Source organism: Desarmillaria tabescens (genome assembly GCF_030435595.1).
Source record: "Desarmillaria tabescens strain CCBAS 213 chromosome Unknown EV420scaffold_52, whole genome shotgun sequence".
Taxonomy (NCBI): Eukaryota; Fungi; Basidiomycota; class Agaricomycetes; order Agaricales; family Physalacriaceae; genus Desarmillaria; species Desarmillaria tabescens.
In genome coordinates, this window is record NW_026848351.1 from 1 (window position 1) to 132,399 (window position 132,399).

General features: G+C 48.3%; 36 protein-coding genes across 36 annotated transcripts in view; 19 read left to right on the forward strand and 17 right to left on the reverse strand.

The window, feature by feature from the left end:
- Positions 1-15: 15 nt before the first annotated feature.
- On the forward strand, positions 16-535 carry EV420DRAFT_1648583 (uncharacterized protein; the record flags this gene model as incomplete). The annotated part of the gene is made up of 3 exons (XM_060478192.1): positions 16-22; positions 61-223; positions 283-535. The coding sequence occupies 3 exons, from the start codon at positions 16-18 to the stop codon at positions 533-535; spliced, it is 423 nt and encodes a 140-aa protein (XP_060325234.1).
- Positions 536-3,648: 3,113 nt separating this feature from the next.
- Positions 3,649-8,026, reverse strand: EV420DRAFT_1573248 (uncharacterized protein). The gene is made up of 14 exons (XM_060474379.1): positions 7,898-8,026; positions 7,712-7,847; positions 7,597-7,656; positions 7,435-7,533; positions 7,212-7,384; positions 6,998-7,159; positions 5,852-6,946; positions 5,199-5,798; positions 5,120-5,168; positions 4,900-5,061; positions 4,709-4,850; positions 4,569-4,658; positions 3,938-4,520; positions 3,649-3,879 (listed from the first exon to the last, which is right to left on the reverse strand). Exons 2-14 carry the CDS (start codon positions 7,845-7,847, stop codon positions 3,676-3,678), a joined length of 3,555 nt encoding a protein of 1,184 aa, XP_060325235.1. The 5' UTR covers positions 7,898-8,026; the 3' UTR covers positions 3,649-3,675.
- Positions 8,027-9,976: 1,950 nt separating this feature from the next.
- EV420DRAFT_1648587 (uncharacterized protein) lies at positions 9,977-10,385 on the forward strand (the record flags this gene model as incomplete). Its single annotated transcript, XM_060478193.1, has 3 exons — positions 9,977-10,089; positions 10,140-10,253; positions 10,307-10,385. The coding sequence occupies 3 exons, from the start codon at positions 9,977-9,979 to the stop codon at positions 10,383-10,385; spliced, it is 306 nt and encodes a 101-aa protein (XP_060325236.1).
- Positions 10,386-10,987: 602 nt separating this feature from the next.
- On the forward strand, positions 10,988-19,187 carry EV420DRAFT_1721393 (uncharacterized protein; the record flags this gene model as incomplete). Its single annotated transcript, XM_060479761.1, has 37 exons — positions 10,988-11,168; positions 11,207-11,649; positions 11,702-11,799; positions 11,902-12,033; positions 12,091-12,199; positions 12,252-12,281; positions 12,338-12,353; positions 12,402-12,504; positions 12,562-12,694; positions 12,748-12,764; positions 12,813-12,840; positions 12,897-12,909; positions 12,964-13,033; positions 13,063-13,128; positions 13,182-13,512; positions 13,563-13,713; positions 13,769-13,798; positions 13,850-14,033; positions 14,082-14,144; positions 14,192-14,235; positions 14,294-14,415; positions 14,469-14,748; positions 14,807-14,876; positions 14,931-14,967; positions 15,026-15,172; positions 15,230-15,313; positions 15,365-15,927; positions 15,980-16,316; positions 16,369-16,423; positions 16,474-17,035; positions 17,086-17,460; positions 17,516-17,778; positions 17,829-17,907; positions 17,959-17,978; positions 18,033-18,123; positions 18,175-18,882; positions 18,938-19,187. The coding sequence occupies 37 exons, from the start codon at positions 10,988-10,990 to the stop codon at positions 19,185-19,187; spliced, it is 6,285 nt and encodes a 2,094-aa protein (XP_060325237.1).
- Positions 19,188-23,718: 4,531 nt separating this feature from the next.
- EV420DRAFT_1484488 (uncharacterized protein) lies at positions 23,719-26,670 on the reverse strand (the record flags this gene model as incomplete). The annotated part of the gene is made up of 3 exons (XM_060470084.1): positions 23,719-23,737; positions 23,793-24,387; positions 24,444-26,670. 3 exons carry the CDS (start codon positions 26,668-26,670, stop codon positions 23,719-23,721), a joined length of 2,841 nt encoding a protein of 946 aa, XP_060325238.1.
- A 5,368-nt stretch (positions 26,671-32,038) lies between these two features.
- Positions 32,039-33,313, forward strand: EV420DRAFT_1277296 (major facilitator superfamily domain-containing protein; the record flags this gene model as incomplete). The annotated part of the gene is made up of 7 exons (XM_060468021.1): positions 32,039-32,255; positions 32,309-32,346; positions 32,403-32,418; positions 32,479-32,654; positions 32,711-32,794; positions 32,846-32,972; positions 33,027-33,313. 7 exons carry the CDS (start codon positions 32,039-32,041, stop codon positions 33,311-33,313), a joined length of 945 nt encoding a protein of 314 aa, XP_060325239.1.
- A 142-nt stretch (positions 33,314-33,455) lies between these two features.
- EV420DRAFT_1484490 (glutaredoxin) lies at positions 33,456-33,916 on the reverse strand (the record flags this gene model as incomplete). Its single annotated transcript, XM_060470085.1, has 4 exons — positions 33,456-33,535; positions 33,586-33,671; positions 33,723-33,838; positions 33,893-33,916. The coding sequence occupies 4 exons, from the start codon at positions 33,914-33,916 to the stop codon at positions 33,456-33,458; spliced, it is 306 nt and encodes a 101-aa protein (XP_060325240.1).
- Positions 33,917-37,390: 3,474 nt separating this feature from the next.
- On the reverse strand, positions 37,391-38,059 carry EV420DRAFT_986483 (uncharacterized protein). The gene is made up of 3 exons (XM_060484257.1): positions 37,716-38,059; positions 37,559-37,666; positions 37,391-37,509 (listed from the first exon to the last, which is right to left on the reverse strand). Exons 1-3 carry the CDS (start codon positions 37,968-37,970, stop codon positions 37,501-37,503), a joined length of 372 nt encoding a protein of 123 aa, XP_060325241.1. The 5' UTR covers positions 37,971-38,059; the 3' UTR covers positions 37,391-37,500.
- Positions 38,060-39,330: 1,271 nt separating this feature from the next.
- Positions 39,331-41,251, forward strand: EV420DRAFT_986508 (uncharacterized protein). Its single transcript, XM_060484258.1, has 2 exons — positions 39,331-39,419; positions 39,475-41,251. The coding sequence occupies exon 2, from the start codon at positions 39,488-39,490 to the stop codon at positions 41,129-41,131; it is 1,644 nt and encodes a 547-aa protein (XP_060325242.1). The 5' UTR covers positions 39,331-39,419; positions 39,475-39,487; the 3' UTR covers positions 41,132-41,251.
- Positions 41,225-42,381, reverse strand: EV420DRAFT_986473 (uncharacterized protein). The gene is made up of 3 exons (XM_060484256.1): positions 41,641-42,381; positions 41,446-41,591; positions 41,225-41,386 (listed from the first exon to the last, which is right to left on the reverse strand). Exons 1-3 carry the CDS (start codon positions 41,903-41,905, stop codon positions 41,318-41,320), a joined length of 480 nt encoding a protein of 159 aa, XP_060325243.1. The 5' UTR covers positions 41,906-42,381; the 3' UTR covers positions 41,225-41,317.
- Positions 42,382-42,857: 476 nt separating this feature from the next.
- EV420DRAFT_1648595 (uncharacterized protein) lies at positions 42,858-45,128 on the reverse strand (the record flags this gene model as incomplete). Its single annotated transcript, XM_060478194.1, has 3 exons — positions 42,858-44,041; positions 44,090-44,440; positions 44,489-45,128. The coding sequence occupies 3 exons, from the start codon at positions 45,126-45,128 to the stop codon at positions 42,858-42,860; spliced, it is 2,175 nt and encodes a 724-aa protein (XP_060325244.1).
- A 1,280-nt stretch (positions 45,129-46,408) lies between these two features.
- On the forward strand, positions 46,409-47,005 carry EV420DRAFT_986581 (uncharacterized protein). Its single transcript, XM_060484259.1, has 3 exons — positions 46,409-46,561; positions 46,621-46,791; positions 46,838-47,005. The coding sequence occupies exons 1-3, from the start codon at positions 46,535-46,537 to the stop codon at positions 46,895-46,897; spliced, it is 258 nt and encodes an 85-aa protein (XP_060325245.1). The 5' UTR covers positions 46,409-46,534; the 3' UTR covers positions 46,898-47,005.
- A 583-nt stretch (positions 47,006-47,588) lies between these two features.
- Positions 47,589-48,801, reverse strand: EV420DRAFT_1277282 (GroES-like protein; the record flags this gene model as incomplete). Its single annotated transcript, XM_060468020.1, has 3 exons — positions 47,589-47,731; positions 47,780-47,933; positions 47,986-48,801. The coding sequence occupies 3 exons, from the start codon at positions 48,799-48,801 to the stop codon at positions 47,589-47,591; spliced, it is 1,113 nt and encodes a 370-aa protein (XP_060325246.1).
- Positions 48,802-51,857: 3,056 nt separating this feature from the next.
- Positions 51,858-53,907, reverse strand: EV420DRAFT_1751697 (uncharacterized protein; the record flags this gene model as incomplete). Its single annotated transcript, XM_060480377.1, has 8 exons — positions 53,473-53,907; positions 53,329-53,417; positions 53,142-53,261; positions 52,930-53,088; positions 52,625-52,875; positions 52,395-52,497; positions 52,128-52,189; positions 51,858-52,014 (listed from the first exon to the last, which is right to left on the reverse strand). Exons 1-8 carry the CDS (start codon positions 53,894-53,896, stop codon positions 51,858-51,860), a joined length of 1,365 nt encoding a protein of 454 aa, XP_060325247.1. The 5' UTR covers positions 53,897-53,907.
- A 204-nt stretch (positions 53,908-54,111) lies between these two features.
- Positions 54,112-55,164, forward strand: EV420DRAFT_1721402 (uncharacterized protein; the record flags this gene model as incomplete). Its single annotated transcript, XM_060479762.1, has 4 exons — positions 54,112-54,119; positions 54,243-54,649; positions 54,701-54,846; positions 54,899-55,164. The coding sequence occupies 4 exons, from the start codon at positions 54,112-54,114 to the stop codon at positions 55,064-55,066; spliced, it is 729 nt and encodes a 242-aa protein (XP_060325248.1). The 3' UTR covers positions 55,067-55,164.
- Positions 55,165-56,391: 1,227 nt separating this feature from the next.
- EV420DRAFT_1631279 (FAD dependent oxidoreductase) lies at positions 56,392-57,947 on the forward strand (the record flags this gene model as incomplete). Its single annotated transcript, XM_060476141.1, has 1 exon — positions 56,392-57,947. One exon carries the CDS (start codon positions 56,392-56,394, stop codon positions 57,883-57,885), a length of 1,494 nt encoding a protein of 497 aa, XP_060325249.1. The 3' UTR covers positions 57,886-57,947.
- A 3,274-nt stretch (positions 57,948-61,221) lies between these two features.
- EV420DRAFT_986751 (uncharacterized protein) lies at positions 61,222-62,152 on the reverse strand. The gene is made up of 2 exons (XM_060484260.1): positions 61,628-62,152; positions 61,222-61,561 (listed from the first exon to the last, which is right to left on the reverse strand). The coding sequence occupies exons 1-2, from the start codon at positions 61,887-61,889 to the stop codon at positions 61,350-61,352; spliced, it is 474 nt and encodes a 157-aa protein (XP_060325250.1). The 5' UTR covers positions 61,890-62,152; the 3' UTR covers positions 61,222-61,349.
- A 524-nt stretch (positions 62,153-62,676) lies between these two features.
- Positions 62,677-63,484, forward strand: EV420DRAFT_986753 (uncharacterized protein). Its single transcript, XM_060484261.1, has 2 exons — positions 62,677-62,772; positions 62,823-63,484. The coding sequence occupies exon 2, from the start codon at positions 62,823-62,825 to the stop codon at positions 63,324-63,326; it is 504 nt and encodes a 167-aa protein (XP_060325251.1). The 5' UTR covers positions 62,677-62,772; the 3' UTR covers positions 63,327-63,484.
- A 386-nt stretch (positions 63,485-63,870) lies between these two features.
- EV420DRAFT_1648600 (uncharacterized protein) lies at positions 63,871-64,296 on the forward strand (the record flags this gene model as incomplete). The annotated part of the gene is made up of 1 exon (XM_060478195.1): positions 63,871-64,296. The coding sequence occupies one exon, from the start codon at positions 63,871-63,873 to the stop codon at positions 64,294-64,296; it is 426 nt and encodes a 141-aa protein (XP_060325252.1).
- A 345-nt stretch (positions 64,297-64,641) lies between these two features.
- EV420DRAFT_1751701 (uncharacterized protein) lies at positions 64,642-66,649 on the forward strand. The gene is made up of 5 exons (XM_060480378.1): positions 64,642-64,711; positions 64,784-64,845; positions 64,898-65,356; positions 65,409-66,309; positions 66,410-66,649. Exons 3-5 carry the CDS (start codon positions 64,898-64,900, stop codon positions 66,487-66,489), a joined length of 1,440 nt encoding a protein of 479 aa, XP_060325253.1. The 5' UTR covers positions 64,642-64,711; positions 64,784-64,845; the 3' UTR covers positions 66,490-66,649.
- Positions 66,650-66,885: 236 nt separating this feature from the next.
- On the forward strand, positions 66,886-68,085 carry EV420DRAFT_1721406 (uncharacterized protein; the record flags this gene model as incomplete). Its single annotated transcript, XM_060479763.1, has 2 exons — positions 66,886-68,002; positions 68,053-68,085. The coding sequence occupies exons 1-2, from the start codon at positions 67,085-67,087 to the stop codon at positions 68,083-68,085; spliced, it is 951 nt and encodes a 316-aa protein (XP_060325254.1). The 5' UTR covers positions 66,886-67,084.
- Positions 68,086-87,362: 19,277 nt separating this feature from the next.
- On the reverse strand, positions 87,363-88,990 carry EV420DRAFT_1631280 (FAD dependent oxidoreductase; the record flags this gene model as incomplete). The annotated part of the gene is made up of 3 exons (XM_060476142.1): positions 88,909-88,990; positions 87,552-88,856; positions 87,363-87,521 (listed from the first exon to the last, which is right to left on the reverse strand). Exons 2-3 carry the CDS (start codon positions 88,803-88,805, stop codon positions 87,363-87,365), a joined length of 1,413 nt encoding a protein of 470 aa, XP_060325255.1. The 5' UTR covers positions 88,806-88,856; positions 88,909-88,990.
- Positions 88,991-91,656: 2,666 nt separating this feature from the next.
- On the reverse strand, positions 91,657-99,886 carry EV420DRAFT_1721414 (uncharacterized protein; the record flags this gene model as incomplete). Its single annotated transcript, XM_060479764.1, has 35 exons — positions 91,657-91,909; positions 91,969-92,673; positions 92,726-92,825; positions 92,878-92,897; positions 92,955-93,033; positions 93,085-93,350; positions 93,400-93,777; positions 93,827-94,503; positions 94,558-94,909; positions 94,961-95,535; positions 95,587-95,670; positions 95,727-95,873; positions 95,933-95,969; positions 96,023-96,092; positions 96,149-96,434; positions 96,486-96,607; positions 96,665-96,708; positions 96,758-96,820; positions 96,872-97,139; positions 97,194-97,344; positions 97,395-97,725; positions 97,779-97,844; positions 97,900-97,942; positions 97,995-98,007; positions 98,060-98,087; positions 98,136-98,152; positions 98,205-98,337; positions 98,392-98,494; positions 98,543-98,555; positions 98,615-98,644; positions 98,697-98,805; positions 98,864-98,995; positions 99,048-99,196; positions 99,249-99,649; positions 99,706-99,886. The coding sequence occupies 35 exons, from the start codon at positions 99,884-99,886 to the stop codon at positions 91,657-91,659; spliced, it is 6,426 nt and encodes a 2,141-aa protein (XP_060325256.1).
- A 158-nt stretch (positions 99,887-100,044) lies between these two features.
- EV420DRAFT_986912 (MFS general substrate transporter) lies at positions 100,045-102,654 on the reverse strand. The gene is made up of 10 exons (XM_060484263.1): positions 102,300-102,654; positions 102,216-102,252; positions 102,050-102,164; positions 101,912-101,992; positions 101,641-101,860; positions 101,561-101,587; positions 101,295-101,511; positions 100,776-101,235; positions 100,610-100,723; positions 100,045-100,552 (listed from the first exon to the last, which is right to left on the reverse strand). Exons 1-10 carry the CDS (start codon positions 102,420-102,422, stop codon positions 100,471-100,473), a joined length of 1,476 nt encoding a protein of 491 aa, XP_060325257.1. The 5' UTR covers positions 102,423-102,654; the 3' UTR covers positions 100,045-100,470.
- Positions 102,655-104,194: 1,540 nt separating this feature from the next.
- Positions 104,195-106,961, reverse strand: EV420DRAFT_986839 (high-affinity methionine permease). The gene is made up of 14 exons (XM_060484262.1): positions 106,524-106,961; positions 106,413-106,466; positions 106,327-106,356; positions 106,174-106,273; positions 106,065-106,112; positions 105,998-106,011; positions 105,841-105,939; positions 105,623-105,788; positions 105,497-105,564; positions 105,343-105,444; positions 105,092-105,289; positions 104,921-105,028; positions 104,601-104,854; positions 104,195-104,548 (listed from the first exon to the last, which is right to left on the reverse strand). The coding sequence occupies exons 1-14, from the start codon at positions 106,711-106,713 to the stop codon at positions 104,294-104,296; spliced, it is 1,686 nt and encodes a 561-aa protein (XP_060325258.1). The 5' UTR covers positions 106,714-106,961; the 3' UTR covers positions 104,195-104,293.
- A 2,385-nt stretch (positions 106,962-109,346) lies between these two features.
- EV420DRAFT_1573416 (TB2/DP1, HVA22 family-domain-containing protein) lies at positions 109,347-110,541 on the reverse strand. The gene is made up of 4 exons (XM_060474380.1): positions 110,415-110,541; positions 110,228-110,317; positions 109,827-110,171; positions 109,347-109,692 (listed from the first exon to the last, which is right to left on the reverse strand). The coding sequence occupies exons 2-4, from the start codon at positions 110,315-110,317 to the stop codon at positions 109,576-109,578; spliced, it is 552 nt and encodes a 183-aa protein (XP_060325259.1). The 5' UTR covers positions 110,415-110,541; the 3' UTR covers positions 109,347-109,575.
- Positions 110,542-110,890: 349 nt separating this feature from the next.
- Positions 110,891-111,453, reverse strand: EV420DRAFT_1277312 (DNA-directed RNA polymerase I kDa polypeptide; the record flags this gene model as incomplete). The annotated part of the gene is made up of 5 exons (XM_060468023.1): positions 110,891-110,920; positions 110,977-111,015; positions 111,069-111,125; positions 111,176-111,291; positions 111,342-111,453. 5 exons carry the CDS (start codon positions 111,451-111,453, stop codon positions 110,891-110,893), a joined length of 354 nt encoding a protein of 117 aa, XP_060325260.1.
- Positions 111,454-111,896: 443 nt separating this feature from the next.
- On the forward strand, positions 111,897-112,603 carry EV420DRAFT_1484508 (uncharacterized protein; the record flags this gene model as incomplete). The annotated part of the gene is made up of 3 exons (XM_060470086.1): positions 111,897-112,358; positions 112,416-112,514; positions 112,568-112,603. The coding sequence occupies 3 exons, from the start codon at positions 111,897-111,899 to the stop codon at positions 112,601-112,603; spliced, it is 597 nt and encodes a 198-aa protein (XP_060325261.1).
- Positions 112,604-113,426: 823 nt separating this feature from the next.
- Positions 113,427-114,637, reverse strand: EV420DRAFT_987409 (uncharacterized protein). The gene is made up of 3 exons (XM_060484264.1): positions 114,531-114,637; positions 113,609-114,478; positions 113,427-113,560 (listed from the first exon to the last, which is right to left on the reverse strand). The coding sequence occupies exons 1-2, from the start codon at positions 114,534-114,536 to the stop codon at positions 113,681-113,683; spliced, it is 804 nt and encodes a 267-aa protein (XP_060325262.1). The 5' UTR covers positions 114,537-114,637; the 3' UTR covers positions 113,427-113,560; positions 113,609-113,680.
- Positions 114,638-114,803: 166 nt separating this feature from the next.
- On the forward strand, positions 114,804-115,252 carry EV420DRAFT_1484510 (uncharacterized protein; the record flags this gene model as incomplete). Its single annotated transcript, XM_060470087.1, has 3 exons — positions 114,804-114,923; positions 114,982-115,109; positions 115,168-115,252. The coding sequence occupies 3 exons, from the start codon at positions 114,804-114,806 to the stop codon at positions 115,250-115,252; spliced, it is 333 nt and encodes a 110-aa protein (XP_060325263.1).
- Positions 115,253-117,336: 2,084 nt separating this feature from the next.
- EV420DRAFT_1648617 (uncharacterized protein) lies at positions 117,337-118,320 on the forward strand (the record flags this gene model as incomplete). The annotated part of the gene is made up of 1 exon (XM_060478196.1): positions 117,337-118,320. One exon carries the CDS (start codon positions 117,337-117,339, stop codon positions 118,318-118,320), a length of 984 nt encoding a protein of 327 aa, XP_060325264.1.
- Positions 118,321-122,202: 3,882 nt separating this feature from the next.
- EV420DRAFT_1277262 (uncharacterized protein) lies at positions 122,203-122,397 on the forward strand (the record flags this gene model as incomplete). Its single annotated transcript, XM_060468018.1, has 1 exon — positions 122,203-122,397. A coding segment is annotated over one exon (195 nt), but the record flags the coding sequence as incomplete, so codon positions are not given.
- A 276-nt stretch (positions 122,398-122,673) lies between these two features.
- EV420DRAFT_1277304 (uncharacterized protein) lies at positions 122,674-127,024 on the forward strand (the record flags this gene model as incomplete). Its single annotated transcript, XM_060468022.1, has 16 exons — positions 122,674-122,919; positions 122,973-123,914; positions 123,963-124,154; positions 124,211-124,330; positions 124,386-124,421; positions 124,478-124,692; positions 124,744-125,007; positions 125,056-125,201; positions 125,254-125,660; positions 125,690-126,031; positions 126,089-126,167; positions 126,216-126,511; positions 126,566-126,680; positions 126,733-126,770; positions 126,829-126,844; positions 126,894-127,024. The coding sequence occupies 16 exons, from the start codon at positions 122,674-122,676 to the stop codon at positions 127,022-127,024; spliced, it is 3,585 nt and encodes a 1,194-aa protein (XP_060325266.1).
- A 287-nt stretch (positions 127,025-127,311) lies between these two features.
- Positions 127,312-129,503, forward strand: EV420DRAFT_1573444 (WD40 repeat-like protein). Its single transcript, XM_060474381.1, has 7 exons — positions 127,312-127,528; positions 127,582-127,887; positions 127,910-128,305; positions 128,356-128,482; positions 128,533-128,909; positions 128,964-129,085; positions 129,145-129,503. The coding sequence occupies exons 1-7, from the start codon at positions 127,322-127,324 to the stop codon at positions 129,155-129,157; spliced, it is 1,548 nt and encodes a 515-aa protein (XP_060325267.1). The 5' UTR covers positions 127,312-127,321; the 3' UTR covers positions 129,158-129,503.
- Positions 129,481-130,707, forward strand: EV420DRAFT_1340135 (uncharacterized protein). The gene is made up of 6 exons (XM_060468919.1): positions 129,481-129,658; positions 129,714-129,754; positions 129,811-129,843; positions 129,897-130,075; positions 130,131-130,305; positions 130,360-130,707. Exons 1-6 carry the CDS (start codon positions 129,556-129,558, stop codon positions 130,591-130,593), a joined length of 765 nt encoding a protein of 254 aa, XP_060325268.1. The 5' UTR covers positions 129,481-129,555; the 3' UTR covers positions 130,594-130,707.
- Positions 130,703-132,399, reverse strand: part of EV420DRAFT_1314432 (AGC/NDR protein kinase) — a 2,199-nt gene continuing 502 nt past the window's right edge. The window contains exons 2-7 of the mRNA XM_060468632.1: positions 132,089-132,399; positions 131,784-132,041; positions 131,636-131,734; positions 131,459-131,584; positions 131,179-131,408; positions 130,703-131,127 (exon numbers count right to left, since the gene is read on the reverse strand). The exon at positions 132,089-132,399 is cut by the window's right edge and continues 3 nt beyond it. Of these exons, the coding sequence (XP_060325269.1) occupies positions 130,767-131,127; positions 131,179-131,408; positions 131,459-131,584; positions 131,636-131,734; positions 131,784-132,041; positions 132,089-132,399 (1,385 nt within the window). The 3' untranslated portion in view covers positions 130,703-130,766. The remainder of the gene's footprint in view (positions 131,128-131,178; positions 131,409-131,458; positions 131,585-131,635; positions 131,735-131,783; positions 132,042-132,088) is intronic.

A 132,399-nucleotide genomic window follows, 5' to 3' on the forward strand; every position in this document is an offset into this window, starting at 1 on the left:
TTCACGCTCAAATATATGCGTCGTGCATCAAAGAAGTATCTCAGCTCGGGAATAACCCAGGGCTTTATCTTCGCTTGTTTCTGGGACCGCTACCGCACATTTTAGTCTGTCTCGAGACAGTTCGTATCGATACTCTCAGCCAGAAGAAGAAGACGAAAGATAGGCTTAAAGAGTGTAGTCATAGCGAGTACAATGCACTCGATGACTTGTTAACACAGACTAAGTACGTATTCCTTTCCACTCTTACCGGCGGTAACTGATACGATTCTCGACTTTTAACAGCAAGGCGAACAAGACTGCAGTCAAACTACAAATGCATCTCAACCCGGATTCTGTGTTCCACAAACGTTGCGACGGCAAGGAACTCCGGAAACTAGTAGAAGAGGCCAACCGTCTGGTTTCTTCTCTCCCTTTCGAAACTTCCGAGGACTTATTGGATGACCTATCCCTCGCTGTCAAGGGGATCGTAACCAAACATTCATATGCAGGCAGACACACAAAGCCGAAGCTCAATGTCGACGACTTGTTTTACTAATTTTTCTCATATTGATTTGTAGTCGACAATAAGATAGTTTCTTCTCTTTGATAAAACGGCGTTCAGGAATTATCACTGATACAACACATAGACATGCCGTGTAGGTATTTCGTCCGCCGCAACTGAACCCGCACCGAGTTCATTGTCCGAATCGGACAATCAGTGTGCCTCTAAAATCTTCTTGAGAGTATGTATCCCATGTCGATCCACTACAGGTGCTACTGTCGTGGTGATAACAAGGATTCCGGGCACGGTGCCCGGCCATACGAGAACTTGGAACCAAGCGTAGCAGATGGAAATGGCTACATGGCGTCAATTCGACAATAATCATTAGAAATAAGCGGCTCGCTTACCTTCACTATCCATGAATATCCTTTAATTTGCTCGGGATCGTGATACTCAGGCAAATATCAGGATAGTACCAAGCGCGATGGAGTATGGCTGTAGAAACCTTCCCGTGAGGCGAGGCGTCGGAAAAGCAATCTACAACACTCACAAAGTCCTTGGTTTCTGATGCAATGAATAGCGACGTTATGTCTTGAGATGAACGAGCAATGATTTGCAGAAGGGTCAGCCAACGTCTGTTTTTGAGACAATAATGCCCAAATCCATGCTAAACGGTTGGCGATGAGCGACAGAACTAAAGGGAAGCCAACATAATGAACGTACCTGAATGGCCTGGCTATCAGTTGATATGGGCCTCACGCAGGGTTTGGAAATGACAGGGCTCATGTTGTGATGTCCTGGACCAAAGGAGGTCAACAGGCGTACCCAGAACCTCGACCAAGCACCTCCTCATCTATCAAGTCCGCCCAAGTCAACTCAGACGGTCCCTCCTCCCCTGCTCTGAAGGTGTACGACAAGTTGAGCCTACAGCCTGGCGGGCGTCCATTATGTGTAGATAGAATCTTAGGGATTGGTCGGTGGTTGGTTCTTTAGCCTCGTATTTCCTCCTGTGAAGAAAAGACCCTAGGAATGCGGATTGCAGGAAATACGCAGAGCTGGTGAGGTTCCAATGGCACTATGTAAGAGGGAAGGGATTGTTCGGATATGTACTTCCGACGCATAATTTTCTGCATTGCAAAGGGGGACGCGGAATTAAAATTTGGCTACAGACGTTCCGAAAAACGTTGTCCACACTGCCAAACAAGGCAAGTAAAATTTAAAAAATTAAAAAATGCAAGAAAATCGTAAAAACAGCATGGTGTCTTCATTCGTGAGCGTAATGTATCATAAATAGATTCGTCGAGGATGTACGAGGTGTATAGAGTTAATGTAACAAGTATGAGGCCAATAAGTCAGTGGTAGGACGTCATAAGCGGGGTCTGCTAGCAGTAATGGGAGGGAACGGCGGAGCATAATTAGGGTGGTGTGGGAGGCTGTGGAGATGTTTTCTCCCTTGTAAACAGCAATAAGTCATTCCGAATGAGAGCGGATAACTTCCCTTGAAGATGTATGCTTAGCATACCAGCCACTGCGCCCTCTCCAAAGTTTCCCAGTCTACAACACCCGAACCCCCATTAGCCCATTCCTAACCGTGAAAATCGACGAAATAAAGCCAGGATATCCAGTTGCAGGTGTCTTGGTCGCAGTGAAATGGCGCGAGCGGGCTATGGTATTATGTAGCAGGAGGCCGGGAGCTGTCCAAGTCCAAACTGGCTAAATCACGGCGACGGCCTGCTTGACTGGATGCAGAATCGTTCTTCAAAGCTTTCTTGTCTTTTCTTGTCTCTTGAATGACAATGATGGCAAGAACGAAGGTGTGACCGGCTGTTCGGTGCGAGATAGCCTGAACATGTAAATCTGGTCGCGCTCAACAGTCCTTCATCAGCCAGATGCTCTTATTTCAAGTATTATCTTTACGACACACTGCAGCACCAATGGATCATTAAATTCGTATATTTCTACTGAATGACACGCACAAATGAAGTCTGCTTGCTATTTCTACGATTTTCTTGTATTTATCTAATTTTTTGATTTTACCTGCCTTGTTTGGCAATGTGGACAACGTTTTTCGGAACGTCTGTATCGGGTCACGGGTTTCACTCCAATACGCTATCGTAGACTGATTCTCGCCCTCCGATATCTGCTGAGGCTCCTTGCCGAACGACAGACCTCCGCGAAGCTTGCTCCCCTGGGAATTGATGCTTGCAGAGCGCTATGGTATCAGAATAAGTCTAATTGGCTGGGGGATATTGCTACGGTGCTACAAAGATTGTACCGGCCTCAGGCTATCACAGTGGATATCGATGATTTGTGCTCCCCGGAGCGAGTCAATGAGATCGTGACATCAATAGATGTCATGTGGAAAGAGGAGATCGTGGACTCAACAACAGGTTCCCCTACAGACGTTCCGAAAAACTTTGTCCGCGGTTGCCAAACAAGGCAAGTAAAATAAAAAAATAAAAAAATGCAAGAAAATCGTGAAAACAGCATGGTGCCTTCATTCGTGAGCGTAATGCATCATAAATAGATTCGTCGAGGATGTACGAGGTGTATAGAAGTAACGTAACAGGTATGAGGCCAATAAGTCAGTGGTAGGACGTCATGAGCGGGGTCTGTGCTAGCGGTAATGAGAGGCAGCGGCGGAGCATAATTAGGGTAGTGTGGGAGACTGTAGAGATGTTTTCTCCCTTGTAAACAGCAATAAGTCATTCTGAGATGAGAGCGGATAACTTCCCTCGAAGATGCATGCTTAGCATACCAGCCACTGCGCCCTCTCCAAAGTTTCCCAGTCTACAACGCCCGAACCCCCACTAGCCCGTTCCTAACCGTGAATACCGACGAAATAAAGCCAGGATATCCGGTTGCAGGTGTCTTGGTCGCAGTGAAATGGTGCGAGCGGGCTATGGTGTTATGTAGCAGGAGGCCGAGAGCTGTCGACGTCGAAACTGGCAAAATCACAGCGGTCGCCTGCTTGACTGAATGCAGAATCGTTCTTCAAAGCTGTCTTGTCTTTTCTTGTCTCTTGAACGACAATGATGGCAAGAACGAAGGTGTGACCGGCTGTTCGGTGCGAGACAGCCTGAACATGTAAATCTGGCGGCACTCAACAGTCCTTCATCAGCCAGGTGCTCTTATTTCAAGTATTATCTTTACGACACACTGCAGCACCCATGGATCATTAAATTCGTATATTTCTACTGAATGACACGCACAAATGAAGTCTTCTCTTCACGGATACGAGCCTTGGAACTATCCTGCCACTTCTGCCATTGCTGACATTTCCTCTGCCACTCTGGGCTCCTTGATTTCCAAACCAACTCTGACTCCAAGAGTTCTTTCAGAAGTAATTCGGCAACATCTTCGCAAAGCGCTCGGTCAAAGTTGAATAAAATGGCAGGCTAGAAACAAGGTGCATCAATGGCATAAACTGACGGAAATGTGTAACCTAATGCGTACCAGTTCGCCGCGAGCATGAAGATCAGCCACGAGCGGTAAAAGTCCTCTCTCGAAGCTCTGGTGGCTAGGTTCCTTATCTTTTGTGCCCTGCGGGATGTCTTTGTCAGCAAGATCATGGATAACTTCGTTCCGAGATGACGGTGGCAGATCCATAAGCGCATTCTTGAGATCAGTTTCATATCGCAGGATGTCCTTCTGCTTCAACAATCCTTTGACAGGGGAAAAGAATCGAGTAGGGTCGAGCCTGACTAAGTTAATGGATAGGTCCTTGCGTTGGCTCATTGCGCCGTAGAGTGACAGCGTATCGGAGGGCTCCAGCGATAAATCCTCTGGAAGGGCCCGCGGACCAAAGGCCAATGTTGACAGTGGATGGAGGAATCTCATCCTAGACGTCGGCTGATACGATTCATGTCCTTGAAATGGCCGTAGGCTCTTCAACCCATCCAGACGATAGAAGAATTTTCGAAGATGTGAATAGCGGTGTTTATGCTGAATGAATGTATGCTTGTATCCATGTGCTCGCGAAACTGATGCAAGCCAGTCGTTGAAAGTCTCCGGTTCTCCGACGGTTGCCGACAATCCACTAGCGTAGAATAAGCATAAGATACGTCTGAACGTAATAAAAGCTTACATGATTGGACATGGCGCGAGAAGGATGATTTGCTCCCAAACAGAGCCTCCTTCCTGCTGGCCGATGGAATGAATTTCATCGAGAATAATTCTGTTCAGAAACATGATGAGTGTTGGCAATGTTAGTGGACGCGAACATACCTTTTAATTCGAGGTGTCCATTTGGAGGCAAGTGGAGGTGATAACAGCATAATCGAAAGCATTTCTGGCACAGTGATAAGAATCTGGCAGTTGTGCGGTTCATTGATACGGTAGTCTCGTGTATGGACCGCCCATAAATTCCCTGTAAATTCCATGGACCTACGAATAAGGAACGTATGCAAAAAACGTACCATTGGGAACCTTCTTGCTGAAACGAGCATAAACCTCAGCAGCAATCTGAGTGACAAGGGCCTTTGTCGGCGCTATATAGACTAGAATGCCATCATTTGACTCGCGCAAAACCTTCTCCATCGCGTAGAATGAGATAAACGTCTTTCCAGCACTAGTCGGAGCTAGATGAGGGATCGGTCAATGAGACGGCAAGAGGGCATGTACAGAAATGGCACTTACCAACGACAAGCATAGAATGGTTGGGATCATCGATGCAATCGAGAACTTTCTTTTACCAGGCGTCGGGATCGAAATTGACACGCCTATCAAAACTGCCGTCCATAGAGCGGTCCATATATGGTCCAAAAAGCCGGAGCTGCCAGAGAATAGAATGCTCAGTTATCTTCATCCAGGGATAAAGAACGTCTCCCTTTGATCGAACCAACTTCACAAAGTCGAATGCCAACGGACAAGGCGTTGGCGGCTCTGCTACCATAACAAACCCGTTAATGTAAGTCGAGAAACCAAAACTCGTCAAGACTGCAGACAACGCTTTCCCTCGCGCTGCAGTAGTAGCTCCTTTGTCACGGATATCCTTCACAAGTCGCATGATTGTTACGGTATAACGATCCCGAACAGAGTCCTTTTCGTGATCGGAGTTTTCAATCCACATCTTGAGGAGAAGATGCACCTTGTACATGAGATGTTCGACGGCGAGCCAAGGGTCTACCATACGGGGACTACGAGCTAGTTGCTCTAGTAGATCGAGCTTCTGCCGGGTCGTCTTCTCGGACATAGCGCTCAGCTGATTAAGAAACCATTGTCGTGTCTTGCTCTCCTTCTCGGCATTCTTCTTTTCCTGGATATCCTTCTTCAGCTGTTCCTTCTTTGTGAGCTTGACTTGCTTCGTCGTCTTAATCTTCCGAAACGTAAGACTTCGGCTTATAACAGAGATAAGTAAAATTTACGAACCGACAGGTTAGGACCCCTTTCAGGCTTCTTCGATGCTGCAGAATCAACAGTAATAGTAATCTGTTGAAGCCCTCTGCCCGACGCTCCCGTCAATGTTTCCGCTTGATGTTGCAAATTGGCAATGTACCGCTGATTGGAACGGAGAACACGCCAATTTACGACCGGAGGCTTCTGGCCAGGGGAGATGATCTTCTTGCGATTCTGCCAGTGACGCGTATCCGAAAACAATACCGAAAAGTTGAGGAATTTGCTCGACTTAAGTGGTCGATCGTCACCGGCAGTGGGGATGTTAATTGAAGGGAGTGCCTTGTCAAAGACGGGGTGGGAGAACGGTAGGAGTTGAGTTTGTGCTTGGGATGTGGATATCAGAATGGGTTCCTGAGGGTTCGTTTCAGATTCGGAGTCAGATGCATCCCATGCTCCTAGATCTGAATCCTCCTCCCAGTCATCCTCTACCTCACTGTCACTTGTTATACTTGAGATAGAAGATGAAACACTGGGAGACTGCGGAGCACCCCCAGTGAAAGCCTTCAGGCACGGGAAGTGATGAGGAAAATGGTCACCGAGCCAAATATTCTTTGCCTGCATGATGATATCGGCGCGAACAGCTGAAGCCAAAGACATTCCGCGGCCGAGATACTGAAGGAGCACGAAAAAAATGTGGAGATCGATATCCAGACCAATAGTGGCCCTTTGGAGAATGGAAGAGGCCAAAAAGAAAAGCCGAGGGAGGAAGGACTGTCGCAAAATGTCCTGCAAATCTGATGGGACTTCGATGGGGGATTGGATTCGAGCCTTCAGAGGCAACTCCGGAAGGCTGAAGATGTGAAGAAGAAATGCAGCTAAAAGTTCTTCCATTAAAGGTTCCTGAGATGGATTTATGGACCCAAAGAATGAATCATCAACGAAGAATAGCTGACAAATCTTTTCGAGAACTTCATGTGTACAAGACAACGGTCCAGAACACTGAAATATCTCCGAGACGCCATATTTTTGGCTAACCAGATCCATTCGATTGTATATCGGTGCGATTGGGGACCAAGGAGGGACGGAGTCCCTAGTAGCAGACGTCCTTTCAATGACAAAAGACAAGATCTAGGCGTTGAAAAGTTAGTTAACGCCCTCCATAACAAAGGCATCCCACACCTTGGAGTCTCTGAACTCCAACCCGTTGAGTAAAGCTACAGGCAGTCCAAAGGATAGGATTTCAAAGATGAAGTTCCGTTGACACGCGATGTAGCCAGGGTGAAGACTATCAGCAGGAGCGTCGCGGCTGGGGACGCTGTCGCTGATGAGCACAAACATAGGCTGACAGGCGATATTAGGGCGGAGGGCAAGAAGTGATATACGCGCCACGTACTTTTCTCGAGGCTTCATACTTCTTCCAAAATCCATCTTGCAGATCATCGAACTGATGCATTGGGACGATACTCGAGAGTTGCTGTAAATGCTTGAGAAGAATTTGCCGCGCCAAGTGTCGCGAAGAGTGTACGAAAGGTGTTTGTCCTAGTCTAGTTGTAGCGTGAATGTTATCTATAGGTTGTTATAAAGAAGGGTGTCATTCAATTCAAGTCCCTACTCACTACGCCAAAAGACAACCTCAACATTAGCTTTTCGAGAGAGAAAACTTTTCAGGGTATTCTCGAGGCTGTAAATAGCGTGTAAAGCCTGGAAGCTGGTGTCTGTAAGCATGTCACTGCCAATCAGTGTCTGCCACTGGGGAAAAACCCTTTCAAGAAACGTGCCGTCGTTACGCCCAATAGCGAGGAGAGGATCATCTAGGACACCTTGTATGAGGGATTCTCCTATGCCACCGAAAAGAATTAGTTCTTGTTGTCACAAAAAAAAATCACAACTTACCATCGATGATGAAAGGTTCATCGCCAGCGTAGTCTCCTATCAAGTCCATCCATCGTGCCTTCGTTGTTGCCTGATAGTACCAATTTTCATTGATACGGCCGAGAAGTTTTCTTGCAGCCGATTTTGGAGAGACCATTGTGGTAGAGTGTCGGAAAGACGCCGTCCCTCGCTGAAACGCAACGAAATATATACTTTGCCTTTGCCTCATGCTTACCTCATGTAGCCATCAATGAGCGCCTGTTAAACAAAGGATACGTGGCAGCAAGTCCCAGTAACAGTGACAACGGAGATTAGAATGGAAGTATGAGCCAAAACACGGAGATCGCGGTCTCTTGAAATCGCTTGCCGTCCGAAATGCTCAACCCACTGTGGAATCAACACTGGAACATACATACCAGTGTCAACGTCCGGATGAATCCCCTTAGTTTCTCTTGCCTTCGAAAGAACCATGGTATTCCAGAAGCAAACCTGAACATCGTGCACCTATCTCAGCTATTTCAAGTTGAGGTTGAGTTGAGGGAACGGGTCAAATCCCAGTGTGACAAGAATTGACGTGACCGACGCGACTGTCACGGTCACGTGACTCCGTTCAAGCCACTGCAAGCGCAACTTAGCGCGGATTCAACTAGTTGCTACCACGAACTTTCCAAAGGTTGGATTGGAGCAAGCACGAATATTAATGAGCTTGGAAATGCAATGTTTGGGTTTCTCGGTGTCGAAAACTGACGCTGAGAAAGTTCCCGAAATCGAATATAATAAGTTACAAAGGCCGAGTCCGAGTGAACAGCACACGTCCAAGACTGGATTAAAGTTTTAGATAGGTACACGAGGAAAGAAAGAAAGAAAAGAAAACATACTCGTTGTATAAGTAGGTGCACATGGCTGACATAGGTGGAGAAAGTATAGTGCAGAGCAATATTTTCATGATCAGACCAGCCCGAGTACCGTATCTCGGTTGTCGTGAAGGATCATCCTCTCTTATCGGCGAACCCCAACATGTCCACCAGTGGGTGTTGTTAATTTCGGCAACGTACTTATCGAGCAGATCTTGAAGCTGTTCAAGATTCAGCATACGGATAGGAAGGAACCACAGAGCATGCGCACCACCTCGACCTCGACGGATCGCTTTTCATACTTGCCCTTCTTCACGCTCGTGTGATGGAGCTTGCGACACTGCACACGGCTTCCTCCACCGTTTTCCCTGTAGCAGCGATGGCCGACAACTTAACATCAAGTATCAGCCCATGGACATGAAGATACTCAGTGTCCGTGTATCCTGCCTCTGCGGCGTCACAGCTGGGGAACGGCTATTTTGCACGAGTCAAAATGACATCAAAATGCACTTCTGGGATTTTGCATCGGTCAAAATCCTTCAGTATTTCCTTATTAGGGAGGTGCCAAGGATTTTGATTCCATTTTGACCTGCGCAAAATTAGACTCGAACCAGTCTCCCCACCAGTTGATGACAATCGATCAACTCGAGCAGGCGGATGCTAGTTGATCGACTGTCATCAACCGAAGTGGGGACTGGCTCGAGTCTAGCGCAAAATAGTCGCCACCCAGTTGTGGCGTGATGGAAGATGGAGTAAAGGATGCGCTGGCTGTCCGGCCCGATAGCCGATGCTTTCTCACAACCACGATCAATCTACGACGACCTACGCATTGCACGCCACCCTTGGCATCACGAACCTCAACCCCAGGTCTCTCCAGACTACACTTGACCTTCTGAACCGCGTTTGGACACTTCTCTCGCTCACAGCCGCACCCCTGATTATCACCCTCGGCCGGTCCGACGTTCTCAGAAGGGAATCCTGACGACACGCCGTTTTGGCGTGCAGGAGAGCCAGTACGCTGAGCTTCCAACGGCTGTTGCAATGGGCTCGTATGACGCGCCAAAAGACCATCTCTGCGAGATGCGAAGCTGGCACATGGACGGCACGCATATTAGGTGTCGCAGCGCGCCATTATCAGCCAATCCTTAGTCGCACATGGGTCTATTCGTGACGCTAAAGACTGATCAAATGATTGTTACTTTCTTCCTTACGTTCTTTGCTTTCAATTGGTTCTACACGCGGTATCAGTACCTACCTCCCCCCTCTAGAATCATCTGTCCGGGGATACTTCTACCAAGCAGTACACGCACGAGAACGTTGCACCAGAGACCGAGAAAATGGATATCTACGATTACGGATATGCCGGTCGTGTGTGGTTTTACATCTTCTGTGGGATTCTGATACGATGTGGCAGACGACGGAATACTAGCATATGGATGCGACGTCAAACGATCCGTCAAAGTTGGCATTCTTTGCTAGATTCTACAAGTCGATCCAGTCGGCTGGGGCGGCTGGGATATGGCGTGCGGACGCTGTCAAGATTCCGTGTGTTTTCTCTGACGCTTTATTGTGATGCTTCCTGATGCTTCATATAGGTACACAAATATGTTCATTTCGGAATCGGCTTTCCTTCTCGGAGGTCTGGTGTTTGCGTTGCCTATGGTTGTCATACGTATCAAGGATCATACCGATCTAGACAACAAGACCGTGTCAGTTCATTTGTCTCATTAACTTTGATGATTTCTCATGGGCTTGCTTATAGCACTCGGATGGATGATAAAGGATATATACGTCCGAATGAGAATGTCGCTGCGGAGATGAAAGCTCTGGGGTCTTCATGATTTTTATGTTGGTGATAAAGGTCACTTTATGACTGATGACTTTTTTTCTAGTATATCTGTAAATACTCGTATTCTTGCTTGCCATCGTAACATGTGCTGATGATCGACTTATTGTGGGCTATTCAAGTTGCCACTTCTCGAGGTTACCAAGTTTCCGCTCTATTGTGAATGAATTAACCGATAACAGGTGACGGGAGTCCTGTGCTCTCGATTAGGCAATTTGTTGCTTGAATTCAATTGGTGCGCTTCTTCAGTACTTCAACATGTTCACGCTTCCGTCACTAGCCTGGGACTTGGGATACCTTTCGGCTCGTTCTTAAGCCTTCACCTGCTGGCTTGCCCAGGAAGCAGTCACTTTTCCAGAGACCCTATGCAGACACTTATAGTCAGACCCGGACGCGTCGTGCCGCAGCAAAGCACGGAACTGGGATTTTGTCCCTGAGTTCTACTCGTCTCGAGACTATCTAGGCGCTTAGGAAGTTTCCGTAAGTGATTGATTGGAATTCTGAAGCTCACGCTGGGGTCTGAGTTTGTCTTTATTTTGCCGGAAGTGTGTCTCCATGCCCATATAAACCAGAAAACGCTTTTGTCATGATGCAACCATGCCCCGCAAGCGCATATATCGCAGCGATCTCTTCAGCTCGGAGCAGTTCGCTTCGAGGGATGTGCTTGACTCTGCATTGGAGGAGCTGAAAAGCCTTCTCACAAAGGATAATTTCAAGCATGTTTTCCAAGAGCTAATCGACAACGAGGCCTCTCGTATCATTCTCTTGATCTTGTCGTGTAAGTTGACGCTATCGAGCTATCTGATAGTCTATCAGGCTCTTACATCTTCACAGCCCTGAGTGAGACTACACCATTGATTTCGTGGTTGCTGGAGTCCTTTCCCTCCGAAGCTGCGACCTATGATGGGACGGTCCACTACAGAGCTATATCTTGTCTCTCTACGGAGCTTCTTTCCTCCTCTTTTGTTGAAGACAGAGAATTATGTACCCGATACCACGAACTAGCTCAGATCACGCCCGAGGTTTTGAAATACCTCGTCTCTGTTCTACGTCCCATCGATACTGGATCGGAACGTCATAACAAGAGGGGCAAGGCCAAGCAGTCTCAGAGGAGGCCCCAGCAAGTCAAGCGAGAAGACGGCGCCACAACTTTGGCCGAAAGGTATTTCGATATTCTGAATGTCGATATGCGTAAAACGTCGAGCGATGCGTCTGTCCTCGTGGATCGTGTTTTGCAAAGCCAAAAGAATATTCTCCAGGTGAGTGCTGGTTTATCTGCATGGTACTCGTTGAAAGTTGAGATGTGCCCAGTTCTATTTGGAGCTGCTCGGTCGTCCTGAGATATCGGCATTTTTCAAGGAACGTATTGTCACCTCTGCGTCGTCCACAGAGGAGGAGAACACTCCGAAGTCTGTGGTTGAGTTACCTTCCGCATATCCGATGGTTCAGCCAATGAAATCGTATATCTTCATGTCGTTTCATGAAATGATACTGTATTGATATTTATGAAGGGCGTTATACTTCGATACTGCCGAGGGCTTTGGCGAGTGGATGATCATCATTTCCACAAATGCTGACAAATTTTTGCGGAACGCCCACAAGAAAGATCTCGTCGCATTTAACGCCACCGTGAAGAAGATAAAGTACGTGTTGGGTCGCATGATATCGTGTATCAAGCATACTTAGAGTACGCTACACAGGGAACTCTCATGCGGTCATTTTACGGACAATAATCAAAGGCGTTTGAGTGGAAGCGCGACTGAGGTCCCTGTCTTTGAGGCCAAAATCTCCCGTAACCTCAAACTCATCGTAAGAAACTTGTTTCCTATCAGCCCCAAATATCACTGACACCGCTTTGAAGTATCAAATTGACATAATCCCGGGCGATGATGTATGTTCGGAGGATAAATTCATAATCCAAGCTACTGAACTACCTTGAATCATTAGCAGAGAGAGCTACAAGGTAAGTTAACGTCCATCTCTCTTTTCCCGCTCCTCACAGCTCTTGAAGCTATCAAAATTTTTGATATCTTTAACCACGCTCAAATCGACAATCATCTCTGGAGTTCTATCAGCAGTCAACTTCGCAAAAAGGGAAAAGAATACAGGAAGAGGTATCATTTTATCGTTGTAACTTGCCAAATGTCTGTAGACTAAATGTGATGCTGTAGATGCGCCGTTAGGAAACACGCAGATCAATCCTCGAAGGATACTTTTACTCCAGCTATCTTTCCTCCGCTACCGGAAGTGTTGCTTTCGGAGATCAAAGGCCTGCCGGATTTACGTCCCGACGAAACAGCCCAGGTTAGCCCCACATCTTTTGTTCCTTCGTATCAAACACTGACTATTCCACTCAGATTCATTCAAGACTCGTGTAAGTCATATAGAGAAGAGGAGAGTTCGAGCCACTGACCCCCTACAGTGTCGAAAAATACATCACATTTTCGCAGGTATGTTCTCGTGATACTTGCCTGCGGACTGATGATTTAACCATGAAGACGCGCAGCCTTTTTTGAATAGTACGTATCGGTGCGATGCTGTCCTAAAAAGCCGTATCTGATTCATTTTGGTAGCCGTCCTAGCAGATGTGGATGCAACTTTTCCTCATATGGTTTCGTGCGCCACGGTCTTTATACTCTCTTTGTTCATTTTCTGATACCATGTATTCGCAGCACTCAAGAGAAACGTATCATAGAGCATCCACGGTCCTGCTACGTCATAGGCCGCAGCGGCACGGGGTATGCACGAGCAGTTTGCCGGCTTCATGCTTTGGCTCATCGGTTTGATGTAGAAAAACAACTACTATGTTATTCAAGATGTTGCTCATCGAGCGGACGTTTCAACTCATGGAGTCAGGTTTACCTCGTCCTCGTCAAGTCTTCGTCACGAAGTCCAGAATGCTCGCTAAGAAAGTGCAGGAATACTTTGCGAAGTTGTCCAGCTCCTTGGCAATGGCATCACAATCCTCTGCCGACCTCACGAAGCTACCGAGAGCTCCCCAGTACCAAGATGATTTAGGGCTGATTGACGCAGATGATGTTGTAGATTGGCGGACTGATTTACCAGCCAAGTACAGTGAACTCGAGGAGAGGCATTTCCCATTATTTATCACATTTGATGGCGTGAGTAGCAGCTCTTTTTCATCCATGCTTCCCATTTTTACCGATTATAGCTTTGCGACATGTTGGAAGCTGACATGAGTATGCAAACGTTGATCGACACGAGACGTACTGGTATCAAGCGCCAGATGGGTGTCATTACTTTTGAATCCTTTTGCGAGTCCTACTGGTCTCATTTCCCCGAACCGTTGATTAAAGGATTAGGTTTCTTCTTCTCTCTTTTGTCTGCGCATAGGTATTTAAACAGCGTTTAATTTAGATCCTGCCTTGGTATTCAGCGAAATTATAGGTAAATAATTCATATATCTTGTTAAAGAGATTGACCCGAGTCTTCGTTCAGGCGTCATTGAAGGCTCGGCAGAGACACTGAGCGAAAAGAGGCATCACCTTAGCAAAGACGCATACCTTGATCTCAGTAAACGCCGGCAGTCTACATTTGCTGACCAGAGGTGCGAGGTGTACAGACTCTTTGAGTTGTATATACGCAAGAAGAAGTCGCAGGGAGACTATGACACCGGTGATCGGTAAGGTCTTTGTTGAAATTCCGTGAGTAGAAGATAATCGAGGTCTAGGACCCATGGCATATTGAAGCATTTCGCGGAAAAAGGTATTCCGGGCAAAGGTCTCGACAATTTGTGAGTCCTCTGTTTGTACTCTTTATCTATTATAAATATTGCGACAGATATGTGGACGAGGTGCAAGATAACATGCTCATCGATACTATGAGTAAATTTTTTCTCTTATCTTCGTCTCACATGGATCAGCTAACCAACTCGTCATCTAGTCTTGAGGGCGCTATGTAGCAATGCAGACGGTCTCTTCTGGGCAGGTGATACTGCACAGACCATTTCCATTGGAAGTTCTTTCCGTTTCAATGCATTGAAGGCATTTCAATGGAATGTTGAGGTAGTATTCACTTAGAATAATTCTCATATATGCAAGTCTAATTATACGAGTAGGACCAGTACCGGAAGAAGCGCAGACTCGAAGCTCCGCATCCGCCTGAGATGTTTCAACTTGCGGTCAACTATAGGTCCCATGCAGGGATTGTTGATTGCGCACATTCTGTCATCGATCTAGTCATGATGTTTTGGGCGGATTCTATTGATCGCCTTTCTCCAGAGATGGGCATTGTAGATGGGGTCAAACCTGTCTTTTTTAATAATGAAGACCACGCCCAGCTGGAACAGTTCATCTTTGGTGATGTCGGCAATCATATCGAGTTTGGTGCTCAGCAGTGTTTGTCTCGTGTTATCGGCGTTGTTGAAGCGAGCTGACTCCGAATTTTTATGTATAGGTATCATTGTCAGGAATGAAACGGCAAGAGAGAGACTCCGACAGAAAGTTGGTGAAATCGGTCTTGTGCTGTTCGAGTCTTTTTTTTGTTATATTAAACAAGCCACTGATGGCCAATATTATAGCACCGTATATGAAAGCAAAGGACTCGAATTCAACGATGTAGGTTAATATATTATGTCGCGAGTGAGTTTCTCACTGTGGCGCTTCATCCTTTCAGGTCCTGCTTTACAACTTCTTTGCTGATTCACCCGTCAATCTCGCGCAATGGCGTGTTGTGCTGAACGCCGTCGAGGAGAGCCAGCAGGACCCTAGAAATCCTCCTCCTCAATTTGACCCTGTTCGTCATGCTAGCATTTGTAATGAGGTGAGTCTGAATTATCACACCATCACCCAGCACTATTAAAGCGATGATATTTTTCAGCTCAAATCGCTGTATGTTGCAATTACAAGAGCACGTGAAAATATCTGGATCGCAGATGGATCTGAGATGGGGGAACCAATGAGAGTAAGTTGGTGCTGTACTATCCAGACAGTATTCTTATCACGAATCATCAAGATATTTTGGACGAAAAAAGATTTGATTAACAATTATACTCAGGGATCCGATGCTCCTCGTCTCGCGTCTTCGTCAACGGCAGACGAATGGGCTGCAGAAGGCCGTGAACTTTTCAATGCGAAGCACTTCTCACAGGCCAAGCACTGTTATGATAGGGCCAAGCTTCCTGCCTTAGCATCCATCGCAAATGCCTATGATTTGCGAGCAAAGGCTCGTAAAGTCATTGGTACATCGAGACAAAAAGTGCTTGAGCGACGTTCTTGTTTCACAGAAGCAGCCGTTTCATTCGAGAAATGTGCTAGTGAGGCACGCTCGAAAGATTCCATGACCTACCTCAGGATCAGCGGCGAATGCTTTGAACAAGCTGACCAGAAGGATCGGGCTGCCGAAAAATTTATCCAGGTTCAGGAGTATACCCATGCTGCAGAGTTGTATAGAGACATCGGCAAATTTGACGAGGCGGTCGAAATTGTGAAAGCTCATGAAGACGAAATGTCGTTGAAGGTCGTCGAAAATGTTATCAAGCTTGCGAGACTAGCATACTTCTCTGACCGCCAGATGTCGTACGTCATTTCCCGAAGCATGTTGGCTAACCATTCTCACTTTCCTAAACAGAAAGGCCCATGAGCTATTTGAGTCAGTCGAGAAAGAATTGGAGTATTTGGAAGAGAGAGATCTTGATATCGCTCTTGCAGACTTATTGGAGAAAGAAGGACGACTCAGCGAAGCTGCTGAATTGCACTATTCCGAGGGTCGCAAAGAAGAGGCTATTAAGCTTTTCCTCGCTCAAACTGAAAACAAAGATGCTTTGCGTCGAGCTCAGGAATGCATTCTTGAAGAGCTTTGGCGCAAAATATCATTTGGTGTTGACCCCAATGTCATACGCTCGGATGCTGCCGTGTCGCGGTTGTTGGATTTTTCTTCACAGTGTATTGTGAAGCAAACTGCGGAAGTAAGTATTAGCCTCATGTCTTACTCGTTGTGGCTTATCAAGGTGTTTTCAGCTCTCTATGTTCACTGCTATCATACGAGGCCAGATATCTCAACTGCGTGAACTGGGTTTGATATTTACAAGATTGGCCATAGTTCGGCAGCCTTGCTATGTCTAGACCAATACTTTTCTCGGGTTCTTCGAATTCAAGACATGGCTCTTGTTGACGCAGTTGAAGAACTCAACCTGTTTTATACCTATGTGGGCCTCCTTTCTGCTGCAGCATTCCGAACGGACCCTTGTAGGGATGTAACGACCGCGGCGTTGTTCGGTTTTCGGCGAATAGCAGAGAACGAGTTCCTGGTGCCCCAGAACACATGGTTATACTCAGAGATTCTTAAACTTCAACCTAGGAACTTGCCTAGGGATTCCGACTCCAATCTCAGGCTGTCAGTACTCGAATTACGTGGCCAATTTCGATATATTCTGAGAAGTCATCTCCAACAAAGGGTTGCCGCCGAAAATGACGAATGTGCAAGAAGCAAAGCATTTGCGCCTTGCCTCGTTTTTGCCATATCTGGGTTTTGTTCGCGGCCTGAATGCCCGGAAGCTCACGCACCACCTTCGGTGATGAATATCGATTACTATAATATGCGTGTTCGTCTGCACCTGCAACAAATCTTGATCTTGCAGTCGCTTAGAGAGAATGCCCATGCAGACGTGGAATACAGAGGAACTAAGTACGTTATCATTCTCGTTCTCCAGCTTCGCAATATTTATTTCCATGTAGATTCTGGATCAACCGTCTTTATGAGGCTCTTTATCCTCCACACCATATGTTTGGTTCTATTTCCCATCTCGCACTTTCTACAATCCCCGAGGCCCCAAAGGCGCTAAATGTCGTGAAAGATTGGGTGCGAACGCTTGTTTATGGCCGGGAATATCACCCCTGGACGAACTTCCTCACGGACGTGATGCGAACAGCCGCCTTGGCTCTTGCGATTGACCGAAGTCAGGCGGATTATCTCAGAAATGCGGCTTATTTCAGAATATACCCTCCATTCATGTATATTCGCCAAGGCGACCGCCTCATTCTTCATGATCTTCTGGACTCGATGTCAGGACATCAAACATGGTCTCTTTCGGCTGGTTTTCGATTTTTCGAGTAAGTCTGGATCCCGCAGATCTTTACGAGTCTAGTGGGTTGATCTTCTTTCCAGGCACGTTGTAAAGCAAAGATTACCCGTCAACATAGGTGTTCTGTGTGACTTTCTGGATTTTCTTTGCAGTTCTGTCATTCTTTGTGGCGAGCGCCTGGGAATGACATTACCGCACAACGTAACTGTCCCTCGTAGCTGGCTCTTGCGCTTTGTGGAATATGATTTTCCGTATTTCAACAAGGGGATACAGACAAACTTCTATCACGTCCTTCTAGCACCTATATGGGATCTCCTGCAACAATTGCGCGTCGGTAGAGACTCTGGTAAGTCCCATAAATTTCTTATCCTTCAGCTTCTCATCCTCACAATGTAGCGGAACATTTATTGTATGGGATTTCTAGAAATGTTTCAAACGTGCCATACCAAGTTCGTCACGTTTTCATCGCAAGGATGTGAGTCAGTTACCGAGTGCGTTGCTATCTTTTCTGATATTCTTCCATTAGATTCAAGGCCATTGGTCTATGTCAGTTTTTGCTAGCTCTGTGACTTGTGTCCTTATTGCTTATTTACCTTATAGTGGGCTACAACATCCACAACGATTTTCTCCGTAACGATATTAGGGAGCTAGTGCTATCTTTACACCAAGAGGGCTCCTCCCTATATGAGCGGTATGTGAGTCTACTTTAGGAGACGCCTGCATAATATTAACGCCTTTGTAGATACACCAGTGCAGCCAGTGACTCGTGGGATCAATTGGCAAACACTATTCGTTGTTCATTGCAAGATGATACCATGGATGAGATGATACAGCTCTTTCACCGGAGCAGGGTTCCAGCGAAAGTTCGCCCCTCTCCCGGAGTCCGTCAGCTTGTCTACAATGATTTCACGGATATCCGAGCACAGCTCAGTCTTTCTGCGTCTACTTCCTCTCAGACTACCTCACCGCATATTGAGGTTTCTGAGCGGGAGGAGCCGGATGACAAAGCGGAGGAGGTGGAAGATACACGAGAGGTTGAGATACCTGAGCAGGCTACCGATGACGATGCTGTAGCTGCCGATGCCATCCCGGCGCAAGATGTGACAACTCCGGAGCCCACGGAAAGAGAGATCGCTGCTGCATCCTTGATTCAGCGGATATACAAGAAAGTTCTTCGTCATCGACGAGGCATTGCCAAGAGAGGGATGGCCGGCCTTCATGCACAAATATACGCCTCATGCACCAAAGAAGTATCTCGGCTTGGTGATAACCCAGGGCTATATCTTCGCTTGTTTCTCGGTCCGCTGCCGCACATTTTAGTCTGTCTCGAGACAGTTCGTGTCGATACACTCAGCCGCAAGACGAAGACGAAAAATAAGCTTAACAACGACTGTGACAAGTGCAATCCTGATGATATTGCCACCCTTGATGACTCGCTAAAACAGACTACGTACGTATTTTTTGCCGTTTGTACCAGGCGATAACTGATACAATCCGCTCAACAGCAAGGCGAACAAAGCTGCTATCAAACTACAAAGGCAACTCAACCCGAGTTCTGATTTCCATGAGCGTCGCGACATCAAGCAACTCCGGAAACTAGTGCAAGAGGCTAAAGACCTGGTTTCTTCTCTCCCTTTCGACACTTCAGACCTATCGGATGATCTGCACCTCGCTATCAAAGGGATCGTAACCGAACGTTCATCTGCAGGCACACGCAAGAAACCGACGCTCAATAATGACGACTTGTATTACTAAGATTTTCTTGTATTTATGTGGGGTCTACAATGTAGTTCTCCCTTGATAAAATGGCGCTCAGGAATCACTGCTGGTACAACATGTAGACAGCCACGTAAGTAGTCCGTCTGCCACAAGTGAGCCCACCCCGAGTTCATAGTCAAATCGTCCGAATCAGACGATCGCCGTGACTCTATAAGCCATGTATCTCAAGTCGATCCAATATAGGTGTTACTGACCTGATAATAACAAGGATTCAAAGCCCACAAACACCTGTTGGCCGTACGAGATGAAGTGCCCGAGAGGCTGGTCACACGAGATTTTGGAAACCAGCGTAGCAGATGGAAATAGCTGCACAGCGTCGGTTCGGCGTAATTAATAGTGGAAACAGGTAGTTTGCTTACCTACACCGACCACAAGAGCACTTTGCTCGGATCCTGACCACCCAAGCGAATACCAGGAAAGCAGTGCCCGCAAAGCTACCAAGGCGAGACATTGGAAGAGTAACCTTTAGCGTTATCAGTGACATTCCAGATCATCATGGATGATGACGAGGGATAAGGCTCTGTGACCAAATAAGAATTTAACGTCGAGGATATGCCTTGAGATGACCAGCTAATCCCGGGGTTTGAGCCAATCGGACAATAGGGCACAAGCCCGCGCTAACTGTTGGCAATGAGGAACGGAACTGAAGCGAGACTAATCAAATTGAATGCGCGTACTAAGTGCTAATCGAATAGTCTGACCACCAATCAGTAACAGCGTTGATTCCGCCACGCTCCAGCGACTTGTTCCATGGAGAGCAACTTCTTCAAGCCTAGAACAATGGGCATTCCTTGCTGTCAAAGTTGGCACCGAACACTCGATGCTAGATAGCCCCAGCACCTTCTGCTCTCTGGTTCAGCTCTGAGTCGGCAATGCTCCCGTTAGTCCAACCCTCGGTGTGAAGAAACATCCGCAATTTCAGCGACAGTCATCTTCTGCCTTGACACTCCCACACGCCTATACGCGGAGCGCAAAAACGACAGAGATGACCTTTGACTGGTCAAGTGCGATTTCCTCGGCTTATAGTAGCAAAGGATGAAGATGAAGGAATCGAGCGATAAACGAAGATTCGCAAAGAGTTGAGCAAGAGATACCCAGTGACGTTTGGATAGGAATCTTTCGGTGGAATGTTGGACGCTATAACATGTGTTTCCATACCCTGGTCTCAATTTGCCAGTGCAAGATCGTCAACCAACCATCGTGAGTTTCATTTGCGCTAGCGCTGGGTGAGAATGCTTTTCGGCAAAGTATTTAACGTGACAATGGTTGCACCCCCCATGTGAGGTTCATCCTCACATGTAAATAACTGTGAGTTTCCCATGACATCATCGCGCGCAGCGCGGAAAGTTTTCTTGTTTTTAACACGTAAATAACATGTTAAAAACGTGTGATTTTCCTGTTATTTCGCTACGCGGTCAGAAATGACCATATATGTATGAATACAAGGTAAATCAAAGGTAAATCGAAATCTATCATGGTGTACGACAACAAGCACACCACCTAGAAGTAGTCATCTTAGTGACCGATGATGCTTGGAGCCTTGGAAGAGGCCGTTCCTTAGGCTCATCCCACCGGAGTTTCTCACAGAATTTCACACTACTGCTGGGACCCTCCGATGTTTTTAACGTTACATACATGTTATTTTCATGTGATTTACTAGGTATGTTATTAACATCAGGCATTCTCACCCAGCGCTAATTTGCGCGGGATCCAAGATGACGTCCCAATTTCATCTGAGAGCAGGGAAGAGCAATTTTGATTTTCCGAGATTCAATGCCGGATATGTGAATTCGACCGAGTCCTGCACGCTGCATTGTCAGTATCCGTATACATATTTTAGCATTCGTACGCACCGACTACGCGCGAGAGACGTGAAGAGGAGTTGCATAGCCAAAGTATACAACACCACCGTATGCCTCAAGCACGAACTATAGCAGGAAACAGCGAAGAGCTGAATGGTGTACTGACGTCTTGAATCCGGCATCAAAGAGATCATGTATGATGGTGAGAGGGAAGGATTGTTCGGATATTTCCGGCGCGTAACTTTTCGTATGTCTACAAGATATTTGCGTTTTTCCACCTTTTCTGTGACGCGAAACGGGGCGGGGAGTTAATCAATGTCTTTTCTGAGAACCATGGACGCCAACACCTTTCTACTCATCCATGCGTGGACCATTCCCTGGCCCGAATACCCCGCTGCAATTCACACTCTTCCTTCCGACTTGCCCAACACCTTTGAGGGAACGCTGCCAACCCAGCGGATATGCCTAAAATGCCTGATCACTCCTGTAAGTTTCTCAAAGTGGTTGTCGTCATCCACATCGGCCGAAGTAGTCACCCGACTCGACTTAGGATCTACGGGCCGGGAAGCCGGGATAAGATGTCCATTTGAAACTCAAAGTCAGCCCCGATTCTCCAATTTTGTGTGCTTCAGTTTTCCTGTAGTACCGACGCGTCTAATGGATTCCAGTATATCGGATTCGCCCGATGCACAGTTTGCGCCAGCACTTGAATCATTTCTCAATAACGCGACACAGGCGTTCCATTTACATGACCCTTGGATAACCCCATACCCTCGACCAGATCGGCCCCGGCGCGAAGGAGAGCTTACGCGGAGGATCATGCTGCCGTAGACAAAATACCCTTGAGAGGCGAGAAGTCTGAGAAGTCAGAATCCGAGTCGCCGGAGAGTGATGGTGATGAATGGGATGTGCCGAACGACTATATCTAATCTGGAGAGTGCAACCCCCAGTGATATCACTTTGCTATTGGGGACCCTATATTTTAAGTTGTTGTAGTATGTCTAGATCTTGACTTCCGCGAAACGTGCTTCGTACTGGTCGTTACCTCTAAATAAAGCGAGACCAAAATTAATGGATGCTTAGAGTAAGTTGGGACGAGAACGCAACGGACTTTTATATGAAGCAGGAGAATGATGATAGGATCAAAGCGGTGATGTCCAAATATGTCCTAGTATCAAACTTCTCTTCAGCTAAGTAACGATGTCCCTGACTGTGTTCTCAACAATAACCGTCATATCGGAGACTTTAGATATACGTTCGTTGAGTACCTGCGTATCCAAGCATACTGATCCCGAGGTTTGATGCTAATATAAAGTTGGTTTATACTTTTTAAGCGCTTAATTCAGTTGCGACAGCATGTCCGCATCATGATTAACGTTACAGCACAAAGTAAAAATATCACTCCGAGCATAGAGCATAGTTGCATCCACTCTCATCCGACTAGCACATGTCTCCAAAGAGCCTGCGATGGTGGCGCCGTCGGAATATGACGGGAACTGGCAGCCGTCACTTGCGCGTGTCGAGTCTCCCATTCGTGATAACCGTTTACCTTTTTAGCTCTTTGGCATTCAAGTGTATTGAGATGGTTAACACTTACCTCATCGAGGACCAACGTTTCGGATAGGACCCGGAAGATTTGAGAACACTCCAGGTTTCCAACAAACAGTTACTAAGACGAGCTTAGGCTGGACGGCGGTAATCGGGCTGTTTTTGGGGTTTTGATGCAAGGTAAGTGGTAAGTTCCATATGCTCGGTGGCGGCAATGCATAGTCAAGCCCGAACCAAATACTGGAAAGTTCATCAATGAGCCGGACGTAGAACTTGAGTCAACCTGTGCTGGACCAAGGGTCGACTAAAGACTGAATTGAAAAGACATGTGCTTAGCTTTCGCAGAGACCATTACAGGCGCTCGACCATTGCTGAGTAGTATCTGGATCCAACCTGGATGCGTGAAGTCTTAAAGTTAATGTGTCCTCCGATATTCAAGCCGAAAGCAACAACAAGTTACATACACTTCGTTTGATGCTGTCCAGATGGTCTGTTACCCTGACAAAGCCGTTCGAGGGTGCAAACATCCCCGTAACTAACGGCTACATAGTAAGCTGAGGATGTCGTCGGAGTTCAAGACGTGACGCACGCTTCATGCTTGATGCGAAAAAATGGGATAAATTTTACACCTAGTATGCTCGATTATTACATCCACGCAGTAGTCTAATCCCTGTTTTAAAATTCTTTACTGAATTAAAATCAAACAACGACGAGGAACAGAGTGAATAAAAAGCATGAAAGGATAACAGGGATGAAAACAGTTAGCTTTATATATGGGATGGCTGGGTGGGGAACGATGGTGAGTGCGTGTGGCGTTGGGTTTGCATTATATCAGAATGTCCGTCCAAAAAAGAAATGAGAGAATAAGGCACGACTACAGCGTACATACTAGTTAATAGCGAGTGTGAGTTATCTGACCAAGTGCGAACGTGAAGGAAAAGCGCCGGAGCCTTGCGCGATAAAAATTATTACACGTGAGGAGGTATATATTGAAAACAACTGTTAATGGACGATTTCGAGAGATGTGTTGTGAATCCGGAACTGGTAAGAAGGTGGTAGTTCGTTCAAGGGCAGATGGTGAGATGTCGTGGCTTCGTAGATCGGAAAATGAGCGTTTTATGTGTATAAGTAGTCGTAGCGAATCCAAAACTTATAACTCAAACAAAGAACTGTGTGCTAAAAATGACATTTATCAGTATCTCGGAGGTAGAATGTTAAGGAAAGAACATACTGGATCCGACTGGCGGCATGAACTTCCATCTCCTCCATCTTGTATGAATTGAGCTCCTCCTTGATCCGCTGCGCCAACGCAGGCGTGAGTCGGCTCCATGTGGCAGGCTCACTCCGTCGATCATAGACAGAAGCGGAAAAGGTATCGTACACTGACAGATTACTGGCAAAAGCTAACCGCTTGCTGGTAGGCGCTGTCGCAGACCGATGTGTCAAAGTGGGCGCTGCAGATGTCATGGTCGACAAAGCAGGCGCTGACGAGTTGAGGTTGGGATGGTTGAATATCGCGGATGCCTTTTCAGGTATAGGAGCATGGGGCTGGGGGGATGAGGACATCTCTCTAGGCGAGTCAAGACTCATTCGGCCGGACGACTCGAACGTCAAAGGTGGAAGTAGGGGAGCTGATGGCAATTGACCATGACCCGATGAGTGCGATGGATGTCTATGAAGACCATCAATATGATCGGGATCAGGCGAAGGTATCCGTGCCAGCGGTCCCAACTCCGTTTGCGGAGGTGAATTGTATGAGTTTGACCGTACCCGGTTCGGTAGCGCCTGTTCAGCGAGATACGCTTGCTGATCATAAGAGGCTGCATCTGTGTACGGGCCAAGAAAGTGAGCAGAATTATCTTGGGCAGCGAGTTCCACTCACATTTCAGTATACCTTTGGATGGCGTCCGTGCCCGTTCAACACTACGTCTCACATCGACAGCCCAAGGTTCGGGATCCTCCTGATACTCATACTCATCATCCATGCTCACCCGTTCGAGTCCTTGCCGTATTGTCACGTCCTCATCCTCTTCCGCCTCACCCCAATCATCGTCATCCTCCCATCCCTCTATATGATCACTAGGGCCAGCCTGACGACCATAATGGCCATCTTCACTGTCCTCTTCATCTTCCTCCACTAGAACCTTTGTACCATCTTCATTTACCCGCATCCCCGCACCCTTTACAGGTGATGATGAGCCCTGTCGCGTCGTCGTACCCTTCTCCCAGGCTGCTACACCGCTGCTCCCGTTCACCTTGACCGCGTTCGCGTTGGCATTGGCCGCAGCCTCAGCTTCTTGCTGGGCTTTAGCCTTGGCAGCCGCCTCCGCATTGCTTTTTAGCGTATGCTGCCGTGCTAGCTTGGCTGCCGGACTCAGCCCACTCATTTCTCCTGCAGCATTCCAATCACTACTGCTCCTGTCCAGCTCCGCAGTGACATGTGATACGCTTGCCTCACTCGCCTCTCCCTTCGCGCTACCTTTCTTGTCCTTTTTCTTCCCTTTCTTCTCTCCGTCCTTGTCCTTCTCTTTGTCTTTGAACAACGACGTGATGCCAGCTAACGAGTTCCGCCTCGCCAGTCTCCCCATTGATCCAAGCTTTCGGATCATTACACTCGCGCTACTGACAGTAGACGATAATGATATGTTGTCCGTACTCGCGTTTAACCGTGAATTGAATAGGGAAGCCGCTCGGCTCTTCTTCTTCGTCTGTACCGTCGAAGGAGCTCTCGTCGAAACATCGTCACCAGGACTGTCCGGACTGCGTGTACCACCTCCGGGTTTACTCACAGCAGCATCAATGAGAATAGGCGTCTTGGGTTTTAGTTTTGAGCTACTACCCCGGGATGAAGCCTGCGCCGACGCCTCTTCCTCCTCCTCCTCCTTCAAAGCTTGCGCAGCATTGAAAGAGAGCGCCCGTCGCAGTCGACCCTTGAGTCCCCCACTACGCAGCATGCTGGCGCTGGGTGTAGGGTCGAGCATGGTTGCCAAATCACTATCATCACGGGACATCCGCTTCTCGGACGCTGTAAACGTTCCCTGCGATAAAGGGGACGGTCGTGCGGGACGCGGCGTACTTGGTGACGCTGCTGACGACGTTGCAGCTGTGGGAGATGTAGCCGAATGGCTAGAACCAGGACGATTAGATGATGAAGCGGAAGATGAGGAAGATGTGCGATTGTGAGGTGGTCCGCGCTGAGGTCCGGACGCCGACGGCGATGTTGATGTTGAAGGCGAAGACCGTGCAGAGTTTGGAGCTGAAGCTGCCGAGGAGCCATTCCTGCTACGGACGCTCCCGTTCGCGGACGGCACGTTATGCCCGCTGTGACCACTCTGATTGCTGTTTGTCCGCTGGCGTGAACTGTGCGACGAATTGACGGAGGAACTTGATCCTGATGCATCTGGCCTAGCATATGGAGGATTCGGAACCCCACCGGACCGCCAGTCACTGGGCTCACTAGTTTGTGATTGTTGCCGACTTGGGCGTCGGTATGGATGGAAACCAGGGTATTGTCCATTCGGTTGCTGCTGCTGCTGTGGATGGTCGCCAGCGCCACCTCTGTGGTTCGAATGAGGCGGAGGGGTACCGCTAGGAAAGGGACTGTACACGTTGTTAATTTGATTTTGGGCAAAGTAATCGTTGGAGGAGGAAGGGGTGGGCCCGCTTCTTTGCGAAGACGACGAGTGGTGTTGTTGGGGCGGCGAAACGTGTGGGAAATTCTGCGGGGAGTGTTGAGCAATCAGCATATTGTGATACGCCCATTGTGCCGCGAGCTGTGCGTTGGCGGGGTCGAAGTAGGGGGTCTGCTGGGGTATCTGAGGATAGGGTGGTTGCTGTTGCTGATTTTGATAGAAAGCCGGATAAAATGGTTGGGCCGAGATAGACGGCGTCCAAGCGCCCTGTGGTTGCTGTTGGACGGGATACGGATAAGGCTGTGAGAGCTGCTGCGGCTGATGGTAGCCGCCCTGCTGTTGATTGTGCGAGGTGGACATCTGTGAAGGTGAATGGTCATTTGCAGGCGGTGAGCGCTGTTTCGAGTTGGAAGAAGGAACGTCCATTGTCGATTCTCTCAGAGGATACTGCCAATCTGAAGGTGCGAGAACGGCCATCGACTTTGACCGCAAGAAGCAGGTCCCGTTCTTCTGAAGAAATGAAAGAAATTCGGCGCAACGAGCACAATACAAGTGAGGAAGGAGACGAAGGAGGAGCAAACAGAACAAAGATAATCGTTTCGCGTGTCAGTGGGATTCAATGATGCGAATGGGAAACGTAACGCACCGCTTTTGAGTGTTAGTAGAGATCGAGCACGACGGCAGGATGGTCGTAGAGAACGTCGGCAACGGCGACGAGAGCCGCTGAAAATGTACACGAGTGCTGGTCGATGGCAACAACGACGACAGCGACGGTGCAAATCAGTTGCTGGGAGCCACAATCAATAATCACGGCCAAATAGTACTGCCACGTGCTCCCGCCGTCACAACGTCACGCTTTTCCCCGAACTTGTTTATTTTTCCGTATTTCCTCGAGTACTAGTTCCTCCGTCCAGTCTCGCCACCCAGTCTTGGCCGGCTTAACATAGTACGCGTATCCTGTTAGTATTACTGGGACTTGAGATTCTCTTTCTTTCTGGTCTTCCTCTTTGTCTCATTCGACTGGATTACCTCACTGTACGGTGGCTGCTAGTTCTGTTCTTGATCCGCTCAGGGAACGCCGTCTATTGAAGAAATCGTGCAAGGTCTTGTCGGTCTTCGGTACCTTGAAGCGGCCGTCCGTTCTCTCGTAACCATCCAAGATGACCGGTCTGTAGCCGGGATCTAATTGGTTGCCAGCCAGCTATCCCTCTTATCAGCGCTCTCTCACCTCAGGGGGCCACAAGGGGACCAACAGATCCCTACAAGAATCTTTATTCTACAAAGAAGAACGCGTCGAAATCACAAAGCGAGGTCGTACGCTGCGACTCGCTTCAATATCACCTGTTCTTCGAGAAGTCTGCTTCCATTATGTGCTTCCGAACGATGGCAATTTCTCACCATAACATGCGGCCTACTGGTACTGCCTCTCATGATTCTCCTATGATCAACTTAAAATCGGTGCGTCTCTTCAAGCTTCATTCCTCGTCACAATGGAGACGTTTCGACAACTCCGGTCTGACATGGGTTTCCTTTATCCACAAGTACTAACTGTTTTGGGCAGGGAACCCTAGAAACTCTCAAACCCCGATGCTGATGGCGCGTCATTTATGTTCAGACAACAGTTGTACGTCTGCCTGCTGTTGCTCTTTCGCCTTGCGCTACTGTGCTTTGCCGATGCTGCACAACAGATTCCGATGCCATTGCTAGATCTTCGCCGCACGTCTGGCCTGGAGATGCTTTTTCTTTGATGCGCAGTTAACATAGACAGGATGTCTTTCCTCTTATTACGATGTACATATGTCCTAGGCGTGCAAGGCAGGCTGTCATGCTGATGTTACCACTACGCTCTGATCCAGACGACAGCTGTAATCGGCCGTCGTAATCGGCTCTACGGCATCACCTTCTAAGACTAGAACTCGACGCTGAACCCGGCATTGGGAGCTTGAGGTGTTTCAGTGAGCATCAACATAGGAGCATTGCTTTTCATTCTTTCTACGCAGTATCTCCCAGAGATCATCGAGGTCGCAATGGCAACCCTACTATATTTGTTCTTATCCTAACACTTTATAGCAATGACTTAGCGGCCACAACTATCCTAAGTACATGTGCATGATAAGTACGCCGCGTCTTCATTAGAGAGACATCGGACCGGAACGCGTTCTTGGCGTAATTGACATTTGAGAGGGGCAGGAACCTGCAGGAACGGCTTGTATAATTCGGGAGCAGTAAATATTCCACATTTCTTCGGCAATATAATCAAATTGACGGAACAACAGAGTCCAGAGTCTCAGCCTCAAGTCTGGAAGGCACCGCGTCAGTACTTCGCGTTGAATGCCAGGTGAAAGGGTTTAACCAAGTTCCGCTACCTTGTGGAAGTGGACAGTACTCGCTGAAACATTGTGACCATCTAGTGCTGAAAGCTGAAACGAGATCGAGCTTAGGTCGAGGCACTACAACCGGGAAGGAAACTACAAAGGGGAACGTGACTTCTCAAGTCTATTAGTTTCCGCAACCCGTTACAAAATTGAAAGCAGCCTTCACGAGTACGCCGGAGCTTGACCGCTTCATTCTCTGTCAACGCTAAAGCCTCCGGGCTATTATTATCACTGCGATTGGATATCTGTCAATGAGCGCCAGTAGCAGACGCTGAATCGACATCTTCCTCCGGCCCGTAAGCGTGTCGCAGTCAGGTTTGCCCAAGCGCGGTCGGTCGAGGCACGCCCCTGTCAATAAAGTCAGTGAGCCCCATTTCTTCTGCCCCAACGTTCTGACTGCGTTGAATTTTTTTTTCTTTTTCGAACAATATCCCCGAGCCAAGAATGGCAATAGACTCGATGTCGTACGAGAGTCTCCTAAACCTCGCTTTCCATCTGTACGCGTCGGAGGCCTTCCTCCGATATGTGAGCGCATCCTGTTCCTATGAATATTGCTATTCAATTCATGATGCATCGCAACATTGTTTTTCCCCACGGGCGGTAACAGCGCCCAGTTCTTTGATCGCAACGCTTATCGCCTGTCAGCAAAGAAATCGCCGCTTTCAATAGACTTTGTAATAACTCCAGCAGGCCATCGGAGTCAACTGCAGGAGAGCAACCGGGTACGATCGTCCGCCTTCACGCCAAACTATCGAGGCTACATAGGCCCGCGTAGCATTGGCGGTGGGTAAGAATGTTATCCATCGTACCCCTTTTGTCGTGTTCCTCAAGTTATTCAATCCTCCATACAATGGAGTGTGCGTTGACAGAGAGGGGAATTCGAAATGCTAGAGCGGCAAGTGCGGATGCTGGATAATGCTTCGCGCCATCTTATTCTGCAACCATGGAGATAAGAGACTTCAGCAAGGAAGTCATCTGAAAGGCTTCTGTGAATGACATGTGCGAGCCCGAGGCCTGTGTGCGCGGAAACCATGAGGGGGTCCGTAACAAGTTTTGTTGCGAGGGACACAAACATGCAGCCCGGGGATGATCACGACTATTAAACGTACGAACGGTATGAATACATATCCTTTTGTACCAGATGACAGCACCGCACAATGTCCTATATTCCGGAGATACAAGAAGTTGACAAGCACTAGAGGTTCTGTAGATATACGACCCTCTCTCCATTGCTAGTTGACTCGTGATAGCGTTTAGGGAGGTTGTAGAGTCATATCGTCTATTAGAAGATGTGATAAAACGCGAGAGAGACAGCAGAGGTGCAGAAATTGTATGACATCGGGTAGAAGTGTCGAAAGGCATCAGCGACACCGTCGCGGGCATGTATATGGGGATACAGGAAGGTTTTAGCGTTGATGATTTTGTCGCTAGCTCTTGGTGCCGTCCTCGTAGGAGACGATCCAATGTGGCTTGAGCGCTGGTGATGTTTTCTCTGGTTGCGGACGTAGTACTTCTCGATGTCTAGAATATTGTCATTACCCTTCGGAAGCTCTGAGCAGCTAGCCGTAATGAAATATCATGACAATGCTTGAGGTAAAGACCTGGAAATGGCGGCACATGATGGGTTCGGGCATTATGCAAACTGGAAAAAATTCCAATGTTACTGTACAGAACATGAGCAAGGTAAAATACAACATAGAAAAAAATCTGCACTTACATAAACTGGCCTTTACCGGGTTGGTGTAGGTTGGCATTTTCCTACCTTGTTAACTAGTGCTTCACCAAAGCCTGAGGTCAGCGCTACTTGACATACCTTGCGCAGAGTCTACGTCGCGGAATAGAGACTTGGGATGCCGATTGGTGGTGTGTAAGCGTCGCGCTCTGCTATCGATGTGAATACAGTACCGGGTCCTTGACCTTAGCAAGTAGTATGAATGAGAAGATGTGATAAAAAGTCTTAAGAGGGTAATAGTATACCCCCTCGTCATGAGAAAGCTCAAGGTAAAGACTGCATACGAATGGCCAATCAAAAGAGGACCGTCCAATTCCTTCCGGCAGTTGCTGTGCCGCGGTATCATGCCGCGGCGGAGTCACTCGTCTGCATCCCGCATGCAGTTACTCTGTCAGTTGCAACTACGCTCTTCTATATCATGCTATTTCTCCCGTTTATGAATACGAGATCATAACAGCTACAGTTGCTATCATTTCACAGTCCGCAGGAATGCATCAAAGAATCCGACTCTCCGCGTCCGAGCCATCAATGAACGTGAACTTTGAACCGCGTGGTCTCATCGACAACGTTTCTTTGGCGACACTACCGTGAGTCCTTTCGCTGCTCAAAGGACCTATATAATAACCCATCGAAGCAAGATGCAAGTCCTTGAGAGATGCCTTCAAGTCATGAATCTGCGGAAATCCAATCGGAGCGCCGGTCCGAATCTCGTTCGATAACCTCGCAACCTCGTACTCCAGAGCAGGAAAATGTAGCTGTCCAACCCAGCGATCCTTTTCCCAAAGTCAATGACATGTCCCTCGTTCAAGTGACCGTTCTATTGTCAAGGTCTCCAGAACATCTCACTGTAGTCTATCAGAATGCTCATTCAACCCGATTCTAGTCTTGGTCTGGCGCTGTTTCTCTTTGCTATCGGTGCGTCTTTCAGAATTTCAGAAATCTGCGCGACTTGACTCTTATTCTGACGTAGATGAAACCATCGTGGCGACTTCGGTTTCTACCATCGGTTCTGAACTCGAGATCAAAGGCTCGCTGTCATGGATAACAACATCTTACCTGCTCACGACGACTGTTATTCAGCCCATCTCTGGAAGGATTGCTGTAAGGGCTATAAATTTTTTGTGTGGTCCACGTTATAATTGAGTGACGGCTATTAGGACGCTGTTGGCGTCAAACCGCTCGTCTTTTTGGAAGTCTGGGTATTTATCATTGGTAATATCATCGCAGGAACAAGTCGCGGACTATCACAGATGATTGCCGGACGTTTGATCAGTGGTATCGGTGGTGCTGGACTGGTTAGTCTAGTTAGTATCATCGTTTCTCGTGAGTACATCTTTGTAGAGTCTCTTTTTTTTTGTTTTACTGATGCATCTTGGGTAGAATTAACAAACGAAAAGCAACGAGGAGCATACATGAATATTTTCAACGTAGTCTTCATCCTGTCTGATTCGCTTGGGCCAATTGCTGGTGGAGCGCTTGCAAAAGCTGGTCAGTGGCGCTGGATGTGAGTTTATCTGTTCAACATTAGATCTGTGAACTTAACAGCTCTTGTAGATTCCTATTCACCGCGCCTTTTGGACCTGTTAGTCAGTCTGGTTCCCGCGTTGCAATTTTGTCACCCGCGCTGATTTGATGAATGTTAGTTACCATCTTCTTGTGGGCAACGCTCCGTATACCACCACCGCCATCACGAATCCGGACATTCCGAGAAGCTCTCGCCAAGATCGACTTGATCGGGATGTTCCTCATTGTGGTGTCCCTCAGCTGTCTGGTTGTCGCACTCAACGTGGGAGGCCAAGACCTACCTTGGAACTCTTCTGTGGTGATAGGATGTTTCGCAGGCGCAGGGGCGAGCTTTCTTGCATTCATCACAGTAGAGACGAAAGCAGAGATGCCTATTGTACCGGTTGAGCTGTTTTCGACATGGAAATGGAGGAATGTGAGCATTATGACCGGTACGGATTTCTTTATCTCTGTGAGGGTTGGGTATCTGACTGCAGTGCCGTAGTTGTGCGAACATTTTCGTTCTTCCATCTGTTTGCACTGGTTAGTTGCGTCCACATAATTCATTCTCTTCAATAGTCTGACAGGTTAGCGTTTAGGCATTCTATCTTCCTGGTTAGTCTCTCAAGTGTCAAGTCTCTAAGACCCTAGTGCCAACCAGTTCGTTCGTCGCAGTGTTTCTTCAAGTGATTGGGATGTCTTCGGTAGTTTCGTCTGCACTGATCATTCCGTTCTTGATCATGGCATCAATCTCCAGTACCGCTACGAGCTGGCTTGCACCTAGATGGGGTGGCGGGTACGCACTGAAAGCTTTGTTCATCATACCTCTGGCAATCTTGGCTGGTGGTATGGTAAGTCGTATTCCGCTCGTACTGGCAAAGCGGGTGGGACTAACATAATTTGATAGGGACTTATGTCGACCTTGAACGAAGGCAGTAGCATCGGACGCATTGTAGGTTATTCGTTGATTTGTGGCGCAGGCTTTGGTTCCGTATGTTTTCCTACTTTTGTGACGCACTGACAATGCTGAACGTACTTGTAGGGAACACAGATGACAATGGTTATTGCGCAGATCGGTCTACCTGACGATTATCTGTCAACTGTGACCGCCTTGGTTGGTACCGCACCTACCCTGGGTGGTGTTCTCGGTGTAGCAATCCTTGGCAATGGTATGTATCTTTCTCATCCGCGTCTCTCTCTCTCAGCCTTTCAATTTTCGACAGTGATCAACAATGCTTTTCGTGATATGCTCGTCAGGTCACCGTATCTCTCAGTGATAACAAGTTTGAACCCAAACTCTGTTGTTGATACGCTTTCGCGACTTCCTGAGAGCGGGCCAGAGCGACAGACCGTTATTGATGCATATGTGGGCGCATGGCAACGGGGGTGTTGGGTTCTCGTCGGGGTTGCAGGGCTGGAGGTGGTTCTGTGCTTGGGTCTCAAAGCTGTCGTGTTTGATGAAAGGAGGGAAGGAAAACCCGAGGCGGAGAAAAGTCCTGTGGCGGTATAAAGGAATGTTAACCGACTTTGTTCCGTGTATGCGTCGCCTTTAGCATAGAGATAACACTGTACATAGATTCCTGCGCAAGTTACGATTTACTTCTACGGGATTCCTGCTTCGCAGTCTGGTCCGTTATCAAAGCTTACTTCCCTTATGCTGCAATCAATCCAGCAAGCTTTCCTGAACTCTGCAGCGCCATCGTGTCATCACACCCACCGATGTGCTCTTGGTCTAGAAAATATGTTAGATAAGTTAACTGGACGCATCACCGCGAGACTTACTAATGAATACATTGGGTACGGTGCCTTGACCCGTCTTTTGACGGAGATACTCCTGTATGTCACTTCCGTCATCACGTTCATCAAGCCTGCGGAATACGGAGATGAGAAATTGTCGTTAGTTTGAACAACAGACACACTCGATGATGCCAATGTCCGCATCGGGGTATTTGTCCTTAAACATCGTCTTCGCACGCCGGCAGTAAGGACAGTAGGATTTCGAGAAGACAGCTATCTTGTGCGAGCTGATAGTCTCCTAAACAACACTCTATAAGATTCCCCTGTGAGTAACGGGCGAAACACGGCGTACTTCGACAAAGTTCTTGACAGACATAGTGGGTGGGAAAGAGTTGAAATGGCGGGAAAAAACTGAGAGACGGGAGAGCATCGATGCTGGCTTTTAAGATGAGTCCGATGGTGTCATCTGATATGATGATTTCGGATTCCGATACGGACCACATAGACGCTTTGACGTTGCGGTGGGTAAATTGCCTCACCTCAGGCTATAAAAGCCTTAATTTCAGCTTCGAACGCCACTGATCAACTGATAGATTGGATCTTGATCAGGGATGCAGTCGATACTTTCGTAATTCACGCACCAATTGGAATCCAGCATTTGGTCTCTGGGAAGGGTAATGCAACACCTTATGGTGGAGAGAGAGAGGTGATCCACGACCGCTTCTCAGCGTTAACTACTTCATGTGAACGTGCCACACGCTTCGATAGCAATCTCCTGTATGATCGGGTATCACAGTTGGAGTGCGAATCGAAGTAGAAGGGTCGCCTGATTGTCCGTATGTCCCTTGCTAGGGAAAAAAAAAAGACATCCTGAAGAAGGCCTGTGGTTGGTATGGATACGGCAGGAGAAGTTTGAAGAATGACGATACTGTGAGATGGCCAGATCTCTTTCAAGATGATTAACGAGGCGGCTCATCGAAGCTGACATGCACCTGAGTCGCGTTCGGGACTGGAGCTGAGGATACTCCTTTCATGACCCACTGAAGACGCGATCCGGCGTTGCTTCTTCAAGAGGTCATTGGACGGCAGTAGAGTGAGATTCAGGCGCTAACGAATAAGACGTAGTCGTTTATCCGATTTCCCGAGGCGGCCTTTATCATTGTAGTTGTAAATACAGATGATACAGCCATGGGGCCGGAGCCGTTCCCAGGACTGAATAGCTCTTGAGATTGTTAGGCATAAGAAGGGCATTCCGACTGGCAACTACGAGAATTGCAATAGAAAACATGCTGATATTGCCCTTCTAAAGACGACACGAGGATAGGTGTGTGAAGGCGAATAGAGGAAGAATCTATTCGAGAAGTGCAATATGGTCGAGGTACTCTGTATCCCGCCTGCTTAACTGGTAAAGAAATCAGATAGAGAATCATTGGAGCTGAAGAGACTCACGAACCTGGATGCAGCATTTCCCAAGCGAACTTTATCCAATCGCACTGCAATGCCTAACATTATGGGGGATAAGATGGAACGAAAAAGTCCCGAGAAGCGAGAAATCTTGGAAGGAACGTCTTACGATATGACTTGCTTGTATTGTGGCGGCGGCCCCAGCCTGGCGGTGTATTAGTTGTTATTCGAGCGGGTGAGAGACCAGCCAAATGCTTAGTACAAGTACATCTGCGGCTTCTTCGCTCCTTTTATTAGCGTGTCCCCGCTGACACTGACATTACCAGAGTCTTATATGTTGTCTAGGGTCTTATTTGTAACACGATTCAGTGAGTCGTAAATGGGTTTCTCCTTCAAAACAGCAGCGCCAAACACGTCTTCGAGAAGGGGATGCATCTCATTTGCAATTAGCCCCCACAGATCGATATATCGATTGCTGAAGAGCGCTTGTGATATGAAGGAAGGAAATGATACCGTGGCATTGAGAGACAAGGTGGTATTGGTATTGGTACCGGCACAAGGTCCCAATAAGGAACGGTTGGCAGGCGATCGATCAATCGCCCAGCCACTTGTCCGAGCTGGTGACTACCTTCCGGCAGTAGGTAGGTGTAGTAATTTCTGAACTTGGACAGATAAGTAGCGACCAAAGTTGCCTACCTTCACTTTGCGCTAAGAAGCGTCTAATGAGGGATCAGGGTGCGTGAACGGTGACGCCCTTCACATCATGATCCTAATTTTTTGCTTGGCTCTTTTTAGTATCTTGTTACTCAGTGAAGGGATATATCCTTGTAGCATCGTAGTATAACACATATCAAACATAAAATATTTAATCGACATATAAATAAGTCAATTCCCCCAACATCAGCAAAATAATTTAGACTTTGGTTGACGAATCATTCACAAGAGCTGACTCTGGCTCCGACTCTTCCATTTGCTGAGTCGTTGTGGTATCAGTCGACTTTCGCAGACCGTCAATTTGACGCCTAAGAACAACAATCATCACGTACATTAAATTCGGCAAACACTGGATGTGAAGATTGGGCCTCGTGAATCGACATTGACGGATCCAGCTTTTCTCGAAGGTAATCTCTAGAATTGAGTCTGATGGATGATGATATTGTAAGCTTCACTCGAATTACGAAAGAAGGTCAGGCTTACATGGCTAAAAACGAGTTCAAGTACGCTTGAAGAGATAGGAATCAGTTGAATGAAGATGAAACTGAGGAAATGAACCTTACACTTTGCAATTAAGAAAGAAATTCCTCCGTAGACTGTCGCATCGGGAAGGACCAAGAACTACAAGAATACTTGTTGAGCACAGACGTGGATTTCGAATCGAACTCTCATCTTACCGTAACCAATGACCCTACCGAGAGTAAACTATCGGCGAGTCTCAACGGTAATGGTATATAGAGGCGACAAAAGTACTTACGTCGTGATGAGGTTCGTATTGACAGTGAACAGTGTAAGAAGAGTGATAACATGATCACTTCTGTACCGGAAATGTCAAACAACCGTCCATCGTGAGAACGACCACGCACCTGATGATCCCTGATCAAACTCGATGAAGACTTGTAACTACAAGGCAGTTGAACCGTCACTCGAAACGGAATAGACATCAAGCTGCTTACTCATAGCCAGAGTCACGATCACATCAAAGGCCATGCCACTTGAAGCCGCAAGCTTAACTGCAAGCTGGGAGGTGTTCGTTGGTCTGGCTTCTGTAAATAATAACCACTCACAGAAAATCCAGGTGAGTTGGAAGTCTGTAAGCGGTGCTGGGAACCGAGGACACCCATAGCTGCAAAGTATCAGCACCGTCACTGATTTTTCCCAAATGTATTGACGGCCTGGTCTGGTTGCCGGCCCTACAAGTGGGTGAAAACTTGTTGGGATGATGTCGGTAAGAGTTTCTGCCGAATTGTTGGATAAGATGTTCCACGAGCTATGAATAGACGCTTCTTCTCTTCATCACATCAACTCAGCGAACCATAGGCTGGGTGAAAAATATCAGCATCAGTTCTCATTTGAAACTTATTACTCGTGTAACAGCCTCGCTGGAACAGGCTGATGTGAACATAGTTGAGGTGATCTTGTTTGAATATACATCCTTGCATTGATATTCTGGTTTCGCAGGTCGGGAATTCGCAACTTGGAATTGTGTGGTGAGAAACACTTGGGCCATCAATACATGTCTTTAGAAAGCGCCATTTTTCTTGTTGAGCACGTCCCTTGCACATTTCTTGATTTCGAACTGCGCCTTCAACTTCAGCCTTTTCTCTCCGCCCATGAACTTTCCCTGTAATGAACATAAACACCAGCTTAACAATTCCTCAGGCCGACTTCACTCACATACTAGCCTAGGCATGTAGCTTCACCTTTCACAGCACTTTCCATCCCATCCCTTCAATGGACGTTGTCCTATCGACTTGACAAACTCCCGCAATGTCACATTTACGTTTTCATGCACTATGAGTATTCGGAGAGCGCCATCGTGCTCAAACAGATGAAGAGACATTATAATAACTTTATATAAATAAGTAGGGCAGGGATAAACGCTAAAGACTCTACTTACCAATCGCCTGATTCCCGCGCGCGCCGTAGAAAGGACGGGACCGTTGCTTTCTTGCTTCCCTATTGCAGTGTGTACTCGACTGCGAGATGACAGAGACCAAAAATCGGCCTGAGCGACTGTAAGAAACCCTTCCAGGGGAATAGAACTACTGCGATACCTCTGGAGATCCGATTAAATTCGGGAGTGCAATAAGGGCCCTGTCGGATTGGTCCTTGGACGATGAGCCTGACGTGCCATCTTTCGGGGCCAAAGGCACTAACAAAAACCTGCAGTAGTCCAAGGCATTGACATCCATCGAGAACCGGAGAAGGGGAACGGGCAAATCAGACAGAGCTGCGGACCCTCCGATGCCTGCTCCTCGACGCGACGCCATACGTGAAGCTTGGGCCTGATGTCTCGACCTTGTCTGCATCCTATGATGTAAATTATGCCTCCAATGGGGCCGAAAGTGATGACAATCTTCGCCCGCTACTCCCGTACACCAAGTAATCCGTCGCTGCGGGCCTTCCAAGAGGAAGTTGGACACGAAAATGGACGCAATGTACGCGCTGACATCGATACAACGAATCCAGAGCCATCTCCAGAGCAAATTCACTCGTTGTCCAGGGAGATGAAGAGGGTAGTCACAACAGAAGAATGAGACCGAAGGATATGGGCTTCATGGTGGTAGCGACCCAGACATTTTGCCGATTCTCCCGATTTCATTTCACCTTGCTTTTATTTTTAACTTTTAATCTCTGCATTCAAGTAAACTTACTTCTAAGCAGTTCCGGGTGATTTTGTAATGTTCTCCGTGGTGTTTCTGGTGTTTTTGGTGGGCGACACATTGGGAGGGGAACGTGGCCGATCATCGATGAGTTGGTCGGAGCGTGAGAACATGGCGTCTTACCGGTGACCGCCTTCCAGAAACCACTCACTCAACGCTCACGTCTCCTTAATTTTACTCCTGCTTTACACAATATCATTCGCATCGATCTTTTCTCAAGATGAACAAGTACAACGATGTCCACTGTTGCCCGGAATCAAATCTTTAGACAGACCTTCCCAACGCTGCCGCAATTCTTGAAGCCAATCCAGCTCATACAAGGGAAAACGTGCGGAGCTATGAGTGATAGCTGAATTATGTTTGCCGTGCCTATACGTGTTACCAAAGGTGCGTATCCTACTGTGCTGCGGTGAAAATGGCTGACGGGGAGTGGCGTGAAAGATTAATATTACAATACGTAACAGTATCTGTGACCTTCCATACCAATCTCGGACCTTTGGTTTCGGAGACAAAGTCAATGATAACTGGGGCCTAAGAACTTGAAGAGCTTGAGGCTTGATGCACGAGAGTCGAAAAAATTATCGGAAAACTTCATCGAGCCACACCATGCGTATAAGGCTATGTACGTGTAGGATTCATTCAAAGCGTAATGTCGCCACAGCCCCAGCATTACAAACCTTCATCTGGGGCGAATTTGGCCTCCAAGGATGACCATTAACCCTGTCTAACTTACCTCCAGATGATCATGGTCAGTTTGTCGGACTTGCAGGTTGGGTCATTCATGATTACATGCCGTTTGGGTATCGGCAGACGCCACTTGACGCTATTCTATTTTGCGTTAATCCAAAAATTTGATGTTCCTGAAATGTCTTTGCCTTGAGGCGCGAAGGCACCGGGTGCCGCCACAATCTGCTGGTCCTTTCTCGAATCATCTGTCGCCGATCTTGAAAGAGGAATTTCCAGATATTTCCAGGACTTTCTCTTGCACCGAGTCATAGGTCTGCTGCCTTCCTCTTTAAATACGCCCTCGCTCACTTGAGTTATAGGACTTGGCATAACGGACCCCCAATCTTCTCAAAGAAAGCATTGCCGTTCGTACGTGGCAGGCCCTTCTCTGTTTGATCGCAACCTGATTGTGTTTTTTTGACAGCTACTCTTTGAAGATGTTGTTCAGCGACCCGCTAACAAACAAAGCTCAATACGAGAAATTCATGGACTACTATAGCAAACTGTATCTCCGGAACGCTTCCGACATTCCTTCTTTTATGTCCACGATTTTTCATTGCGATGACCTGGACGCTGAAAACGTCCCAAGGATCAAAGAGGAGAAGTCCAAACAGCCCGCCTTCATAAATGAGATGCCCACCGAAATATTACTTAACATTTTCTCTCAGGCCATACCTTCTACTACTATCGATCCGTTTAAGGCCACCGCCGGTCCTTGGGTGCTCAGTAAAGTGTGTAAGAAATGGAATTCCATCATCACCACATACGCACCTCTATGGACGAACATCACCATCGACACCAGTCCTAAGGCTATGAACGTCCTGAAACCATACAGATGCCTCCTCGACGTCCTTAAACATTCGCAGGACCAACCGCTCTCCATCCGTTTCGTCGAGGGAGAAAACACCATGCTTTCCGTCACCCACATACTCCTCCGCATCCTCATGAAGCACGCTCCTCGGTGGAAAAACCTCGACTTCACCTTATCCAACCCCGAGACACTAGCCGTACTCGACGCTGTTCGTGGACGTCTCGGCTCTTTGGAGTCGCTCACATTTTCTGGCTCTCCTGGGATGATTGCGGATATGCCTTGGTCAGTGACGCCATGCAGTATCTTTGCGGATACGCCCCAGCTGAAATCCGCCAACGTATCTATGGGAGGCTTCACGCTGGAGCTCCCATTCGCTCAGCTGAAATCATTCAGCGATCATTGGTGCGGCGCTCGGGCCAAAGAGATGTCCATACCCGAGGGCATATCGAAGTACCTTCAAGAGATGGGACAGGTGGAAGAGTACAAGCTCTATGGACCCGAACTCAAGAACGTCACGCCTATGATCAACAACATACGACTCCCTTTTCTGCGTACTCTTCACGCTGGAGACCCACGTGTCCTTCGATCCATCATCGCACCCAGGCTGGAAGAAGTCCATGTCCAGTTGTTCAACAAAGATTTCCGGGAGGTGAACCTCCCCGTCCTTCTGTTTCTAATCGAGAGATCCCGCTGCTCCCTGCGCAAGATCACTTTCGGAGATTGTATGCCGGTGGTGAACAAATTTATTTCCATTCTTCGGGCGTCGCCCGCGCTTGAAGAGCTCGTGTTGAGTTTTACCGTGTGGAATGATAGGATGGATTCCTGTCTTTTGGAGATTTTACCTTCTATTCACGTCAAAGGAGGGGGAGAGGGAGAGGGAGATAGAGAAACGCCGTTGGTGCCCCGCTTGACCAAGCTCAACGTTATCGTTCAACATAAACACAAGTCGCGCACGGTGCCGTCAATGTCGTTCCTGAGGGATACCTTGATTGACGTAGTCGAAAATCGGCGCAACCACAAGATGACGGGTGTGGCTAAGCTTGCCAGCGTCGAGGTACGAGCTGCTGTTCTGGTTAAGCAGGATATTGCTGTTTCCCCAGGAGCGGGGAACGTGGAGAGGTGGAATAGGTTGAAAGACGGCGGAATGGGGGCGCTGTTTCATGTGATTGGAGGCAAGGCTGACGAAGAGTGTCCGCCCATCAATTCCCGCATGATACGCGTCGATCCGGATCCCAGAAGTCCTGCGTATTTGCAAAGAGAGTACGTCTGAGGAAATGAGATAAAGTGAAGAGAAAATTTTCCCGATACTGTACTAGTACCTATGCACTCCTTCATGATATTTACTGTTCGTCAAAAAAATTAAAAACCATAAGACATTATTTAAATAAATAAATGTAGATATAGTGTACATTATAGTAGAGATTTCGAAACATTCATTATTCATTGAATGAACTAATTAACCTGACGTCGTGCCATTGTAAATGAGTTCGTTGATTGCCAGGCTCACTGTCAGTCCGAAGTTGTCCTATATGAAAAGAAGCATCTGCATCTGCGAGGTACAGCATCGGTCTTGCATTTACTCACCGATCCGGTAGCCCATTCCTCCAAGACCGCCAAATAAACTTTAGCGTCGCTAATGTTGATGCCGCCACCAAACCCACTCCCAACGCGTTGCGAAAAGTCCGGCATGGTTAGATTAGCTGGGGCAGGATGGGTGGGGTACGGAACGGCTAAGCAGATGTGTTTAGCGGAAGCTGCATAAACATGCTCATGACTGACCTGGGTAGTTAGGGTAATCGAAACGACCGAAATAGTGCCCGCTGGACCACTCATTAGATGAGTAAAGAGAGGTGGGGAGCTTCGTGAGGAGGAAGACGGTATAGTTGTAGGTGGACACGCTGTAGTCCGCCATGGGATCGTACGAGAAGGCAAAGCTTTGCCCGGGCAGGATGACCGTCCCATTGGCCGGCGAGGTGATAGTACCACCAGCTAAGATGAGAGCTGGGAAGGCAAAGAGAGTGAGAAGCAGAGGAAGGAAGCGCATTGTTGTTACTGAAGGCAACTGTACTTCGACAAGAGGTGCTTTTATAGTCCGTCCTCGGGGGAGAGATACAAGCGACAGTCAAGCTGACTGACCAGGGGCGCAGGCACGGGCGCTCACGGCGGGCCCAGTTCCCGAAGTATGGAGGCATTACTCAGAATTCGGCGCTGTAAAACTTTGAGTGACCGAGGGAATGCGAGGGAATCGGTAAAAGGCCCATGAACATCGGAGAGCGCTGGGAAATTATGAACTTTCAGACTTTCAAGGGTCAAGTCGCATGTACGGATGATACTGCAACGAGATTGTAATATGCACTTTGAGGTGATATGATGCTTGAAGTCCCATCTTAACATGGATCCCAATAGGTCCCGGTCTGCAGTGACTAGACATTGATGAAGGAAAAGATCAAACGTGGGAACGAGTACTAAGCAAGGTGCGTCACTGCGGGACGTCTTGTTTCATCTTTCTCCATCGGACCTTTCTACGCCGTAAGCTTCATGGCTGGAGCTTCACGAGGTCCACTAAGGTCGGTTACTGTAGTATTAAGCGAAGACATTATTTTTTGGGGCGCAAGATAGGTGAAGGGGGAAATGGAAGTTATTCAGTCTTGACATGGGCGGTCTGCCGTTGCACGAGTTTTTATCCCCTAGCCGATCTGCTTCCCAGTGTCGTTTCCAGTCAAAATCCTTTATAGACTAAGAATAGGAGCGATAGCAATTCGGTCGGAAGGCATTATGCAGAGAACTGTTGGTTCCGAGAAAAAGACTCGCATTATGTAGACTAGAGGGTACGACAGAAAGAGACGGTGGGTTCCTTGCCAATCTGTGGGAGTGGCGGATCGAAGGGGATGTTCGATCTTTACGGAACATAGTGCTCCACCCTACACAAAAGAGTTTATTCAGCTGTAGAACGAAAAACATAGAATGCGCATACACTACCGAGGAATCCCGTTGAGCTAGAAACGGTCCAAAATATCCCCAAATCTCCCACTTTCCTTGAGTTGCACCATGATCTTCCCCATAAGAGATTTTTCCGCCGGAATCTGCCCAAGTTCAAACACCTTGCCGTCCCTTCGATGATATACCTCCTTCCCATCGGACGGGCGCACCTTGATGCACGCTTTCACTGTCTCCACATACCCCGGGTGATACTCCCTCTCTAATTGCGCCAAAAGCACCGCCTCGGGGATCTTCTTCCCACGCACGGCAGTTCGTAAAGCCATGATCAAGTACGCCAATGCGTCATGGTCGTACGGCCCATTTTCGAATAAACGATGTCGGTAATGAAGAAATGCCATGGCAAATCGCATATCGGTATATGTAAACGCAAGCAGTACCCCATTACTATCCCAGAGGATGTAATCTGCATGCGGGCAGACTTGGAGATAACTTTTCTGCTGAGCCAGGTCGACGTAGTGGTGATAATCGAAGTCGTCGAAATGCCTTGGCTCAGGTAGGTTGAAGTTGGGTCCGACGGCGTTCCGCGAAGGGACTCTAGGTGCTGGGTTGGGGATGGGGACAAGTATGCATGGTGGAGGCATTGCGTCCCCCGGGAAGTGTACGATTACGCAAACATCCTTCTTTGGCCCTACTTGAAGTCCGAGCTTGGCTATCGGTCCCAAACCGATAGTATATGACCGAAGCTGTTGAGTGAAGCGTTTTAATTGCCTCAAAGCTTTGATGATAACGTCAACATCCTTGCGAGATACTTCAGGTATAGAGAAAGGTGGGCCCCGTTTAACAAGGGCCTGCATTCGATTCCATAGTGGTTCCCCGTATTCGCGCTTAAGCTGGTCCTGTACGGAACGTTCTCCAGAAACACCACCTTGAGTCTGAAGTACCCGGTAAACGTAGAGCAGAGCTCCTTCCGCGCCAGGTCCAGACGTGGTGAAGAGCATATTCCGCATGTGAATGAACGCGACAGCACCAGGGACCTTGTCGAGCTTGATACCAAAGACATCGTCCGTGCCAGGTTTTGTTTCGACAACGTAGTCGTGCTTTGTGGTGAGTTCGAGGTACTCGATGAGTCGAACAACGTGTGGTGACCGTCGATGCCCAGGCGGACATGTCGGGATGTCAGGTCTTTTGGTGTTGTTTTCGCTATCTCCGATGTGAACGTCGTTAAATGCGGAAGAGATATCTATCAAAATGGATGAATACTAGTCGTGGATGAAACGGCTTATCATACCCAGAGGCTTGCCGCACTCTTTCTTATGCTGCTTCCAATCGGCCACTTGGCAGTCACGACTGCAATACCGAATCTCGCGTCCGATGGATTTACACCGAGAGCAGACCGTCATTTTACCGTCCTTCTCTTTGTCTTCAACTTTAAGACAGTACTGACAATGGAGCTTCATCTCTTTGCGACGTTTAACCTCGTCCCTCTTAAATTGCTTGCTTGCGGTCTTTCCCATCATCTTCTCGAACATTTCTGAGTGGTTCTTGAGAGTGGACTTGGTTTTCGAATGTTCGGTGGTGAAGACGGTGATCTCGGGCGTTATACCTTTGTATGACATGAGGACGTTCATAACAAAGTTTGCTAGGCAACGCTGAATAGCTGCTAACACAGATATGTATATTCACGCACCTATATACTCCGACCTGATCATCCTCGCCATTGAAAGTTGTGCCAAGCGAGCCTTGTGAGGATCATCTTCTTTGAACCCAATCATTTTGTCGAACCGAGAGTTGACCATAACATGAGGCTGCGTTGGGACATTGACGTTATCTGAGAGCACAAGCTGGTGCATGAGATCGAGGAATCCCTGTCCACCATCCCGCGTAACCTCGTCCCTGTTCAGCTCCGGACAATCCGCTTTGCTTCTGATGAACATGACATAGGTCGTGTTTTTCTCTGCCGTGCGCAGACCAGCTAAAAAGTGCTTCTCCTGCTCCTCCGGTGAGAGTGCAAGCCACTTCTTCTCGAAGTCCTCCTCAGTTATAAGGTCGACGATGCGGCATGATCGCCGGAGCTGATTGGTGGCAGTGAAACGACGGAAGTGAATGAACTCGAGGACAACATCTTCGTTCGTTGTTTCTTCGAAGACCGAGGCAGATTGTGAACGAAAGTGATGGGAAGGCAGAGGGGCTTTTGGGTCGTAACGTGCTTTGGTGTGACGATCCATTACCGTCCACCAATCCGCTGTGTGCGTCTCGATGTCAGGGGCATCAGGAAAGCCTAATATTCGGTCAAAGGGGGACTGATTCAGATTTTTGATTGGTGGCATGAGAGTTCAGTCGATAGTGAGAAAACGCGAGGCGGCAGGGTAAATATCAGTAATTGGCAATTGCAATTAGGGGTGGGTGCCCTAGAATCTTTTCCGTAAATTTATTCCAACAAGCGCGCGGACCGTGTTTCTGCTGACTTCGCTCATGTTGGAAAACGGGGTATCGGTTCGTTCCCAGTATCACATGCGCGGTAGCAAGCCAATAGTATTGTGCTTGGCTGAGCTCTGCAAACGCATGAGGATCTACGCTACAGTACCTACTTTTATACTAAATGTACTTTTACTAGAACTTTCCACGCTTTTCCTAAGACTTCTACCTTAATAAGCAACTTCGGCATGATGCCGGATTGCCAAATCCCAACAGCTCATACTCAACGTGTTTTCAGGGATGAGACCACGGAAATATACAAGGCAGCCTGCGATCTCGGACCGAGGGGGGGGAGACCTTTAGTGCGCTCTGGTGCCCGTAGATTGTGAGTGCAGAGACCGTTACATCGAGCCGTCCGCAAACGCGACCGAAATCCTACCAAAAGAGTCAGCTCATTCTCAAATGCAAGAAAATAACGTACATGGCTATCAAAATTAACGGATCCTGCTCAAAATCCAGTTACGTATATGGTGATGAACTATGATATCGATAACGATGGGATGAGATATTCATGCGTCAGAAATGTAGAACCCGTTGACACGAAGAAGGGAAGAAGGATGCTAAGGGTCTGCATCATTATGCAACTATTTAGTAGATATGGGCTCAGGGCAAAGGACCATTTAGCTCAGTGTGTTGGCCCGAAATATGAGCAAGTAATAGATGATTCCTAGTAAATATCGGTGATTATGTGATTATATTTACAATAAGGTAGGAAAAGAAAAACCCACCACGATCAAACTCAGAAGCCGTGTTAAAGACGTGGAAGATAAGGGAAGAATGCCAGTGAATAGATCGTAACATTGAAGGTTTACTCTTGATTAGGATGGACGGGAAGTGACGTGTTCCGTCGTCGAGACCGTTCAACGTTCAAATGTCCAGGTCCGAAGACCAGTGCTCCACTAACTGGCGGTGATTGAGAAGAATATTTAACGTAGTTATATGAACCACTGCGCATGCACGCATTTTTTGCAAGATCGTACCAGGGGAAAGTGACGCGTGGGAGCATTTTAAGGCGTCACTCTTCTTCAACTCCCATCATGTCTACCCTGGTGGCTACCTCAAAACAGCTCTATTCCCACCGGCCGGCAACGCAGATGTCCTGCAACAAAACATTGTTAGCCGGCACGAGTTACCCGACTCAGGACTAGGCGCGCTAGTTGCTCAGCTGGTAGCTTGCATATGGTAGAAAGTACAATATACAGACTGCTGCTTCGCTCTCAATGATATATGGGGCTTCACGGGACGTGATGGATGGATTATGCATGCTCTGTTACTTGTCTTCAAGGTTTGGCCAAATGTAGAAACGAGACTATGCCCTTCTAGGCTCAAGCTTTCGTATTCCAGCGTCTATCCTGCACCCAAGCTGGAGAGCTTCTTTCTTATATAGGATATTCGGGTTCACTAAGACGCGTTGTTCCACGTGTAGAGATGTTGAAGAGGCATAGATTCGGAACTCGTAGAATTCTTCTCCCCGTCTTCGGTCTGAAGAGTGTAGGAAATGGCTACCGTCTTACGGTATGTTGTGACAGGCTTTATATTTCTTACCCTTATCAGATTTCAGTCCGCAATCCTGCCCGGAAGTCAGAGCGAATGTACTCTCGTTACGCCCAGCTTGTCTTAGTAGGAAAGAAAGAGCGCTTGGATGAAAATTACTTATCCGAAGTTCAAGAAGTTAAAAACCCGACAGTCGAGGCGAGTCTGATCTATATAATGTTCCTTGATACACGGATTTTGAGTATTCATTGAAGCTATGGAATGCAGTGTCTAGTACGTTTGTATCCTAAAGCGTGAGTTGATTTTTACAATTATTATTTACTCCATGCAGTGGCTGACGCACCTTATTAGTTTCATGTATAGTATAATTCAAGGCAGAATATATCGGCTTGTTTGCAAAACTACGAGGACAACGGAAGTCGAAATTTTTCTTGCTTCAATGTTGCTGGTCGGTCCGGCAGATCTTGCGCGACCCTTGGTTCTACGGTGCGATCATCCGTAAGTCCACATTCATCCATTGAACTTGGACACTCCTGTGTCAAAGTGTCTGGCTTCAAAGACTCTCTTACTTCCCCTGTTTGAAAGGCACAATGACTATGCAACATGATACAGATTGCGCTCACCGGATACCCACGATATGAGGAGATCGTATAGTGGCCATGGTGTTGGTGATGTCGATCTTCGGCGATCACTGTCTGCTGCAAGAAGCCGCAAAAGAAGCGGATAAAAATCTCGCATAAAGCCGGTACCTCGTCATAACAAAATAATTACATCACAATTACACACAAATTACACAGGTCCGTCTTCCATACTCTCTGTCATTCAGCACCAATGATGATCTTGATCACTAGTTGTCCCTTCTCATCTTTCCCCTTAGCCATAGCCTCGAACGCCTTCTTTACTGCGTCAACATTGAAGGGCACTCGGTGGGTTATGAGATCCATTATTGGCGGTATTGAGTCTGAACAAAAAGTTAGATACATTATGTCGCGAACATGGGAGTGCTTACTGCTAGCAAGTAACTCAAGAGCCTCCTTATACGTGTCTGCATACCGGAAGCTCCCTATTATGTCAACCTCTCTCGTAGCGGCATTGCTTATGGGTATCAAAGCGTTAGGCGTGCCCATTCCAATGAGAAGGACCTTTCCCCCGCTTTTCGCACTCTGATTGACATTAGCTAGAATTCGAGAAACCCAGAAAAGAAGAGGTACCCACATAGACAGCCATTTGAATACACGGTTCAGCACCAGTACATTCATATACGACATCATATCCTCCGCCAAATACCTCCGCTTGGGCTCTACTCCGCTCGAGACCATCAACGCCTTTTGCTGGGGCCTGCGGCGATAAACAAAAGATCTTTCCCACAAGTCCACGGGATTTTGCATATGCCAGCCGTTGTTGGTTAATGTCAACCATGGCAATTGCTTCTACAGGCACGCCCCTTGAACGCGCGAGTCCAGCAGCCAGCATCCCGATAGCTCCAGCCCCGAACACAAGTACTTTGCGCGTGTTTCTCGAGACTCCAGCCCGTTTCGATGCTTGCAATACGACAGACAAAGGCTCGGCGAGTGCTCCCTGCTCGCACGATACCCCGCGGGGCAGCACATGCACATATTTCGCAGGGTGATTTATCCGCGTCTGCATCGTACCATCGAGATGGGGGAAAGTTTTGGCACTGCTCCGGAAGCGCATCCCCTCACAGAGGTTGTACCGGTTAGATCTGCAATATTCGCATGATCCACAAGGAATCCCGGCTTCAATAGCGACGTGCTGACCGGGACGAAGGTGCGTGACGAGAGGTCCAACGGCGGTGATGATTCCCGCTGATTCGTGGCCAAGGACGAGGGGTGCTTGGAGAGCAAAGGCGCCATTACGCGCGTGAAGATAGTAGTGCAGGTCAGACCCGCAGAGCCCGGTAGAGAGAACGGCGATTTGAACGTGATGGGGAGGAGGGGGCGGGAGAGGGCGGCGTGTATAGCGAAGATCGTGTGGGCCGTGTAGAACGAGAGATGAAATGAGGGTGTCCATTGTTGGAGTAGGTCAAGTTGGTGTTCACTTAAATATTCCCCTTTGTCGGAAATTCGGGCCGGAGTGAGACTGGCAGACATATCCCCCCGATTTTGCGAATGTTCTGTTCCTCTATCAAGGTATTGGCTCCGTTAAAAAGGCTGACAGCCCTGAATACAGAGGTTGGTATACTTTACAACCCTCTGAACATGCTTCCTTGGCGACGCACCTACTAGGCCTTCATAGCCAAGTCTCACCCTTGCACGAGATCATAGCTGAGTTCCGCGGTGGCGTGGAGCTTGGGCTTCGGGTCGGTGTCGTTTATTGAGCACTCTGTTCCGTCAAACGGCTAGGTTATCAATTTCTGATTCTCCATGAATGGAAGAAGCTCAAGAAGAACGGGTGCAGGTGGTAATGACGGTGGGTGGCGATAAGCATGTTTGCTTTTTCCTTTAGGACACATGCAAGGCTCGTATCGATTTTTCCATTCTGTGGGACCAGGCCAGGCTGGGTTCCAGGGAGCATGCACATGGCTGAAAACGATAGATGTGGGTTGACGCCTAAAGGCACGGGAATGTCTGAAAAAGAAAACATATCGGACCGTTGTATTCGGACCGTGAGATTTAGGGGGACGGATATGTGGCCCGGTAGGGGCAGGCGCATTTTTTCCCTTCCAGAAGCTGACCCTTCTTCCGAACGAAATTGCGGGACCGATGTGGAAGCTCGGTGTGGGCACGTAACGCCGGTACGTAGCTTCATTCAAGCTGCTAGTGAATCTGTCCGACATTCTGTGCAAGCGGGTGCTGATTAGGTGACGCGCTCTATGCACCCGTTTAACGCCATAATCAGAAGATATTATTCCCCCGCTGTCGGGAGGAGAGGCGACTTTCTGATTCAATTTCTGATTCTTGGGGACTGCCCGAGCCCACTGACCCTTTGTAAAAGCGAAGAGAAGAAAATGGTGGAAATAAGCCATCCCGGATCCACGACAAATTCCTGTGAGGAGCTACCGCGGGTGCCGCGAAATTGAAGCGCGCATGGTTTACCCCAGCTTTCTCGAATTTGGTCTCTCTTCATTGGAAGATTCAACTCTAATTAACTGTCGGTACGGTTCCATCGGTTGAAATTGTTCCTTGGCACGCCATCAAATTGCGCGTAACAAAACATTCAGGCGCTCTTACACCAACTCCCTTCCCTGGACATCTGTCTTTTAAATTGTACAAACACTCCTGAGACTCTATGACAGATACTCGCAACTGTCAATGTGCGCCTACGAATATGTCGACTAGGACCCAATGAAAGACGCGCGGCATGGACTTACTCGATGCTTCCTCTCATACTCGTTTCAGAGAGCGATGACTCCAATACTTCCTCAAGGTCCTTTGTGCATCCATCAGACACGTGCCAGACAATACGTTCTCCTCAAAAATGCATGTACGAAAATTTTTACCTTCTTTTCATATTCGATGGTTGAAACAAATTCATGATTCTCTTTGAAGGTTGATTGGCCGGACTATCGGTGCACCGTTATCAAAAGCGTCAAGCGGGGACCTGAGGTGCGGACGTCGCGCTCGACTTATCCAAGCTCTTTCCGTCTCACATGTGCTTATCTAGACAAGGGTCAGAACACGGATGGAATGAGAATTCGAACAGCCTTTCGATTCATACTTTGGATTTGTGCAGCTTTTTACCCCATGTCAAGGTTAGTTCAATAATCATCTGAATTCGTTCTGATATGTTTTAGATGCATCATACTCTACCGATTCACTTTGCAAATACCCGTTCAAACCAATCGATAAACCGGGATTTCGATGCAAGATATATAGTTCCCGAAGCCTCCGCGGTGTAGACGATGCTTTTGCTTTCATGACTTCTATTTCTCACACTCCGCATGATGCAGGATGGTTACAAAGTGCGTTAAAAACGACCGTGCCTGATGTTTCCGTTCCCTGATTGACCCTTTGACTCAGTGCTCCGCCAGACACCTTTTTGCTCTTACCTCTCCACGCGGTCTTTCATTCTTGATACATGGCTGGCTTAATCGCCGATAGTCCAGTTACGGCAGTTCTCTATAGTGCCGACTTGCTCGGCTCTGTTTGCAAGGACCTTTGAGATATCAACCAAGCACCCTTGAATGGGATACGCATCGATTCTCTCTACTCCTTTGCGCTGGCATACCATTTTGTCTCTGAAACCGCACTCATATATCTTTCCTTGTGCCTTTCAATGGATTTCGATCCTTTGAATCTCTACACATCGCAACTTACGTTTCCTCAATGCATTGCATTCTTCGATTGATTCGCCCGGGATCTCTGACGTCCCTAACGTATACGACACTTGCAGCCAGTCCTATAATGAAATTGGGGGGTTCATGCAAAATTCTCACGTAGAGATTGTTTCTCGATTTCCTTCTCTTCGGACTCTGTCCTTGACTTATCGAACATATGGACATTTGGCTCGGCAGTAATGGGAATCTAATAGTACAAGGTCCATTTTTGAGCCGTTCGACGGCCTTTGGAAACTCCAGACAATCGTTTACAATGTTATGTTCTCCTTGGAATCCTTGACCGTCGAACTCGTCCTAGCACCTGCATGACCGGAGATCAAAGCCATTCATATCCCAGTTCTCGGAGGATGTCGTCCGACATACGAAGTGTTCTGGGCTCTAGCAAAACACTGCCCCCCTCTGAGAGAGCTTTCTATGCCCATCGTATTCCCCAGCGACGATACCCCACTCCAGGATCATCATGGCATGTTTTCTTGGCTTCCAATACGACTTTCATGCTCGGATGGGATCAAGTCGAGTTTATTATCGTGGAGGCATTTCAGCCGGTGCTCAGGGATGAGCAGATGCGCAATAGGTCGTCTTGAAAGCGGGGAGCACGAAAATCCATGCGTAGTAATTTTTTTGATTGGGGGAACTACATGTCGGTGCGATTGATAGTTGAATGTATGGGTCCTGTATTCAACCGTGGGTAAACGAAGAGTACTATACAAAGACGTGAATTATTGTCTCCAAGGTTATAACCCGCTTAACTTTCTGGGCTCAGTGGATAATTGCTTATTCTTTCATTCCTTCACCTCTTTCTCTTCAAGTTCTTACACTGTTCTTCCTGTATGAATAAGTGAAGCGAGTCCATTCGCACCCCAGCCGGATTGCCCGTTTCACTTCCAGTTTCATCAACCATACTCATCACTATTTCGGCATCGTGTCCTATGCATTGGCCATTTTCCCTGTTCGCATTAGAATCCAGGACCCACTGGCCTATTCAGATAATGATTACCACTTGTTGTCCGATGACTTGGGCGATGAGAATGTACACAATCCATTAGCGACCCACACCTACCATTCATCTGGAAGCGGCTCTTGGGAAAAGATAGGTACTGGGAAATTCATGGAGCGGAAGGACTTTGTAGTACATCGATCGGTAAGTCGAAAAATGCGAGGAATAAATGAAACGCCAAATGCAACGCTCAAAGATCCGAGGGATGGGAATTCAACATGGGAGGAGCGCAGCAGTGAACCATGATGATTAACGAGAAGTTGGAAGCAGTGGAGACATAACATAAATATATGCCTGGGTAACCTCGAGTTGTGGCGGACGTTCACGCACCAGGTCTGTAGGACCCTTTCGTTCTTGGGGCTCCTTTTTAATGTGCTCATTGGTTATATCGTCTTTCACAAATCCTTGAGTCCAAATCTTCCTTATCAAGAAGCTGCAGGACGTGGGCGGTAATAGGTTGTAAATTAATAATCGGTTTGATATCGCCATAATTAATCTGGGATTATACAAAGACTCCATCATCAAGCTGGGGTAATTGCAAAGCCGTAACCAGCGAATACCGGAGTCCCAGTATGTCCAAGACTCCCTGGAGATCTATTATGTCTGCTGGATGTACGGCGCTCGTTCGTTGGGGCAGGCATCCTAGAATCTTATCAATGACTCTCCCCGCGCCACTTTGGTGGAGTACGTCTGCTACGCATGAATGTGAACGGAGATATTGTGGGTCGGCCTCCTTGATGACGATGACCGCTGGTAGGGGCGCGGCCCATAGGCATTCTCCGTAGGTCTCTACCCTGTATTCGTTGGCGTTCTGTTATAGAAAGTTGATAGATAGATACGTGATGTAATGCGATTATTCACTCACCGCAGTTGCCTTGAGGGACATCCTCAAGTCGGTGAAATTTGTGTACGTGTTACGCTCAAGAGCAATGGCATTACTGGGATCTTCCGGGAGTGAATCCAGGTCCAGCGTCGGGAAATAATTCTCTATAATCTCTCGTGTGATGGGCTCGAAGAAGTCGAACTAGTATGTAGTTGTTTTCGAGATGTGGCAAGCACTTGCGGCGTTGGTCTTACCTTCTCAAAACCTATGATGGGTCTTTCGAGGATATGAAAAATCCCCAGTGTGCTTGTCATATCGCCTGGAAGTTTAGGATGTCCCATTTCCACCACGCCCGTTATGGGGCAACGATAGTTCTGCTGTCATAGCAGCTAGGTATGATAGGAGTCAGATACTAGGATGCAGGTGATGTATAAAGAGAACCTGTTGTCGTAGCTCATATAGAGGCAAAGGAAGCTCCTCCTTGTCGGTTTCTTGAACTACCAGTTTTGAGTACCAGTTTAACGCTTTAACTATCAGCGCTAGGAATAAGCTGAGATTCAATTTGGTACATGTCAATATACTCACACGGCCATAGGAAATAAGCAAACCACGCCAAGGCCAATTGACTGATGCGATGGGTCGTGCTCGAGTCTAAGTTCCCTTTGCAGGTGTATATAGCTGAACTGACATAGCGAAGGCCACGGTCACCACCACTGTTAAAGGCACAGTCTAGCACAGCAGATATAACGGAAATGAGGCTACCACCCAAGGCAGAGAACCATCTCGGACTATCGCCCTGATAATCCTTGATGAGCTGTCGTGCTTCGGCAACGAGATACTTGGTTGTGTAATTTGGGTCATCCATGATTCTGGCAACAGATGGGTACTGATTTGCGTCAATTTGCTGAGTTTTGCCTTCATTCCAGCAGATTTCTTCAACTGATACGTCGCAACTTGAGGTATAGTGGAAGTAATAGGCTTCAGTCCCTTTAGTCGGATGCAATGTCATGGTAGACTTTGTGTCTTTTTTAAATAGTTAATTTCGATTTATCTTCACATATAGAAATGATAGATAATAAATAATTTTTCGAACGCTCACGTGAAGAAGGAACGGAAATCATTGCAGCCAAGTTCCTTCTTTTCTAACCGCCACGACCGTCTTTCGTTTCTCGTTTCAAGTACTGCGTGCCTTGTGCTGCATATCTATTACGCTTTATTCCTCAAATGTCTAAGTGAGTTCACACTCCTGATCCTGACTATCCTGAGGCTGGACCTTCTCGGCGACGACGACGACTAGACGGTTCGGAGATTTTTCGTACCGCTCAACACACCCTGGAAGATCTTTCTTCCTTGAGCGGGTCTGAGTCTACGGAGCCGGGCTCTTCTTCTGCGGACTGGGGATCGTTCTATGTGGAGCTGGGAGAAACAGCAACAAGTGACGATGCGAAACACCTTATCAGTGATACGACACGTTCAACTGACGAGCTCCTTACACAGGCTCGAGACCTGATCAAAACCTTTCAAGAATCTGACGAGTTCCAGAACGTACCTCTGTGGTTTTTGAAGTTCAATGGCTGTCTCGACAAGGTCTTTACTGCTATGCTGGACACAGCGAGCGAATGTGGTGGGGATGCTGGACTGAGATACGTAGCAAGTGCCATATGCACTTGCCAAGTTGGATATCAAAAGAGTGACTTGAAGACCACACTTCAGCAGATGAAGACACTCGGATTGACGTGGTTTGCTCATCTTCTATGGCTTTGTAAGTTCTCTTCCCATCGCCTTCTGATTTCACACAACCATGCTGGTTTAGTCAAGGTCTCTAGCTCTTACTCCCGTTTACCACGAGCAGCAGTGGCAAGCAATATTGCTCAACAGGCTATACCGACTAGAAGAGGAACGGAACTTGATCTTTCGGACGCGCCCTCCAGTAACAGGACAAGAATCATGCGGGAACAGGTTATAGTGCTTAAGCCCATCAAATACATGACTCTGACTCTGCATCCGATAGGTTTTGCGCCGCCAAAACTACCAATGCCCTGTAACTGGCGTAGGCCAACGTGATCTATGCGGCCGGGCTGGACATCAGCGAATTCCAACAACAACATTGTGTGCGCCGGGTGACTTATACACGCAATATTACGACGAACGGACGAAAAACGGTTCATGGACTAAGTAATAGATCGTATAGTTTTCTTCAGGGCAGAGGAGAGGTGATAACAGAATAAGCAAACTTAAAGCAATGGACAGAGAGGATCCGCCACTGCCTGGCTCACAACTTGCCTTGGAATAAGAACACCCTCGAAACGAGCTACAGAGGTAATGGCTTGTGGGAGGGGAACCAGCTAACGTCTGGTTTTGAGTATAAATACAGCTACGCGATGGGCACGCACTCACTTGGGGACCGGGGCTGGGTTGTTTTGGTGCGTCGGAAATGAAATCCTGGGTAAGCCGACTCTGGGTTCACGCTCTGCTTGCAATGTACCTACTCTACTCCAGAATTAGTCGTTCCGACTCGGAAACCAGCCAAGTAGAAAGGGAGTAGTTCTCCGTCAAGGTTTCAGTCTCTGGAGGCCTGTTGGAGATGCGGCGTAGTCTGATTTCTGGTGCTGCACGTGCATATATGACTCTGAGTCCTCCCCACATATACATGCGCTGAGGAGATAAGGCTTGTGTGATGTGGCGGGAAGGACAAGTAGATTTAGACCTGCACGTTGCATCTCGGGACGGTGGCTTGTAGCTCTCGTAACTGGCGCTCGGAAAGCGATGTGATTTGCGAGAGGACCGTTGTTTTAGGGAAGGCTAGTAGGGTTCTTGTTGATGCTGAGAGGTTTTGTACATCAGTGGCAGCGCGGACGGTCTTTCTTGAATGGGGATTGTAGGAGATAGGACCGCGATGCTGCACGTGGAGTTGACGATGCTAGGCAAAGAAGAGGGAGCAGATCGGAGGTGGGAAGGAAGTATGTAAAACGTTGAAGGGGAGGGGAGTAGGAGTGACGACGTTTTGATGGGGGGAGGGAACTCTCGTCAGTGCTAGTGAAGACGCGTACTGCGCACATGCAGTCGTAGGGTGCTGGAGTGTGCGGGGACGGCCTACTAGTTGAATGCATGACTGCAAGAGAATCGTCCGACGAGCAACTAGCGTAACTGCCGAATTCGAGTGGCTTCGATTAACGTGTAGAGTATTTGATCCGCGGACGAACCGAGAGAAGGCGCTAGCCTCGCCGTTCGGAAGATTGAAATGTAGGACTGATTCCAATTTTGAGAGGTACTAGGTCGAATATGGAGTGGTGTTAGATTATAGCTGGCTAGATGGTGATGACTAAATTTGGAATGAAAATTTTACGCTTATCCGACGGACCGGATGCTCCTGATTCTGACGATGATCATCGGCAAGCCGTACTTGTGGCCTGATGTGGGCGCGGGAACCTACTTTTCCAGTGAAGATCAGGCCTAGATAGATGTTATTCATCTATCAGCCTTCTCCCTAACATCTACTCCAAGATGGTATCGTTATTCTCACTCCTCCGAGTGGCTATCGACACTATACGAGAGATCGTGTCTTCATACCGGCGTGTCACGAAGAGGATAAGGCAGTCTCCCGGGCTCCCAGTATCGAATCCCACCACACCGTTCTGGTCTATCCCAGCGTCGCCTATCCAAAAAGAAGGCTCATCAGCGGCTCTGCCTGCAAGTGCAGATGTAGTGATTATCGGGTCTGGGATAACAGGCACAGCGTTCGCGCGTACGCTGCTTGATGCGGATGGGTCGTTGGAAGTAGTGATGCTGGAGGCGAGGGATGCGTGTTCTGGTGCTACAGCGCGGAATGGAGGACATATCACGCCACCACTGTACCATGATTATCTGGATTTGAAGGAGAAGTACGGGGCAGAGGCGACGAAGCAAATCATTCAATTTAGGCTGTCGCATCTGGATGAGCTGATTAGCGTCGCAGAGGAGGAGGGTCTCATGGAAGAGAGTCAGTGTCGCAAGGTGGAAACATATGATGTGTTTTTCGACCAAGAGGTGTTTGAGGATGCAAAGGAGAAGTTGGGGCGTTATTTGGAGGAAATGCCAGATGAGAAAGGTGGCTGGGGTACAATGGAAGGGTCGGCAGGGATGCAGCTTGCAGATGGAGTGCGCGGGGTCATCTCAACGACGGGAGGGGCGGTGCATCCGTATCGGCTCGTCACGGGAATCCTCTCAAGGCTGCTCAAGACATACTCGTCCTTCCGGCTGTACACCCATACACCATGTTTCTCCATCGCCGACAACATTGTTCACACATCCCGTGGTGATATTCGCGCCAAACACATCGTGCATGCTACGAATGGCTGGACATCCCATCTCCTCGCACCGATGCGAGAAAAGATCGTTCCTGTGCGAGGGCATATGACTGCACAACGCGCAGGAACAGGCTTGGACAACGGATGGCATGGTACCCGGTCGTTTGTGCTATACCCAGGCGCGTCAGAAGATCGATGGGACTACCTCACCCAACAGCCGCCTGATCCTGCGAGACTCGGCGAGAAACCACATGCAGAGTTCATGTTTGGAGGTGGTATCGAGTTGGGCACGCCGTCCTTCTTTGAAGCTGTCGGGTGCTCTGACGACAGTCAAGTCGAGTTTCGAACTTCGGCTTACCTTGGTGGGGCACTGGCAGCGTATTTTGGGAAATGGTGGGGAGGCGAGTCGGCTGATTTTGACGACGATGAGCATTTTGAGAAAGGACGCGTGAAGAAGGCGTGGTCGGGTATTCTGGGTATATCTGCGGATGGACTGCCTTGGGTAGGTAGTATCCCCTCGAAGGTGTCGGGCAGGTCAGGAGGGAGAGAGTGGATTGCGGCAGGGTATTCCGGGGAGGGAATGGTTCACGCGTGGATGAGTGGAAAGGCGTTGGCGTACATGGTGCTTGGGAAAGATGTTGATTGGCTCCCTGACCTGTTTCGCGTTACAGAGAAAAGGTGGAAGAAAGCAAATATCGCGTCTTGGCTGTAACAATCCATCTTGTAGATGTACAAAAAACTACGCGTTGTGGCTGTAATAATCATATGTATGTTCAGCTTGTGGATATACGAAAGATTACATATCGGAAATATCCGAATAATCCTTCTCTCTTACCATCACAACTCTGCTTCTCATTCTCTGTTTCCTTCGTCTACAAATCTCAGCCTCCTGGAATTCACGACGTTGGTATGCCTACCGAGATATTCAACGTGTCATGCAGTAGTACCCATCCAAACAAGTGGATTGCATGTTCCGTCCATCTTCACATCCTTCTCCTCGACGCGTCCTTCTTAGATCAAAGTCACAAGAGGGAGTCAATCTTAGGAAGGAATGAATCTCTTCGTGGCGAGCGAATCCTGAACGGAGGAAGGAGCACGATTGGGGAATGGATCGAACGCCTTGATCTTTCTGTGACCTACGTAGCCAGTGCGCACGAATACTAAAATGCGTATACTGATATTGACGATGTAGCGTGCAGGTCGAGTCGACAACCCCCTACTTGCCATCCCAGAGCTAGATTCAACATACAGCACTGTATCCAATCCTCCCTTCAGCTTCCCAGGCTATCAAGATCGAATGCACGGACTCGCATAGTCCATTTCCCCCCTCAAGATCCTGGTTCTCTCCACACAAGCATCTTCCCCTTCCCCGTCTTCCGCCTGTCCTCTATGCCGTTCATATGTAGTCACGTATTCGAGGAGAGAGGGGGCGCGGATGCCAGAGATGAATTATCAGGGCACGTGAGACTTCCTAGTCGTGTCACTCAATTCCCTACCTGTGATTGGAAACGAGGACTGTAGAGAGGCACTCGCGTCACAGGTGTATCATCTGAGCCAAGTCCTACCCTATACTATGCTCCAAAAACGCATCGCTCCCTTCTGCTACTCGCCGGAATAGATCCGCGTCTTTTTTTAACCCATAGGCGCGTTTTGTTACATCAGTACACCGGAAGTCACTCTCGCTCATATGCATAGTCCTCATTATTCACTGTTCGAATGTACCAAGTTTCCTCTATCCTCGCCTCCAACCCCAACCACCCAGAACAACGAACGATTCCCCTTGCTCATCCTTCACTCCCCTTATGCTGCTATCAATTCATCCAGGGTGCTCCCTTTTCATGTTATCTTCAAACGCTGGGATACGAGAGAAGATAGCCGCCGAGAGGTTATCGATTATCCTCGAGATGCGGGAGCTGTCCTTCGATTCTCCCCCCTCAGGTGTTGAAAAAAAAAATCGTTTGTTGGGTGTGGATCTGATCCTGCACCCTTTTGCTGCACGTTGAAATGGTTTCTGCTTCCTCAATTTCCATGGTCAAGATGCGGTTGTCAAACCCTTGTCCTGGGCACGGATAACTTCGCGTTTATCTGACTTGTTCGTGCGTTTGCGTTATATACTTTCATCGTGTTTGATGCTTGATGCGTTTGATGTGGATGCGTACGTGAATGAGGTGTGTTTTTTTTTTTTGCGTTTTATTTCATGTGCATGACAATGCTTATATTCCACTCTAGAGTCAATGTTCAGCTCGCGAGTCGGGGAAAGGGCACGCATGGCATGATGGCATGAACGAGCCAAACTTCTTCTTTGCTTCCGAATTCCGTCCTCTATAACGCGTTGAGACGTTCGGACTCGCCCACTGCTGCTTCCTCCTCATGACGACGGCATATATCAATATTGTCGACACGCCGTTGAGGAACGCATCTAGTTTGCAGCTTCGGGTTCTGCAAGCCAAACGCGTTTACGAGACACGTTGTCTGGCGACCTCTGTACGAAAAATGGTGATAGTAGCAGTGGATTAGTCGGTGAAGGTGAGTTCAAACATGCATATGCTACCACTCTGCTCAAACTGTATGTGCCTAGGTCCATCAATGAACCATGCTCCTCTGTGAAGACATGCTTTTTCATCCTTAGACGAACAATTATGACGTACTTGGGCCTCCAAAATGAGCATTTAGAGAGGTCCGAGTATATGTCATCTGTGCACTCGACGTCAAATTCTTATTAACAATCGCTGTGTACTAGCAGGTATTATTTAATTCATTCTTTTCTGATAACAGCTGACGTCTTTTGTATCCAGAGTTCCTTCCTACTCAAAGACGGAAGAAGTACATTAGAATTGGAGCAACATGTCACTCTCATTATCACTTACAATTTTTTGTATGTTCTCGCTATCATTGTTTTTCATCCACATGCTTACGATCTCGGGGCAGATGTACAATTTATCTGTGTACCTTCTAGACATACCTTTCAATTGTGAGCATTTTTCAGGTCCAAATACGACTGCTTTTGACTTGTATTATCCATTGAATGCCTCGGGTCACTGATCAGTATCATTATTCATATTGCTGCTCAATCAATCAATTTTATGAGTATCCCAACAGCATGAAAAAGTCTCAAATGCTGTTTGCTAAGCCCAAAGTACCGAGGAACACGATGTGGGCTTGAATTTGCAGAAGGACCAGCCGACGTCTGGTTTTGAGTATAAATCCATGCGATGAGCTAAAAGTGAATCCAACAGCGTTGGCTTGGCTACCAGCTACTAAACAATATGGCGTGGGTTGTGCGGGATCCGGAAATGACGAAGTTCATGTTGAGATCTGGCTTGAAGGAGGCTAACATACATGTGATCCCAGGACCTCAATCAAAATCTCCGATCTGCCCATCTAGTCAACGTGGACGGTCCTGAGTCCTCCTCTCCCCTGAAAGTTGAGTCCATTATGTGTAGTTGAGATCTTAGAAGGTATTGCGGCCCACGAAAAAAAAAAAAAAGCATCGAGTGCGGAAAGGTTCACTTTGCGATTCATCCAGGTAGAATAAACGAGAACTGAAATATATTGCAAGCAATTCTCTGTAAACTACGAGTTATCGGCGGCGCACGCCTATCCATTGCTTAGGAATCCACTACAGGGAGAACAGAAATCATGTTCAGCGAGATATTGACAGGCGGTGGAGATGACTTCTTGAGAAAACAGGGATAAGAGCAGAGTCGAGTCGAATGGCGGGATAACCTACTACCACATCGGAATGCTGAGACGAACGAACAAGATGAAGTGTCGAGGTCCAGGTAAGGATGAAGTTGAACACAACGCTGGCGAATTACAAAAAGTTGGGTGTCCAAAGAAGGCGCAAAGGAGAGGTTTTCCATTCATGAACTAGTACATCCCAAGGAATGAGATGCAGACTGTTCCCCGTGAAGGAGGACATCTAGCTGTGAATACTACACAAGCAGGTATTTTGTAAATACAAGACGGCATGCGCTCACCCGTGTTTCCCAGCGAGATGAGGTTGGATTGTTTGACACGCCGAAATCCTAGGTGAGCCGACTCTGATTCATGCCCTGCCAGCAATGTCCTACTCTAGAATTCGTCACGATGTCCTTGTTCAGAGGACAACGACAACCAGCCAAGTAAAAGTAGGTCAAGCTCTAAACAGCTTGGGAGAGGACTTAGTTCCTACCATCAAGGTTCTGCTTCTGGGAATCGACGTTGGGCGCAAGTCTGATACCCACACATACTCCCCACGGTTCCTCGAATCCGTGCACATGTGGCGTGGAGGAGATAAGGCTTGTGTGGAGAGAGATGTTGTGGTGGCAAGGACTGGTTCGTCTTCAGACTTGTGCACCTTGGGATAGTCACCGCGCGTAATTTGAATGACTTGTAGTTTTCATAGTCTGCTCGCAATATAGGACTCCTTTGATGAACCGGCGCTCAGAAATGAGAAAAGCAGCACAACGAACAGGTAATGCATATGTTTTGCGGAAGAACTGTGGTTTTGGGATAGTAAAGCGAGGCTGACAGGGCTCGTGTTGATGTTGAGAGGCTGACCCGAAGTCTCTGTACAGCGCGGATGGTCACGGTCCTTCTTCCCGACATACCACATATGAGGAAAGCGTCGGTGTGAGGAATGGCTACATAGGTGGCTGCTAAGAAGCGGAAGCGGAACAGAGGGTGGGAGGGAAGTATGCGAAACGTTGCATATGAACGGCCTTGATATGGCATGCTCACGCAGGATTCATGTTGAAGTCGAGAGGTGAGTGATAGACCCGGAGATCAACATCCTGACCAAGCACCTCTCTGTACATCAACGCGGACGGTCTTTACGTATGACGCGACGGATTGAGCCTAAAGTGGCGGTGTGATCTGCGAAGAGGAATGCGAACTGGAGGTAATAGCACGCTGCACGCAGAGTTGATGACGCTATGTATGTGGGCTGCAGAGGAGCGGAGGGGAGGATTGGAAGAGGGTACGTGGGTTGAAGAGCGCTGAAGTTTAGTGGGGCGGAGGTGGGGAGGAACTTGGAAATGACGATGTTTTGACACAGAGAGGAAACTCTCGGTGGCTTCTTACAGTGAAGAAGCGGTGGTACTGCACTGTGAGGCCTTGAGGACGCAGGCCTACTTGAAGACATGGCTGCACGGCGCAGTGCCTGGTGCGAGGAGAATTGTCTAACGAGCGACTAGTGTAGCTGCCAAAATTTAAATGTCTTCGATTAACGTGTAGATTATTTGATCTGCGGAGAATTATAATGAACGAATCACGAGAAGAGACCGTCCTAGTCGTAATGGGTATGCGGATGCATTTTGAAAGCGACTTTGTGAATGATTCGAGAGGTAGGTCGAAGATGGATTGGCCTTTGTTTGCGCTGCTCCGCCACCGCTTGTGGGACGTTGGGATTATTCCTGGTTAGGTGTTGGTGTTGGTGTTGGTAGGTATTGATAAAGTGCTGTGTAATGATGAGATGAGATGACTAAATTTGGAACGAGATTTTCACGCTTATCCGACGGGCCGGATGCTCCTGATCCTGACTATGACCATCGGCAAGCCATACTTGAGGCCTGATGTGGGCGCGGAAACCTACTCTCCCAGTAAAAATCAGGCTTAGGTAGGTTTTATTCATCTATAGTCGACCTTCTCTCTAACGTACACTCCAAGATGGTATCAAATTTCTTGCTTCTCCAGGTAGCTATCGACACGATACGAGAGATGGTCTCTTCATACAGGCGCGTCACCAAACAGATAAAACAGTCTCCTGGACTTCCAGTATCCAATCCCATCACACCGTTCTGGTCTATCCCAGCATCGCCCATCCAGAAAGAAGGTTCATCAGCGGCTCTGCCAGCAAGTGCGGATGTAGTGATCACCGGGTCTGGGATAACAGGTACGGCGTTTGCATGTACGCTGCTCGACACGGATGAGTCGCTGGATGTTATGATGTTGGAGGCAAGGGACGCGTGCTCTGGTGCTACAGCGTGGAATGGAGGACACATCACGCCCCTGCTGTACCATGACTACTTGGAACTGAAGGAGAAACACGGAGCAGAGGCCGCGAAGCAAATTATACGGTTCAGGCTGTCGCATTTGGATGTGCTGATTGGCGTCGCAGAGGAGGAGGGCATGGACGGAAGAGAGCCAGTGTCGAAAGGTGGAAACATATGACATGTTCTTCGACCAAGAGGCGTTCGAAGGAGCAAAGGAGAAGTTGGAGCGCTATTTGGAGGAAATACCGAGTAAGAAGAGTAGCTGGGGGACGATGGAGGGCTCAGCGGGGATGCAGCTCGCAGATGGAGTGCACGGGGTCATCTCGACAACTGGGGAAGGCTATACGTCCAATCCATATCGGCTCGTTACGGAATCCTCTCAGTACTCCTCAAGCAATCCATCCTCATCTGTCTCTCCATTGCTACAACATCTTCACACAGCCCGTGGTGATATATGTGCAAAACAGCTTGTATGCTGCGAATGGATGGACATCCATCTCCTATGCGTGCGCCAAGAGAAATATCGCTCCCATCGTGGGATTATGACAACACAGGCACGGACAGGAGTCTGATGAGTGTGTGGTTGTGTGCGGTACATGCCTGTACTCATCGCGCCAGAAGATCGATGGGACTGGCCTCACTAACAGCTGACCTGATCCTGCGCAACTCAGTGAGAAACCGTGCGCAGAGTTCATTGTTTGGAGGTGGTATTGAGTTGGGCCATGCCGTCCTTCTTTGAGGCTGTTGGGTGTGCTGATGACAGTCAAGTCGAGTTCCGAACCTCGGCTTACCTCGGCGGGGCACTGGCAGCATATTTTGGGAAATGGTGGGGTGGCGAGTCGGCTGATGTGGATGATGATGATGAACATTTTGAGAAGGGACGCGTGAAAAAGGCGTGGTCGGGTATTCTGGGTATCTCCGCGGATGGATTACCTTGGGTGGGTAGTGTTCCCTTAAAGTGTCGGGCAGTCCGGGAGGGAGTGAGTGCATTGCAGCGGGATATTCCAGGGAGGGAACGGTGCAACGCTTGGATGAGTGGAAAGGCGTTGGCGTATATGGTACTTGGGCAGAGCGTTGTTTGGCTCCCAGCCCCATTCCGTGTCACAGAGAAAAGGTGGAAAAGGGCGAACATCGCATCTTGGCTATAATATTCACGCTATCGTTCAATATCGTCCTTTTGAAAGCAATCAGCACAAGACTATTCTTCAAACCATTAGACCTGAAAGGTAATATGTATCATATGTATGAGATACATTCAAGCCATCCTTCTCTCTGACTATGTCATATCGTCGTGTAACTTAGCGTCAATCTTGTTTCTGATTCTACGAGCCCCATTTAAATGCTGTGAGAGTGATGCAACACAGCAACATTATCAATTCAATTACTCCCGATGTCAACGGAGTATTTGTGACCCAAGGGCGCTTGATGAAGGAAGCCAGGAAGCCAAATAAAACACGCACTGAGCCAAAGCAAGGTGGGACCTTGTTGCAGGCTGCAGCGACATCCTCCTGAGCTTCTCCTTGAACATCTAACTAGTAACACTTCATTTACGACAGAATAATGAGCTCCTGTATGTGCCATCACTTTCCTTCCACCTTAAGTCTTCATTCTGACTAGAATGGCCAGTGGTTTTGAGCTGGCGACAATGGTGCATTCGAGATAAAGGCTATACAAATCCTTCACGCAAAGACCAGAAGGTGCGCAGCTGGAAAAGTCAATAGAAATACACTGAATAACAGTATCGCTAAGATGTATCTACGAGACTTTGATGTCACCATCACCGCTCCCATTGAAGACGGCTTGTCGATCCAAGATATCAAAGTCCCCAGTCAACGAGAATATAAGGGTAGAAAGCCTGTCATAGAGTCCTCCCTCGCTGATGCCCCCTGTGCTGAGCTGGGTGTTAAGGGACTGTTGGAAACACTGAACAGCACACTTGGCACCAGCTTCAACCTCACCCCTTCTCTCTCGTCCCTTCTCGAAGCATATATCTCGAACGAATATGACTTTGGCACCGCATATGGTTATCTCCGCCCCATATGGTATGACTGCGACTTGAACGTCATCCAAGAATCACTGTGCACCTGTGAAGCGATGGACTTAAAGATACGAGAAGAAGCACTGGTTGATGGCCAGATTACTTCGGAGGGGCTACGCATGGCGCCTAGGCCGTGTCTGGGATCTCTTCAGCAATCGGGTGGTGCCATGGTGGGTTGCCTTGCATGCACCATGGGGAATCTCACATGCCTGGATGGAAGAGAGCCTTCGCAAAAATGTGAACACTCCCATCAATGGACATCAATGGCCTGTGCCCATCCCAAAAGATGCCGATCTCAATCGCATCCGTATCGAAATGCTGAATCTCGGAGCAGAGTATGCATGGCTGGACGTCCTCTGTTTGAGGCAGAAAGGGAGGCTAAGGCACTTGGAGGATCTGCATGTGGAGGAGTGGAGGTTAGATGTGCCCACTATTGGAAATGTATACACCTTGGGAAAGGTGGTTTGCTACTTCACCGGGCTTGGACTGCCCCTGCAGCATGATGGGAGTTTCGGTGAGGGCCATTTCGATAGCGATCGGAGTTGGTTCAAACGTACATGGACATTACAGGAGACAAGTGACAATTGGATGATAGGTGGGGATACAGGCAATGAGAAAGTGAATAGGGAAGTACAGGGAAGATTCAAGTTGCAACTGTCATCCTTGCAAAAGGCTCTGAGTCAGTCCACAGATGTGTTTGACTGTCTATCGCTGGTGCGGGATCGTGCAGCCGAGAAGGATGTAGATAAAGTTGCAGCACTGGCATACTTTTTGCCATGTTCCACCATGCCAGTGCACAATGACACACGACCCTCAACATCTGTGATTTGCTCACAGCCTGGTGGTTTCACAATGATTGAACCCACATCTACTTCCATCAGAACGGGTGATCCAACCTCTGGACACATACCAGCATACTCTGAGCAGGAGTCTGCTGAAGATGCTTGGACAGGCCTGGTGAAGGTGATGTGGGAGAGTTATCGTTCAGAGATGCTCTCTCAGTATCCTGAGCCCGGGTCTGAACCCCATGTATGGAGACCATCATGGGAGCAGGCTATGAACTGGAAGGAGTGCTCCCCAATTCAACTTTTTCTGCCCTTTGTTGAATATGATGCAGAGGCAGGTATCTATTCATATGATGGCTGGCACATTGACTCGGTGCATGTTGAAGGATTGGCCATGTCGACAGCAATGCCCCGCAAAGGGGACTTGATTGTCCACAGGTTGGATGGAGAGGAGCATCGATGCGAAATTTCTGCTCGCCATCAACAAGCAATACCAGATGGTGTATATTCATTGCTAATAAGTGGCTACTATTATCAACATAAGGTTCTGTGCATTGTTGGGTGTAGGAGATTCGTGCTGGCACGTTGTGCCGGTACTCTCGTTCTCTTTATCCCTATCTTATCTTTACCATTACCTACTTACTATTCTACTCTTTTACTTTACTGCAGTGATCCCACATCTCTATTACTTATCCCGCCTTTCCTTTTACTTTAGCCATGTTCTCTTTATAGATTAGACCCTATCCTACTCGTATATAAGACCTAAAATACTCCTACGTACTCCTTAGAACTACTCGAATAGAGGTCCTTTTCACCTGGTCTTTCCTCCGTTCGACTACTCTCTGCTTCGTCTAACTCTCGTGTGCCGTTACTGCCGACTTCCTGTCACAGTACCATCACATATTTTTGACCTACAAGAACCTCGAATTCAACAAACCTCGACTTTGAAAAACAAAAAAAAAGCCTTACCGGCAAGGCCTCGTCGATTGGAACCCTCTGGCTTGATCACCCGGATCTCCGCACGACTTCGCCTCGCCACTCCAAAATTCCGAACCTCTTGCTTCTTCTACCTCTCTAAACTCGCTTCAATTTTTTCTTCTCGCTTGTGCATCTATGGCACCGTTTACCCATTCGAAAGGGGTTGCTCCGTTTGCTCAGGGGCTCCCGCTTCAGGGCAATAAAAAGGCACCTGCCGTTTCTGCTGAGTTGCCGTCTATTCAATCTAAAAATAATGCTGACCTTTTGGGGGACATGGAAAGCCCCCTTACTAGCATTGCGAGCCTCGTGCCTGACACCAGCGCGAGAAGCTCGGGCCCTGTCTCCATAGACGAGAAGGGATTATCCTCTTGGCCTGTGAAGGAGGAGTCTGTCGCATCCGAGGACTTCAACCTTCCTAGCCAGTATGGCGGTCGCGTTACTGCGAATGAGCCGAATTCCACGGGTTTTCAAACCGCGTTGGACGTAGATCTTCTGGATCTCGATGACAATTCTGTCGTTCTCCACCCTAGCGAAGTTATGGGATGGGAGACTGTGGGGAAGAAGAAGGGTAGACGTACCCCTTCCCCGGACCCCGGTTTGAAAACCACCAGGTTTACTGCTAGCACGAAAAATAGATATGAAATTTTATCTGATTCAGATGTTGATGAAAATAAGGTCGCTATTGAGAATACCGTTAAATTTGTACATGACGTACGCCAGAAGCATTTTGAAAAGCAATTTCTCAATATTCCGAGTCAAGTCCGAAGGGAACAAGAGGCTGCGGCAGAGGCAGCTCAACTCGAACCTCAGGCTGGAGCTATGCAAGCTGAAAATGTGTCGAACTCAGAGTCAGATACCGAACATGAGGCAGGAAATGAAATACCTGCTGAAAAGCCTTTTATCAACAAAGGAAAGGTTCGTGATTTTCGTGACACTGGAATTCCAGGGATTGACAATGAGGAATTGGATCCTGAGAATCAGCGCTGTGCTTGGGAGAACTTCGATTTCTTGAAGGACGAGGATCCTGAAGTGCAAAAGGCGATCTATGAAGATGTCATGAGATCATGGAAGGCACGCAAGTGTTCTTCTGCCAAACCTGACAGCCAGATTGGTGGTTCTTCCAATGTGGAACCTGAAGTATTCCATACCTCCACCCCTGTAATGAAGGGTGAGGTTTCGGGCGATGGAGAGGCCGTGAACTTTACCCCACCGATTACCAGCACCCCGATCTCGAAGCCTGTAAAGAAGGTTAGGATCGCGGAGGATGTCAAGACCAAAGAGATGTTCGATGCAACTTTGGGCAACCAAAAAGTGCATTCCAAGTCATCGAGCCCTTCAATCCTGAAGGCTAGTAGTCTTGGTGGTTTGCGGGGACGGTCCCCACTATCAGGTTCTAACAATGTGATAGGTAACCCCCACATTGATATGTGGCATATGATTGGTGTTGCACAGAATGCCATGTGAGGCAGCAAGCATCAGGAAACACCCAACGTTCGGTGTGGACCAGCCTTCGCAGCAGATCAAGTTGCTCCGAATAGTTACCTGGGGAGAGCTTTGAAAAAGTCTGTTGGCAGTGCAGAACCGGTTAACACACCTGCCGATGAGCCTGATGATTCTTCTTCTTCTTCATCCTCTTCCTCGGATGATGAGTCTAGCTCTGGGAATGAGTGCCATAAGAAGAAGCATCACAAGAAGAAGAAATCATCATGCCGTTCCCATTCTCATTCTCGTGACCGATGGGAGAAGCCAATCCTGCCATGTACGTACAATGGTAGTGATGACCCGAAGTTAGTTGCACGTTTTATTCAGGAATGTGATCAGTATCTGAAGATGGGAAACGTTAAAGACGAGGACAAGGTTTTTCAGATTTCTCGTTACCTTGAGGGCAAGGCCCATGATTTCTATGACCAAAGCGTTAGTATGAATTACAACGAATGGGATTTAACTACCTTCTTCTGGGAGATGTTTAATTACTGCTTCCCTCGGGATTTCTGGGCTAAGGTTCGTCGAAGAATCAGGCAGTGCTTCCAGGGTGATCGTGATGTACACGCGTATGCTCATGAGCTGAAGGGACACTACCATATGCTCGGAGATGAGTCAGAACGTACTCAAGTGCTCTGCTTGTGGTATGGGTTACGGCGCGATCTCCGGGAGGAGCTGAGTCGTCGTTTCTACGATGAGGAAATCAATACGTGGCACGAGATTGTTGATATGGCCGAAATCCTTGACATCACTCAGCGTAGAGATGAAGGGAAGTCTTGTGGGGACTATGAACATAACTGCCGTGCCAAGAACCGTCGCACCAATGAGATGACAGAGTGGAATAAATGGAACGACATACCTCGCTCGAAGCAGGATCATACTCCCAAACCTGCACGTCAAAGCTTCAATGACGAACTACGTGAATTGTCAGGCATTCCACGTAAAGGGCCTGTTCGTAATTGGGAAAAGCCTGTCGTGGATAAAAAGTCCCCCTGGCATGAGCACAAGTTGGATAAGAAGCAACGTGATGAATACCTGGCTGAAGGGAGGTGTTTCTGTTGTGGAAAGGTCGGACACACCTCACGACAGTGCCCTGAGGGTAACGCTGTAGCCTCTGGCTCGCATTCTGGTCCTCCTGGTCGAAGGAAGCCTCCCATGATGTCCTCCTCGAATATCCAGTTCAAGTTGAAGGAAGCGGATCGCTTGTCTAAGGCCGCGGATAGATCCACTAGCTTCGAACTCAACAGTATTGGTTTGGAGCTTAATGACGATGGTGTGGACGACATATCTAGTCATTTGTGGACTCCTACGGATGCTGAGTTGTGGCTTGACCAGCCCATGGGCGACATGCTAGATGAGTGGTGGACTTGGCATATGAATGCCGAGACCAACTGGCCAGATACACTTGCATTAGGTGGTCACGGAGGCATGGAGGGCGGGAATCCACGGTTCAGCATGTACCATACAAAAGGCGTAAATTTTGTCTTGTTCGACTCCCTACGAGATGAGCAGGACGAAGTACTGGTACCTGGGAATGTGGTTCAGTACGGTGACATGGTTTCTTGGTACAGGTCATACCTCATTCAGATGTACTGTATCCCATCGGTTGAACTACCTCCTCCCTTGGGGAAGGATCTAATGGCCATGTTCATTGAGGAATACCTGGACAATGGGTTTAACGACGAGTTCGATGGTCTAGCAAAAAGATTTACAGTTTCGTACAAATCCCCAAACGTTTTCCGCGTAAAGGATCGTGTTCTTGGGCACGAGTTTCGTCTGCCTCGTGTGATGGCCTTACACCCGAAGTTCCGGCTGTACAACTGGTGGTTGGCATGAGTTCAACGCTGGGAGAAGACACAACTACGTACCTGCTGTTGGTCTGGTTGGAAAGTTGGTCTCGCTGGCCTGGAGGGCGAGAATGTAGGAGATTCCGTAACACGTAAAACCCGCAGGAGACTAGCCGGCTTATACCTTGGACATGTAGGCTATAAGCGAGATAAGCTTACTGCTATCCAACGTAATGCAGGCGTCCCTCGCAACTTTACTCGACTAGTCCCAAAGCCAATGATAGTAGACGTTTTTATTGAAGGTCATAAAGCTCAAGCATTGCTTGACTCAGGATCATTGTCTGATTTCATGTCGACGACGTTGGCAGACCAATTAAACTTGAAGAAAATTGAACTTGAGAAGCCCATCTCACTGCACCTTGCAGTGCAAGGTTCACGTTCGAAGATTAATTATGGTACAAAGCCTAGATTTCAATATCAAGGTATTGATGAACAAAGATATTTCGATATTGCGAATCTTGGAAGTTACGATGTAATACTTGGGACGCCGTTCCTATTTCAGCATAAGGTAACTATGGGGATGAATGAGAACATAATCCATATCGGAAGTGAGGGAAGCCTACCTATCGAAGGCTCCAATGTTAGTGAGCTAGCATCTCGTTCAATCGAACTGGCAGAAGAGGCTATCTCTGACGTCCGGAACATTATCCGGGAATCTGCTCAGGCCCGAGGATTGTTTGACGACGCAGCAAAAGCTCCGTTACCCCCATTCAGACCTATTAATCATGAAATCCCTCTGATTGATGAAAATAAAACCTACCACTGGCGGCCATCCAAATGCCCTGAACCCTTGCTTGGACAATGGATTGAGAAGAAGAGAGATTATCTGGCTACAGGTCGTTGGAAGGTGACCACAGCTCGTAATACGGTCCCTATGTTATGTATCTTTAAGCCCAATAAGCCCAAGAATATGCCGGAATTACGCACTGTTTTTGATTTGCGTGAGCGAAATGCTAACACGCGTAAAATGGTAGCGCCGCTAGCCTCTATTGATGGGATCCTCTGACGAGTGGCAGGCAGGCGTTATTGGTCCTTGTTTGATTTACAAGCAGCGTATGAACAGATTCGCATAATCATGGAGCACCTTGACCGTACAGCCGTGACTACGCCTGATGGAAATATGATAAGTCTTGTAATGCAGCAAGGCAATTGCAATGCACCGGCCACCTGTCAAGCCTTGATGAATCACCTATTTTCACCGTATATCGGTGTCTTCATGGACATTTACTTGGATGATATTATTGTATATTCAGATACTATTGAAGAGCACGCAAGACACTGTGAGCTTATATTCGACATCCTCGAAGAGCAACGACTTTACCTTAGTGAGAAGAAGTGCCAAATCCTGGCACGAGAATTGCATATCTTGGGGCATATCGTAAACAACAAAGGAATCAAGATGGATCCTTCGAAAGTCGACACTGTACTAAATTGGAAGGTGCCGATGAACCACGAGCTGCTGAGTGGATTTCTTGGGTCAGTAGGATATCTCGCTGACAACGTAGACCGTGTCCGGGTACCCATGGGAGTACTGCACACCTTGACTGGAGCCACGGTACCTTGGAATTAGACTGAGACACATCAGCGAGCCTTCGAACAAGTAAAGGATTATGTACATCGATGGTGAGAGAACCACTGGGTTCCCCTCGATTACTCCAAGGATGCACCGACGATAAACGTCGTAACTGATGCTAGTAGTACCAGGATTGCTGGCATAGTTAGCCAGGGCAATGACTGGAAGAATGCGAAGGTAGCAGCGTTTTTCTCTGCAAAGCTGAACTCCGCGCAACAAAACTACCCCATTATTATGATTTCGCGCTCTATCTTATCTTATCGGCTCCCTCGTAATCCTGATATGCTAAACGTCCGGACCTGATCGCATCCTACCATGAGGGTATAGTGTGTTTATCGCACCGTTGCAGACAGTTGTAGTATATTTAGCACGACCCAAACTGTATTTAAGTAGCTCGACTGCAGGTCTTAAACCTCAGTCTCGAACTAAAGTTTATTCACCCGATAACTTAGTCTGAACTCACTCTCGCTCAACTAAGCGATAGCTCCCATAACGCAAACCTGCGGACAACATAAAGCGCCTGACCGAAGTGCGAGTCACGCTTAGTTGTTTGATCTTGTTTGTGAAATCGGTCACTAACAATTAGTTCGAGACTTTCTTACTCTTCATCAACAACCACGTTGACGAACAGTAACGAATGAACCCCATCGAACAATACCTCACCGACCTTTTCGGACTACAAGGCTTTATTACCATAGCCTATCTTGCGTTCCTATATGGATACGAATACCGACGAAACCAGGAGCCAGTCTCCGAAGAAACTATCCCCGTCGAAACCCCCAACCAGGAAAATAGATGACCGCACACACCCCCTCCCAACTACATCGACAACCGACCTGAACCCATCATCCATTTCATCTTTATCACAGACGACGAGTGGATCACAGAAGACTCCGACACAAGCGAGTCCAGTGAGTCCCACTCCGAGATGGAAGGATGGCCCGCACAAAGAGGCCCAGTCATTGAAGAAGAAGAAGAGCGAGGAGTCTACGAACAAGGGGTGGACCAGCGTATTCTCTCTCCCATTACCGAGGAGGAGGAAGGGGAAGACGAAGGAGTTGACCCCTGGGATGCCCCTTCCCCCACATCAACTGAAAACTCAGCCGCCAATCCTGGATACGATTCGTACGGACAGCGCCTCTATCAACGAGGGCTTAGATATCATCTGGGAGAAGGAGGAGAGGCTGAAGATGGAACTGGAAGCAGTTCAAATGAGGAAAGCAGTGATGCAGAGGAGGACTACGACAGCGACGAGCTCCCAGGGCTGCGCAACGATTGGTCCCCTCCAAGGCTGGACTCAAGAGGAGAAACGTGGGGCTACTACTACGCCCATGACGACTCCTCAGACGACGAAGGCAGCTACCTCAGCCTCGTCACCCGCCCGAACACCCCAATCATCGTCAACGATCGGGCCGGGGAAGCCACTACTGAGCTCGACAACTGCGGACCCACATACGACGCTGATGCCAGCTGCGATGTATGCAGACAGCTGCAGGACTACGCCGACACATGGCTCATGTATGAAGGAATCGAGGCCCCCGCCTCCGTCGTCCCCTATGCCATTTATCCCCTTGCACCAGAACACCCCCACGCAGCCCCCATCCCCTTCGTTGCACCCTGGGTATGGGATAGACCCCGAAGACCAGACTTTGATCAGGTCATACTCAGGGTCAACGAGTGGGCAAGAATCATTCGAAACTGGAACCGTATCGTCACGGGAAGCACGGAGCCTTTCGAGCGAGTCCGACCTATCGGACTTAGAAGAAGGCGAAATTTACGAGAACCCTGGAGTAGGGCAGACTTCGACTTACAGCAGCAGCATCGAGTCGGAGAATACGGAGAGGAGGACGTCATCCCAGAATTCATGGAAGGATCTAGCTCGGGAGCCTACTGAGGCCGAGTTAGAAAATATGACTTATTTGGAACTGCTGAGATGGACAGAAAGGAAGCTACCACGGGAATTGTCATGGAACAGTTCACCGCAAGGAAGGTACTTCCAAAAGGAAAAGAACTCACAAATCGGAGCCCAGGTGATATACCGAGAAGCCATTTTTCACACAAACGTGTTATGGAACCAAGTACACCTGGATGACTATACGGACCCCGGAGAACGATACCAAGTACCCATCCCATCAGAAACGAGTGGAAGCACGGTAGATTTAAGCCACCTATCGATCCTCCGAAGAACAGGGTACGTTGACCCTAGCCGGCTATTTGCAGCAGCAGGAATGCCAGGAAGCGCAGCCGCAGCAGCCCCCGTGGTACCAGCCCCTGTGCCACAAGGTCCCTTATCCCCACATCATAACCCCACACTACGATCACTACCGCGCCCAGCGGCAATCCCCATACCTGCCGATCCGGTACAACCACCGAATACGCCACCACCGTTCATAGTCGGAGTGGCCAATACGAACCCATGGGCCCAAGTAAAACCGCAACTAGCAGACCCACCCGAGAAGTTCAAAGGGGAGTCCAGTGACGTCGACAGATTCCTCAATCAGTGCGAGGACTATTTCAACGTATTTCCCCAGCAATTCACTATGAACGCACACGGGCAAAGCCCTAATCGAGTCGTGTTCTGTACGTTCCGATTCACCAACAAAGCCCTACATTGGTGGAATCATGCAAGGGATGAATACTATGACGAAACGTGCGGATACCTGCGATACCCCGCATGGCACGTATTCCGCCAGATCATAGAAGACCAGTTCCGAACCGACGCGGAAGTAGAACTCAAGCTACAAGAGTTCAAACGAATTCGTCAAAATACGTACAAATCGGCAAAGGAATTCTTCCGCGACTTTGAACGGTTAGCAAAAGAATCCGGAAAACGCCACAACGAAGAGTATATGATCAAAATACTCAAACCGGCAATCCAGAAGAATGTCAAGACCGCCATACATGCCACCGGAACTGCGCTTCTGCGCACGTACGCAGAATGGAAGTTCCGAGTCGAACAAATGGACTATAACTACCGCGTGGGTCTAGCGGAAGATGCTGGGAGGAATCAGGGAACGCAGGGACAACAGAACAAGGGAACGGGAAAAGCCGGAAGCTCCGGGAATTCCCAGGGTGACAAGAAGACGGGCACAGGCACCACGTACGGAGGCCAAGGCCAACCGATGGAAATAGATCGTCTCCGCAAGGAAGGACGATGCTTCCGCTGCGGTCACAAGGGCCATCGGAAGCAAGACAACAGGTGCCCCAAGGACGAAAGTACGTGGCTCGTCAAGCACCAGCCCAAGTTCTCACGTGCCCAAATTCGCGCAATGTATCAGCAAGTATTGAAAGATGAAGAAGGGGAAGCCTCCACGTCAAAAGTCGAGGAGGTAAAAGATGAGCCGGCGGCGTAAGCGACAAACGCGTGTCGGCAAAGGACACAATTTCATTTAGTGGTGCGTCACAGAATACTGCAGGTCGGACTAATGTATCGCATGTAGTACCTCGAGGCAATAACAAACTTTTCACGCTATCACAAAATGAAATTACCAAGTCGCATATAAAGAGGGACGGTGTACAGGGGATTTCCACCATGCTCGAAGAAGAACCCCACTCAAGCTCCTTGGCCACCGGTGCGAAAGCACAAGCGGCGCATGCTGCGCAAGGCGGCGGGATACCCGGGATCAAGGTCAACATCGCTCCATGGAGGGTAGGTACCGGCGCAGAAAACGGAGGAAGAGCGGCCGAGCCAGTAGTGGGCGAAGGCGCCTCCAGGCGGGAGGGGAACGATGCAGGGCCTCGCCCGAAGGCGGAACGTATGCACCTGCCCTATGCGGCCAACTACCCCGACGCGACGGAGCCGCAAGAGGGAACGTGAATCCCCATCCAGAAAACCGCCGCCCCGCAAACAACAGTCAAGACAACCGGGGACATCATTTATCCCCCTCCAATCATGGTGCGTCTCCCTTCGTCATCACTAACACATAATGGCACCGGGGGCCCGTGTTCCCCGGTGGGCGGGTCGGTGGGACCATTATGTGAACCCTCTCTTTGTAATAAAAAGACCGTTTCTATTGAAGAAGTGCCGGATGAGGAAGACGACTACAGTTACCAACAAAGCCTCAAAGTAAAAGGGGAAGACCCGGTGATTCACACCGAGGAGTACCCGGAGGATTACGAAGTAACCGAGCTGGAAGAAGAATATTACGATGATAAATGGGACAAAGGATGGCTCAAACCACATAGCACCGAATGGGTAAGAAGGAAGATGAGACAAGAAAAGACCATGGAAGGAAAACTCGCTACCCTCCGAATGTGGGTACATCCCAGACGCCTTATCGAAGTCGATGAAGACCTAGTACTAGATCTCATCGGATCACCTAAAGAAGCGTACCGACAAAGGGAACAATGCCTACAAAACATGGAGGACCTACGCGTTCCCCCCCAGTACATCAGAGGAGGAAAGGGACGGAGCGTCAACATCCAAGTACAACTCGAAACTCTGGATACAGGCCAGATACAGGCTGTCAACGCGCTAGTGGACAGTGGGTGCACAGGGAGCTGCATAAACCGAACGTTCGTACAGAAACACCAAATGAACACGATAAAGTTACCCAAAGCCCAGGCCATGTACAATGCGGACGGAAGCAGGAACAAGGGAGGAGACATCACCGAAGTGGTAGAATTGCGCATGACCATCGGAGACCACCATGAAAAGATCAACTTAGCCGTCGTGGATCTAGGAAATGTACCATTATTCCTGGGGCATGATTGGCTTAAACGCCACAATCCTATCATTAACTGGAAGACCGGAGCAGTAACACTCGCCCGGTGTACATGCCGCAAAGTACCCTTTCTATTACCCGACGACGACCCAGAACAGACTTGGGGAACCGAGGTAGAGGAAGGAGACACCATCTTGGTCATAGACTTCCAAGAAGCCTTTCACGTCCGAGCCATGGGGAGTAAAGCAAACGAGTTAGCCACCAAAGCGAACCAAGCCAAAGAAGCAAAGACGTTCGAAGAAATAGTACCGGAACCGTATCGGGAATTCCGAGACGTCTTCGCCAAGGAAAACTTTGACGAACTACCACCTCGTAAACCATGGGATCATGCCATCGAACTGATACCCAACGCGAAGGCAAGCCTGGACTGTAAAGTCTACCCTCTAAACCCGGCAGAGCAGGATGAGTTGGATAAGTTCTTGGACGAGAACTTAGAATCAGGAAGGATCAGACCCTCTAAGTCCCCAATGGCTTCCCCGTTCTTTTTCGTCAAGAAAAAGGATGGAAAACTACGACCAGTACAGGACTACCACAAGCTAAACGAGATAACCATAAAAAATCGTTATCCTCTTCCTCTCATCGGGGAATTGATGGATCAGCTTAAAGACGCCAAGTACTTCACCAAGCTCGACGTGAGATGGGGATATAACAATGTAAGGATCAAAGGGGGAGACGAGTGGAAGGCGGCCTTTCGAACAAATAGAGGATTATTCGAACCGATGGTGATGTTCTTCGGACTCACAAATTCGCCCGCAACGTTCCAATGGATGATGAACGACTTATTCAAGGAACAGATCGCCAGAGGGGATGTCACCGTATACCTAGATGACATCCTTATCTGCACCAAAGACAAGGACCAACATCGCAGGGTGGTTCGGGAGGTTCTAACCATCCTCCGAGCCAACAACTTGTTCCTCAAAGCAGAAAAGTGCGAATTTGAGGTACTAGAAACAGAGTACCTCGGAGTAATCATCAGCCAAGGATCGGTACGCATGGACCCCATAAAGGTCAAGGGAATCGCGGAGTGGCCTCAACCCACCAAAAAACGGGAATTACAATCGTTCCTAGGTTTCACCAATTTCTACCGACGATTCATACGGGACTACAGCAAGCATGTGAGACCGTTGACTCAGCTCACGGGAAAAGCCGAATGGCAGTGGGGAAAAACACAAGAAGAAGCGTTCCAGGAAATTAAGAGGAAGTTAGCCGAAGAAGTAGTGCTAGCGATACCCACCCGAACAGGGAAGTATCGTGTGGAGGCAGACGCAAGTGAAGGAGCTATAGGAGCAGTCTTGTCACAAGAACAAGAGGGAAGGTGGAGACCGGTGGCATTCCTATCCAAGGCCCTGACTACCACGGAACGAAATTATGAAATTTACGACAAAGAACTTCTAGCAATCATGCTTGCACTAGAAGACTGGAGGCACTATCTCATGGGAGCATACCAAGACTTCGAGATATGGACAGACCACCAAAATCTCCAGTACTTCCGCAAACCACAGAAGCTAAATCGTAGACAGGCCAGATGGGTAACGGAGCTCGCCGAGTATCATTTCACTCTACACCACAAACTGGGAACCGCCAACAGAAAGGCGGACTTATTATCAAGAAGAGCGGACCATGATCAGGGAAGCGAGGACAACAAAGAAGTCGTAATCCTAAAACCCGAAATGTTCCGAGCCCTAATCATGCCAAGCAAGGAAGAAGTGCACAAGAAGATACAATCGGCCTTGCGTGACGTAACCCGGTGGGACAAGGGGATAGAAGCCTCTCTTCATCATCCTAGAGGAGTCACCCAGCAAGAAGGCCTAATGTACTATGATGGAAGGCTATATGTTCCCAGAGACGCAAAGCTATGAGGAGAACTAATCGCCATCCACCATGACCACATTACAGCGGGACATCCGGGAATTGAAAAAACCAAAGAGCTGGTACAAAGAGAATACTGGTGGCCGAAGCTGAAGAATGACATAGAACGATATGTAAAGGGGTGCGAAGCTTGTCAGCGCACCAAGACAAGTACTCAACGAAAGCGAGCACCCTTACATCCCCATGCGGTACCATCTCGACCATGGGAACATATTACGGTCGACATGATAGGCGAACTGTCAGACTCCAATGGGTATAACGCCATTCTCATGATCATAGACCGTTTCTCCAAAGAGGTAATCCCAGTACCCTGCTCGACGGAGCTAACCTCCAAAGGGTGGGCCAAAATTCTTCGAGATCACGTATGGGCCAAGCACGGAATGCCCCAAAAGGTGATCTCCGACCGAGGACCTCAATTTGTGTCCAAATTCATGAAGGAACTCTACGAAATGCTACACATTCAAGGAAATCCATCCACCGCGTACCATCCCCAAACTGATGGACAGACGGAAAGGGCCAATCAGGAGATCGAAAAATATCTCCGCATTTTCATCAATCATCGACAAAATGACTGGAGCGAATGGTTACCACTCGCAGCCTTCCAGCATAACAATCGAAGGCACTCCGCGACAGGATATTCTCCTTTCGAAATCAATCACGGACAGAAGCCCCACCTCGCTCCACTCACAATCAAAGAAGGCACTAACCCCGCTGCTAGGGAATTTGTGGCCGATATCCAAAAGATTCATGAACAAACGGCTAAAGCATTGGAAAAGGCGGCGGAAGCAATGAAATGACAGTACGACAAACATCAGCGGTCGGCAGTGGAGTACCAACCAGGAGACAAGGTATGGCTGGACTCCACAAACCTACGGCTCCCTCGACCTATGAAGAAACTGGGCGACAAACGAGTCGGACCGTTTGAAGTAGTATCCAAACGTGGTGCTTCCGCGTATGAATTACGCCTTCCCCAAACCTGGAAAATTCATGACCGGTTCAATGAAAACCTCCTGACTCCATACAATCCGCCAGAATTCCCAAACCAAATGCAACCTCTACCGCCGCCCCCAGACCTCATAGATGGACAAGAGCAGTATGAAGTGGAGGAAATAGTAGACAGAAGAGAAAGAGCTCCCCGAGGAAGAGGAAAGAGACGAAGAACAGGAATCGAATACCTCGTAAAGTGGAAAGGATATCCGAGAGAGGAAAACTCCTGGGTGGACGAGCAAGACTTGGATAATGCCAGAGATGCAATCGAAGACTTCGAACAGGTCTCGTTCATCACTTGCCCACCCGCAAATTGGTGGGAGAACAGCGACGAATCCGACTCCTGGTCAGAAACGGAGTCGGTAACCGAATCGGAAGTCGACCACCCCTTGGTACAGGCAATACAAGAATACCTGATAAAACCAAACGCACCCTCGCTCGTAGGAGCTTACCTTCCAAAACCTAACTACATTGCAGTCGGGACGACTGCCTTAACAGGGGGGTAATATTATGATTTCGCGCTCTATCTTATCTTATCGGCTCCCTCGTAATCCTGATATGCTAAACGTCCGGACCTGATCGCATCCTACCATGAGGGTATAGTGTGTTTATCGCACCGTTGCAGACAGTTGTAGTATATTTAGCACGACCCAAACTGTATTTAAGTAGCTCGACTGCAGGTCTTAAACCTCAGTCTCGAACTAAAGTTTATTCACCCGATAACTTAGTCTGAACTCACTCTCGCTCAACTAAGCGATAGCTCCCATAACGCAAACCTGCGGACAACATAAAGCGCCTGACCGAAGTGCGAGTCACGCTTAGTTGTTTGATCTTGTTTGTGAAATCGGTCGCTAACACCCATACATGAACAAGAGATGTTCGCGGGGGTAGAGACAATGCGCCAACACCATGATATACTGCTAGGGTGTCACTTCAGGTGGTACACTGATCACAAAGGACTAATTCACCTGTTAAACCAGCGAAACCTGTCAGGACGGCAGGCTCGTTGGATGGAACTACTGTCTGATTTCAGTTTTGAGGTGATATACGTTCCTGGAACTGAGAACGTACTCACAGATGCCCTGTCTCGTTTGTACTCAAACAAATCTCTTGGTACCATATGCGCACCCTCCAAGTTTCCCCAACACGATGAGGACCATCCTCCCTCGGATCCCACTCATCTTGAAGTAACCACACCCGTGTTGACTGGTCTTGAAGCAAACGCAATCATGTTGACATGTATGGGCTCTGGTGCTAAGCCTAAGTGGAATTTGAAACCCAAAATTCGCACGAACGAGTCGTCCTCGGCGTTCGCAAAATGGATGGTGGATAAGAGATTCGTATTACATGGCCCCAGGCCATCTGAGGATCCTGAGAGCTCGGATACCGCACTCGGTAGTAGCAGTGATGAGGTGGAATCGTCAATGCACAACGAAGTTGGCGTTGTAACGGAGGGCGCGCCTGCCATGGGACCATCAACGTCAGACAACGACGAGGTGGTCGCACAGCCACATGTGCAACGTGGCTCGATTGGGGACCCGGCTATACCGGATTCAGAGTTACTGGCGGCTGGGGCTGTGCCAGGCCCTGACATGACCTTAGCGAGTTCCTCGCTGTCGTCCCTCACTGGCCTTGTTTCCTCACGATTACTAGGAATCGACTTGCTCCCCGTTATACGTGCCAACGCCCGTAGTGATACTACCCTATCCAAAATATTGGCCTCTCCATCCCACTTCAAGAACTTTTCAGTGGAGAATGGACTAGTTTACCTACACGAGGGAGGTCGCAAGCTCCTCTGCATCCCAGAGAGCGTTCGCGTATGTGAACGTGATTTACGAGAGATCGTGATCAGTGAGGCTCACTCTCTGGTGGCCCACCTTGGATCTTCAAAGACGTTGGCCTACCTCAGAGACCATGTCTGGTGGAAGAGTATCATGAGGGATACTCGGGCCTATTGTGAGTCCTGTTCAACGTGTAAACGGAGTAAACCTACTAATCAGAAGCTGTATGGCTTGCTGAACCCACTGAAGGTGCCGACCTTCCCTTGGGAGTCAATGGGTTTTGACTTTGTAGGTCCTCTCCCTGAGTCTTCGAACAGAGATGGTTCGTTTAACAGTATTTCTGTTTTTATAGACCTATTAACTGGCATGGTACATCTTGTACCTTCCCGAACCAACTACAAGGCTTCTCAAGTCGCTGAGCTCGTTTTCACAGAGATATACAAGCACCATGGCTTGCCGAAGAGTATCGTATCCGACCGTGATGTCATCTTCATGAGCAATTTTTGGTCCCATCTGCACAAGCTGGTTGGAGTGAATCTCCGTATGTCTAGTGCTTATCATCCTGAGTCCGATGGTTCGACTGAGCGAGCAAACAGGACTATTATGCAGATGATTTGTAATTGCATTTCACCTGACCAGAAAGACTGGGTAGCACGTCTACCCGCTATCGGGTTTGCTATTAATAGTGCTCATTCAGATTCTACAGGGTACTCCCCTTTCTTCTTGAACACTGGACGTGTCCCTCGTGCGATGATTTGGAACTTGCCGACTGACTCTGAGTTCCCCGGTGTTCGAGAATTTGCCGAGACGGTGAAGAGTGCATTGATGAGCGCTCATGATAGCATCCTCACTGCACGAGTCAAGCAAACGCATGATGCAAACAGGCATCGTCGAGTTTCCCCCCTTGTGGCAGAGGACTTGGTGTATATCTCAACAAAGAACATATCACTCCCCAAAGGTTTGGCTCGAAAGCTAGCCCCGAAGTTTATTGGACCTTACAAGATATTGCGGGACTTCGGGAATGGCTCGTATGAAGTGGAGCTCCTGTCCAATCTCAAACGGCATGGTATTCATAATGTATTCCATGCCTCCCTCCTTCGGGTGCATGTCCCCAATGATGATAGGCTCTTCCCGGGTCGTCTTGACTCGCAGGTTGGACTTAGCAAGCCATTGGAGAAGGAGTGGAAGGTCTCTGGCATTCTTTCTCATGTTGGGAAAGGCGAGCGAGCTATCTTTCAGGTGGAGTGGGCTTCCAGGGATCACACCTGGCTCCCTTATGCTGAGGCTGAAGGACTAATTGCTCTTCAGGATTACTTCGATGTTCTTGGCATCACAAAAATAGCGCAGTTGAAGGAGGGTTCGGGCTCATCGGTGGACGAGCCTGGGTTTTTCCTAGGGGCTGTTCATATTGATCATGGTCCCATGGTTTCGGAGGGCGGGTTGAAGAAAAATTTTTCGGGTATTCAGAGTGGGGAGGAACCTTCGGGTTATAAGAAGGACAGTATTACGAAGGAATTTTTTGCCGACCACTGCCTTGCTTCCCTACCCTGCCCACCTGTCATCCATCAGAACCTCGACGCTGTCCATTCTCTGATTGACTCCATCCGTACTACCTATCTATCACCACTGCAACTTACTCGGGCCTTCGACGACCTCGATTTCTCCCTCTCTAACCTCCATATTTCTATCCACGACTCCCTCTATGCCTCCTCTACCTGTCCTGACGAATTTCATCCGTGCGGGCCCGTATTTCATCATGCTCAAGTGCAAGAACGGGACCTTGGGCTACCACTCGTGAACAGGTGACCTTGTACATCAAGCACGCGAACCACTTGGCCAAGGGCGACATTCCCCAAGGGTGGGCGGAGCCCGCCGGATACAGGTCGTTCGCAGCAGGGATGGAACTGACGAGGACATGCCCAGCGCTGTTCCCTGTTCAACGCGGAGGGAGTGTCGAAGTACTATCCGACATTCGTGTCACCATAGAGGAGATTTTCCCTCCCCTACCACTCAAACGGAAGGCCGAGGAGCAGGGAGGTCGCGAGAGTTCCCCAGCAGGACCGAGTTCTGGCAGGGTTCTAACCAACGAGGAGTGGGCTACGGCCAACCGCGCTGTATGGGCCTGAGGCGTCCTGCTTCGCAATGCCGCAGGGATCGTATCGGATACGCCAAGAAGCAGCGTCAAGAGAATCGTTCCAAGCGTGACGAGTGGGGACTCAATACGGGATATTCTCTGCAAGTCGTCGGTCCCCCCAGTCTGTCCCCCGTACCCGACGACGTGCTTCCTCCTTCCAACGCGATGGAGATGGACACGCCTGCCACTACCGACTGCCGAACAAGGTTTAGACGAAGCTTGAAGGGATGCTTTCTTGAAAGCATCGGAGGGCGTATGTAGGAGATTCGTGCCGGCACGTTGTGCCGGTACTCTCGTTCTCTTTATTCCTATCTTATCTTTACCATTACCTACTTACTATTCTACTCTTTTACTTTACTGCGGTGATCCCGCATCTCTATTACTTATCCCGCCTTTCCTTTTACTTTAGCCATGTTCTCTTTATAGATTAGACCCTATCCTACTCGTATATAAGACCTAAAATACTCCTACGTACTCCTTAGAACTACTCGAATAGAGGTCCTTTTCACCTGGTCTTTCCTCCGTTCGACTACTCTCTGCTTCGTCTAACTCTCGTGTGCCATTACTGCTGACTTCCTGTCACAGTACCGTCACATTGGGAGACTGTCTGGTCAAACATTTACAAAGATATCAGTGGTCGAAATGGTCTTCGAAGAAGAGATAGATGAGCCACAACCATTGGCAGACCACTTGAAAGAGATCTGGGGGAGTGATGTCCTTGTCAAGTCACATATTGTTCTTAATTGAAATAAATAAAGTTAATTATAGTTTCTGTATATGCTTCAGGAAAAGTGTCAAAGTTGGTCTGTCTTGCACCATGTATTGAATACTGGTGCTAGAACCTGTTCCTTGTGTTGGCAGTATTGCAGTGGGAGGCTTGCAGCAGGTATAATACTTAATTGTTAGCTACTAGAGCTCCTAATGAGCTCCTTATATACTACGAAATGTATCTAGAATATTCTACCAAAGTAACTAAATATATCTAAGTATCGTGACAAATGAGTAAGCCAAAGCTTCGGGAATCTTCTAGTACAAGCTTGAAGTTGCAAATCCCAACACCTTGCCTTTATGCTGCCATTATATCAGATAAATTCATCCTACAGGCTACAGACTCCTGCCACACTGTCACAGTGATGAGTTTTACCTCTCCAGTGCAATCCTCCCCTGTCTCACAAACATTGTGAATAAACAATGATGCTTTGCATAGTTGATAATCCTACAATGAGTGAATTGAGATGCATCAATAGTATAGGTCTGCATGAACCGAGCCACGAGAATTGCATCCCTGCAGTAATGAGTACAGAAACTTGCAGGCACATTTTGAAGGCATATTCGAACTGTCCATGATGGTTAAAGAAAAGGAACATTGTATGGTTGATTGGAAGGTTGGGGTAGAATTGACCCCAACAACATAAATGTCCGGTTTTGGGGGCCTCGAAAGTTCTGATTATTCCTCGCCAGGCGTTGATGACTAAATATGGAATAAAAATTTTAACGCCATATTTCTGATTCTGTGAATAATGACAAATGGTTGTCGGCAAGCCCTTGCAGTGGCCTGATGTACGACTGAAATAGCACCCCTTCAGTCTCTAGCGAACAGCCATGGTACCGGTGTCGACACAATATTCCGACAGATTGACTTGCAGAACTCAGCAAAGAATACCAGCTTTGCCAACGGATCATTCGACATTGCACCCATAAGACAGTACGCCGCCATCTGCCACATTGCATCGAAGATCCCAGTTGAACCAAACTCGACCAGCGTATCCATAATCGTAGATGTTCATTTTCTCCGTCTCTGGCGCGACGAGACTATTAGGAAGAGGACGGTCCAGCTAGTGTAGGCGTGGATACAATAATTGATGAGTTTTCGGTCAAGGAGCTCATTCGGAAGTCATGCCGCCTGGCGCACTAAACTGCGACACGTTGAAGAGAGTACTCCCTTAGGCATAGTCCATGATGAGCTTCAAAGTACTACAAGTCGTGAGAAGCATGGCAGACTGGCATGAGCGTTCTCATACACCATTGGGTGTTGTGTTCCAAAATCCATGAAAGGCACTCTGAATGATATTTAACTGTGAGCTTATCCAGCGACACACAATATGTATGATGTTTTACGAGCTGGAAGATCGGAGGCAGGACACGTTGTTTTGTATGGTCATCATTCTCCGACAACATGTCCAGTGAGCTGTATTTTGTCGATCATCATGGCATCTGAACTAATAAGCAACATCAGTGATGAGATAGATAACCACATCGATAGCTTACCCCGCTATAATACACTCGTTCAGGTTTGGAACCTCCGTTTCTCCTTCTGTCCCGACAAGTCTTGCTGTCGTCCTCATTCGAGGACTGCGAGGAACGTGGGGTAAAGATCTCAAACACGAGAGATTTCTTCTTAATCCTAAAACAAATGTTTGATGTTACTTGACGTTTGCCAGAACCGAGAAACGCAAAAGGACCTCTGGTTGCTGTGGGATTCAGACCTGTAACCAGTCCCTCCTTACAGGAGGCTGCAGGGTGATCTCATTTCATCATGACACAGCGGCACCATCAGGCATGCTAGCATTCGTATGGTGAGGAATAAAGGAACCGATCTGCCACGACGTGTTGGGAGTGAGAAGTCAAAATTCGCGATCCTGATAGGCTCCTTCTATGCTCGGGATACGGGATCAACGATAGGTGCAGATGTCAGACAAGGGACAAGGATTTGACAGAGAAGATTTCAATGTGCAGCTTCTGAAGGCGAAGAAAGGGCGTAAGGACCAATTCGCAATAATTAAATACGATATTTTTTCAACGCCCAAGGGAGGGGGGAGAACCGAGGAATAAACCCCCGTATCTTGAAGGTAAGCCGCGAATTATGGGTCTCGGCGGCTACCTTCTCTCACAATCCGGTGTTTGAAGACACTATGAAAGGGGAGCTCCATGGATGAACTGGTGCGACATAAGGGGAGTGAAGAATGAGCAGGGGAATCGTTCGTTGTTCTAGGTGGTTGGGGTTGGAGGCGAGGATAGAGGAAGCTTGGTACATTCGAACAGTGAATAATGAGGACTATCGCGAGAGAGAAGCTTCCGGTATACTGATGTCACGACACGCGCCTACGGGTCAAAAAGAAAGACGCGAATCCATCCCGGCGAGTGATAGAAGGGAACGATGCATTTTTGGAGCATACTCTGGGGTCAGCCTTCAAATGCCTATACCCATGATGAGATAGTCCTCGTTCCCAATCCCAGGTAGAGAATTGAGTGACATGGCCAGGGTGATCCACACGACCCGGTAATTCATCCGCACGCCCTCTCAAGTAAGACTTCTCGAATCCGTGACGACGTATGAGCGGTGAAGAGGATAGGCGGAAGATACTTGTGTGGAGAGAACTATGATCTTGAGGGGGAAAGTGAACTATGAGAGTCCATGCATTCGATCTCGATGGCCTGGGAAGCTGAAGGGCTTGGATAGTTGTATGTTAAATCTAGCTCTGGGATGGCAAGGAGGCATGATCGAGGTGGTGGGCAGCTTGTCCTGCACGCTGCATCGTCAATATCTGTATACGCGTTTTAGTATCCGTACACACCATAGTCACAGAAAGGTCAAGGTGTCAATCAATCCATTCTCCGATTGTGTTCTATCAAACGCCTTCCTTCGTTGAGGACTCGCTCGCCATGAAGAGATTGATCCCTTCCTAAGATTAATTGCCTCTTGTGAGCTTGATCTAGGAAGGACGCGTCGAGGAGGATGTGAAGATGGCTGGAACATACAATCCACCTGTTTGGATGGGTACTACTGCATGATACATTGAACATCTCAGTAGGCATACCGACATTTTGAATTTCAGGAGGCCGACAATTGTAGACGAAGGAGACGACAGAGAATGCGAGCAGAGTCGCGGTCGTAAGAGAGAAGGATTGTTCGGATATTTCCGATGCGTATTTTATTATATATCCACGAGATGAACACAAAAATGATTATTACAACCACGACGCGTAGTTTTTTTGTACATCTACAAGATGGGTTGTTATAGCCAAGACGCGATATTTGCTTTCTTCCACTTTTTCTCTGTAACGCGAAACAGGTCAGGGAGCCAATCAACGTCTTTTCCAAGCACCATATACGCCAACGCCTTTCCGCTCATCCACGCGTGCACCATTCCCTCCCCCGAATACCCTGCCGCGATCTACTCACTCCCTCCCTTCCTGCCCGATACCTTTGAGGGAACACTACCCACCCAAGGCAATCCATCCGCAGAGATGCCCAGAATGCCCGACCACGCCTTCTTCACGCGTCCTTTCTCAAAATGTTCATCGTCGTCAACATCAGCGGACTCGCCTCCCCACCATTTCCCAAAATACGCCGCCAGTGCTCCACCAAGGTAAGCCGAGGTTCGAAAGTCAACTTGGCTGTCATCAGCACATCCAACAGCTTCAAAGAAGGACGGGATACCCGTCTCAATACCACCTCCAAACATGAACTCTGCGTGCGGTTTCTCGCCTAGTCGTGCAGGATCAGGCGGTTGCTGGGTGAGGTAGTCCCATCGATCCTCTGACGCGCCTGGGGACAGTACGAATGACCGTGTACCCAGCCACCCGTCTTCTAATCCTGTTCCTGCGCGTTGTGCGGTCATATGGCCACGTACAGAAACAATCTTTTCTCGCATCGGTGCGAGGAGATGGGACGTCCAGCCATTGGTAGCATGCACGATATGTTTGGTGCGAATATCACCGCGGGGTGTACGAACGATGTTGTTGCGGATGGAGAGACATGGAGTATGAGTGTATAACCGAAAGGATGAGTACGTCTTGAGTAGTCTTGAGAGGAATCCCGTAACGAGCCTATAAGGATGCACCGCTCCTCCCATCGTTGAGATGACCCCGCACACTCCATCTGCAAGCTGCATCCCCGCCGAGCCCTCTGCCGTACCCCAGCCACCCTTCTCACTCGGCATTTCCTCCAAATAGCGTTCCAACTTCTCCTTTGCTCCTTCGAACGCCTCTTGGTCGAAGAACATGTCATACGTCTCCACCTTGCGACACTGGCTCTCCTCCGTCAAGCCCTCCTCCTCTGTTACGCCAATCAACTCGTCCAGATGTGACAGCTTAAACCGTATAATCTGCCTCGCAGCCTCTGCACCGTGTTTGCTCTTCAATTCCAGATAGTCATGGTGCAGCGGCGGCGTGACATGTCCCCCATTCCGCGCTGTAGCCCTAGAACACGCGTCCCTTGCCTCCAGCATTACAACATCCAACGACCCATCCGCGTCGAGCAGCGTACGCACAAACGCCGTACCCGTTATCCCAGACCCGATAATCACAACATCCGCACTTGCTGGCAAAGCCGCTGACGAGCCTTCTTTCTGGATAGGCGATGCTGGGATTGACCAGAATGGGGTGGTGGGATTAGGCACTGGAAGCCCGGGACACTGTCTTATCTGCTTGGTGACGCGCCGGTATGAAGAGACCATCTTTCATATCGTGTCGATAGCTACTCGCAGAAGAGAGAACAATGATATCATCTTGGAGTGTATGTTAGAGAGAAGGTCGACTATATAGATGGATAACACCCACCTAAGCCTGATTTTCACTGGGAAAGTAGGTTCCCGCGCCCACATCAGGCCACAAGTACGGCTTGCCGATGATCATCGTCAGGATCAGGAGGTGCCGGTCCGTCGGATAAGCGTAAATTTTTCATTCCATATTTAGTCATCACCACCTGCTCAGCTATATCATAACCCCAAACGCGAGCAGTGCGATATCTACTTAATAGCGTCCCAGCGAGAAAACGGACATACTTGCTTACGCCGTTCGAGGAGCTAACCCTACGAGTGCTTTCGGAATGCATCTGCAAGTTTGTATATGGGTTATTACAGCGAGGATCGTCAGTTCTCCCGGTTTGCTATGAATATCCGCAGATCGAATATGTACCTCATAGTGCGCAGCCATCAGACATTGAGAAACCCACACCAGTCTGCTTCCCTTCGATCAGAAACACCAGAATATCAAATAAAATAAAATAACGACCACTATCTATAATTGACGAGACTATCTCTTTGATTCTCCCTTTCTCGTCCATCGTTTTTGAGGATCGGACTACCGCATGTACTACTTCTGTACTGCCTCGTTCACGTCCAGGCGATCTCCTCTCCGTGACAACCCTTAATTTCCGTGCTCGTTGGACGATTCTCCTGCACAATTCGTTTGGTCGATACTGAAGGAAGGACATCAGCCCGGGATTTCGACGTGGTAAAGATTTATGAGTGGAGTGCATGCTGAGAATGGCCCCCGTGTCACCAACCTTGGCCACAGGATACATAGTTCACCGATAAATGTTGGTTCTTCATACACCCAGCTTTTGTAATCTGCCTATCGACCGTTCGACCGTTCTCACTCGCTCTTTTTTTTTTTTTTTTTCAAGATGTTGTCACTTTCCAAAATTCAGCTGCCATCTCACCATATCGGTCCCTATACGTGCGAGTAGTCCCAGGCTGTTCTTTTTCGTCTCGGCTCTTCTGTATCAGTTAAGCTATGATCTTTTATTTGGCTTGGTAGCTAGGTAATATAGTATTACTTACGCGAGCACGTACACGGAGCATAGATGATGGTAGTACATAATTGGGACCTAACACTCATGAACTTAGTCATCCTCTAACTAGACGATAGATAGGTTGAGCTCACAGTAACATTAAGGCTGCTAGGAGCAGTCCTTCATTCGTGTCGGGAGATTTCGAACGATGCCGATTGCTCACTCCCAGAACGATATAGAGCACCGGATTTGGCAGCAGAAAAACTCGCGGAATGACAATTCATCCATCTCCAGGTATCGTCAAGGAAAAAAACCCCACGCAACAAGATCAGCCTGCCATTGATATTTTGAGAGTGGTAGGTATGAAGAGACGATGGGTCTTAGAAAACGTAGTAGATATCGGTGCCCAGTACACGAGGTTGGACGGAAGCGTGAAGCGGATCAGACTACAAGTCAATGAGAAGAATAGCAACATACGAATCAAACAAAGAACCACAGACCGCGTGCAGGAAACGCCGACCATCGAAAACTACAAAACATGGAAACCTGGATAGGCGAGATCTTTCACGAAGGAGACCGCCTGGTGACAGGAAGTAAACCTTGACGTCCGCTATAAGAGATAAGGAGACACAGAAGGATGAATGACACAATGAGGACCGTCTTGAGGATGGGGAGCATGGATTTCAGGACCTGATTATCAAGCGAATAGTGATCGTGGTTCGGACAAAAGAAGGTCATGATGGCGGTGGTAGGAACGAAAATAGTGGAGGTATCACGATTTTTGGCGGCAGAAAAAACAGCTGCTTGAGCCTGAGGGTGTGTGTAATTGCACGGTGATTAGACGCATCTATCGCATGCAAGATCATGAACTCTGCCATTAGATTTTTATGCAGGAAGTTGTAGCCAAGCAAGAGAGGTCGGTAGGGATGAAGAGATGGGTCGTTAGGAAGAAGCTCCAACATTCGGTATCCGAGTCGGTGCTCAGCACACGAGATTAGAGGTTCACAAACTTGGGCAGGGTAGGGCCTTCACGCAGCAATCTCAGCGTTTCACCGCGGAGTAGTGCGATACCAATCAGGTATAATATAGGAGTCAATGGTTACTCTTCTTCTGTTCCTGGGTGAAAGATTTTTCGGTGGGTATAGGAATGACAGAAATATCGCCCAGGAAAGCGGCATTGCAAGCGGCGGTGCGTGTTCAAGACGGAACAGATCACGTGCTAACGTCGCGTATCCCAGCATTGTTCGAAGTTTACTGTCAGATCCCTTCCACCATCACCATTTGCGTACTTTCTTTTCAAGTTCCAATCTTCCATCGCCCTGCACGCTATTCCGCAATCTGCATTCCTCTTCACAGGACCTTCCTGTCTCTGACCCTCAAGATCATACCAATGCTGTAGGCTCAACGCATCATACACTTTCAGGGCGGGTGTGTAGAGAGGTGCTTGGCCAGGATGGATAGTACGCATGCTGACCTCCTTTGAGTCAGGTCATCACCCACCAGCACTCCTCAAAGTCAGCATGAATCCTGCCATCCCGCGTGAGGCCACCGAATCCCACGCCATATCAAAGCCGTCCAGGTATGTTCATTCCATTGGCCTTGTTTTAATTCTGTCGCTCATCGTTGACGTTAGCATATCACTTGTCCTCAAAACCAGACGTTAGCTGGTCCTTGGCAAATCATTACCAGTTTCGTTTCAAGACGTGATGTCGCCTTTCTTATTTTCTGGGCGCCGTTTTATCAAAAAAAGGTGCTATATTGCAGACTACCAATACGAGATGAATCAGTATCAGTTACAAACCAGTGGTATTGAGCTTCGGCTTCAAGTTCTTGCGTGTGTGTGCTGATGAACGTTCACTACCAGTTACGATCCCCGCGAGATGCAGATCATTGGATAAGTCCAATGATGCGTCGAAAGGAAGAGAAGAAACTAGGCAGTTGACCTCTTCTATTTGTCTCTTCAGTTCCTTGACATCGCAACGCCCGTGGAAGGTAGACTTTGGGCTGAGAAGCTTTTGTAGCTTGATCGCAGTCTGGTTCGCCTTGCTGTTGAAAATAGCGAATCGTGTCAGTTATCGCTGGTAGAAGCTGCAAGTAATACATACGTGGTCTTTGTTAACAGGTCACCGAGTGCACCATACTCATCAGATGTGCACTTTTTACTAAGTCTGCTTTTCGTCTTCGTCTTGTGCTTGTGTGTATCGATACAGACTATCTCCAAACAGACTAAAATGTGCGGCAGTGGACCCAGAAACAAGCGAAGATATAGCCCTGGTTTATCACCAAGCCGAGATACTTCTTCAGTGCATGAGGCGTATATCTGGGCACGAAGGCCTGCTGTCCCTCTCTCGGCAACACCTCGTCGACAACGGAGGACTTTCCTGTATGCTCGCTGAATCAAGGACGCGGCGGCGATCTCTCGTTCTGTAGGATCCGGGGTTGTCATATCTTGCGTCGGAATAGTGTCGACAACTTCAACACCTTCGCCGGCAGCCTCCTCGACGGCTTTAGCTTCTTGGGTATCTTCCGTTCCCTTCGCTTTACTTGCATCTCCATCGGGCTCTTTTTGCTCATGAATCTTATGTGGCGAGGTGGCCGGGGTAGATGCAGACTTGGTGAGAGCAAGCTGCGCTTGGATATCCGTGAAGTCGCGGTAAACAAGCTGACGGACTTGTAGCGAGGTAGGCTTTTTTTCTGGAGTCCTGCTCTGGTGAACGAGCTGTATCGTTTCGTCCTTGGCATCGTATTCAATTGAGTGACAAATGACCTCCACAAGTTCATCCCATGAACGACTGGCAGCATCGATGTATCTGCCAAAGTCTTAAATCATGCAGGCAGCTCCTCAAGCTGAAATCGGCTTACCGACCATAAAGATGAGAAAACAAGCGATCTTCTTGGCGCAACGATAGCATCAACTTCTGAATATCGCTGCGAAGAGATTCGTCGTGAATGTTGTAGCCCACTACATTATAGAATCAGTAAGGGCGCGAGCTAAAGAATAGTCATAGACTGACATAGACCGATAGCGTTGAATCTGATAGAGGACTGACGTCAGAAAAGGAAGCAATGGTCCACTTGGTAGCTGACTTACATTCTTGCGACGAAAACACAGCGAACTTTGTATGGCAGATTTGAAAGATTTTCGGAAGTCCCATGGTACAGGAGATGCTCTGGTATTGGTGAGAATGAAACGCTGAAAGAAATGACTTTCAGAGACTTACCACAGCCTCGACCGACACACAATTGTTCCAGAAGATCCCGCATAGGTTCCAAAAGGGTTCGATAATAATTTGTCTGCATCTCTTCATTGACGTACGGTGATGAATGGTAGCTCACAAAGCATAAGAGCCAGTTACGAGGGACAATCATATTATGTAGTAATGGCGTTTCCAGGCGAACACCGAAAAGAATGGCAGAACTGCAAAGAAGATCCAGAAAGTCGCACACGACACCTATGTTGATATGGAATCTTTGCTTTATGATGCGCCTGGAAAGAAGATCAGGATAGAGCAAAGATGGGCGGGAGCCAGACTTACTCGACGAATAGACAACCAGCAGTAAGAGACCATGTTTGATCTCCCGACATTGAGCTTAGAAGATTATGAAGAACAAAACCATTTCTACGGCGGATGTACATAGATGGAGGGTGTTTTGCGCTGGAGTATGGGGTGTTTCTGAGATGACCTGCTTGACTTCGGTCAAACATGAGGGCCAAGAGAGCTGTCCGCATCACATCGGGGGAGAGCTGTATCGGGGGTAGATACTCTCGGCCATAGACAAGGATTTGTATCCAATCTCTTACAACATCCAGTGCTTTTGGAGCCTCGGGAATTGTAGAAAGCGCGAGATCGGAAATGGACCCAAACACACGATCAGGAGGATGAAGAGCGTCGCAGAGACGGCTGAGCCAGAACCTATACGGAATAAGCACTATGAAATCGAAGAACAAGAATGAGAACGTACTTGGTGATTTCTCTGTTTTCCGATTCATCGCGATCATTCTCTTTAAACGCCGTAAGCAACTGCAAGATCAGGATTTGTTGTAGGTGCAAGCGGATGCGCATGTTGTAGTAACTGGGATCAATCTCCGAAGGTGGTACATGGGCTTCCGGACATTCAGGGCGCATGCAAATCCCAGATACAGCGAATTCTAGGCAAAGCGTGAATGCTTTGCTTCTCCCGCATTCGTCATTTTCAGCGGCAATCATTCTTTTGAGATGAATTTGAAGAGCTTGTCGAAACAACATACGTAGTTCAGGTACTGACAGCCTGAGATTGGAGGAATCCCTAAGCATGTTCTTAGGTCGAAGTTTAAGGGCCGCTGAGTACAACCAAGTGTTCGGGGGCACAAGAAATTCGTTCGTTGTGTTTCGCCGAAAACCGAACAATGCCGCAGTTGTTGCATCGCGAGAAGGGTCTGTTCGGAACGCTGTGGTAGAAAGGAGGCCGACGTAGGTATCAAAGAGGCTGAGTTTCTCGACTGCGTCAACAAGAACTAAGTCACGAATTCGACAGGCCTGAGAAAAATATTGATCTAGGCAGAGCAGCGCTGCGGTACTATTGCCTATGTTGTAGAAATTCAACCCTAGTGCATGTAGCCGAGATATGGGATCATTGATGATAGCCTTAAACATAGACAGCTGGAAATGCATCAGTATAAGCTGTGACGAGTAAGAGGTGAGGTCGATACTTACTTCAGCAGCTTTAGTACGTTCCATAGAAGCCACATCAAGCCGCGAAGCAAACAGCATCAGCCGCTTGACAGTGGGATCTGATCTTATAGCATTTGGGTCAACGCCAAAAGATATTCTGTACCAAAGCTCTTCGAGAACGCATTCTTGAGCTCGATGCAAAGCATTTTTGTTTTGGGCTTGGCAAAGGAAAAGCACAATGGCTTGTTGCTTGCGACCCTTGGAGTAATGCAATTCAGCAGCTTCGCAGACCTTTCCCTTTGTCTCCAGTAAGTCGGCAAGAGCAACATCGAGATCCCTTTCTTCCAGATACTCTACTTCTTCTTCAAATGTATCAAATAGGTCGTGCGCTTTTCTGTTTAGCAAAGTGAGGATGGCGGGTCAATACACCTGAGGAAGAACGTACTTCATCTGGCCGTTAGAAAAGTATGCCAGTCGAGCAAGCTTGATGACATCTTTCACAACCTTCAACGACATTTCATCTTTATGGCCCTTCATAACTGCCACCGCATCGTCAAACCTGCCAATGTCTATGTACAACTCCGCGGCATGGGTGTATTCTTGAGCACGGAGGAATACTTGGGCAGCTCGATGCTTCTTGTCAGCTTGTTCGAAGCATTCGCCACTGATCCTGAGATAAGTCATGGAATCTTTCGGGTTCGTGCTGACCTTAGTGCCCTTAGCACATTCAAAGAACAGTTTTGCCGCCTCTGCGAAGTAAGAACGTCGTTCGAGGACTTTTTGCGTCGATGTACCCATGACTCTACGAGCCTTTGCCCGCATTTCATAGGCATCTGCAATGGATGCTAGGAGAGGGAGGCCGGCTTTGATATAACAATGCTTCGCCTGCAAGAAGCGCTTCGCGTTGAATAGTTCACGTCCTTCTGCAGCCCATTCTTCGGGTGTTGATGAAGATGCAAGACGAGGAGCATCAGATCCCCGAGTATAATTGTTAATCAAATCTTTGTTCGTCCAAAAAATCTTGATGATTGGTGATAAGAATACCATCTGCATAGAACAACGCTAACTTACTCTCATGGGCTCCCCTTTCTCAGATCCATCTGCGATCCAGATATTTTCACGTGCTCTTGTGATTGCAACGTACAGCGATTTTAGCTGGAAATAACATTACTTTAACAATGTCGAGTAATGGCGTTATGATTCACACTTACTTCGTTACAAATGCTGGCATGACGAATATGATCGAATCGAGGGGGAGGATTCCCAGGGTCCTGCTTGCTCTCCTCGATGGCATTCAGCACGACACGCCACTGCGCAAGACCAGCGGGTGAATCGGCGAAGAAGTTGTAGAGCAGGACCTGAAGGGATTCAACACCACAGTGAAAAAGTCATCTCATAGAATAGCATATTAACCTACATCATTAAATTCAAGTCCTTTGCTTTCATATACGGTACTATAATATTGACCATCAGTGGCTTAGTTAAATTAAGAACAGAAAACTCGAACAGCACAAGACCAATTTCACCGACTTTCTGTTGGAGTCTCTCTCTTGCCATTTCATTCCTAACAATGATACCTATGCATGAAGATTCGAAGTCAGTCGATTTCAATGCGGATAAACAGGAGACTAACATTGCTGGGCACCAAACTCGATGGGATCACCGCCATCATGAAAAATGAACTGATCCAACTGGGCACGATCTTCGTTGTTGAAAAAGATAGGTTTGACCCCGTCTATAATGCCCATCTCTGGAGAAAGACGATCAATGGAATCCTCCCAAAAGGTCGTGATAAGTTCAATGATAGAATGTGCGCAATCAACAATGCCTGCATGAGACCTATAGTTGACAGTAAGTTGAAACATCTCGGGTGGCTGCTTGCATCTAACTCCTGGTCTGTGCTTCCTCCGGTACTGGTCCTGCTCATCTCATTAGGCTTGTGTATGAGAATCATTCTGAGTAGATCCTACCTCAATATTCCACTGAAATGCCTTCAAAGCGTTGAAGCAGAAAGAACTTCCAACGGAGATGGTCTGTGCAGTGTCACCTGCCCAGAAAAGACCATCCGCATTGCTACATAGTGCCCTCAAAACTAAATGATGAGTTGGCCAGTCAATCATGATACATGCGAGACAGAGATGAAACTTACTCATAGTGTCAATGAGCATGTTATCCTGTACTTCGTCGACATATCTGTAACAACATCGATAACAGATAAAGAGAGTAAAGACAGAGAACTCACAAATGATCAAGTCCTTTGCCCGGGATTCCGTTTTCCGTGAAATGCTTCAAGATGCCATGGGTTCTAGACCCTGATTATCTTCTACTCACGAAATTTCAACAAGAAGGACCTTACCGATCACCGGTGTCATACTCTCCCCGCAACTTCTTCTTGCGCATATACAACTCAAAGAGTCTGTACACCTCGCACCTCTGGTCAGCAAATGTAGACTGTCGGCGTTTACTGAGATCAAGGTATGCGTCTTTGTTAAGGTGATGCTTCTCTTCGCTCAGTGTCTCTGCCGAACCTTCGATGACGCCTGAACGGAGACTCGGGTCAATCCCTTTTAACACAAGATATATGAATATGTTACCTATAATTTCGCTGAATACCAAGGCGGGATCTGAATAAACGCTGTTTCAATACCAATGCTCAGACAAAAGAGAGAAGAAGAAACCTAATCCTTTAATCAACGGTTCAGGGAAATGAGACCAGTAGGACTCGCAAAAGGATTCAAAAGTAATGACACCCATCTGGCGCTTGATGCCAGTACGTCTCGTGTCGGTCAACGTTTGAGTACTCATGTCAGCCTCCAACATGTCGCAAAGCTATAATTGGTAAAAATAGGAAGCACGGATAAAAAAGAGCTGCTACTCACGCCATCAAATGTGATAAATAATGGGAAATGCCTCTCCTCGAGTTCACTGTACTTGGCTGGTAAATCAGTCCCCCAATCTACATCATCATCTTCGTCAATCAGCCCTAGATCATCTTGGTACTGGGGAGCTCTCGGTAGGTTCGTAGGGTCAGCAGAGGATTGTGATGCCATTGCCAAGGAGCTGGCCAACTTCTCAAAGTATTCCTTCACTTTCTTAGCGAGCATTCTAGACTTCGTGATGAAGACTTGACGAGGACGGGGTAAACCTGACTCCATGAGTTGAAACGTCCGCTCAATGAGCAACATCTTGAATAACATAGTAGTTGTTTTTCTACATCAAACCGGTGAGCCAAAGCATGAAGTCGGCGAGCTGCTCGTACACACCCCGTGCCACTGCGGCCGATGACGTAGCAAGACTTCGGATGCTCTATAATACATTTCTCTTGAACGCTGTTAGTACATGCTGTCAGAAAATGAACAAGGAAAGGTAAAGACGGCGGCGCACGAAACCATGTGAGGAAAAATAGCATCCACATCTGCTAAGATGGCTACCGAAACGAATTAATCTAGCATTTCAGACTGTGTCACACCGATACATACTATTCAAAAATGGCTGCATGTCTCCATGGTTAAATCAAGATTCTACAGATACCGTGAGAACATACCTGCAAAAATGTGACGTATTTCTCAACCCTGTAGGGGGTTAGCGACTGGGATTCAGCTCTTCTCTATGTGACTTACACAAGTCTTGAATGAACCTAAATGGAATAGTCAGCATTTGTTCGGAGGAACGAAAAATGTGAAGTTAACCTGGGCCGTTTCTTCAGGACGTAGATCCGGTAGACTTTCGATATCCGAAGGCGATACTTCAGGTAGCGGGGGAAAGAACGCTGGGATAAAAGTATCCTTCGAGGCCTGATCTGCCCGTTTCCTAGCTACGCATCTACACCATCATGTTTAGGCTCCAGGCATTCAAGCTACAGTGAGAAAATGATACCTCTTCCGGTATTCCTTTCCCTTTTTACGAAGCTGAGCGCTAATAGAACTCCAGAGCCGATTGTCGATTTGAGCATGAGTATAGATACCGAATATTTTGATCGCTTCAAGAGCTGTGAGAAGCAAGCAAAGATATATGAACATTAGCTCACCTTGCTGCTCTCCCTGCCAATAATTCAAGGTAGTTTAGTAGCTTGGATTACAAAATTATCCTTCGAACGTACATCATCACCTGGGATTACATTGATTTGATACTGTAAGGCAGCATCAGTGACATATGGGATTGATAAACAACAGATCTCCTACGATGACTCTGAGGTTGCGAGCGATTTTAGCCTCGAAGACAGGAACCTCAGTCGCGCTTCCACTCAAACGTTTTTGATTGTTATCGGTAAAGTAACCGCAAGAAAGCTCCCTGTAGTGCATTCCGATAAACATGATTGGTATACGATACCATGTGATCTGATACATACTTGATCTTCTTGACAGTGATGTTAAACGTGAAGAGATCTTTCTTGTGGGCGGTCCGCAAAAAATTGTCAGCATTCGTGGATATGATGACCGTCCAATCTCCAAAGTCCTCGGCAGTATCAAAGTATAACGCCCTTGATAGATGTCAATGCAATATCGTTTCGTGAAAAGGACATAAAGACATACGACTTCATCGGTTGGACGATCGGAAACGCAGAAGGGACCACAGACCCAGATGGATTCTTGTTTTCCTCCTTTATGGGGGACGTAGAAGTGATACAACGTTCCTTGAGTGGTATGGATATCCCAGGACGACGCAGCAACTCTAGATAGAACTAGACACGCCTCAATTTTCAGCAAGTAGCATGCAGATAGAGCAACGTTTACCTTGAGAGTATCCTTTTGACTTTGCAAAACATGATCCACGAGGACAGATGCTTCGCCCGACGTTTCAGGCATATCGGCATTCAGGACATTGAAGTACCTTTTGACCAAAATTGTAGTGTTGTCGTCGGGCCTGGCTTGTTGAAAATTCCTTTGAGACTGTTTTGCGTTGCCCTTGGGGCGGAGGAAGGAGATGAGATAGCTCAAAACCCTGGGCGTGATCTGAGTCATCTGGTAGTATCGGGCACATAATTCTTTATCTTCAATGAAAGAGCAGGAACGAAACTCTGAAGAGAGACAAGATAAAGTCACGTAGTGGACACTCGCATCGTATTCGGCAGGGCTGGAGGGAAACGACTCCAGCAACCACGACGTGATCATCAACGACGTAGTCTCACTCAGGGCTGTGAAGATGTAAGAGCCTGATAGACAATACAATAGCTTAGCGATGTCAACTTACACGACAGGACAAGGAGGAGAATACGAGGGCTCTCGTTGTCGATCAGGTCTTGAAAAACATGCTTGAAATTATCCTTTGTGAGGAGACTTTGTAGTTCTTGCAACGCAGACTCAAGCGCATCCATCGATACGAGCTGCTCTTGGTTGAAGAGATCGCTGCGAAGTATGCGCTTGCGAGGCATGGTTGCATCATGGCAAAGGCGTTGCTTGGTTTATATGTGCATGGGGACACACCTCCCGCAAAATAAAGACAAACTCAGACCCCGGTGAGAGCTTCAAAAGGTTAATAGATCACTTACGGAAGCTTCCTAAGCGCCTAGAGAACCTCGAGACGAATAAAGCTCAAGACAAGATCCCAGTTCTGTACTTTGGTCGTGACATGTTCTGACGATAAGTATCCGCATAGCGTCTTGGCTACTTCCTGGAAAGCCCAGTAGGTGGAGCGTAAAAACGAGCCGAAAGAAATTACAAGTCCCAGGCTAGTGACCGAAGCGTGAACAAGCTGAAGTACTGAAGAAGCGCGCCAATTGAATTCAACCAATGAGCTGCCTAATCGGGAGCACGGGACTTCTGCCACCTGCTGTTGTCTATTCCGTTGGCGACAGAACTCAAACTATATCCACCAGGTGAATTCTCGAGACATGGCCGAACCTTTCACTCAGCACATGTCACGATGGCAAGTACGAAGATGGAAAACGTGTTTATTTACAAGTATACTAGAATAAAGTCATCAGTCATGAAGTGTCCTTGATCACCAACATAAAAATCATGAAGACCCCTGGGTAACTTTTATCTCCGCAGCGACATCCTCAGTTGGACGTATATGTCCTTTATCATCCATCCGGGTGCTATAAGCAAGGAAGGTCATGAGAAACCATCAAAGTCAATGAGACGGATGAACTGACATGGTCTCGTCGTCTAGATCGGTATGATTCTTGATACGTATGATAACCATAGGCAACGCAAACACAAGACCTCCAACAAGGAGAGCCCATTCCGAAATGAACATATTCATGTACCTATACGAAGCGTCAGGAAACATCATAATCAAGCGTCAGAGAAAAAACACACGGAATCTTGACAGCGTCAGCACGCCATATCCCAGCAGCACCAGCCGACTGGATCGACTTGTAGAACCCAGCAAAAAATGCCAACTTCGACGGATCATTCGACATCGCTCCCATAAGCCAGTACGCCGTCGTCTGCCACATCGCATCCAGTATCCCACAGAAGATGTAGAACCACACCCTCCCAGCGTATCCGTAGTCGTAAATATCCATTTTCTCCGTCTCTGGTGCGACGCTCTCGCGTGTGTACTGCTTTTGGTAGAAGTATCCCCAGATGTGGACGACGAACACCATTAGGAAGAGGACGGTCCAGCCTGTGTAGGCTCGGATGCGACGACTGATGGATTTTCTGTCGAGGAGAAGACCGATGAGGACAGACCCGATGATTTGGGAGATCCAGTAGCAGACATTGTTCAGGCCTCGAGCACGGATGTTGAAGATGGCACCGTTGAAGCCGCTGAATTCTGGATAGAATTAAAGCGCGTCAGTTAGGCGGCTCCAGAGAAAGGAAGTAAGCACTGACGCCACGTGTAGAACCAATTGGAAGCAAAGAACATAGGGAAGAGAAGGACGATCATTGGATCAGTCTTCAGCGTCACGAATAGACCCATAATTTCGGTTTTCCAAGAGGGATGTCGGGGCGTCGTAACCTTTGTTCCATCAGAACGAATCATCTTGTCTGGGTTCGCCATTAGCATCGGAATCGTAACACCGATGAGTGTAAGGACAAGAAATCCAATCTGCGGATGGTTTAAGTAAATAAAAAGATGGTAGAAATTGCTAACGCACGTAGGTTCCATTATCAACAGCATTAGCCTGTAAACACGGATGAATACGCATTCACATTTTACGAAAGTTCAGGCACTTACTGTTGATTTCCAGTTTCTCCCAGCAGCAACAGACGCTCCAACGACACCACCGAGGTTGAAAATAGACCAGAAAATCCCGATGAATCTTCCTTTTTGCGTTTCGGTAGGGTATGCCATCATCAGTGAGCCCTGTGCGGTCCATAAAAGACCTGCACACATCCCAAGGATAGCACCTGCGGCAACGACAAAACCACCAGCGTTGGAGTGAATGTTTATGGCTCTAGAGATAGTATCAGCATCGATTAACAAGTGATGAAGGGGCAGTAATCACAGATAAGACCCGATGTACAGGCTGTAACCCATGCTGCCAATCAGAAGTGTGAGTCTTGGTCCGAGCATGTTATTGACTGATCTAAGGAAAGATATATATGGATAAGTGTTCAAAACGTGGAAGGCGAAACACGCTCACCCAGCGAAGAATCCCATGGCAGCAAAAGTTGAATACAGAGCAGTATTTGCATTAGAATTGGTCTTGGAATCGACTTGACCACCAGCACCCAGTCCGTTTAGAGCGTTGAACAATCCTGTGCAGGGATGGCGTTAATAATTGCCAAGAATGAGTAGATGCTGCCTACCTGGTCCCATGAAGCAAACAAATCCCAGCATCGCGACCTACGCAAGTCAGAAATCGCAAATCTTCAAAAACCAGCTTGACTTGCCTGGGTGATGGGGTTATAGTAGAGTCCCTTGAGGCCCGTTAGCTGCTGGTAGACCTTTGGAGCTTCATGTCCTTCGTCGCTGCTCCCTGCGTAGCCTTTTTCGTTGTCGACAACTGGTGCCATGAGTGACCGAGGAAGAAAGAGGGACGAGGTCCGTTCGGGTATAAGTAGCGCAGATAAGTAGCCATCAAGTTACACATGGTTCGTTTATCGAAGGAGCTTCAGGAACCAGGCAATTCCCCATCAACGGTGAGTAACATTCTCGGATCAACCAACCCAGGTGAGTCGAGTTTAGATAGGTGTTTCGTCGGGCCAGCCGTGGCCTACACGTCCGTTCATCGTAGAGCACGGAGAGCCAGAAATTTTCGACGACGATGACGGACATGTTGATGTTTTTCCACAATGGAAGAGGTAGTGGTAGCAGACCAAGTTTCAAATCGCCGCCGGATCCGACCACGCCACCCCACTCAACCTTCTTTCTCGACGTAACCATGCGCATTTTCCCTCCATTCCTTCCGTAAACAGCCTGGCCATGGATGTTGCTCTGTCCTTTATCTCTGCTGCCACGACACGCGGCGGCCACTGAATCATTCCCTGAAGGCCCCTTGACGGTTTTCTCTCACATGTATTTCTGTTTTTTTTTTCGTTGAATTATATCGTACTCCATATGGATTAGGCCAGTCTGGATCACACGCACACGCACGCGGTGTTTCACGTCCTCGGCGAATGCGTGAATCCCAAACCGTGCCTCCGACCCAAATCGGCTTTGCTCTGTCGCTCCAGCCAGCAGCTGATACTATCATTAACTGAGGCATCGGCTTCTCTCCCCGCGACAGAAACTTGGACCTCTCTTCAATGAACTGAACGCATGCTCGTTGATTATCGCGTCAAATCGAGCTTGATAACGGGTTGGTTCTTGCCTCCGACATCATGATCCCGGTATTGATTCTCCTCAGCTCGTGTGCGTCCACATCCTCACTCAATTGACTCGCAACATGCAAGTTAGATAAGGATCGACAATCGGTGAAAGCAACTGGCCTTTCTCTCTCTTTAGTTTTGGTTTCGGTCTTGGGAGTGCCGTCGTGTGAGCGAGCTTGATAAGGATGTTCATTGATTGTGGTGGGTACTATTCAAATCTTTCTCTCACTACTGTCAAGCCAGGGTTCCTTGGTGAAACGCGGACGTCAATTCTGAATACATGCGCTCCTTTTTCAGTCAATTCACTGCCTAATTATAAACATTTACATTGTCAGTAGATCAAGGCGCATCGGGAAACCTTGCTAAAACAAGTCCGCGGTTCCGTGAGAAGCCAAGTCGTACATTATTCTGTCGCGCTGCTTTTCTTACGCAGCTCTTGTGATACGCGAAGCAGTCCAAGCTCTACTACGCTCCTCACCCCGCACCATACGCGGGTTCTCAGTTCGACTAAGAAAGTTGCTCGGTACCGCGGCGAGGGTGTCAGCGAAGTACGAGATTGTTAATAAGTAACCCTTCTCATGGACGTAAACTGATGTTCCCAATTCTACCTTCCAGCCACAGCCTAGTTACCGAGTTACCGATATCAGTCTGAAGACAACGACGCCCACAAATGAGTTGGCAACATAGGCATCCATTTAATTATATTGATCAAGATTCTGGATCAAAGCAGATCAGTAAACCCCAGTAAAACGAGTTCACGGTACCACGGAAATGACCCAGAAAAGAAACGTAAATCATTACAGCGGTTTGCATACAGCTTGACAGTAGCATGTGTTTTGCACGAGAGAAGAGAGTAATTTGGACTTGGTCATAAACCATGGTTTATAGACTTGAAGACGCGTTTATGGCTGGTTTATGGCTATTTCGGCGATCTCGGAGGTCCTTTTGCGCGCTTGAAGTCCCCAAAACACGGTTTATGACCAAGTCCGAGCCTTCTTTCATCATCCACGAAAATGCCCCTGACTGTCAAGCTGTATGCAAACAGCTGTAAATCGAAGACAGCTCTAAGTTAACGTTTAAACCGTAACATCCACCTTCTGCTCCAAACTCCCATTCTCCTCCTTCTTCAACTTCTCCGCCTCCACCCTCAACCGCTCCCTAAACTCATCCCCACGATGATCATTATACACATACACAAACCTCTTCGACAACTCCCCATTCTCTAGCTGAACAACCTCCTCATACACCTTATACCCCAACAACCACGGGGCAATATGCATCCACGAAATCCAATAAGTGAAACACAGAACCAAGATACCAATACCAGTAACCTAAAACCCAAAGATAAGCGAACCTCTACAAAACGAATACCACAACACGCACCCAAGGCACCCAATAAGGGAACGAAAACGGCTCCGCACCCTTCGCAGGCGGTAACCACGGCACCACCAACACGAATATATTCACCGCGATCGAGAACCACAACGCGATATGCCAGGTGCGGAACTCGGGCCTGGGCACACCTGCCTTGGCTCTTCTCCGCCGGATCCAGTAGATCCCTGTGACCATGGCTAGGTCGAAGAGTCGGCTGGGGTACGTCTGGATGGATACGATGAGGTTGAACGCGTCGCCGATGGCTGTTCAAACGAGGGATTTAGTTATGTAAGACAGAACGGACTCGGAGGGGCGGGCAGGGGACATACGAGGTCCGATGATCACGATTGTTGTGAGAACGAACTTGAGGAGCATTGGAGCGGCGGGGGTACCAAAGGGTTTGGTGCTAGCGAAGAAACGGCTGAATGGGAACACGCCTAGAAAGAAGGGGCCGTTCCTTCAACGATTGTCTAACATGAAAACTCGGAAAGTAAACGCACCTTGTCTCGCTACCTCCCTAAACACCCTCCCCTGCCCAATAGCCACCGCAACCAAGTTTCCAAACGCCGATAGAGCTACGAAGACAGGCAAAACCCTCGTCCCAGCGTATGTACCAAACACTGCCGAGAAGAATTTGGCAGCGAGGAGTTGGCCGGATTTCTTTGCTTCTGACACGGGAACAGCGGCGACGTAGGCGACTGAGACAATGAGATATGAGGAGGGGATAACGGGTAAGGAGAATGAATCTTACTGTTTGCGAAGAAGTAGAGGAAGAAGACTAGGCCGAGGGAGAATGGACCTGCTGTCTTGAGTGTATGTACGGGGCGTGACATTTCGTTGGCGACGTTGTTGGCTGGTGAATCTGATGAATGAACGTTCACTCCGGTAGTGTTGTTGAGATGTACCATTATTCCAACCCGTATACGAAAAGATGACATTAATCATAGCACTTGCCATCGCATTTCCGTTATTACTAGGGTTGAAGAAAGAAATCAGCCAACAACCCGAGAACACAAACGACAAACACGTACTTGGTCCCACTGAACCCATTCTTGAAATGGCTCTTGGGGTCCTCAACACGTGTACCTCCACCGAGGACGACCCATCCTGCGACGACAATGAAACAAAGGATGATCACTTTGAAGAAACTTAGAACATTTGAAATCCACATCGCTGTGCGATTGTGGGAGATGACGACTGCTCAATGATCAGAAGGGCATTTCGATCCAGGAATAGTCATTTTACGCACTGATGCAAGCAATCCCATAGGCAGCGATTGCTATTCCTCGCATAGTCCATTCACTGTATGTTTCTTGCCCATTCGCGTAGAGTATATACTCGGCGCACACTAAGAGAAGGAGTCAGTATCACGATTTGGAGCGGCCAATAGATAAGCGGGTAAATACCTATAGCATTAGAGCTACAAGATGAGGTTAGCTCAAAACTATTGAAGTTAAATCACCGATCACGTACCTCGCGAAACTAAGAATAACAGTGATAACCGCAAAGGTCACCGGCAATCTATCCCACACAACAATACATGCATCAACACTCGCGATAAGTCGAAGCCGTTTGAACGCACAAAAACTTGGGCCGACTATATGCCTGCTCCAGATAAGCTACCTCGGCTCCAGCCCTATTCGGAAACATGGCGAGGTATTCCGTGTAGTATGATAAACCCGCTGTAAATCCCTGTCTGAGCTAGCATCCAAGCCGTAGTATGGAGGTGACATACCAGCACTTAGGAAGAACCCGATAACCCAAACTAAAGGTAACAAGCATCAGTCTCCTTCCCCAAACATAATCCCGACTGTAACTCACAAATCATAGCCAACCCAAAACTACCCGTCTGCCTCAGTATAGTTCCAGGCGTCGCTAAACCATCCAACAGTTAACCTCCACACACAACAAATATAAGAGAGGCCTACTCACAAAAGATCCCCGTCCCAATCATCTGGGAAAAGTTCAAAAACACCGCCGTCCACCAATCAACGTCCTTCCCCATCGGACTCGCGTCCTCAATGGGGGCACCTCCAAGATTCCTGTGCTCCTCATCTAAAGAGAGGTTATCAGCAAGGACGACGTCCGAGTCTGCGCGTTTCTCGTCAAACTTGGACGACATAAGAGACCGCAATGATAAGCACCACCAGGTTGAATGATGAGTTCTTAAACCGCTCACGGCCCGTTTTTGTTCAGTCCCACCCTTCCACCCCTCTCGCAATCCGTGACTTGGATAGTGCAATCGTCTAAGGAAGGAGCGTGATTACAGAATTTGTCCAGGGGTGGAAAGAAGGCGCGATATGATGCCAAGTTGACGGTGGGAGCATATGCTGCCACACGGCCGTAATAGAGTGCAGATAGCTAGCCGGGTCATGAGAGGTGGCGAAGTTGAAGACTCGAAGTGAAGCATGCACAGAGAACGCCGCTGAGGATCAGAGATCCCAGAATAGAGTGCTCGGTGGGTACGTAATCGCGGTATGAGGTCAAGATCACTCAGAAACGCGTCGTGAGGTGGGACCATGTGGACGCGCGCACCTAGTTCCTAGCTGGAACTTCCGCTAAGCCAATGGAAGAATCAGGATTGTAGGGAAAGGTCCACTAGTGTTGTCGTCATCGATCATGGCGGAATGCAACTTGGACCTACGGGTGGCGCGATTCGAAAAGACTGCATCCCATCAATTAGGAGGCAAGCTTGTCGCACAAGTAGTAACTAAAGGAAGTTCGTCGTGGAAGCTCGGCAAGATCGGACCGCCACACGCGAGCGGGACTGGTGTTGGTGTTGGTGTTGTACTGGCACAAGGTCCCAATAAGGAACGGCCGGGCCCACAGCCCAAACACGGCAAGCTATGCACGCGCTCGCTCTCCTCAGGTCCTGTCTCTAAATTTTAGCCTCCCTCCACCTGTGAGCACGCCAGATATGGTGATGTTGGTTCTATCTGGCATTTTCCATATATGCGAGTTATGCACAACGGCTGCTTAATACGAAACGTCGAAGAGCGAACGAAAAACCAAAATTGCCAATTTGTACTCTGAATTCGAGCTCTTCCTACTCAGTAACAACCTGGATAGTATCAAGTACTGAGGTGTCACTGGTGTTTGTTGTTTGGTCCTTCTATATGACACAGGTAACCTTCATTCCTGCTATCGGTGACCTTGAGCTCGATCCCTCAGAATCCAGTTAAATTCCCTTTATGCTACTGGCGATATTCCACCAGAACCGGCAGTTCAAAATGTGCAGTCCCGCTCAGAGACCTGTTTATCATCATTTATCATCATCATACCTGGACCACCCCATTGACACTGTTCTCGGGGCGTGTTTTCTTCGTACACGAGGCTTGGAGCTGAACCACTCCCTACGTGACTACGTCTTTAAAGTGTCAAGCCCTTCCAGTACCCCATTCATTTCCACATGACTATGACGGCCCCCACTCTTACTTCCACCAAGCCGTCTCACAAAGATCTGCTCGTACATGACTATGCCAACAAAATCGGCCTGGGCGAAGCCTTGAAAATGCTTTCTGTGCCAGGTGATGGATGGCCTATGGAAGTGAAGGACTTAGCGTCTTCCATTACAATGCGAGACAAGATTGTCACTCTGGATACTATTTCCTCTGATGTTGACAACGAGTATGGCAGGTATGGCCAGGGAACTTGGACTTAGGAAACTGTATGAGCCCTTGGGCAGCGAGGTTCAAGTGCAGGCAGATTAGGATCCTTCTGTATGCTTTTGAGGTCACCTTGTAATGAATCGAAGAAATGTGATATGAACTATGCTCTGTTGTTGTCGAAAGCTAGAGGCAATCATTCTGACGGAGAATAGAATAAAGTGCGCCGTGGGTACGTGATCGCGGTATGAACTCAGAAACGCGTCGTGCATGTGGGCGCGCGCATCTAGTTACTTGCGCCAAGCCAATAGAAAAACTTCGTCATCGATCATAGCGGAATGCAACTTGGACCCATGGGTGGCGCGATTTTGACAAGACTGCAGAGTGATTGGTGCTGAAGAGGAGGAATAAAATTAGACCGCCTTGAATTCGCGCGGAGACGGCCGGAGACTCAGAACATATGGGAGATGTAACCAGGGACTCCGGTTACTCACCGGCTACTTCCGGGATACTCAGATAGGCAGTAGCATACGATTCTCTCTCTCTAGCTTACCATCACCTGTCTCGTCTCGACGTCCTTACAGAGCTCGTTCCTCGCACTTCGTGTGATTGAGTTCTCTAGTGTTGCTCCGTGGCTACGAGCCTACAGGAGAGTGGATAAAGACACGGTCACGTCGAGGCGAGTCCTTCACTTGGTCTATCCTAAGTCGCGAGCGGCCCGCCTATCGCGTGTGCAATAAAAGTAAGGGGAAACAATTACTGCAGCCTAGAGCATACACCGACCCTCGGCGAACACCAGATGAGCTCATTTTCGCAGGTACTAGTCAAAAGTCAACAAGGGGAAAGATTGTCGGGACGACCATAGACGGTGGCCCCGCCCTTACGCCATTCCGCGCAGTACATGATCGTTGTATGAGGTCAAGATCGCGTCGTGAGGGCGCGAATCGTCTGGGATAACGGGCGGAAATGTCCGGAATATCTCGTAAAGCGAAATTACGATCACTAGGCAGCCGTTTGTCACAGCAACAGAGTGATTGGCGCCGGCAGAGAGTAGGTGTCGTAATGTTCTAGGACCAGCCCTCGTACATCCTGCGTTCGAACGCCTCTGAACGGGAACAGCCGTCCTAGTCCGACCGCAGGATGGTTCCGACTGTGAATGTCTTAGACTGCACCATTGACGTCACACGCGTCATCTACGCATAACGGTAAGCTTTTCGTTTCCATTCGTCAAGGACTCAGCATACATGAAAAAGAAAAGCCGGGATGAGAGTACGTTACGGAGGAGCAGAAGCACGACATGGACGAATGAAAAAGGAAGAGAAAAGAAGAGAAGAAAAAAATGTTCTATGATCAAGCCAGCATTAATAACATAATCCAGTTTACTCGGTTGCTTCAGCAGCACGCTCGCGAAGATTATCTGCCTTTGCGACGACGCCGCTCGAGCTGATGTTGCTCAAGACAGGCTTGAGAATATTGACGTAGGTAACTTGGGCACCCTGTGTGATGGACACGTAAGCAAAGCAACGCAACGCAGCCCGGTCCAAAAAATCCAGTCACACGACACCGCGTAAGCGAGTCGTGTCGTGTGCCGTGAAACAGGGTAAAAAGCAAAGCAAAAAAAGACACGCACTCGGAAGACAGGAAGCTGTAACCACACGATGAAGAGCGTCTTGAAGGCGAAATACCATGGGACGTAGTACAACACGAGCCGGAGGGCGAAGCTCTCCAAAAAGTTGAAAAACCCAAACACGACCCAGTACGTCAGCCATTGAATGTCATCATGGGGAGACGGCGACTCGATGGCCTTGAAGGAGAGATATGCGGGGAGAGCCCAGCCGACGAGGTTAGAGACAGGAGCAGCGAGGGCGTTGAAGATGTGCAGGAAGGTGATGATGAAAGCGCTTCCTAGGACAAGGTAGCCCTTGGGTACTTGGGTGCGTTGCTCCAAGTTGATGAGCACGGGATACTTGGTGAGCTAGAGCCACGATAAGCATATTACAGACAAGCAGCAAGGATGTTTTGGAAACCAACCTCCTTGTCGAGCTGGCCATAGTAGTACTCTGCTTTAGTTTTCACCTGTTTGAAGGCAGGGTGCTGTTGCAATTTTTCTGCGGCTGACATCTGCGTGGAGAAGAGCGTACGTCAGCATGGCGAGACAACGCGGCCGACGTCATGGGTAACGATAACGGCGGCGGCGGCAAGGAGGGAAAACACGTACAGCGGTAATGGAGAACGGGACTGAACAAAGTGGAGTAGTGGTGGTGGTTGTTTTCAGAAGAGAGAGCGAGCGCAGGCGGGAGTCTGATATTGGTTGCTTACACGTGTTTGGCAGGGCAGTCACCTTTGCTATGGACGAATACAACGCCGTCAAGGTTTGGTCTGCTTATATGCTCGTTTTTCTCGCCTAACTGGTGGTATAGAATCTGTATAGTACGCTGCCGGCGTTCCAGCCAATAATTCCGGTCAGCCTGCTGCCATACATCGCGCTAGTGCTGCTTTCGGCCACGTTTACACTGGCGTTCTACTTTTCAACGTATGCAATCTCGCTGTATTGGTCTACCTAGACATGGTTCTGACGAATAATAGGCTACCCAAGGACACGATACCTCTACGGGAAGTTGCAGTTGCGTCTACAGCGAGCGTCCTGGGAGGGTTTGGGGTGGTCGCGCTGTTCTGCACAGTCGGGGTGTACGTCTAGTTGTTCACGCGCCAGCCGTGTTTGCACTGAGGCGCACTAGGACCAGTCAGGATCACGATTAGCCGTTGGGAGGGATACTCACAGTATAGAAGACGGTGGATCCTTCATCTGCACTGCGCAGCTATTCATTTGTTGAGTCTCGGGTTATATTATTTCATTCGCTTGCGGACGTACCTGTAGTTCTTTTGAGTAGGCCTCCATGTGGCCGCAGTTGGGGCATTTCTCGGATACCTGATGAGACGTCGGCGGAGAATAATACAAGAGCAGGACGAGTAACGTACGGCGGTCCCTTGATCGGCGCCTTCATGGTGTTTGGTCTGCGTCTTTCTCTTCTGGCGCAAGGCTGACGGAAACGCGTCCGGATGCGAATGTGTTGTGATTTGGATATTCTCGTATGCTGAACAACAGGTTACGTATCGGTCGAATAACCTGCATTCGTCGACTTACAGCTCGCGGGCTCTTCATGACCACATTGGTCGCAGTTTACATACGTTTCGCTATCCTTAGGCAAATCCAGCAAGGTACCGCAGTTGGGACAGAACAACAAGGAACCTTGCATGGATTAACTGACAAATCCGAGGGAGGAGCAACAAGAACTAACCAATTTTGTGCGCCCTGGTCGCCATTCGAGATGAAGAAAAATAGCACGTGACAGTCGCGTATCGGCAACTGACCGAAAAGGAAAGACAGGAACGAGAATCTTGGACGGTTATTTCCTAGAACAAAGGTTACGACTATCCAGGGCATATATTCCTCCTTTTGTCCTCAGGGCTGGCTTCCTTCAATAATTGAAATGTCCTTGTTCTCTGGTGCCCCCTATGTCAAGAAAACAATAACTCGTCCTAAAGCAGACCGGGTTCTTTTGTTTTCCCTGGCGTCTAATGCTTGCGTTGTGGGTCCAAGGTTAGTTCACTATAAGCTCGAACACAGGAGATTCACATACCATTCCCTTCCTTCCCTCTTCTCCTCGTATCCACGCAGTGCGTGCTTATTCTAGCTCTTATGCCTCGATCCCTCCCCGCCCACTGCTTCGCCCGCCTCGCCAACACACTGCGCCACTCAAAGGCGCAGTACGAATACATCGCAGACTCCCACCGCGCCTCCGTCCGCCCCACGCATAACGCCCGTAAACGCGCCGCCCGCCTGCACCTCACTGTTAACGTCCCCAAAGCCGCCGCGTGTCCCCAGACATACGTCTCGCTCGTCCCACTGCCTCATATCGACGACTCTATCCACCCAGGGAGCGCGCTCGTCCACGCGGCGTCCGAGGCTATATATCCACAGGTCCCAGTCCCCGAGACAAGGCGGCTCCCGCCAATCATCATCCCTGATAGCCGCCGCTCCCCGCCGCCCGGGCCAGAGCTTGTTTCATGTTTCTCCGCGTGGTCGGATGGCGACGGCGGCGTGCCCAATACGGACTCTTCTGGTGGCTCGTTCTGTAGTTCTGCGCTCATGACCCCGCCGGTTAGTCCGCTTAGCAGGTTCTCCTGAATTTTGACAGCTTATCTCATTTGTGGCCAGGAACAGGACCAGTCCTATATCGTGATTCGCATTAAGCGTAAATCAATTACTATGTTGGATGAAAGCTCTGATGATGAGGCTATTGAGAAGCGCCCGAGGGTGAGTTTGTTTTTCCCCCCCTCGCCCTGGTTTTGTACTCATAATCGCTTTAGTACCTTCGAAAGGACTGGTCCTCTCGTCGTATCTAAACCTACCACGCACCTTTACGTTTCCTTTCACGAGGACTTTTTAAGATGATACCTTTGTTAATTTATACCTACTTACTGTCTTTTTCGCTATGCTTTCCGTGGTAATACTGGTACTTTTATGTCGTCAACTTTTACGAATTAACGTGATTCCCCCTGGCCTATGCTTGTCTGTCGAAATTAGTGTACACTCAGGTACAATCTATCCGTTGGATCACCGCTGCATACATATTGATGTCACCACCACCACCATCAACGCAATGTGTGGCGCAAGAGGGCACACAGACATAGCATTCTTGACAGCAACTTCAAAATCATCAGTTGTTTTTCCTAAAGGAACCGTGCTCTATTGATTACAGAATGATACAAGACGATAATAGGCCACGCGTGATAAAATTGTCTTCAGGTTATTGTCTGAATCGGGTTCTATTCACATCCTGTGCTGCCATTGCAAGAATAGCACCTCGCCGACTCGGACAATATCCATCCAGAACAGTCATAATAATTCCGATATACATACATACATTCCAATTCAAAAACTTCCAGCTTGAGTCTCGATTACGACCAACTTTCCTTCCTTCGTCATACGCGGAAACATCTCCTGCACATCAACTCTCGTGACAGGAAACCTGGTGTCCGACTCGGGGGAGAACACCGCTCTGTAAGGCTGTCTCTGAATCTGCACGGACAGCTTTCCTAGGCGGGGCCACGAAGTGAATATCGCATCTAAAGCTTCCCACTTGTCGTAGAACATCCGCACGTCTTCGAGTAGGCAGAACTGGACGAGTTGGAGGGTGCAGGATTCGATGGAGACGTCGGCGGATGGGACGGGGAAGGAGGTGATGAGCCAGTCAAGCCAGGATCTGGGAGCGGGGTGCTCTTGACTTGAGCGCGAGGTAGAGTGGATTTGAAAGTCGACGGAGAGGAGTGTGGTTGGATCAATGAGGGTCGTGAGAGGTTCTATATAGCTTGTTTAGCTTATGGATACTACAATTAGAAAGAACATACCACTTAAGCAGACATTCAACGCAAGATGCCGAAGAGTAGCTCTGTTTCTCCTTATGACCTCCTCAGTGGTGTTCACCACGCTGACGTCGCCGACGACGTAGCACATGCCGACATGGATCTGTATCCGGTGGAGGTTGTCAAAGTGGATCGACGACTGGGAAGGGAAACTCGCGGTTGAGGAGACGGAGGTACCAGAACTTGCCGCAGGATACGAGGAGCGAGTTGGGTGTGAGGGCGGGGACGCGGGGGTAAAGGGAAAGGTCGACGTGACTGCGGCAGGTGATCATGCCTACGGAGAGGCTTGAGAGGTGGGGGCATTCGCAGAGCATTGTGAAGAGCTCTAGCGCTGAGCCGAATGGCATTGAGAGGGTATTGAGGGTCGGGCCGCCGGAGTACGCTAATGAACGCGTCTCTGACGGTATCAGGGCATGTGGTGAGTAAAGGATGTAGAAGGTAATTGGTGAAAGAGAATCGTTCGACGTTAATGAGGCTTTCAAGAATAAATGGCAGGTAGCGGTGCCATATCCTGGATATTCTGCTGACGATGAAGTTTGAGATGATAGTTGAAAGAGAGGTATAGCGCCAGTAGTCGCCGTGTATCTTGACTGCGAGTTCTTTGACATTTCCAGCGAGATGGGGTGACGACTTGAATGCTTTGTACAAAGGCCGTATGTCGGGCGCTATCCTGACTGTCGGCTTGAAAGGTGGTAGATGTGACTTGGTCCGTACGTGCAGTGTTATCTCGAGCTTCCGCCAGAGATACTTTTGCACAATCGGCGTCCACCCAGTACACACAACAGCACATGCTCTCAGCGCCTCCTCGTCGTCGCGCAGCTCATCAAGCACGATACACACAATCTCTGCTGGCAGCTACGAAACGATGAGCTCCACCGAGGTACCAGGGGAGACGAAAAGGACGAACCTGCATAGTGGTGGGAGTGAAAGGCAGAGAATAGGAATGGAGCAATCAACAAAAGTCGCATTTCCATGCTGTCCATCTGCCTCCGAATCCGATCTTTCAGAATCAGAAGCACGACCCTGAATGATGCTTTCCCCCTGCCAACGTCGGTGCCGGCGCTGTCTAGAGCACTGTGTTGCTGGGAAAGGATTAATGACGATGGTGGCGGTACATGGAGGCAGAAGAGAGAGAGAGGAAGAACTGGCAGGCGGGGGTCACGGTCCAGGCCCCGGCCGCATGGCTCTTCCATCATCCCTCTACCAGAGCCTCATCACTAAACTTGTCGTCGTTCTCGACCTCGTGCAACAGTCGGAGGGAATTACGACGCCGCAAGCCAAGCAGGCTTTATTGCATGCGGTAAGCCAAAGCTCGACCGATTGTATTGCTTTCTTTTTCGCGCTGACGGCATTATTAGACCAACGATTTTCGCAATGCCGTAGCGAATGCCAGGCGCCTCGCGCTGGATCTCCCGGGTGGCGAGCTTCTTGTGAGAGAGCAGGATGAGGTTATCAGGATGCTCACCCAGCTTCGGAATGGGAAGAGGTCCGTGTGTGTGATTTGTCGGGGTTTTGTGCTGGGTTACTGACTTGTGTAATGCTAGGCGTCAGCTGCACCAGTTTTCTACTTTTGTTATGGCCGCCGAAGACGACAGTATGGACCTGGATTCGGCCGCCTCGACGCCGTGAAGAACGCTTTGTATTTCTGTATCTCAATAAACGAAGAGGTGTCGTTCTATCAGCATCGTTGGGTCTATAACATAAAGGCAATCATACCTGATACGTCCATCTCACGATAAGGGTGATTGATTGTCTTCGGGTGGCGAATCTGTACGCCAACTTGGGCCTCCTGCTAAACATGGTCTTGACGAGACTCGTATTTCATCATTGTTGCAATCTTCGCGGGAACGTCGACGCGGACGTAGAAACTCGCCCCCGACTGGAATTGGTTTTTCTGTTGCCTCCAAGGTCAACTCCCGCCAAGTTCGGTCTTATGGTCTGGTAATTCGTACGCATCCACTAGACCCGCTTACGCTGCGTGGTCTCGAACGACAGTGCCAAGGCAGCTCTATTACTCCACGCATCGGACTGTTGAACTATAGATGAAATTCAATGCTACACGCCGCATTTTTTTTCGTTTCTCCCCCATTTCTCAGCGAGCCACGATGCATCAAGACAGGGAGTTCAATCCAGGCACCACTTGACTATACTTTGCCTCAGAATCATGATCTAGAGGTCCTTTTCATTCGTTCGTTCCTCGACATGGAGTCCAGATGGTCTGTATTATCCGGACCGACTTGGTATTATATGCCTGGTTTTCTTGTACTTTGATCGAACACCGAAAGAACTCATGCTTTACGAATTCATTGAACTCAGATCTGGACGGCAGAAATCTGGCCTGTATATGGCCAGTTCATCATTGTCTCAATCTTCGCGGGAGCACTGAAGCATTGTCGCGGTTCCATTTCAGTATCCGGAAGCGCCTGAAGATCGCCACGCTTTGTTCATTGAGACGCGTCACTTGACCCTAAGCTGAAGTGCCGGCTTAGAGGATCTGTAGCGCTGTTGAACCGAGTTTCGGAATCAGCTCCCTTCCGGTGACGTCTACCAAGTCTAGAGCAATTGTCTCTCGACTAAAAATTCCAAGTTTATGCGGTGCGACTCGTTACAAGTCCATACGAAATGGGTCAACGATCAGTCCCGCAAGAATTACCAGAGAACCCGTTCCGTTCTATAGCTGTTTCTGTTCGCTAACGATGCTAAATACGATTCAGATCACCTTCATTCATCCTTTATTACTCGACAGCGAGATAACCTTTGATCTAGATTCTATTTTTGAACCAAGGCGTAAGTCTGACGCTCGTCAGAACCTGCCCTCTGTTCCTGGCAACTTGCAAACCTTCAAGTCTTAAATCTTGACTGTTGTCCGTTTCAGAGTACTTGTATTACACGAGGTTAGTCGTTGGTTGGAGTATCCATCTTGAAGACCATCGATGAGATTCGACTGTGATACACGTGGCTTTCCAGCGGCCTTAGGGCGACAATTAACCATGCTTTCGGCCTCTTCTATTTCTCACATCCAGCCACGATGCATGACATAAAAATTGTGTTTCCGAATCATTAGGCATGAGCCTCCCAAGCCACCCTCCCCAGGACCTCGTTTCATTTTTCACTCAATGGAACCCGCTAGCAGCCCAGCCCAATGTGTCTTGTACAATCCATCTCTACTCGACATTATATGCTGGTTTCTCCGCGAAGAACTTGGCTTCATCGAACTCTTTCCTACACACTACAGAATGGGTAACAAAACCCTCTGTGCCCTGGCTTTGACATGCCATGCTACTTGTGAGACAGCTCTGAATTACCTCTGGCAAGACATAAGCGGGATGAAACCGTTATTGTCTATCTTCCCTAGTGCCCTCTCATCCAACAATCTCCCATGGATACGTCATGATCCCACTTTACATCAAATCACTACTCATGTTCGTAGATACCTCCCGATGCCATATCAGACGAAACATGGGCCCGATTCGACCGATACTCGAGTCGTATCCGCTCTATCACTCTTGATGCGCACTCGCGCAAATCGCACTCCCCAACCATCTTCCTACACCTTGCTGAGAAACAAAAACCCCTTCTTCCCGAATTGCAGAAGCTTACGGTTGATCTGGTTTTTGCCGCCGACCCTTGCATACTCTTATTCTTGTCCAGTCCTCGGCTAGATGAAGTTAAGATCACTTTCCCTTCGGACTCAGTAAGCTGATATAACATTCATGGCTATATGGACGGTTGGATGGAAAGTACCAGGACTTGGGTCATTGACCATCGCTCCCGAAGGACCTTCTTTTCTTGGGGGACATGATACGCGCGGCCCCTTAGAAAAGATCTGTCTTTTCAGCAGCTTCTCTAATTTGCGCCAGTTGCGTAAATTGAATATCGAAGCGTACTCGGTCGACCTCAATTTTTTGGTTCAGCTTTCCTCGCTACCTCACCTTGCTGAGCTCCAGGTCGTCATCACTCAAACCGACAAGCACCAGAAACGTCAGGCACAGATCGCATTCCCATCCCTGAAATCTCTTCATATCAACGCTCATATTTCATTGATGCCCCACATCCTTAGGCTAATCCGTCAAGGATCCTTGACTTCCTTGACTTATCGCGACACATCCGACAAGGATGTTACTGATCTTGTAGGTTTCGTGCAAGCCTTTCATGTGGAAATTGCATTCCGATTTCCATCTCTTACAAGTCTGATATTGTTCCACAGCCAACACAGGCTTGCAGATTGGAAAACTTTGAGAGCTGCCACAGAGCCGCTCTATGATTTATCCAAACTTCAGAAAATCATTTATCACGGTACGCTCTGCCTGGACAACGACGATATTGAGCATCGTTTCGCTACAAGCTGGCCGGAAATTAGATTAATTCATATTATGTCTCTCTGGGAAACGTCTCTGACATATGGAATCCTCGCCACCCTAGCGAAACACTGTCCCCACTTGACCGACCTAGCCTTACCTATCACGTTTCCTGAATGGGATTCACCGCTTCGGGACGGTGGTGTGTTCTCCCATAGATTGCGCACCTTCCGTGCGATCGGTACAAGGGTTCACTGCTACGCGAGTGTTGCTCATTATCTAGATAGGTTGTTCCCTTTTCTCGTTTCGGTAAAGGGGGGTGAAGGATGGGGTCAGGTTGAGTCCATTATCTTGAAGGCTTGTCAGCCGGCACGCAGGGATCAGCGGCTGAGAGGTTGATCGCGTTGGGTGTGGGCAGGTGCGTGACCTGTCGAGAAGAAGCCGTAGTATACCGTTCATGCTCGTTCGTGTGGCTGGTTGACCGTTAGTCTGTTGTAGAGAAGTACTTGTGGAGCCAGGGTGCGCTAATCTGACCATTTGATTATTTACAACATAGGTTCAGTGAAGACTTTGAGTATGGAGTGTTGTAGTCTGAAAGCTTGCATGATTTAACACCACGATATTACCCACTAGACTGAGGCTTTCGGACAAGACCGCCTGAGAGCTCGTGCAGGTCCTAAGCTTAGGCTCCTCGGCCCCACATGCCATATTTGTTGTCAAGATTGGCTGAAAGGAGGTAGTAGGAACATCAGTAAAAGTTGACCAAGTACTTAACGGAGTTCAACTTACTCTTGAACTGCGCAGAAAGATGAGTACGGTGACAAAGCCCAAGAAAGGGAGAAAACTCACCACAGCAACGATATTAGACATTTGAATTCATGTCTAATACCACGATTGACAGGGATACGAGAAGGTCTGATTATGGGACATAAAGTGTACGGTTAGCAGTATAATTTAATTGAGTTCAAATCATGCATGGCACTTAGAGGAATTCAACTGTAGCAAAGGCATTGAAATAGTGGCCTACTGACGACACGATGATGACCATTGTATGTCATTCGTCGTGTATTCCTCACTTTTGGTACACGGAGGTGGGTCAGAGCGTCGGTTGACGGATCACTGGCAGTGGGGCATTGGATCTCTAGAGCCCCCACCTGTTAACCCATCTACCCAACGTTTCGTCCTCGCGTTTTTGAACTATAAGCACATCAATTGATGCTCTTACCACAACAGCCGCAGCTCGCCGATATCGGAGCCAGCCGTTTGGGTGCCCTGATACAATCCACAGTTCTGGTACGGGCATTCTTCACGGATCTGGATGCGGGTGTAGGAAATGTCGGGAGCTAAGACGACTGGCACAGAAGTAGCATTCACGGCTCATGTTGTCAGCAGAGATGAATCCAGTGTGAATGAGAAGACGAGCCTATCTATAGGAAATCGAGCAGCCCTACGGGGGAGCTTGACGAGGAAGACAGGTAGCATGTGAATTAGAGAATAATATGAATGCATGCACATCGAACATACCCCCCTTTTGATTTGAAGCCAGTTGAAGTTGAAATGAGAGAGTTGAAATTGGTTAACATAGCACGGATCCCGGGAAGCTTGAAAGGTTGACGGTCATGATAGAGAACATCGGCCAGTGTTCGGAGAGCCTTATTTCTGAAATTTCCAAGTCGATCTTCTGTTCATATTGCAGGACTTTCTTCCTGACCATGGGAAAAGTTTGGAAAAGGCTACGCGTCTTTTGGGTCCTGAATTCAAATTTGAGACTAATTGAGACGAGACGCGGACCACGTGATGACTAAAAACGAACTGTTTTATGTACCGCCTAATACTCTGTGAGATCAGGTTACTCTCCCTCCTTTCGTCCGCAAATGATTATGCTAAGCAAGGCTTTACTTCTTCACCCCTCGGTGCTTCTAGGAGCAAGTAGTTCGGAGGGCTACTTATCAGCCGTAAGTTATCTCCCTCAATCCACGTTGGCTCGGATGTTCTTGCTTAAATTATCTCTTCCAAGATATGTCAGTGAAATGCACTCTCGTTAGCCTGAGAATGCCATCAACGTACAGCAAACAGCTGGGAGTTTGAAAACTCCCGTTGTTTAGAGTTCGAGAACGTTTTCTGTCAGCTGGAGCCTCATGCCTCTTCAGTTTCCGAGATGCACGCTTGAGCTGAGACGTGAAACTGAATGACATGTTATAGCACCAACCCCCAGTTAGTGTGGCGAACTGCTTACACAGAATTGGCTTCTACTTGGACAATTATCACGGACGATATCGATCTCGATGGCCGTGAACGTTCAAGGCCCTCGCAGCCTGATTCAAGTTTGGTTCCTTTGCCTGCGGCATTTATCACGAGGATTGAACAGCATGGCGCTATTTCGGGGTCCATTACTCAGTTCGCCGGGACAGATCACCCTCCAATCGTGGTCGAGACTAAGACGAGAAGAGCCGGGAAGAACTCAGACCTGTAGGTACTTCGACAGGTTGAATTGCTACTCTACGGATCTAGAGTAAAGGGAATGCAATCACTTCACCGATGTGGCTCCGGGGATGAATAAGTAGCCAAAAGATGGCGCCGTTCGCACTCGCTTTCGTCTGAGATAACTCTTGCCACTTTGCGACGCCATGCAGATTAATGTGTTCAAGAGAAGCATTTCTCTAAGTAACTGCACGAGATGATCGATAATCTGTGAGTTGTGACCACACTGTGTTGGGTTATACCAAGAGAACTAACGGGTCTATAGGGCTTGGAGCTTTGCATGCCATAACGTTCATCTATTATTATGCAAGTTTCTGGACCAGTTCTGCGCACTGTGCTTGTTCCAGCTATCTACTCGTCGGGCTCGTGCTAATTTTGCTACCTATTTTCTATGGAGAAAACGATGGAAACCGAGGTCAAACGTGTGTAAGTCTATGGGTCGGATTCTGCGAGGCGTACCATTTTCGACTTGCCATCGCGGATTCTATATGTGGCGCGCGCCACCTTGCATTCAATGAAGCCCCTGGGCAGTAACCACACTACTTACTGCGTGTGTTACTTCCATTCTCCGATGCTTGCATTCCCGATCATTATCCAAGGAGTAATCCCCCGTAACGGCGCACAATTCAGTGATGCTCCCGGGAGCCTCTGTCATATTGCGACCGCTGGTCAACATCAGTTTGCGTCGAATGCTTCCAGTATACATGAAAATAAGGCGCGGTTTCCCGTAGAAATATCGTTCGCCAGACTGATTAACCGAACAGTGACAGAGCTGAAGGTTCTTCTCACCACGATGTCGATGCCCAGGCTCCGTTAACCATCTATCGCTCTATGCGTTGTTCCTACTCGCTCCTCACGGCACACTACAGCAGGGGTTTCTTGTCATTGGCGTGGAAACCTGCGCAGTGAAGACCGTAGTGGGGGTTTCAGTACCTGTCTTACAGTACTTATGCGACTGTCGAAAGGGGAGCTAGCGACGTCCGGTTGAGTCATTATTACGTCGCCGTTACCCAGAACTAAGGCTTGGTGTTACAGTTGACATCTTGGGACTGTGTTGCTCTGGATGGAGCCCCTCGCTCTGACACGGAACCATGATTCTTCTTGGAAAGAGTTCTAAGCTGGACGGATAAGTTCCCAAAATACGACATCGTTATCCATCCATCTACTAAAGAAAGGATCGGAGTATTAGGCAACCCCAGTATCACAGGATTGGCGGGGCACAAGTCACTGGACGCTGAAAGTATTGATTACGCGCAAATGTCAGAAGGTATAACATTAATAGATGCAAGTATCGTGGGCAAATGGTACAGTTCTTTTCTTTAACTGCGGTTCCCTACTCCGCACCTAAGTTTCTCGTGGGACCTTTTCCAGGACAACCTCCCAAAAGGAGAGAGGTCGGCGAGAAACAATGCACATGCGAAGGATGTCACGTAGAAAACAAATCAAAGACGTGCTACACTTTTTGTAGTCTCAGTTGTCCGAAGCGATGGAACTTGACGCTTTCATATACAGGCAACGCTGAGTTTCATTATACTCAATGACCTTGGCTCAGTTCTTGGCGGAACATAGTATCCTTCGTTTAGTAGTAGACCGTTCCTTGGTCGTCGCCACTTCATACAGATAGTTCCGCAAGTGAAATGGAATGTTAATTTATCATTGCACAGTGACTGCCGGAAGTGGTGCTAAAAGGGGAAACGGGGATCAGCCCGCACGTGGTTAATCACCCGTCTCACGAGCACTCTCACATCCTTCCATTCATTTACGAGCTCGTCGCCGAAAGGCTCTTGCTCATCGACCACCATGGCGAGCTACGATCCCGGTGATCCCTTTCGATCTCACCTCATAGCCCTACTTTCTGCCTATGCCCTGGGTCCTGGATCCCTCTCTTTGCCCAAGTATACCGGCCCATCCGACTGGCAGACAGATTCTATCTTGCGTACTCTCTCTGACTTTGCCGGGAGAATGTACCGTGCTGAGAAGGCTCTTTGGTCTCTCGGCACCGACTCTAAGCAGGTTTCTGCTACCATAAAGGCGACGACAATGACTCCTCCGCCTACGCAATTCACGACTACCACACCTACCCGTGCGCCGACTGCGGTGCCGGCCTCTATCAACCTCGATGACCTATCATCCAGCGATTCAGCACCTTCATTTTTCCATAAAAATATCCCCGTGCAGGCTGCCGACATATCCTCTGCATCTCCAATTGCCGAGTTCGTTTATTGTCCGACCTGCAGCACTCGATTTACCGAGCCAGATCTAGTCAAGAAGATGTCGTCGTTTGGAATCAAACTTTCACCCAGTTCACCACTTATTGTTGCCCCGAGTGGTCCTTTGGCCACCGCCGCTGTGGAAAGTGGTCTAAGTGCCGTCGAAGAGCTCAAGCTTCTCAAAGATCAGGTGCAGGATGTCGCTAGAGTTTGCAATGCGGTAGCCAACGGCGATCTTAGTCAGAAGATTACTGTTGAGGTTCGTGGCGCGGTAATGGTCAGTCTCAAGGACGCTATCAACACTATGGTGCGTGCCCTATTTTTCGCATTATCTCCTCTTTTAATACTGTCTATATTTAGGTTGAGAAACTCGGCAAATTCGCGAAAGAAGTAACTCGAGTATCTCAGGAAGTCGGTACAGAAGGAAGACTCGGGGGTCAAGCTGTCGTTCCTGACGTTGAAGGCACTTGGCAAGAACTGACTGATGTCGTCAACAACCTCGCAGCAAATTTGACGAGTCAAGTGCGATCCATAGCTGCGGTCACCAAAGCTGTTGCCGTTGGCGATCTATCCAAGCAAATCGAGGTCGATGCACGAGGGGAGATTCTCGACCTGAAGAATACCGTCAATGGAATGGTCATCCGGTTACGAGCATTAGCCGCTGAGGTTACCCGTGTAACTCTTGAGGTTGGTTCCCAGGGCAAGTTGGGTGGTCAAGCGACTGTGGAAGATGTCGAGGGCGTCTGGTTCGAGCTCGTGAAGAACGTCAATCGAATGTGCTTATCCTTGACGGATCAAGTTCGATCGATTGCTTCCGTAACGACGGCAGTTGCAGAGGGTGATTTGACAAGGAAAGTGGAAATCGAGGTTGAGGGCGAGATGCATCAGTTGAAGGCAACGGTTAATTCCATGGTGGACGATTTGAATGCGTTTGCATCCGAGGTTACTCGTGTCGCTCTGGAAGTTGGTACACAAGGTATCCTCGGGGGTCAGGCGAAGGTCGAAGGTGTCAAGGGTACCTGGGCAGATTTGACTAGGAACGTGAACAAGATGGCGAACAATCTGACCGACCAGGTGCGGTCAATTTCGAAGGTAACCAAAGCTGTGGCGACAGGAAATTTGACTCAGCTTGTCGACGTTGACGCTCAAGGTGAAATGCTGGACCTGAAGATCACTGTCAACAAGATGGTTGAGCAGCTCAGTGTCTTTGCGAGCGAAGTGACGCGTGTTAGTCTGGAGGTTGGGACGGAGGGTGAATTGGGAGGGCAGGCTGTCGTACCCGGAGTTTTCGGAACATGGAAGGTTAGATCACGCAGTAATTATTTGCGACGGCCGCTCATTTCGATTCAGGCTTTAACAGACAACGTGAACCTTATGGCTATGAATCTGACGAACCAAGTGCGGTCTATCGCTCAAGTCACGAAGGCCGTTGCGAACGGCGACTTGTCCAAGCGCGTCGAGATTGATGTGAAAGGGGAATTCCTCGAGCTAAAAGAAACTGTCAATCAGATGACATCGTCTTTGAGTGTCTTCGCTGATGAGGTGCAATTTATGACTTGGACCTGTCTCTGCTCATTCCTTATGATGTTTCTGTTCAGGTAACGAGGGTTGCGCGCGAAGTCGGCACAGAAGGAAGACTGGGTGGCCAGGCTCAGGTGAAGAATGTCGCTGGAACATGGAAGGATTTGACCGATAATGTCAACGTCATGGCTAACAACGTATGTGACACTGTGCATTCTCACTCCTGGGTATTACCGCTCACCAGCCGTCTAGTTGACTAACCAAGTCCGGGTTATTGCAATCGCGACGGTGCGTCCTGTCTATTCACCGGTTCGTATCAAGGCGCTGATATCTCTACCTCTCAGTCCGCTGTGGCGCACGGCGACCTAACGCAAAAGATCGTCGGCGTATCGGTCTCTGGGGAGATGTTGGAGTTGGTCGAGACGATCAACAAGATGATTGACCAGCTTGATATCTTTGCTGTCGAGGTGAAGAAAGTCGCGCGTGAGGTTGGAACCGAAGGAAAGTTAGGTGGTGTAGCAGACGTAGGTAATGTCCAAGGTATCTGGCAGGAGATCACGTAGGTGTTTTTATTGTGCTCACCGGCGCTTGCGTTCTTATCTCCAAGCAGGTTGTCCGTAAATGCCATGGCAGGAAATTTGACCACCCAAGTGCGAGGTTTTGCCCAGATCTCAGCAGCTGCCATGGATGGTGACTTCACTCGTTTCATTACCGTTGAAGCGAGCGGAGAGATGGACTCACTGAAGTCGCATATCAACAGTATGGTCTTCAATTTGAGAGATAGCATCCAGAAGAATACTGCGGCGAGAGAGGCGGCTGAATTGGCAAACAGGAGTAAGAGTGAGTTCTTGGCCAACATGTCTCACGAGATTAGGTGAGTTAACGTGCCTGGTGTCTGTCGTTTAATCTGACACACGCATAGGACGCCGATGAATGGGATCATCGGTATGACGGAGCTCACGCTCGACAGTGATCTGAATAGATCTCAGCGAGAGAGCTTGCTGTTAGTCCATAGTCTAGCGCGGTCGTTACTGTTAATCATCGATGATATTCTGGATATTTCCAAGAGTGAGTCTTGGCGGATAAAGAGTCGACCTAACTCACCTGCCTTTCTACGCAGTCGAAGCTGGCCGGATGACAATGGAAGCTGTCTCGTATTCTCTCCGTCAAACGGTGTTCGGCATTCTTAAGACGCTAGTCGTGCGCGCGAATCAAAACAACCTTGACTTGACCTTCGACATCTCTCCTGATATCCCCGATCAGCTCATTGGCGATTCGTTACGTCTGAGACAAGTCATCACTAATCTGGTGGGCAATGCTATTAAGTTTACGCGGTCCAAACCCACGAAAAAAGGACACATTGGATTCTATGGCCGGCTAGTGGCGTGCGATGACCAGAATGTGACGCTGGAGTTCTGTGTTAGTGACACGGGTATTGGTATACCGAGAGAAAAGTTGAACATCATATTTGATACTTTCTGTCAAGCGGATGGATCAACAACTAGGGCTAGTTCCTTTATATTTTCTGTACGTTCGGCTGATAGTCGTTCTACCAGGAATACGGCGGGACAGGTCTAGGACTATCAATCTCGAAGCGTCTGGTCAATTTGATGCAAGGGAATATGTGGGTCGAGAGTGAGGTAGCAAGGGGAAGCAAGTTTTTCTTTACAATCACCTCACAGATCAGCCATAGCTCCATGGATAATATCTTGTCCAAGATGTCACCGTTCTCGAAGCGAACGATCCTTTATATGGACAGCCTAGGTGATGATACAGGGGTAGCGACGAGCATACGGAATCTAGGTCTAAAGGTTCATGTGGTCCATTCTGTCTCTGAGGTTGCGGATAAAGCAAAATGTCCACACATTGATACTATTGTGGCCGACTCTCTGGCTGTTGTGAGTGTCTACTCCTTTTCTGATCTTCTAGGCATGTCAATACCATTTTCTTCACAGACCGAGAACCTTCGGGAGTACGAGCATCTTCGCTACATACCTGTTGTGTTGCTGGCTCCATATATGCCCCGGCTTAACTGTGAGTATCTTTTCATCCACACGATGATCCCTTCTGAAATTCTTCCAGTGAAGTGGTGCTTGGACAATAGCATCAGCTCTCAGGTCACGACGCCGATAACCCCTCATGACCTTTCAGCTGCGTTAATATCCGCTCTGGAATCGAATACTGTGGTCCCGGTGACTGTACCAAATGATACGACCTTGGATATTCTTCTCGCCGAAGATAACGTTGTGAACCAACAACTAGCCGTGAAGATTTTGGAGAAGTACGGACATAGCGTCGAAATTGCGGAGAATGGTAATAGCGCGGTAGAGGCGTTTAAAAGACGAGTGTTGCAGAACAGGCCATACGATATCATTTTGGTAGGTTTACCCTCCAGTTCCTTGACTGTTTTTCCTGATAATGACGTACTTTAGATGGATGTCTCGATGCCGTTCATGGGTGGTATGGAGGCGACGGAGTTGATTAGGGCGTATGAAATGCACGCCGATTTGCAGCCTATACCAATAATTGCTTTGACTGCTCATGCCAGTACGTATTTTTTAGGCTTTGGTTTCGTTGAGATTCTTATTTGCGATTTCAGTGATTGGTGACAGGGAACGTTGTATGCAAGCGGGCATGGTACGTGTGTTGTTCGCGCGCATAGTGTACTACAGTTACTGACGGGTTTGATCCACAGGACGAACATATTACGAGTAAGTCGAGGTCGATGTAGCGTTTTCTTGTTGACTTATCATCGTTCAGAACCTCTTCGTCGGGGTGATTTGCTGAACATTATCAACAAACTCACAGCTGAAAGGGCTGCCTCACGACTTGGAGGGAAGCATTGGCGTGTGCGTCCCGCACGGTGGATGGATCCAGATGGAGGATACTAATGGGAGGTATTTTTGGTTTTTGGGTTTCGGGTTTCTGCTGCTCTCGTTTTCTGTTTGCGCATCGTGTACCATTAGACATGTTATACTCACTATCTCACGACATATACTTAGCCGCCATGGACGTCTCATATATATACTTACGCAGTGTGCCTCTAGCTAGTTTTATATGCTTTCTCTTCTACTGGGTTTGGGTATGTGCTGTATCAATGGAATATCTTGTTACTTTTTGAGTCACTAATTTGTGCGACCGCATTTGGAAAGGGTCGCATGCCGGTACCGCCGGCCAAAAAAATTATCATGGCTACTCTGTTACCACCTCCTAAGCGCGTCAAGTTGTATCATGGCGTCCCCGAGCCAGCGCCAGAACCACCAAAACCGCCTCTCAACATTCTCGTTCAGTTCGTATCGGATGATGACGGCCGACCTCTCGCACCAGCTGTGAACTTGCCTGCTAATGTATCAAGAGAAGGATTAGAGGCTCTGGTGAATAAGCTAAATACACAGGTGCGTTTCGTGGAGTATTTATTCACAGACTTGGAAACTGACTGAATATGTAGGATGAAGATCCCGTTCCTTTTTTATTCCATGTTACACTACCAAACGACGAAGATGCTCCTGCCACTGCACCAACTCGGATCGTGATATCCAAGTCAATAGAGGCAGATGTTATCGACCACCCGTCAAATTCGTTCACCGAAGAAGACGTGATTGTTGTACGATGTTCGCCTCAGAGCGTATTCCGTGTACGACCAGCGACCAGATGTTCATCGTCTCTTGGAGGACACACTTCGCCCATTCTTTGCGCTTCATTTTCACCGACCGGAAACTTCCTCGCTACCGGTTCTGGAGACACGAACTGCTCGGTTGTGGGACTTGAATACGGAGACACCGTCTCATGTACTTTCGGGCCACAAAGGCTGGGTTCTTTGTGTGGAATGGGAGGCGATGGAGAGGAAGCTTGCAACTGGCGGTCATGATGGTCATGTTCGCCTATGGGACCCGAAAACTGGGAAGCCGATTGGAGATGCGCTTAAAGGACACACGAAATGGGTCACTTCACTTTCTTGGGAACCCATACATCTCAATGCGGCCGCTCCCCGATTGGCCTCGTCGTCCAAGGATGGAACAGTCCGTGTTTGGTCTACTGTAACAAGAAGAGTAGAGTACACCCTTGGTGGTCATACAGCGTCGGTCAATGTTGTGAAGTGGGGCGGTGTTGGCAAGGGTGTTTTATATACTGCGTCAAGCGATCGTACGGTTCGTGTCTGGGATGCGACGACGGTAAGTTTGGTCCTTTTTGATCGTACTCGTCGCTCACATTTTCTTTGAAGGGCCGACCACTTCATACCCTCAAAGATCATGCTCATTGGGTCACGACATTAGCTTTGAATACGGACTTTGTGTTGCGCACGGGGCCATTTGATCATACAGGCAAGAAACCCCAGTCAGACGAAGAAGGTAAGCCTTAGCTCTATTGCTTCTTTCCGTAATACTGAGACGTACTTCAGCGCAACAGCTTGCCTTGAAGAGATATACGACCCTACTCGCCACCACGCCGGAAGTGCTCATTTCTGGCTCAGACGATCACACACTTTTCTTGTGGTCTCTCTTCCCTTCATCATCACCTGCATCTGAGCCTTCTTCAGGCAAATTGAAGCCTGTGGCTCGACTGACGGGACACCAGCGACAGATAAGTCATGTTGCGTTCTCTCCAGACGGTCGGTGGGCTGCTTCAGCGGCATGGGATAACAGTGTGCGTGTTTGGGAAGGCCGGACAGGAAAATATGTTGCTACTCTGCGAGGACATATTGGTGCAGTGTATCGAGTGACATGGAGTGCGGATAGCAGGCTGTTGGTTAGCGCGAGTAAAGATAGTACTCTTAAAGTGAGTCTGTTCGTCGAATTTTCATTGCTTTAGGCTGACAATCTTTGTGCATAGATATGGGATCTCAAAACGTATAAAATCAAGACTGACCTCCCGGGACATACTGATGAGGTCTATTGCGTCGATTTTGTGGCTGATAAAATTGTTAGCGGAGGGAGGGACCGACTTGTCAAAATGTAAGAACTTTGTTGTGCTTCTACCCTGTCAAATTTCTTACTATTTTTCTGGGTTGAAGATGGAAGAATTAATTTTAATCTTTCAAGCCTGTCGTCAAAGCCTCAAGCTCTAGAGTCACTAGACTTACATATCAAAATCTATACTGCATCTGTAATTGGCGCATTTGAATACAGCAGTTCATAGCCTTAGCTCTTATAGACCGAGCCTTCCCCTGGATTAACCCTTACCCGTCGTGTATACTGTCTCATTTTGAAACATGTTCTTTCGTTCAACGTGGTTCAGGACAAGTTCAGGAGGAATTGCACACGCAATATTACCGGCCGTTTTCGGTTAATCTATAAAAGGCCGTACCTTGGCGCGGTGATGGCGTGGGAAAAATCAAGATCCATTTTCAAGCAAGTTTTGACCTAGACGGGCCTCCTTTTCTCTTCATCTTCCGACTATCATCATCTGCAAAACATTTCCGGTAATGCAGGCTACCATCGCGTTCCCAGTCGTTGACAAAGAGAACATAAGCAACGTCGCCAGCAAGAAGAACCCGCGAAAGCGCACCATCACGACTGTCGATGGAGGTACGGTGGCAGTATTATTCTTGGTGGGAGACGCGACTAACGCGCCGTTTTATAGAGACTATCGATCTTACAAAGGAATTTGAGGCGAGCTCGTTGGTGAGTTGAGTTCTTGACGCGTCGACATGGATTTAATATGATGTTATCGGTAATAGGTGGTCGAGGCGATGAAGCAAAGGATTTTTCAGGTGAGTACGACGTGCAATTGTATTTTACGACTGCTGAATACGCGCCATTCTAGCTAGAGGATGAGTTGGAGGCAAAGAGAAGTGCACAAGTGCAAGGGCCTCCTGCAAAACGCACCAGGACGAGCACTATCCTCGCTGAACCCCAGTCCGTCGCAAGTGGCAGCGTGAAGGCAGGTGCGAGCAAAGCCGACGAGAAGAAACGCAAGATGCAGCTCAAAAAGATATTTGACAGGTCAGTTGCCGTCACTTTCAGCCAGCTGGTCATTAGTGTTCTGATATCCCTGAAGGATCAAGAAGGACTGCAAATCCGACACCGTCAAGTTCCAAGGAACATCCAAGACGATCAAGTGCGACGAAGTCTTCGAACAGGCCGAGTTTGACGGTCTATTCGGAGGTAAGGGCGTCTTGATACAGCCCACACCCCAGAATAAGCCAAAGAGCGCGGTTACGATTATTCGTTTCGTGAGTTTTGGTTTTCCTGCTAATAGTCTATGTATATGTACTGACTGCGCCTAGACTACCAAGGCACAAATCGCGGAGTTGTTCGGTGACGAACTGAAAGCGCTGAAAGGGAATCGGTGGACACGAGGTGGGGGTCCTTCATTTGCGAAATCGGTCAAGCTGGGAGCATGCGATGTCGAGATCGGCTCAGCGGAGCTGAATTACTCACGGAACAATATGAAGTGTAGCCTCAAATTTGAGGTATATGAAGTTGGCGGGGGACGCGGTGATGATATGTTTTTGTGGTGATATACTCGCCCTTCCAAGTCCACTGTTTTACCATGCTCTATCTTATTCAGTTATTATTTCGTGACTATGCACCATTACGTTTACCTGTGCAATTTGATTATGGATAAAAGTTCCAAACCAGATGCTATTAACAGACGATGTACACGCAATTACTTCTCATTCAGGGTATCTACTCAGAAAATAGTCGCCAAGGCACCATCGTCATACTTTCCACCTCCCAGACCACCCATTTTCCCACCGGCCCCAGGCCCATTCTTTCCAAAAGTAAACCCAACCCATACTCCCCTCCCGAATCCTTCATCTTTCTCCTTCACTTGATCGACGTTCCTCTGCTTCTCGCGGACCTCAGCATACTTCGCCATGTCTTCCAAAGAGGTGAAATCGTCGTAGTAGCCAGTATCGATCTCAGAGTCAAGAGCAGGTACAAATGGGGCAGTGACAGAACGCAGGTCATCCCATTTGATACCATCGAAGAAGGGGTGAGCGGAAACTTGCGGCAGGGTGGCGTATCGGACGCTTGCGTGAGAGAGTAATCTTCGCATCATCAGGGCGAGGTTGTTTATAGGATCTCACTGATGAACATACCTAGTTACCGCATCCCAAGCCGTGTCCGTCAAGTTGAACACCAGGTCCTCAGGCTTGTCATACTCGGGCCTTCGAAGGACTTTTGTCCAGTTCTTGAGATTTGTCCATGTTTCTTCAGGGTTGCTGCCGCTAAAGGGGGGGAAACCGGCGAGGAATTCGAACAGTATGCAGCCTAGCGACCAGTAGTCAACAGAGAATGTGTAGGGTTTGCCGCGTAAAACCTCAGGAGCCTGCAGGGAATGTCAATGCGAAGGATAACACCTGCTAGTCGAGGACAAACCATGTAATCGGGCGATCCAACTATGGAGTCAGCATAACGAGGGTCCTCATTACGGATAGAGCGATAAATAGAGCGGCGTTCTAGAGTTGATCTATGGATGATTTCGTTATCTTTGACTTTGTCGAGCTATAATAGTATTATAGATGGTGTCCGCATAGGACTAATCGGTAAACTCGCCTTAGCTTTGAGAGACTCAATTCGTCGGGGGTTCAGTGCGCCGGTGGCCAATCCAAAGTCTGTCAGTTTGACATGTCCTGTGCCATCGACGAGGAAGTTCTGTTTGTACGTTAGTATGCCAGTTCCGTTTCTCGATGTGCTATCATACCTCGGGTTTTAGGTCTCTATGAATATACCCAAGTTTATGGAGCTCGTTGACGCCGGCGAACATCTCGCTGATGTAAAATCGCGCGTGTTCTTCTTTGAGGACGCCTGAGTTGTTGAGAAGAGTACGAAAGTCGCCTCCAGGGACGTACTCCATGGCGAGATAGACATATTGGGGGTCTTGGAAGGCGTAGAGGAGCTTGACGAGCCAAGGCGTCTTGGTTGCGGTCAAGATATCGCGTTCAACGAGAACATGACGGATCTGGAAGATGTAAGCCTCATATCGCCAGCGAGTGGCGACGAACGCACCTCATCCATCTTGAACAACGTCTTCTTTTTCATCTTTTTCAGAGCACAGACCTCCCCTGTCTCCTGCTTCCTGGCGAGAAACACCTCTCCATATCCACCTTGGCCCACCTGGGCGATGATATGGAATTGGTCGACGCGGAGCTTGGTACGCCGCCTGCGGAGAAGGACGCGTTCACGCCCACAGTAGCTCTTGAACTCTTTGGAATACTCGGAGGGCTTGAGATCGCGGGCCTTGGTGTCCTCGTCGAACTTGACTCGCCGTTCTTTGCGGGCAGCAAGGTACCCTAGCGTCTGGAAGTAATAATCGAGGA

Coding starts and splice junctions, on each gene's coding strand:
- EV420DRAFT_986753 (XM_060484261.1), top strand. CDS start 62,823: ATGGTATCAAATTTCTTGCTTCTCCAGGTAGCTATCGACACGATACGA.
- EV420DRAFT_986508 (XM_060484258.1), top strand. CDS start 39,488: ATGTTGTTCAGCGACCCGCTAACAAACAAAGCTCAATACGAGAAATTC.
- EV420DRAFT_1573248 (XM_060474379.1), bottom strand. CDS start 7,847: ATGGTCTCTCCAAAATCGGCTGCAAGAAAACTTCTCGGCCGTATCAAT. Junction 5,169..5,198: donor ACGGCAGTTTTGATAGGCGT/GTCAATTTCGAT, acceptor GCCTGGTAAAAG/AAAGTTCTCGATTGCATCGA. Junction 4,851..4,899: donor CAGCAAGAAGGTTCCCAATG/GTACGTTTTTTG, acceptor TGGAATTTACAG/GGAATTTATGGGCGGTCCAT.
- EV420DRAFT_986473 (XM_060484256.1), bottom strand. CDS start 41,905: ATGCGCTTCCTTCCTCTGCTTCTCACTCTCTTTGCCTTCCCAGCTCTC. Junction 41,592..41,640: donor CGATTACCCTAACTACCCAG/GTCAGTCATGAG, acceptor ACATCTGCTTAG/CCGTTCCGTACCCCACCCAT. Junction 41,387..41,445: donor AGGAATGGGCTACCGGATCG/GTGAGTAAATGC, acceptor CTTTTCATATAG/GACAACTTCGGACTGACAGT.
- EV420DRAFT_1340135 (XM_060468919.1), top strand. CDS start 129,556: ATGCAGGCTACCATCGCGTTCCCAGTCGTTGACAAAGAGAACATAAGC. Junction 129,755..129,810: donor AATTTGAGGCGAGCTCGTTG/GTGAGTTGAGTT, acceptor TATCGGTAATAG/GTGGTCGAGGCGATGAAGCA. Junction 129,844..129,896: donor TGAAGCAAAGGATTTTTCAG/GTGAGTACGACG, acceptor GCGCCATTCTAG/CTAGAGGATGAGTTGGAGGC.
- EV420DRAFT_986751 (XM_060484260.1), bottom strand. CDS start 61,889: ATGCCATATCAAGGCCGTTCATATGCAACGTTTCGCATACTTCCCTCC. Junction 61,562..61,627: donor GCAAAACATATGCATTACCT/GTTCGTTGTGCT, acceptor TATTGCGAGCAG/ACTATGAAAACTACAAGTCA.
- EV420DRAFT_1573444 (XM_060474381.1), top strand. CDS start 127,322: ATGGCTACTCTGTTACCACCTCCTAAGCGCGTCAAGTTGTATCATGGC. Junction 127,529..127,581: donor TGAATAAGCTAAATACACAG/GTGCGTTTCGTG, acceptor CTGAATATGTAG/GATGAAGATCCCGTTCCTTT. Junction 128,483..128,532: donor ACCCCAGTCAGACGAAGAAG/GTAAGCCTTAGC, acceptor GACGTACTTCAG/CGCAACAGCTTGCCTTGAAG.
- EV420DRAFT_986912 (XM_060484263.1), bottom strand. CDS start 102,422: ATGGCACCAGTTGTCGACAACGAAAAAGGCTACGCAGGGAGCAGCGAC. Junction 101,512..101,560: donor CTGTTGATAATGGAACCTAC/GTGCGTTAGCAA, acceptor AACCATCCGCAG/ATTGGATTTCTTGTCCTTAC. Junction 100,724..100,775: donor GCTGACGCTGTCAAGATTCC/GTGTGTTTTTTC, acceptor CGCTTCGTATAG/GTACATGAATATGTTCATTT.
- EV420DRAFT_986839 (XM_060484262.1), bottom strand. CDS start 106,713: ATGTCGTCCAAGTTTGACGAGAAACGCGCAGACTCGGACGTCGTCCTT. Junction 106,357..106,412: donor TTTTGGGTTGGCTATGATTT/GTGAGTTACAGT, acceptor TGTTACCTTTAG/TTTGGGTTATCGGGTTCTTC. Junction 104,855..104,920: donor AATCGTGATCATCGGACCTC/GTATGTCCCCTG, acceptor TCGTTTGAACAG/CCATCGGCGACGCGTTCAAC.
- EV420DRAFT_986483 (XM_060484257.1), bottom strand. CDS start 37,970: ATGCAGACAAGGTCGAGACATCAGGCCCAAGCTTCACGTATGGCGTCG. Junction 37,667..37,715: donor ATTTAATCGGATCTCCAGAG/GTATCGCAGTAG, acceptor ACAGTCGCTCAG/GCCGATTTTTGGTCTCTGTC.
- EV420DRAFT_1751701 (XM_060480378.1), top strand. CDS start 64,898: ATGTATCTACGAGACTTTGATGTCACCATCACCGCTCCCATTGAAGAC. Junction 65,357..65,408: donor AGCAATCGGGTGGTGCCATG/GTGGGTTGCCTT, acceptor TGGATGGAAGAG/AGCCTTCGCAAAAATGTGAA. Junction 66,310..66,409: donor TGAATATGATGCAGAGGCAG/GTATCTATTCAT, acceptor GATTGTCCACAG/GTTGGATGGAGAGGAGCATC.
- EV420DRAFT_1573416 (XM_060474380.1), bottom strand. CDS start 110,317: ATGTCAGCCGCAGAAAAATTGCAACAGCACCCTGCCTTCAAACAGGTG. Junction 110,172..110,227: donor ATGGCCAGCTCGACAAGGAG/GTTGGTTTCCAA, acceptor TCGTGGCTCTAG/CTCACCAAGTATCCCGTGCT. Junction 109,693..109,826: donor TACAGCTTCCTGTCTTCCGA/GTGCGTGTCTTT, acceptor TCCATCACACAG/GGTGCCCAAGTTACCTACGT.
- EV420DRAFT_986581 (XM_060484259.1), top strand. CDS start 46,535: ATGCATGCTCTGTTACTTGTCTTCAAG. Junction 46,562..46,620: donor CTCTGTTACTTGTCTTCAAG/GTTTGGCCAAAT, acceptor TTCGTATTCCAG/CGTCTATCCTGCACCCAAGC. Junction 46,792..46,837: donor GAAATGGCTACCGTCTTACG/GTATGTTGTGAC, acceptor ATCAGATTTCAG/TCCGCAATCCTGCCCGGAAG.